General features: G+C 44.8%; 1 protein-coding gene across 2 annotated transcripts; it reads right to left on the reverse strand.

Moving 5' to 3' along the window:
• Positions 1-60,596: 60,596 nt before the first annotated feature.
• Positions 60,597-108,043, reverse strand: LOC125710256 (protocadherin-17-like). 2 transcript variants are annotated; one of them, XM_048979806.1, is made up of 5 exons: positions 107,515-108,043; positions 104,002-106,401; positions 84,775-84,833; positions 84,363-84,535; positions 60,597-62,830 (listed from the first exon to the last, which is right to left on the reverse strand). In XM_048979806.1, exons 2-5 carry the CDS (start codon positions 106,231-106,233, stop codon positions 62,154-62,156), a joined length of 3,141 nt encoding a protein of 1,046 aa, XP_048835763.1. In that variant the 5' UTR covers positions 106,234-106,401; positions 107,515-108,043; the 3' UTR covers positions 60,597-62,153. The 2 variants fall into 2 exon arrangements, with proteins under 2 accessions (XP_048835763.1, XP_048835762.1); XM_048979805.1 differs by having other exon boundaries at positions 104,002-106,781.
• Between the last annotated feature and the right edge of the window lie 36,136 nt (positions 108,044-144,179).

The raw sequence follows: 144,179 nt of genomic DNA on the forward strand, positions 1-144,179 counted from the left end.
GTGTGTGTGTGTGTGTGTGTGTGTGTGTGTTTTAGGTTCCAAATGTTCCCCACAATGTAATAAAAACCTGTTCTTTTGATGGTGTGGGAACCATTTTTCAGTCCCCCCCAAAGATCTGTGAATACGGACAAAAACGAAAAATGTCTGGTATGGCAGCTTATGGTTAAGGTCGGGTCTGTGCAGTGGTTAAGGTTAGGTCTGTGCAGTGGTTAAGGTTAGGTCTGTGTAGTGGGCAAGGCTAGGTTTGTGTAGTGCTTAAGGTCAGGTCTGTGTAGTGCTTATGGTTAGGTCTGTGCAGTGGTTAAGGTCAGGTCTGGTAGTGGTTAAGGTCGGGTCTGTGCAGTGGTTAAGGTCGGGTCTGTGCAGTGGTTAAGGTTATGTCTGTGTAGTGGTTAAGGTCTGGTCTGTGCAGTGGTTAAGGTCATGTCTGTGTAGTGGTTAAGGTTATGTCTGTGTAGTGGTTAGGGTCGGGTCTGTGCAGTGGTTAAGGTCAGGTCTGTGTAGTGGTTAACGTCTGGTCTGTGCAGTGGTTAAGGTCTGGTCTGTGTAGTGGTTAAGGTCTGGTCTGTGTAGTGGTTAAGGTCGGGTCTGTGTAGTGGTTAAGGTCAGGTCTGTGTAGTGGTTAAGGTCTGGTCTGTGCAGTGGTTAAGGTCTGGTCTGTGTAGTGGTTAAGGTCTGGTCTGTGTAGTGGTTAAGGTCGGGTCTGTGTAGTGGTTAAGGTCAGGTCTGTGTAGTGGTTAAGGTCTGGTCTGTGCAGTGGTTAAGGTCTGGTCTGTGCAGTGGTTAAGGTCTGGTCTGTGTAGTGGTTAAGGTCGGGTCTGTGTAGTGGTTAAGGTCGGGTCTGTGTAGTGGTTAAGGTCGGGTCTGTGTAGTGGTTAAGGTCTGGTCTGTGCAGTGGTTAAGGTCTGGTCTGTGTAGTGGTTAAGGTCTGGTCTGTGCAGTGGTTAAGGTCTGGTCTGTGCAGTGGTTAAGGTCTGGTCTGTGCAGTGGTTAAGGTCGGGTCTGTGCAGTGGTTAAGGTCTGGTCTGTGCAGTGGTTAAGGTCGGGTCTGTGTAAGGTTGTCTGAGGTGTGAGTCGACTGTGCTAAGCATTGTTCCCCTGTAAGAAACCAACATAAACAGAGCCATCTGGGGCTACTCATTGGCTCAGATGTGAGGGGTGTGCATGATACTATTGACTCCAGCCTCAGTCTGAAGAACCTGATTTCATTCCATTTTCACCTGTAAATGACCACAAGTGCCCTGGGAGCATTCAGAGCAGGTTAATGTCGGCTGTAAAATGCAGCTTGTTCCCTGGGCATCTATTACAGGTGCAGCTTTGCAGATGTTACTATTCAGACCTGCTATTTAATGGCGCGGTATTTCCTTCCATGTCAGTACCAATGAAATTGATATATGACACCCAAAGTGAAGCCTAAGTCATCTGAAAAAAAAGTAGAAAATATACATGTAAATGCAAATCTGCTTTCTAATAATATTAAAAGGATTTTAAAAAAGTATAATATAAAAACTGAAAAATTCACCCCTAGCTGTATATATAGTATTGAAGTTAGTTTACCGTCTAATATATCCCAGACCTTGGCATGCACCGTTTTTACTGTATATTATTGGCTTCGCGTAGGGGGGGTTGTCATAATGTGCTGCTTCATCGGTATATAGCACACGCCTGCTCTTCCAGACTTGGTATTTTTCTTTTTTTCCCAGTGATCCTCCTCCGAACCCTCGTCCCCATTCCTGTTCCCTGGCCTTTTCTCCCCCATCTCCTTTGTGTTACTTTGTGCCTGGAGGACAGAACACCAACATGTGATCCCTTTTCAAAAATATTCTATAATAAAATTAATAATACAGTAATACAGAAACATGTAATATACACACTATATAGCCAAACGTATGTTTACACCATCTTGTCCAACATCTCATTCTGAAATAAAGGTATTAATATTGTAACGACCGCGGGTTAGTAGAGCTGAACTGGCTAGGCTGCTCGTTAGCTAACACAGCTAGCGACTATCGCCAAATTTCACAACTAACTGAGAGTGCTCGTGCCCCATACACCGCGCGACCCCGAGCATCTCAGCAGCAGGTCTGTAACCCCTGAATGATCTAGTAGGAAACAGTAGGGGTTCACACCAAACATTTATTTTACCCTGTTTCCTCTCCCTCTTTTAATGCTGCTGACACCGCACCCCTATCACGCTCCCACCACACAGAGTCGCGGTGTCAGCCAACCATACCAATTCAACCCGCCCCACAGAACACACATCAACTTCACTGTGGCTAACATTAACATAACACAACATGAGAATCAAACACATAGGAACTAGCAGAACGATAGAAAATACAGACAACACAATACCCAGAATGCATCTGGCTAACAATCCCAGCCAGGTCATTACACAGCCCCCCCCTAAGAGGTTCAGTGTCCTCACAACCTTAACTGTCCACTATGTAGTCCAGCAAATGTTCAGGCCGGCGTCGAGTACGCTTCGGCCTTGACTGGAAATCCACGGCACCCCCATTTGGGCCAGCCGTAGGGAGCAAGGAGTCCCCAGGCTGCACGCCAGTCTGTGGGTCGGGGGCAAGCGGACGGTACGGCGCCAGCCGGTCCTTGTGTAGCACCACCCGCCTTCCCCGCCCCGGCATCCGGACTCGGAAGACCACCTCTGATATCTGTTCCAGGATCTCGCCCGGGCCTTGCCAGTGACTCATGAGCTTGGGGGTCAGCCCCCGCTTCCTCTGGGGGCAGAACACCCAAACCCGATCTCCGGCCCCTAGCAGGGGACCGTGCGCACGGGTATCGTACGCCCGCTTCTGGCGAGCCCCAGCTCCCTCCAACATCCGTCTTGCCAGCTGATGCACCGTGTGCAACCGCTCCCTGAGCCGCCGGTAGTAGTCCATCTCTGGTCCACCAGCAATCTCTGGCTCAGGGGGCGCCCCGAACACCAAGTCCACCGGGGTTCGGAGCTCCCTTCCGAACATTAACGCTGCAGGAGTACACTGACTTGACTCCTGCACTGCTGTCCGATACGCCCACAACACAAGGGGCAGATGTTGATCCCAGTCCCTCTGATGCTGGCTGGTCAGGATGGCCAGCTGGGTGGCCAGCGTGCGGTTGAACCGCTCAACCAGACCATCGCTCTGAGGATGGAGGGGGGTGGTCCTCGTTTTTCTCACCCCCAGCCTCCGACACACTTCTCCCAACACCTGGCTCTCAAAATTTCTCCCTTGGTCACTATGGAGCTCCTCCGGTACACCAAACCGCGTGAACATCTCGTCCACCAGGGTCCGCGCCGTCGTCGCCGCACTCTGATCTGGCACCGCGTACGCCTCTGGCCACTTTGAAAAATAATCCATCGCGACCAGGACATACCGGTTGCCGGCATCAGTGACAGGGAACGGACCCAGGATGTCCACTCCGATCCGCTCCATGGGCGCCCCGACTAGGTATTGCTGCAATGGGGCATGGGAGCGCTGGCTGGGACCCTTCTGTGCCGTGCAGTCGTCACAGCAGTGAACATGGATCTCTACGTCCTGACGACACCCCGGCCAGTAGAACCGCCGTCTCAACCGCCGCAACGTCTTGCCATTCCCAAAATGGCCAGTACCTGCAGCCCCATGAACCCAGCGGAGGACCTCAGGCCGCAAGGCCCGGGGAACCAGGAGCTGGAGTATGTCGCCTCCCCCGTCTGGCGCTCGCCACCGCCGGTAGATTACACCGCCATGGAGCTCCAGGTTGTTCCACTGGGAGTACAGTGACTTCGTCTCGGGCCCCTGGGAAGACACGGCGGACCGGTCTGGCCGTGTTCCCGCCTCCATCCAGTCTCTCACCGTCCCCAGCGCTGGATCGCTCACCTGGTGCTGCTGCAGCTCCGCCGCGGTGAAAGGCTCCTGCCCTTCATGCTCACCCTCGGGTTCTGCTGCTGCCGATGTCGGACCTCGGTCGAGCTCCTCCAGGCGCCTGCAGTACCGGCACTCATCCGCAGAACAGGGGCGCCTGGACAGAGCGTCGGCGTTAGCGTGCTGCCGCCCTGGTCGGTGCTGGGCTTCGAAGTCGTATTCCTGCAGTATTTCCAGCCACCGGGCCACCTGACCCTCCGGCTGGCGGAAGTTCAGCATCCAGGTTAGGCTGGCGTGGTCGGTCCTGAGCAGGAATTTAGTGCCCAGGAGGTAGGGTCGGAAATGACGAACCGCCAGCACCACAGCCAACAGCTCACGCCGGGTAACACAGTAATTCCTCTCGGCCCGGCTGAGGCTGCAGCTGTAGTATGCCACCACCCGCTCCCCAGTCTCTCCCCTCTGGGAGAGCACCGCTCCGACCCCCACGTTGCTGGCATCAGTGTCCAAAAGGAAAGGCTGGCCGGGGTCAGGATACGCCAAGACTGGGGCACTCACGAGGGCAGTTTTCAGCTGTTCGAAAGCCGCTACGCAGTCCTCAGTCCAACCAAACCGCCGACCCTTGTTGGTCAACTGATGCAAAGGGCTAGCGACGGTGGCAAAGTCTTTTACAAACCTCCTATAATAGGAGGCCAGCCCCAGGAAGCTTCGTAGCTCGGCGACGTTCGATGGGGGAGGCCAGTCCCCCACAGCATCCACCTTCTCTGGGTCAGTAGCCACCCCTTTCTCACTCACCACATGTCCCAGGAACTTCACCTGGCGAGCGAGAAGGTTGCACTTGGCCGGGTTCAGCTTTAGTCCGGCCCCCCGGATGGCGGTCAGGACCTCTCGCAGGTTGGCAACAGCCTGTTCAAAGTCCTGGGCATGAGTCAGCAGGTCATCCAAATAGACCACGCAGCGGGCACGGGGAATGTCTTTGAGGACCCTTTCCATTAACCTTTCAAACGTGGCTGGTGCATTGCATAGTCCGAAAGGCATCACCCTAAACTGCCACAGTCCTTGCCCTATGGTGAATGCAGTCTTGGGCCGTGCCTCAGTAGCAAGCTCCACCTGCCAGTACCCACTGCGGAGGTCTAGCGAGCTGAACCAACTGGACCCAGCGATGTAGTCCAGTGCATCATCGATGCGAGGTAGCGGGTAAGAGTCCTTGCGGGTGACCGCGTTCAGACGCCTGTAGTCCACACAAGGGCGCCACCCCCCTGTTTTCTTCCGCACCATAACCACAGGTGCGGCCCATGGACTATCCGAGGGTTCAATGACACCATTAGCGGCCATCTCTTTTATCAGTTCCTCGGCAGCTTGGCGTTTGGCGAGGGGCAGGCGGTGGGGTCGCAGCCGGATAGGAGCAGCTGCTCCAGTGTCGATAGTGTGCTTCACCAGGCCCGTCCTGGTGCAGTCCTCTTCCCTGGCGGCAAAAATGTCCATAAACTCCGCCAAGAGGCTCTGCAGCTGCCGCTGCTGTGTCGCACTGAGGTGCACCCCACTCCGCCGCCCAAGCTCCTCTACTGCAGCGACAGTCTCGGGTGGTGGAGAGACTGCCGAGCTAGGCGGCGACTCTGGCTGCGGGATGTTGGCCCTGCTTACGTTCACCCCCTGGGTCCTTTTCCGCACCTTCGCCGCCCTCGACCCCTGGCTGTGGCTTGGAGCTGTGGGGCACGAGGGCTTTGGAGGTGCTGGTGGGGTAGGGGTCTGTCCCTGGCTACTGCGGCCCACTTGGAGCCGCACAGTCTCAGCACCAAGGTGGAGGGCAACTCCCGGCACATCGACCCGTGCCCCCCAGTGGGCCAGCAAGTCCAGTCCAACAATGCACTCGTCTGTTATGTCGGCAAGCCAGAACTCGTGGTTCACACTGTTCGTTCCCACCACCACCTGCAGAGTCTTTCTCCCCGGCATCACCGACTTTCCTCCTGTGACGGTGTACAATGCTGTGTGAGTAGGGGTCCAATCTTTCGGCAATGAACCGCCCGTCTCCGGAAGCACCCCCCTCCGCAGCAAGCAGATGGTGGACCCCGTGTCTACCAGGGCCCGGCAAGACCGTCCATCAATTATACAGTCCAGGTATAGTCCACGGGTGGACCCACAGCGGCCCACCACATGATGAGTGTCACAGAGAGGGTTTAATGATTGGGGTGGGGGTTCCCTCGCTGTCCCGCCCCGCGGCCGTTTCCCGTCGGTGATGTCGCTCGGGCCCGAGGACTAGGTGCAGGACAGTTCCGGGCGAGGTGACCGGGCTCCCCGCACCGATAACAGCAGTCCGTCCGGCGCCTCCGACGGGGAACTGCCTCTGGTTGGGCTCGTCTGACCTCCTCTTCCTCATCCGATTGGGTCACGCTCATCTCTCGCTCGACCCCCCTGGCCGATCGTCGGGTCATTGGCTCGTCCTGCAGCACCGCTTCAGCCCGCTCAGCCTCCCTCAATGCCTCCTCCAGGTCTCGGGGGGATGACAGCCGGACATGCTGTCGCAGCCTCTCCGGTGTGAGTCCCCTCAGGAAGGCGTGGAGACCCAGCTCCTCTTGTGCCGCTCCCGGGAATGTTGGATAGCCCCGTCGGGCATAGAGGCGGACGTCCGCAGCAAAGGACCCCAGGCTCTCTCCCTCGCATCGGCGGCGGCGAGCCAGCTCCTCCCTGCTCTGCTCGGCTGGTGGTCTCTGTCCGAACCGTCTGCCGAGCGCGGTGGTCAATGCCCGGAGGTCGCGCTGCTCCTCAAGGGGCAGGTCCAGCAGAACCTGAAGCGCTGGGCCCTCCAGTGCGAGCGCCAGGTGGGTGGCCGTCTCTTCTTGGCCCCACCCGTTGTGAGTGGCAGCCAGCGTGACTTGGGCCAGGTACGGCTCCAGCTGCGTCGCCCCAGTGTAGTGCTGTAGCTTAGCAGCTGTCCTGCCAGGAAGCTGTGGTGTGGCCCCAGGAGTCCCCTCTGGCTGCAGGGATAGCAGGGGGCGGCTGTTCCGGGGAGCGCTGCGGCCCTCCAGCCGCCCCAGCTCGGGTCTTCTCTGCTGGGTCTCGTTAGCCATGCTTTCCAGGAGCGAGCAGTTGTCTCGGATTAGACGCTCTAATTCACCTACGGCCAGCTCCATAGTGTCTGCTAGACACTCAGCGATCCCACTTCTGACACCAATTGTAACGACCGCGGGTTAGTAGAGCTGAACTGGCTAGGCTGCTCGTTAGCTAACACAGCTAGCGACTATCGCCAAATTTCACAACTAACTGAGAGTGCTCGTGCCCCATACACCGCGCGACCCCGAGCATCTCAGCAGCAGGTCTGTAACCCCTGAATGATCTAGTAGGAAACAGTAGGGGTTCACACCAAACATTTATTTTACCCTGTTTCCTCTCCCTCTTTTAATGCTGCTGACACCGCACCCCTATCACGCTCCCACCACACAGAGTCGCGGTGTCAGCCAACCATACCAATTCAACCCGCCCCACAGAACACACATCAACTTCACTGTGGCTAACATTAACATAACACAACATGAGAATCAAACACATAGGAACTAGCAGAACGATAGAAAATACAGACAACACAATACCCAGAATGCATCTGGCTAACAATCCCAGCCAGGTCATTACAATATAGAGTGTGTTCCTGCTTTGCTGCTATAATAGCTTCTCCTCCTTCAGAAAGGATTTTCGCTAGATGTTGGAACATTGCTGGTGGGATTCATTTCCGTTCCGCTTGGGTGTTGCTGTTGGGTGCCACTGAATTTCACAATCACTTGACCAGGGCAGGTGTAGCTGTGTGATTAATTGTACACCTGAAGGTGTGGCTTATTTTTTCTAAATAACAGGGGCATCCATTTACTCTTGGCCATATGGCATAACTTCAGTAGCATGCCGAAATGCCATACAAATGCATATTATGCTATATTTTAGTAAATTTGATGGACAGATTTACCTAATTACGATTTGTTACAGAGTCTAGCTTTGTACTGTGCATCAGCTCTAAAGAGGAACAGGAAAGCTGATGGCTTCATCGTCCTGCTGGACAAGCTGAATTGATAAACAGCTGAAACATGGTATTTTATGCTTATTATTCTGTTACATTCAATTCAACTAAATTGCTTGATTTCATACCATATTCCAGTAATTTCATTCAGCAATGCATCTCTTCGAGCATGGCGATACCTAAATCCTTGGTCTTGACACGCCTACCTTTAAAGTGGATGCGCACTTTCTAGTGCCACAATACCGTGATGGGGTACAGACTGAAAATGGGCTTCGCACAGCAAAGGAACATTTCATCCAGTAAGTCTGAAACAAGAAGATTGATAATGTTCCTCTTGTGGCGGAGTGCACACACAGTTCCTGAGGGCTCTGTCAGTGATAAATAATTGCTGGGTGTCTGTGGTTGGTGACAGTGGCGTAGGAGTGTTTTATCTCCTGTGATGTTCTCCTGCCTTATAACAGTGCTGGACACAATATCACAAACAGAGCTCAGACGATCAGTATGCAAGCTGCAGAAGAACTGAGATTCAGGCAAGAGGAAGCTTCATTTTATTTCGGTTGGGGGTGCGGGGGTGATGGTAGTGGAATGCAAGGGGGATACTTTTCACTTCTACAGATATTACATCAAATTTATGAAACCATCGTTTTTGTACACTAGCCTCCTGCTGGAGTACGCATCGTGTGCTTGGTATTCCAACCGATATGTCCTAACGGTTATGCTCATGCGTGAATTTCATGTATCCATCCATCTCTGCTTTTTTTAACTCATGTGGCCAGTAAAATTATTATGTTGAAAGAAAGATGGCCAAGGTATTTAAAATCAGCTTAAGCCACATGCCATGTAGACATGATTAAGATCATGGGCACAGAGCATCCAACCTGCGGTCTTCCTGATGGATCGCAACTTGCCTGTGCTTCTGCTCCAGAGCTCACCTTTCAGTCAGAGTTTCTTACCTGCCCTTTTAAACATCCTCAGCTATTTTTTTTCCACTGCTAGATAAACAGTAATCAGCTTGGCACTGCAGTACTTATTGTAGATGCATTTCATTTATAATCAGCATTTAGAGTTTTGATGGATCTCAACATGCTTGCTTCCACCACAGACTCTACTTATGGTCTCCATGCAATTATGTTTGGAAAAAAAAAAACAGCAAAACTAATAATAATAATACATTTTATTTATAGAGCACTTTTCAAGGTACTCAAAGGCGCTTTACATGAAAATTGTACATACAATAAAGTTAAAATATACATTAAAACAAAACTTACATAAAATCAAAAAGTTTAAAACAAAACGTATAGAAAAGTTACGTAGGAAGGCAGCAGAAATAAGAACAAATGAATGACCCAGATGAACACAAGCATGTGGGTCAGAGAGCCGTGGTTAGAGGTTATAAGCAGATTTGAAGGGATGGGTTTTGAGAAGAGACTTGAAAGTTGCCAGGTCTTTATATTGTCTGATGGGTTGTGGCAGAGAATTCCAGAGGGAAGGGGAGGCTACAGAGAAGGTTCGGTCACCCCAGGTTCGGAGCTTTGTCCTGACAGGAGGATGTAGAAGGCTGGCATCGGTGGAGCGAAGGTTACGGGAAGGAATGTGGTGGTGGAGTAGTTCCGAGAGGTAGGAGGGGGCCTAGTTATGGAGAGCTTTGAAGGTGAGGAGGAGAATTTTTAACTGCATACGATGGGAAATAGGAAGCCAGCGGAGGTTTTGGAGGACAGGAGTGATATGATCTCACAATCGGGAGTGTGTGAGAAGCCGTGCTGCAGAATTTTGCATCTATTGTAATTTATTAAACAGTTTGGAGGGTAAGTCATAAAGGATGCTGTTGCAGTAGTCGAGGAGGGATGTGATGAAGGCATGAATTAAGGTTTCAGCAGCAGAAAAGGGAAGTGATGGGCGGAGGCGAGCCATGTTTTTTAAATGTAAAAAAGCAGATTTGGTGATGTTCTTAATGTGGGTTACAAAGGACAAGTTGCTGTCAAAAGTGACTCCGAGGTTCTGGACATGAGGAGAGGGGGTCAGGTTGGAGTGATCGAGAGAGAGGTGGAAGTTTTTTGTGAGCTCAGTGAGGGATTTGGGTCCAATGATTATCATGTCAGACATTCTTATACTAACTATTTTTGCTTTAGACTTTATGTCTATTGATAGCTCTATTGATATTTAATGCGCCTGAGTGAATCGTTGTCCTTTTTTCACTCTTGATGTGTGATGTACTCCTGCCTGTTTTTTTTCACTTTTAATATACCATTGACTACCTTCTGTCTTTTGCAAGGTGACCAGTATTTGGACAGAATGGGTTTGTACTAGAAAATGATCTCTCCTCAAAGAAGTAACACAGTTCTACAACTGCCACTACAGAATTTCTGCTGTCAGTCTTCAAAGTACTCGTTTAAAACGTTTGTGTTAAAATGCAGTTTTGCCTTCAAAAGGACATTCTAATATGCCCACTTCGGTTATTCGATGTATCACTATTATTAGTTGCCGTAAAGTCGAAGTTATGTACTGGCACCCGTGTAAATGGCACTCCTCCGGAATGTTCTGTTTTCTCCGTCTTCAGACTTCTCATTGCCATGTTCATTGTTGTGTTGATTGGTCAATGTTGTATATTTGTTAAGTCCCGCCCACCACGTCTGCCTAACCCCCCCCCCCCCCCCTCCTTCATGTGCCTCTGTTAGGCTCGACCTGATGTATAAGTCCCTGTTTGTCCCATCTTTGTTATATTAAACCTTCTCATTACCTGTGTCTTGTGTTCCAGTCTTCAAATATCAATCCTTCATGATCCAATTAATTCACATTCAGTTTATTCTGTCGATTTCGGTAAAACCCCTTTCTGTTTCACCACTACGCCTTCCCTTGAAGCATTCATTGCCCGTGTCATGACAATATCCCGAATGTTAAAATATAGTAAGAGTAGACATAATAATATGGACAATGGACTGATTCAGCTAACTGTTAGCTCCTTTTGGACCATACCAGGAAACTGGAGTGTCTTAGGGAACCATGGAAACTCAGGGATAACAAGAGAAATTCACAAGCACACAGACAGGAGCAATCAAAAGGGACAGTGTGAGGCCACCCTGCCGACCCCAGAATATTCCCAGCTTATTATATTTTACCTTGAGAAAGAATGGCGTGAAGAGCAATCATTTTTCATCATGAAAAATATTATGCTTAATATTCATCTTCCTAAATGTTATTAATTCAGCCATATTTGAAGTTTTCTCCTGTGCACATGCTTTTATGATGCAAGTTAAAAGGCGGAATTAAAATTATTACAGCAGCTGCTATGAACTTCTAGACTTTCCAAAACATAGTCAGGAATCTACACTCTGTCATTAAATGGGAGCCAATTAAGCAATGCTTGAAATGGTGAGCTGATGGTCACAAGCAATGGATTTCTATATCTTCTGTGTTATAAACTGGATCAAAACATATTTCTAAACATTCATCCATACATCCATTCATCCATCCAGACATATCTACATTTTCTGTAACCACTTGTCCTATTCAGGGTCGTGGGGGGTCCGGAGCCTATCCTGGGGGATATGGGTGCAAGGCAGGGAACAACCCAGGATGGGGCACCAACCCATCACAGGGCACACTCACACACCAGTCACTCACTCATACAAGGCAGGGAATAACCCAGGACGGGGCGCCAACCCATCACAGGGCACACTCACACACCAGTCACTCACACATACAAGGCAGGGAATAACCCAGGACGGGGCGCCAACCCATCACAGGGCACACTCACACACCAGTCACTCACACATACAAGGCAGGGAATAACCCAGGACGGGGCACCAACCCATCACAGGGCACACTCACACACCAGTCACTCATTCATACAAGGCAGGGCATAACCCAGGAAGGGGCGCCAACCCATCACAGGGCACACTCACACACCAGTCACTCACTCATACAAGGCAGGGCATAACCCAGGAGGGGGCGCCAACCCATCACAGGGCACACTCACACACCAGTCACTCACACATACAAGGCAGGGAATAACCCAGGACGGGGCGCCAACCCATCACAGGGCACACTCACACACCAGTCACTCACTCATACAAGACAGGGAATAACCCAGGATGGGGCGCCAACCCATCACAGGGCACACTCACACTCCAGTCACTCACACATACAAGGCAGGGAATAACGCAGGACAGGGCGCCAACCCATCACAGGGCACCAACCCATCACAGGGCACACTCACACACCAGTCACTCACACATACAAGGCAGGGAATAACCCAGGACGGGGCGCCAACCCATCACAGGGCACCAACCCATCACAGGGCACACTCACACACCAGTCACTCACACATACAAGGCAGGGAATAACCCAGGATGGGGCGCCAACCCATCACAGGGCACACTCACACACCAGTCACTCACACATACAAGGCAGGGAATAACCCAGGATGGGGCGCCAACCCATCACAGGGCACACTCACACACCAGTCACTCACTCATACAAGGCAGGGAATAACCCAGGGCCATTGCAGTATTTACCAAAAAAAAACAAAAAAAACCCTGCTAATCCTTCACAAGGAAACCTTTCTAGTCTATGTTGACTTTTTTGCTCCATATAATCTGTTAAATCTGACAGTAAAGAAATATGGCTGCATGCATCGGTTTTTGCAATACAGAAAGATTTGCTTTTCAGGAGCTGATTGGACAGCTTCTGGGCTGAAACTGAAAGTAGCATATCCGGCATTACGGTGTGTACACATTGACCTGATATTCTAGGATACTTGTTATATTTCTCTGATATTTTTTTAGCCAGACGACCCCCACCGTCGCTCCTAAAACTGCATTAGTTCGCTGCCCTTGTTGCTCGTAGGGATAATGAGCTGCACACACAGCTGAAAGTGACAAGTGCTTCGCCTGCAGCGGAGACAGAATGTGATTCAGAGTTAATTTCCAATTTCCCTTTCATCGGAATGGACTAGCAGTCTTCAGCTGCTTCAGACTGTACCTGGAAATTGTGGACAAGCATTAGCAATTCTTTTACCTCCCCCTCACCCCCACCCCCACCCCCCACCACCCCCATCACCTTGGATCATTTACTCACTCTGCCCTTTTCTCAATTTCCATAATGCCCATTAAGGAAGCTAAAACACACATCACTCAGTTACATCAGTGGCACCCCGAGCAAAATGAAAGACCTTTGGATGTCATTGGGCCAGCTCTGTCCATGTGCCCCCTTTAAAGTGATGTTTCTTCAGGGAACATGGAGTGAAATATGAAGATATTTGGCAGCATAAATCTGATCTCTTGGACAGATGGCAGACTGTCAGCATTTGCACACACATGTATTTCATCTTTATTCGGTGTTTTTTTTTGCCTCAGCCTACAAACACAAGGGGTGGTTTTGTAAGTGTCTGTGCTTAGAAAGATGAAACAACGGAAAGACAACAAAGCAGGGAAGGAAATGGATCGATATGATAACAATTTCAAAAGAGGATTAAAGCAGTGTGTTTGCCACTTCCTGCACATATTCCCAGGTATTAAAATGTGTATGTGGAATTATGAGAGAACAGAAGACCTGACATCAGACAGTGTGAGCAACAGCCAGTGGCCCCTTAATACATAATACTTCTGAGTAGAGGTCACCACACTGGCACTACAGGTTTAATAAAAATGGGAATGAAAAGCATGTACGGTCCTACCTTAAAATATATTATGTAAAAAGCAAAAACAACACATTCTATGGCAAGTGCCTCCCGCACTGAACTACTTGAGAAGGAAGCCATTTGAAAAAGAATAAAAAGGTTAAGGCAAAAATCTTTTCTTTTTTTTCTCGTTGTACAGATGCAAAGTTCAGAAAAACCTACATCATCGCTCTGTTCCCCGAACTCTCCCAGAGTTGGACTTTGTCGTTTGTCAGCTTCTTGTTATGTCTGAAATTTCTTGTGTAGCTTTTACCCCAACACTAACTTGCACTTTTACTTGGGGGTTAATTGAAAGCGCAGCCTGACTGAACATATTCCAAATCGACTTCTTGACAGCTATATCTTTATAGTGTGTTATTTTTCCATATCCATCCATCCACCCATCCATCCATCCATCCATCCATCCATCCATTTTCTGTAACCGCGTTTACCCTATTCAGGATCATGGGGGTCCCAAGCCTATCCTAGAGGCTATGGATGCAAACCCACATCTTTCCATGCCTATTAAAGAAGACATCAAACTGGCATCACAAGCACATGTACCAGAACATCCAAAATACTGAGGTTCTGTCTGAATCAGTGTTTTCTTTTGCTTTATCTGCATGGATTGTGGTACCATCCATGACATCTGCCAGAAACAAATTTAAAATTAGTTTCCCACGCAGTGAAACCGTAAGAAAACAATGTGTGTTGCATTTATCTGCACCAGGCTTTGAAATGAGACGCTTCTGGTTTTTGACCTCAAATGATGTTTGAAAATCTTACACAGTTGACTGTCAGGATCGCATGTCAACAATGGAGGGAATATTAAAGGTGACGATTCACTTTCAGCTGGAACGTGATTTGACATCTTTGATACGGTAACATGGCAACATGAAACTTTAAAAAAGATGTTACTTGCCTAGTAAAACAGCTCACGTGTGATGAATATATGACATGGCAAGGAAAGAAAAAGGGAATTTTATTGTTTTAAATTAGTTTTTAACTTAGCATTTTTACTGCAAAGGGGCAAAAGCACTTAACTTCTGTTCACAGGAGCATGACACCTCTATGCTGCTTAATTGACAACGTATCACATCTCTTCAGGGTCTCCTGGGTACTTGGTTGAAAGTTATCTTGCCACATCTCCACAAATAAATGGTGACCTGACATTCCACACATTAATTAACTCATTAAAATGTGGACTGTATATGTCAGACACATTCCAGCACCAACATAGGCATTGTATGTCTTTGCCAAGGAAGCACAAATTTAATATCTTTCTGGTTTTTGAAATAATGGTTAAAAGAAAAACTTTGTATCTTAGTGAAGGGATGAATCTATAACGAATGTTACATTTTTTTCCTACTGTTTCTGCAAAGACATGTTGTGTTGGGTTATTAAACCATTAGCTATTTCCTAACTAGATAATAGCTAATTTATAGTTGTTTGCAGTACACAGTACACCTCCCTCATACCCCTCAGCAATCAACTGCAACTGAACTGCCTGAATCAAATATGCAGATGCTGAGTTGTAAGGAGTCGTCATGATTGGATGGTGAGAGGAAGTGAGAAGGTTTCCCCCAGAACCGCCGTGCACAAGAAGTAAAAGGAGGGAAATCTGGGGCTTTTTATAAAAAAATGCATGGAAGCCATCCTACATTTGGCCTAAGATTATTTCTGAAAAGCGTGTAAATGAGATTGAGAATAAATGAACATATGCAAAAGCCATAACTGAATGTCTATAGACCACTCTCTCAGATGTGCAATCTATAAATTGAATGATCGTGAAATCGTGCGTAGCTGAATGGCTTTAGAGTTCCATTTTGGAAACGCCCCTTAAGTAATACCATTCACATATAAAGGAGCTCTCAACAAGGCCCAAATCATCCACTGGATAGTGACAAGCTGCAGAAATAAGAATATGAGCAGGGCTGAAACTGAGAGGTGGCCAGACGTGCAAACACATGCAGGGATGCAGTGTGGGAGCATGTGCAGTGATGTCACTGCTCGGCATGTCACCGTACCAGAGATGTAGCAGTCGATGCCAATACCAGTTAAGCTCCACAATTACAGATACCACAATAAAAAAAAACAAAACAAATCCCATGTATTTCAACATATCCCCCTTCATCAAAAACATCTGAACATCACGAAAAACAATAACAGTAGCATGTAGTTGTGAAGTATAAATATAAATGTTTTATAAATATAAAAACAAATGAATATTAACACTCCAAAAAAAGGACAATTATATGTGGTTTCACATATATTTAAAAAAAAACAATAATGTGCTTAAAATGAATTTTATAGCACAAGCATTACAACTGCAGTACCCTGCCAAGATACGAAAAAAAAAACGGAAACGATATATAGAAAATAAACAAGAGTGAAACACAGGTGAGGCATTTATTTACACATTTATTTACAGTTTTCAAAATGGGCCATGGTAACATTAAAGGCGACAAAATGTTTGCGTCACCAATTGTAACAAGTCTAAACTTAGTTAAAGTAAAAGTATTTCCATCCATGCAAGCAACATTATTAGAACCTGGTTTATGATCCGTTAATGTTATCCTGTCTGTCAGTATTTGGACCAGACCAAATTGTTCAAAAGAGTAGTAAGCATTTTATTTCAGGTATGTCCTTTTTTTATTTATTTTTTATTTTTTTTTTGGGGGGGGGGGGCTTCAGAGGTAGGCTAAAACACTTATAGGCATACATACCTCCCCCATCAGTTCTGAAAGAACTTCAGAAAAGCAAGAGCTATCATCCATCCATCCATTTTCCAAACCGCTTATCCCACTGGGTTGCGGGGGGTCCGGAGCCTATCCCGGAAGCAATGGGCATGAGGCAGGGAACAACCCAGGATGGGGGACCAGCCCATCGCAGGGCACACTCACACACCATTCACTCACACACGCACACCTATGGGCAATTTAGCAACTCTAATCAGCCTCAGCATGTTTTTGGACTGTGGGGGGAAACCGGAGTACCCGGAGGAAACCTCACGATGACATGGGGAGAACATGCAAACTCCACACACATGTAACCCAGGCGGAGACTCGAACCCGGGTCCCAGAGGTGTGAGGCAACAGTGCTAACCACTGCACCACTACAGTATGCCACCCCAAGTGCTATTATGTTTTCAGAATTTTGCTATTCACTTGCTACCAAAGTACCAAATTTTCCAGACATCCGTACTCTATAAAATCAGAGCTATTTGGCCACAAAACTCTAATAGTATCTGCTATTATTATTATTATTATTATTATTATGTGGAATCAATTAAGCAGGAGACAAACTACAAAAGACAGCACAAACTCATTTATAAAACACCCCCATGTACAGATATGATCTTAGATTGTGCGTATGGTCAAATCCATATTAAAGTTCAGATTTAGAAAAATGGTCTTTGAAGTACAAAAGTACTTATACCCATATCAGGTTAAGACTTGCCATAAGCACTTTCCCTTGTGGCAATGTTGAGAGAAAATGATGAAACTAGCCTCTCATGTGAAAAGCAAAAGTCTGATATATAAATCCTCGGTGTACAACGTGATACGAAATGCACGGGTCAAAAATCTCAGGCATCAGAGAAACATTCACACGTGTGCATGCTTTAGATGATGGGCCATTCAGCTCAGGTCTGCTTGGGGAGGATGCACTGATGCAGCACGTTGCTGCACCCGCTGTTTGACGAAACAACTCAGGATCCTGGTTGTCAACCCCCCAGGCCGACACGTGGTCTTGTCCCACCTGCCGAAAATGGCCATCTATCTGCCACAGCCAGGTGTTACGTAGGCATCCCCTTGGTTGGTCCAGCTGCTTGTGTCCTCAGCAAGTCCGCAGTGAGGATCCTGCAAGCCAGATTACCCTCAGGGAATTGTGCCACATGGCCATAATGCCATAACTGATGCTCCATAACATTGCAGGTAATGTGCCTCATTCAGGACTCCGTGAGCAACCACTCATTCGACACAAAATCAAATCAGCGGTACCCAAGGATTCTGCAAAGAGACACAGTACCAAAGGAGTTCAGTCTCCAACTCAGGTCACTGGATAGTGTCCATGTCTCATAGCCATACAGCAAGACAGGGAGCACCAGGACTCTAAAGACTTGGACCCTTATCCTCTTACAAAGATATCAGGAGCACCTAACAGCCCTTTCCAGCCACCCCATGACCCCCCATGCTCTCCCAATACATCTGCTGACTTCATAGGAAGAGTCACCAGAGACATGAATGTCACTGCCGAGGTAAGTCAACCACTTGATGCAGTCAACATTCTCTCATCAGACATACACACTGCTTATGGCTGTGTCCAAGAAATCATTAATGGCTTGGATCTTGGTTTTTATCCAGGACTTTCGCAAACCCAGACACTCAGACTCCTCACTCAGTCTCTAGAGAGCCCTGATCAGAGCCTCCATTGACTCTGTGAAGATCACAGCATTGTCCATCAATCAGTGAATGATTCCTCATCAACAGATGCACCAAAGCTGCTGGACCTCACAACCCTGCCCAGCACCCAGTCCATGTGAACACTGAACAGATCAGGAGCAAGAACACGCCCTTCACAAATCCCAGAATTAACTGGGAAGAACGCAAAGGTTCTGCATCCATTCCACAAATCTCTCACAGTACCAGTGTAAAGGCCGGCCATAACGTCTGGAAACTTTGAGGGGATCCCGCAAGTCTCAGCATGTCCCATAGTACAGCTCGATCATCTGAGTGGAACCCCGGATCCCTGCATCCTTCCCTACCCTCAGCTGCTTCACCACTTATACAAGCTCAGTGAGATTGGGTGGTTCACAGTTAATTGGAGGATCAGCATCAAGAACACTGATTGCAGAGATGTCCAATGTCCTAGCTGGAGGATTAGCTTTAACTATTTTATGCTGGCTATCCCGCCCTGTGCTCAGCTACTCAAACTAGCCGGCCCAGTGGGTTTGAACTGCAGTGTCATCGGTAAGGACTGTTCCATCACCCGCCCTAACTGCGACTCTCTGAGGAACAGAATCAGATATGCGTAATTCTTCTATCCCTCTGTAAGCAGAATTTGGGTCGCTAGACCATAGATGGTGTGTCACTTGAGCACAGATTCCTCTAACAAACGCCTTCTTATCTGCCCTCAGAGCCCTCACAGCTGTCCTTCTCATTTCCTGGTATAGACCGGAGTTGTCATCAAGCTGTTCACTGCAAATCTTCTCAGTAATATCCAAGGCGTCCTACAAGATGGCAGAATGGTGGCTCTGAGGCTAGGGATCTGTGCCAGCAATTGGAAGGTTGTTCGAATCCCGTGAATGCCAAGAGTGATCCTACGCTGTCGGGTCTTTGAGCAAGGCCCATAACCTGCAATTGCTTGATCCTGGGTATGACGTTAATCTACGCTGGGCACTCCAGCCACTGGGAAAAAAACTCACACTGTTCCATTGAGACTAGTGTGGTGCTGAAGTGTCACCCGCTGCATGGCTGCACTCAGGTTCTCATCCCTGAGGTGGTTTGTTGTGTGGTGAGTGCAGCAATGCATTGTCATCAGCGCATGTTCTTTACCTCATTCCCATGCAAGATGAATCACCTCCTTCTGGGAACACTATCAACACCAACATAAAGCTCAGTACCCTTCACAGTCCCACTAAACACTGGAATCATGAGTCACACCCAAGTGAGCAGGTCCAGCCTCATTGTCCTAGTAGGTGGTAGCCTACTGAACCTAAGCTGAATCTTCAGAGTAGCAACAACAAGTCTGTGGTCAGAATTCACAAACTGGGCACTTCTATAGAGCCTGCAGTTCTGTGGGAGCTTCCAGCTTCTGCCCATGAGGATGTGATTGATCTCCTTCACCACACCACCTGTACTGGGGTACCAAGTCCAAAGACACAGCTCAGAGGACTGGAAACAGGGCCCAGAAATCTGTTGCCTCTGAAGTCAAGGAAGATTTATCCACTTTCACATACATTGAGACGTCAGACACCCAGAGAGTGTCCTACTCTGAGTGTCATACTGTAATACGCTCAATGAAAGGAGTGACATTGGCCACTATCACGAGGAGCCGATCCGCCACAGCAACAGCTACTCCCTGAGTATCCAACCCCACCAGCAATCCCCAAATCTTGCCTGCAAGTTGGAGGACTGCTTGCAGGGCCTGATGCCATTTAACGTCAAACCCAGGACAAATCAGCCATGCATATATAACGTCACATATCCCACACTTGCAACGCCACAACCACAAAAATGGAGGAAGTGACCAGAGGAAAGAAATGAACATTTTCTGAAAGTGAGGTGGAGATATTTTAGTGTCCGAAGTAGAGGAACACCAAACCATTTTATCTGATAGTACATCTCCCTGTGTGAAAAAAGCCAAATGTCAGTGTGTGACTGTTGCTGTTAATGCGGTCGATTCAACAAGCCAAACAGCAATTTAAAATCCATTGCACCGGCGTTGCTCTTCTCTGTGTGACTGGTGAAATGGGGGAACACAATCACATTCATGAGGGTTTGGGATGGAAGATCCTCACGAATGTGAACATTTATGAATAAAACTTGGGCCTCAACTCACAGCAGCCTGCGAGCCTGAACCATAACATATAAGTCTATGTATTACCAATTTCTAAACAAATGCAAAGTCTTATCTAAAGCTTTATATAATATACAAACCAACTAAATTATGTTCAAAGTTACCTTGTATGCACTGGAAGCACAAAATTTTGGATTCATCACTAAAAACACACAATTAACAGCAGTGAAAAGTTTAAAACTGTAAAAGGCAGCTACCATGTGAGTGAAGCTGGATTCGTGATGCAAGGTTTACTCAGGCCAAGACTTTTATTATTAAAAATATATTATGCACTTACACTAACAAATATTATCACTAATATTTAAATATTATATGATTTTATAGAATCCAAATCATTACAGCATTGTTTCTTTTGGCTTATATGTCATCTGTGAGGTTCTGTGATCTTTCAGCTGTGATGGACACCAATAGCTGAATACTGACGCAGATCAGATACGAGTTATCTGGTCTATTCAGAGAAGATCGGTAGTCTGGGTGAAGGTGGGGTCTGCGGCGGTGGTCTTTCATGGAATGGGTAGAAGTTGGAAGCCTAAGAAGTGGAGCAGAGATCAGCACACAGGGATAATGACACTGCTGACACGTGGATCACACAGCGAGTCAGGTTACCAGGAACAGACTTCAAATCAAGAGCCGCAAATGTGAAGAGCTTCTTGGTGCCTATACTTACTTTGACTTTTCAGTACATGCACACCTAACTTAGAATCTATACAATAAATAAATAGGTATATATAAATTCATTAATTTTAAAACAAAAAAAAATATCGACTGTTAGTTATATTTCAGATAAAACACAAATGTTTTTCGATATTTATTAATGCCCATTACATAAAGCACTAAAACTGACTTTACTGCAACTCATTAAAAGCATGTCTGTCTGACATATTGTTGTCAATCTTTCCTGTATCCTCCAAAATGTTCGTACGACTGGTCCGGATCATTCATACATTTGCAAAACATTTGCAAGCCATAGTTTGTTTATGTTGTGATTTAATACAAATGAACAAGTCTAAAAATCTTTGTATGAATGTGTGTACAAATGTTTAGCAGATATTTTGTTCGTATGATGCCTTTATAAATGAGCCCCCTAGTGTGGGTCTACAAACGCAAAGAAACCCAAATTTGATCCAAATTTGCAGTTCAAACAAAGAAATAAAGTCACAAAGTGGGAATTAAGCAAATTGTTAAATCAAGCAGGAGCGACACACAAGAACCAAACACACAGTATGCTGGATCACTCAGCATTTCACAAGGAGGTAGCAGAAAACATAGTGCTTTTATACAAAGCCAGTTAATCAAATTGATGAGCTGCTTGTTTTAGTATTCATGGGAGGCAGAGCAGGAACCAAGGGGGCGTGGCTGGATGGATGCTTGGCTTGATGCAAGTGTCACAAGTTTATATTTATTGAAGCATTGTGAGGTGTGAATGCTAAGCTTTGCGAGTCGTTTTGCTAAAAGTATTCCATAACCAAAATCAAAATAAGATTAAATTCCTATCACATGTATAGACTGGTAAACACTCTGACGTTTATTAATTTGCCCTGAAATTTGTCATTCTGCATTGCCTGAACTATAGAGGGGCACAGAAATGTGCTACATCCAGGAAAAACAAGCTTTATTTTAGAGATATAGGGTGTTGAGCCTGATCCATACAATGTGTGAAGGCAGTAAATAAAAGGTACGCATATCTAAATTAAACTGCTTATGTAAGTTATACATCCTCGAAATGCTGCCAAGGATATTGATTTAGAAACTCTCCATTTTTTACCTTAATAGCTTTTGCCATGAACCACTACTGAAGCTTCAGCTAGGTCTGGTAAGGTACAGCGCCTCAGTGGGCAGCTTCACATCTCTCGGTTCGGGGTTCAAATCCTGCCTCCACTCAGATCCCATCTGCGTGGAATTTGCTTGTACCTACATCTCACAAAGGTTTCCTCCCACAGCCCAAAAAAGACCGAGACTGATTGGCATCTCTGAATTGCTGGTGGAGACTGTAGGCATGTGGTCTGTGATGTGCTGGCACCCCATGGGTGGTGTATGGTAATGGGGATGGGTTCCTGGTGACCCAGACCCAGAGAAGCACCTAGAATAGTGATACACAGAATAGGCTTCAAAACCTTTCATCTAGTGGATGTTGAAATAAAAATGCTCACTTGCTTACTATGAGTATGTCAACATGCTGGGCTACTGGTAAAAATAGCACAGAATAGTCATTTAACATGCTTGCAACTCTCCTGTTCTATGTATCTTGCGGATCAGTGGAGCTCTCATACAACAGATGTTATTCAAAATTACGCTTGGAGGAGGACAGCGGTCTATCGCATGCTCATCTGGGTCCATTGCACTTATGGTCCTGAACTCACCGGATTATAATATCTTGTCCGCTGTGATTGAAAATCCTGCCCAACCCCCCCTCCCCCAAGAAGCTGCTGATGTCTGCATTCATGCTAATATGTTCTTCAAAAACAACATTGGCGTGGCTAAAAATTCAATACTAGACAACCAGCGACAAAGCTGTTTATTAGGTCGTTGAGAGTCACACCCCCTCCCAGCCTGCAGAGGGATGTCTGTGTATTAACGGCTTGAAGGACACAGGGCAGGACCAGTCTTTGCTCTTCTCTTTTATGTGCCACTTAAATAGGAAAATAAATAACAGTGACCTTAGCTTCAGCTCTGATATTAATGTGCAACTTTAATAAGTATTCATAAATAACAATAAGTATCCCTTACCTCTACATAGTCTTGAATTTGTATAATATTTATGAAATTTTTGAATTATAACAAGCATGGACAATAATTGAGGCTCACCTTTTAAAACATGCGTGGAAGAAGCAGAATTTCTTGTAGGCATATAGGAGACTTGCAGAACATCACAAACGTCCACATGACATGACGAGGATCTTGCCTGTTTCATTTTTTTTATAACCTCTGCATACATCTCTGCTAAGATTACATTGTCTTATAAGATGGTTTTTCTGATGGAAATGTGATATTGTGATGGCAGATAATGAAATATAACAAAAGAAAAACAAGACACTAAATTCATGGAGGCTTTAAATTATAATTTAAAAAGATCAGCCCATTTGTAGTGTTTATAAAAAAATAAAGGCTAAAGTCAAATCCTTTTTTCAGGGGGCACTGTGAAGAATTAAATGCTACAATTGTAATTATACATTTAAGTGTTTTTTTTCCAGTAAGTCCAGTGGATTGCATAAGGTCTTGAATGGAAAACTAATATAATCAGCCCAACGGATTGGTGTTGACTTTTGATATTAAGTACATTTTTATTTGTTCAGATAAAAGTCAGAGCTAATTATTTCGAACTGATGTACCTTTGATGCACTCAGAGCTACATTATCTGTGATTGCTGGCGGTTTCTGCTGATTGCATAAGGGTCCTCTTGGCTTCTGTAGGCAAGTGTCCAGTGCACCTTTAACATTTTCAGTGGCTGACAAAATAAGGAAAGTTATATAAATATGTGCCTATTAACACTGGAAGTATCCAGCAAGACACAAAACTTTTAATATTTTAAATATCTGGAAAAAGAAACAAAGGAATAGGTAGAATTCCAGACGTCCTGTTAATCATAAAAGTGTAAAAGATGACTGTGGGCCCCCATAGCAGATGAAATACAGGAACCCCCCAGGGGGGGTTTTCCTGGGTCATTCTGTTTTATATTCCCTGATCTGATTGTCAGAGAGAGACTGCAGGTTTTTACACAGAACTTCTGGCCTTAGAAGCTTCGGCTATTAGACTGAGCAAATGGGCCAGTTTTCTTGCCGCTTAAACTTTTATCGTTGAAAGAACCAAATGTTGTTTTTTCTAGCAAAGCTCTTGTGGTTCTGACTACTTCTGAAAAATTCACAGTCTTTTTTTAAGGTTTATGTAACAGATGGGAATGGATTACGATGACTCCGGGAAATAAGAAAATTATTGATTTGTAGAAAATAAAGTGCATAAATACATAAACACCTGCTAAATGGTGGTAAAGCTCAATAGAGAAAAGCAAGCTTATTAATACTTGTGTTTTCGATGAATAAATATAAACTATTGTCACAAAATCTCTTAAATGCAAGTAGTTGCATGGAAATTAGGTTCCACCGATTTCATCTGGTGAGAAGGAGAGAAAGACAGAGAGTTTATCTGGAATACAGATAAAATGTAATGTGTCAGAAGCAACAATATAATCTAATGCAAATGGATGGAATAAGATCACACTGTATGCAGAAAATCTGATTTTTGGCTGCAGTTCCCTTCATGCAGCAATTGCCAAAACCCTCTGATGATAATAAGAGGGCCACCCCTGACGTAATCTACTCATTGCAATCATCTGCACCGCTGATGTTGGTGCCAGGTCCCCGCTGTCTGCATGTTTGGATCGAAAGCCAGTAGTAATGGATAATCCAAGTCTGGTTTCACATTGTAAACAGCTTGGGGAAAGAAGTTCCCCAGTGTTCGCCTTCTGCATCATTATCATTAGGCTTTACACTTTTTTGAGAATCATGTCCGTCAGAGCACTGTCTACAACCTAGAGAATCATGTCTGTCAGAGCACTGTCTACAACCCAGAGAATCATGTCCGTCAGAGCACTGTCTACAACCCAGAGAATCATGTCCGTCAGAGCACTGTCTACAACCCCGAGAATCATGTCCGTCAGAGCACTGTCTACAACTCAGAGAATCATGTCCGTCAGAGCACTGTCTACAACCCAGAGAATCATGTCCGTCAGAGCACTGTCTACAACCCCGAGATCATGTCCGTCAGAGCACTGTCTACAACTCAGAGAATCTTGTCCGTCAGAGCACTGTCTACAACCCAGAGAATCATGTCTGTCAGAGCACTGTCTACAACCCAAAGAATCATGTCCGTCAGAGCACTGTCTACAACCCCGAGATCATGTCTGTCAGAGCACTGTCTACAAGCCAGAGAATCATGTCCGTCAGAGCACTGTCTACAACCCCGAGAATCATGTCCGTCAGAGCACTGTCTACAAGCCAGAGAATCATGTCTGTCAGAGCACTGTCTACAACCCCGAGAATCATGTCTGTCAGAGCACTGTCTACAAGCCAGAGAATCATGTCCGTCAGAGCACTGTCCTACAACCCCGAGAATCATGTCCGTCAGAGCACTGTCTACAACCCCGAGAATCATGTCTGTCAGAGCACTGTCTACAAGCCAGAGAATCATGTCCGTCAGAGCACTGTCTACAACCCCGAGAATCGTGTCTGTCAGAGCACTGTCTACAAGCCAGAGAATCATGTCCGTCAGAGCACTGTCTACAACCCCGAGAATCATGTCCGTCAGAGCACTGCCTACAACCCCGAGAATCATGTCTGTCAGAGCACTGTCTACAAGCCAGAGAATCATGTCCGTCAGAGCACTGTCTACAACCCAGAGAATCATGTCTGTCAGAGCACTGTCTACAACCCAGAGAATCATGGTCCGTCAGAGCACTGTCTACAACCCAGAGAATCATATCCGTCAGAGCACTGTCTACAAGCCAGAGAATCATGTCCGTCAGAGCACTGTCTACAACCCCGAGAATCGTGTCTGTCAGAGCACTGTCTACAACCCAGAGAATCATATCCGTCAGAGCACTGTCTACAAGCCAGAGAATCATGTCCGTCAGAGCACTGCCTACAACCCCGAGAATCATGTCTGTCAGAGCACTGTCTACAAGCCAGAGAATCATGTCCGTCAGAGCACTGTCTACAACCCAGAGAATCATGTCCGTCAGAGCACTGTCTACAACCCCGAGAATCATGTCCGTCAGAGCACTGTCTACAACTCAGAGAATCATGTCCGTCAGAGCACTGTCTACAACCCAGAGAATCATGTCCATCAGAGCACTGTCTACAACCCAGAGAATCATGTCCGTCAGAGCACTGTCTACAACCCAGAGAATCATGTCCGTCAGAGCACTGTCTACAACCCAGAGAATCATGTCCGTCAGAGCACTGTCTACAACTCAGAGAATCATGTCCGTCAGAGCACTGTCTACAACTCAGAGAATCATGTCCATCAGAGCACTGTCTACACCTCAGAGAATCCATGTCCATTAGAGCACTGTCTACAACCCAGAGAATCATGTCCGTCAGAGCACTGTCTACAACTCAGAGAATCATGTCCATCAGAGCACTGTCTACCAACCCAGAGAATCATGTCCGTCAGAGCACTGTCTACAACCCCGAGAATCATGTCCATCAGAGCACTGTCTACAACCTAGAAAATCATGTCCGTCAGAGCACTGTCTACAACCCAGAGAATCATGTCCGTCAGAGCACTGTCTACAACTCAGAGAATCATGTCCGTCAGAGCACTGTCTACAACTCAGAGAATCATGTCCATCAGAGCACTGTCTACAACCCAGAGAATCATGTCCGTCAGAGCACTGTCTACAACCCAGAGAATCATGTCCGTCAGAGCACTGTCTACAACCCCGAGAATCATGTCCGTCAGAGCACTGTCTACAACCCAGAGAATCATGTCCGTCAGAGCACTGTCTACAACCCAGAGAATCATGTCCGTCAGAGCACTGCCTATAACCAGCGAATCAAGTGCATGAACACATTGTCAATAGCTTAGAGAATCAAGTCCTTCAGCACGCTGTCTATAGATCAGAGAATGAAATCACTGGCCACAGCTCCTGCAGGTCAGAAAGCCGGCATTGTTAGCCTGCGGGATCTGGTCTAGCTTTTTGTAAGCCTTGAATATTAGGCTTTGTTCCATTAGCTCTTAACCAGATCTCAGTGAGTATGCAGTTTAATTCACTAATTTATTTGGCCTGAGCACAAAGTTTTTTTTGTGAATTAGAAAAAAAACATTCAAGTGAAATTATACATTAAAAACATGACAGTCTTGCAGGAATACCCACAAGCCCCTAGTTAATTTCATACTTTTATGAGTTGACAGAGCCCATCTCAACTCATTGAACCTTAATTTTAAGCTTCCTATCTTCAAATACTGAAAAAAACTGAAATATGCCGCATCTTGTCTGTGCCACATCCTGCATTCAGTGTCTCCCCTCCCTGGAATGTTGACTCTGTGTGACAAAGCTGCCCCTGTCACATATTCCCTTATGCAGCCTTTGTACCGCCCCCCCACCCCTTATTACAGTTTGCCATGTTCCTTATCATTCCGTCTCTCTCCGTCAGCTGGGATGGTGACTTTTTTATTTTTGATTTTATGAACCCTAATATTCGAGGAGACATTATTTCAAAGTGATGACATAAACCAAAACTGAAAAAACTGAATGCCGGTCTTTATGGGAAACAGACACGCCATTAAGGAGCTTCAAGAGTGAAACTGTGACTCCAACGATGGGTCAGTGACTCCAGCAGGGGAGCATTAACTCCAGAACTGAAATATCGACTGCAGGAGCTGAGCAGTGGCCCATGAGTCAAGCACCATAGAAGTTAGCCAGTTGTGAAGAATGTAATGGGGCAGCAACTCCAGAAGCAGGTCTGTGACTCCAGAATTAGACTGGTGACTCTTGGAGTTGGCTAATAGTGAAAAACAATGGGGTGGGCAGTGGTCCCAAAGCGGAGAGCAGTGACTTCAGGTGTGGCGTGTAAAAAGAAAGAGGGTGGGGAGGATGGGAGCGTGGGGGCGGCGTTTGCTGTCAGACGTTTTCCCCGTCTTGCCATTTGAGCCTGTCGCTGGAGCTTCATCACAAAAACAGATGACAGCCCATCCATTGTGGAGCGCAAAGGCACTTCTCAGCGAAAAGAGAGATGCACGGAGTTTGGGCGTCACTCTCGCTGCGTAGGCCCGAAATAAGCCAGGGCCACACACTGTGAAGGGGAGGCAGGACCGCAAAGGCAGAAATAAGAGGGGGCTTCTATTTAATAAGTAAACTGATGTAGCTAGGCAGCCATTTTTCTGGAGTCTCTGGGGGGGGGGGGGGGGGTCGCAGTATGCCATTTTTCATGTTAAATGAAGGATTTGGGTTAGATATAGAAAACCCACGAGAACCAATCTGGCATTTTGCATACAATGGATATTCATTTATACAAGCAAAAGGAAAATGCGGCTGTTAGTGCAGATCCACTGTCATTTAGCATGTAACATAAATCATACTGCGGGGAATGTATTCAAATTCAAATTGCATGCAAGCAGCCCAATTATATCTCAAAAGTTTCATACTGGATAGAGCAGGATAAAAATAAAAATGGAGTAGGAACATTTGTAAGGATAGTTCTTGAATGAGTGATATTGTGTTAATCACCTCAACCTACATCTTAAAAGTCAGCCAGAATAGATATTCCCCCATGATTGAGGTAGAGCAGCAGTGTTTTATAAAGCATGCTGCAGGGGAAATTCAGTGTAAAACTCTAATTGAAAGTAGGACAGACTGACATGCACTGTTTCCTTTGCAAGTATATGCATAAAAAAAAACATGTCCTTACACCGGGACGTAAAATAAATATGTAATTATAACTTGATTAGACTTATGAGCCAATATAGACAAAAGGTAGGAGAATTTCGGAAGGTATGCTGTGCGTATATTTTTTTTGTTAGCAAGGAATTGTGGAAGCTAACTTAACAGGATAACATTATCCTGATGTTCAGCCCGCACAGCAGTAGCTGCTTGGGAAACATTTGCTAAAGGTAATATTTATAAAAGGCCCCAGAAAATCGACAATCAAATGCTGAGCAGCTTGAGTTATCGTGCTTTATATGTTTCAAATGCTTGTGAAAATAGAAATTTTAAGCAAATGTGTCATTGAGATTTGCTGTGGATAGGATGGTGTGACATTGGGGTGTGAAGTAGGAATGAAGGACTTCATTGGGGCAGGGCAGAGAAATGAAAGGGGGGAGCGATAAAAACATAAGCTATTGGCCATCAGGGTAAATCACATAAGACAAGAAGATGGGTGCTGGTCTTGGAGGGGGGCTACGGAGTGGGCTACACACTCTGGCTGCGGACGCGGAGGATGGGTGAAAAACGGCATTCAGCCTTATAGGCCTCGCAGTGCAGCTTAGCTGATGATTGTAGCCTGATTCCAAACCCCTCCCTAGATGCCTAAGCCCCCCAGTCCTGTACCAAGTGTCATGAGGGATTTTTTCTTGCATCCTCTTTTACTTTCTTCGAAACCCTCAATGAGCTAGCATACCAGCGATAGCGTTTACAGAGCCGATTGCTATCAGTAGGTATAATCATTTAACAATACAGAGAGTGCGAGTGTAAGGAGGGCGTTGCTTGGCTTTTTCATCGGTCTGCTGTGTCCTCTGGTGGTCTGTGTCCATACCGTGGTGGAGACATGCTGAGGGAATTCCCTCCAACCCTGACAAAAGGCCAATTTTCAAATACATCAAGACCAGAAATGTGTTTGGCCCTGTACTGTTCAAACACATGGAATAGTAGGGAAAACACCAAATCAAATTCTGCAAGTCCTTCAGTTCTAAATGACACCACATGTCAATCTGTTTAATTCACTGTTTTAGCAGCAATCACGACTCAATAGGGTTAGGAAATCTCTTCGTCCTACTTAATCTGGAAATCAAAGTCACATGGGAGGGGGTAACATTTATTTAACTGCCTGCCCTGAGTCACATGATATTTTCACAGAGCTGGGCCAGCAATAGCTACCATAATACACTTCCTACTGACTATATTGATGATTTAATCTAAAACAAAGTCTCCATCAAGAAATTCTTTCACCGTGGCTTGGACTGATGATCCTTACCTGAAAGACCACTTTTGTGGTTTTATACACAATCTTCTAAGTTAGATAATTATTCATGCAGCCAGTCTGACATGGCGAATAATTCTTATTAAAGCAGTAAAAAAGCAGAGCAGTGTTACCAGAAGCAGCCGCTGTTAGCTTGGGAGGCTGAACGCTCTCTGACTTCTGAACAGCAATGGACGTGTTTCCTTGGTGAGATACCAAGTCTGCTGCATCTGTCACTTAGAGGAGGCGACACGCAACAGGAGAGGAATGCGAAGCACGAAATGGCTGCGAGCTGTCCCTGCAGGCGCAGTGATGGAGTGGCGCATTATACAGGCCGAAAGGAAATCTCGCTTCCTGTGCCTGATGGTAGGAGGAAGGGCTGGTGAGGGGGGGGCTAGGCAAGCCGATGCAGGCCATGCAGATAAGACACTCATCGCTGGCAGAGCCTACAGCACGAGGCAGCAGAGCCTGAAGACCTAAACACGATAACGAAGGCAGGAGCAGTGAAATGTTTGCAGCTGCAGAATGTAATCATGCAGCATTTTAAACTGCTACAAGTGCTCCATATTCACACTCCCTGCTAGCGGAGGGGCCGCCATCTAGCAGGACATGTCTGCGGCAGAAATGGGAGGAAACAGCAGCCAGGCAGAGCGGCCAGCAGGAGGACAGCCCCTCATGCTGCTTCTCTTAGATCATTCACACATTTTTCTGATGAGGTTTTTGAAAGTATAATAAATGTAAGAGGCGCCACAATGGTCAGCACTGTCGCCTCACACGGCTGGGGCCCGGGTTCGAGTCTCTGCCATGACTCCATGTGTGTGGAGTTTGCATGTTGTCCCCAAGTCACCGTGCTGTTTCCTCCAGGCACCCTGGTCCCCCCCACAGTTGAAAAACATGCTGAGGTTAATTGGAGCTGCCAAATTGGCCATGGGTGTGAATGGTGTGTGAGTGTGCCCTAAAATGGGTTGCCCCTCCCCCCCATCCTGGGTGTTCCTTGCCTTGCACCCATAGGCTCAACCCCCTATGAGACTGAACAGGAAAAATCATTTCCTTAAGATGGACGGATGGATAATAAATGAAAATAGTTGATATATGAGCAGTTAATTATGAAAAGGCGTGTATAGATGAGAGAGTCAGGCTCAAAGGAACGACGCGTGGCTCTGTGCGGCAGAATGCAGGCTTTGTTTTCACTGTCTCCTGTTTTAGAGTGAAGGCAGGAGGGGTGGCAGGCGAAATGGGGAAAGCAAGACAATAGTCAAAAAGATAAAGAGAAAGATGTCATTTCAATGTGGCCTGGGAAGGCGGCAAAAGCAGCTCTCAGGGTGTGTGACTGTCAAACCTTCACTTGGCTCCTCACTGGGGTGAATGGAGGGGGGGCATGCCCTCACATAGATAACCAGGGAAATAGAAATTAGGAGGGAGAAAACTGACACAGTCCTGTGCAATCATCTGACTGGACTGCCCCCCTCCCCCCGGGAACAGACGATGGCCCCGCCTACAACTGGCAGCGTGTCTTTTTGATAATAAGCTTCTGTCCTCACTGGCCGCCTTGCCCAGGCCCACATGCTGCGATCAGACACCGCAGCTGCCCAGCCTCTTTCTGCAGCCCCTCCTAACACCCAGAGCTTTTTGTTTTTTTCTGTATGTCTTGTGCCAAAGTGTTTTTGTGTTGAAACTGTAGCCAAATGCAGTCCGTAATACAAAATGTTACATTTAAAGTCAAATGGTAATGTGTTATATAAAAAAGGGATGTTAGCAAAAAAAAGACAAGGAAAAGTAAGCCTGGTACAGTTAGTCCAACACCCCCCCCAAGTCTGTTATGCCAACAAGCTGCTACGTTTATCAAAGTCAACGGAAACACCGCCAGATTGTAATTAACCAGTTTGACTGCATCTGACAGTTTAGGTTGTGCCCATAACCTCCGCCTCAACTGCCTCTTAATGACATTTTCATAAACTACACGTGACAAGTGCAATTAATGAAAATTTACTGGTGCGTTAGAGACCAGGGCTCCTGTTAAACTGTCCCTTTCACTTCGGTGGGGAGATAAATGATTCCCTGTCTTTTCATTTGCATCAGCAAATTGCGTTCCCATGAAAAAACAGGAATAATAAAATAAACTGAAAAATCCCATTGCGATTTGGCAGAATGCTTCCAATGTGTTCTCAAAATGCCTTTTCAACGAGTGGAACTCAGACCAAATGTCACCCCAAATTTGCTAAATTCCTTGGAATCAGGACAATCAGCACATCGATATGAAACACTGGACCACTAACCAGAACAGCAATTCACCTATTTACCACATCAGTTAAAATTAGTTTTCTTCGCACATTCGGCTGTCAGAAAGCCATAAACTGTGACATATTTCTGCAGCTCATGACATATATGGCCTTGACCATATGTATTTTCCAGGTACTGCCGGGAAAGGTAGCTGGTGCACCGACCTCTCCGGATTACTGCACTGCAGCTTCCATAACTCACAACCCCACCTGGAATGATAAGTAAAATGATGGATGACACAAAAGCAGGTCTTGGATGAGCTGAGATTTACCATGTTAAGGTGCTGGGTCCTTAATTTGAGAGCAGGAACAGGCTACAGCAAAGGTATAATTACTTTCATGTTCAAACGCAGAACTTTGTGTGTTGGATCACAGGCAAGACGCTGCCACCATTCCAATTAATCCGTGGTGTCAATCAGATAGGCTGTGCTGCGAATACTTAATTAGGAGAAAATTAATACCTTTCAAAACAAAAAATAAAAGTAGAGAAGGCCTGAATTACAAAGGCGTAACTAATGAAATAAACACCCTCAATTGATGGAATCCACTTTATTCTGTTTTAATGAAAGTTTTTTAATTTATTATTGTTTGTTATGCCAAACAGTTATAAATGTGTTGTTTACTCATTAAAAGAATGGTCAGTCAAACAGCCTCACAACACTGCACTGATCATGCTGTAGAAAAAATTCAAAGTAAAGAAAAGTAAATAAAAATGACTATGTCACGTTTTCATGAAGATATATATTTCATATTTAATTTGTGCAGCATAACAATCATGGAGCCCTCACGATGTCATCATTTATCTCTATGCTCTGGATAGGATGTTATATGATCCATGCATTAAAAAAGATTAAGGCAGGGTTTGCACTGCCTGGTGCACTGTGCTTTATGGGATAGGCTGCAGGCTTCCAGTGGCTCAGTCTTCCACAGCAAGATGGATGTATAATAATAATCTGCATGGTGATTATTCAGGTAGCTTTGGCAACATATGGCTGGGGTACACCATAGATCGGACGCCAGTCCATGACAGGGCACAGGCTGGGGTGCACCCTGGGTGGGACGCCAGTCCATCACAGGGCACAGGCTGGGGTGCACCCTGGGTGGGACGCCAGTCCATGACATGGCACAGGCTGGGGCGCACCCTGGGTGGGACGCCAGTCCATCACAGGGCACAGGCTGGGGCGCACCCTGGGTGGGACGCCAGTCCATGACAGGGCACAGGCTGGGGCGCACCCTGGGTGGGACGCCAATCCATGACATGGCACAGCCTGGGGTGCACCCTGGGTGGGATGGTAATCCATTTGAGGGCACATGCCCACATGCACTCTGACGCAATCATGCCCTTTGGACAATTTATCAATACCAGTTAGTCCAAGTGCACATTATGAAGACGCAGGGATGCTGCAGACACACAGAGCTGAGGGGCGACGTAAACCCCCAAGCCTGCAACTGCAGGACAACTCTGCTGCCTATTGTGTCAGAATGCCTTGTGCAAAGACAACAGCATTATTATTATTATTATTATTATTATTATTATTATTATTATTATATGTATAAAATCTAAGACTAAAAGGCAGGATATCTGATTTGTTTACCATTATCTATAATTCTTGCAGATTTCCCTGCATAGTCATGTCAGATAAATAACAGTAATAAGCATTTTCTCCTTCTTCTTCTCCTTCTTCTTCTTCACCATCACTCTCAGCGACCGTGGTTGGGGCTCTGGTGATTAGAGGCTGCTCAGTCAGCCGGGGGCTGGGAGGGGGGCTGAGCAGTGGCACCCCGCTCTGCTAACACGACTCCCCCTGGCAGAGCTCCAGAAGGGCACATCTGGCACTCCGAAAACACAGACCACAGAAGGTGGTCACCTTAGCCCAGAAACGCTGCCAAGCGAAGCGGCTCGAAAGAAGAAAAGCGGCATGACACCTTCAGCGCGGCAGAGGAGGAGGCGGCCGGCCACGTGCAGGCAGGAAGCTGCTGTATCACTCACACTCCGCAAAACTCACCGAGATTTCGGGTCGTTGATATTTCAGGTCATTGGGAGCGGAAGACGATGGTTTGACATAGAATATTTTTAACCATTTCACATGTTCTCAAAAGTTATTTTCCGACTGATTTTGGTATAATTTAAAACATTCATCTCATTAACTTCTGGAACCTGAGATGATAGCTATTCTTAGCCAGGACAGGGATCTTACTTGAAAATAAACAGCTTGCTTCATTAGAAACGCCTAGAAATGTCATATTACATCAGCATTGGCATACTGAACGTAATTTGTGGCGGCAAGAATAGAAGAATGTAAATATGGGGAGGGAGACATAATATGCATACAAACCTGTCTAAAAACAACTTTGTTTAAACATCAAAGGCTTGACATTGTCATTTGTAAGTGAAGGTCATGAAAATAAACTTCTATTTTTTGTGCTGGCTGTGTTTTTTTTCACAGTATGAGTGTCACATGGCATGAAGTCATCGAATCACGAGATATTATTATATAAAATTGAGGCTGCATTGTTCTGGAGGGACGTCCTCTAGCTCTCATACACAAAGGCTAGCTAGCAAAATGATCACCACTTCCACATTTTCACTTTCCAGACATACCTGCGCCTGCAGATCAAAACCTGGACAGGAAAGATTCTATTTAAGACGGGGAATTGGATCTGTTTTTAATGCATAGATAATCTTTTGTTTACCATTGGATTATCAACCACAGTAGATGTTAAACCCAACTGATGAACAGCTTCTTCTTCCTAAATGCTGTAAAGTCAGTTAATAAGTGACATCCATATGTGTACAGTAGCTATTTAGAAGATGCAATCCAACGTACATTTCAGTTCCTGGATTTTTGTAAAAAAATATGGATATTTTAATTGCTCTCTGACAGAGTGGTGTGCACAAACCAGGCAAACTGAAAAGAAAAATGGAAACGATTAAAAAGTGTCATCACTACAATCAAAATGTGGTTTTATTATTATTTTATGTGCTCACAAATTTGAGAGGACCGAGTCGTACATTGTCAACCACATGAATGAGGACATCGACTTTGACCAGAAGAGAGTGTCAAATGTGTCGCACTCTTGTGGAGAAGAGCTGGTGGTTAGGGTAAGGGTTAGTGTGTGGGATACAGCTCGCCTGTTTGTAAAATGTCACATTTATTGACCAAAATTAGCATAAAATTGCCTTGCCCAATTAAAAAAAATTAAGCACAACTCCAAAATTAAATAGAAGCCATTGCCAAAATTGAATGACATTGAATGACACGAACAGAGATTCCTGCAGAGAAGTAAGTCCTTCAAAATATCATCTGCTTTTCCCAGTCATTTCTCCTCAGCATAACAGGCCCCTTTTTGAACATTGAGCTCCACTGAGTGACTCCAGTAGATCCAGCTTGATGTCAGTACTGGGAGGTTAATTGGCAGCCCAGCATCCATACCCTTATTGACAATTGAAAAAGCCTTTATATTGCCACTGTCTTCCTAATAAGTAATGTCCCTTCAGTCAATGAGTATGTGATGAGATTTGTCTCGTATTTCCTGCAATATGGGACAGATCTGTGGGAATGTAGCTAAATGAATTAAATTTGTAGAGGTTAATATTATATCTATCTATAAGTGGTTACAGAAAATGAATGGATGGATAGATGGATGGAAGAATGGATGGATGGATGGATGGAATATTGTATCTAAATTGGACTTTTGTAACTGGAGCATTTTCCTTGGATTAATTCATTGTTACAAGAATAACTGTAAATATTACTTTTTACTAGTGTAAAACATGCAAACACCCCCAATAAACTCAACCCCCCCACAGCATCACAGCCTTACACAGATGCATTTTACTGTGCTCTAAAATAAAAATAAAACACACAAACTCCAAAGGCGTGGAACTTCTCAACTATTCTGTTCTGTTCTGTTGAGTGTGTTGCTTGAGGAGCAGAGTTAAATTCTGAAGTGCCCACTGAGAAGACATCACATCGTAAAAGCAATAGTGGCGAAGACGTTTTGATTGCTCAGAGGCTCTGGTGCCATTAACGTTTGACAGCTCAGTGACATCTTGCTCCTTATAATAAGCTCTTCAGGCTGTTCTATATCCTGTATATCTCTGACCTTCACTGGGAATGCAGCAGAAAATGTAAGATCACACATGTCCTGTAATCGCCTTCCTACATTTTGTCATGCCCTACACTTCCACTTCATGCTTTTGACCTTATATAATAAGGCTTAATAATTAATATGCTGAACTGGCAATAGCTCATGAATTTTTAAATTGCAAAATAGAACAGCTTTATAGCACAAATTCTTAAAACACAAAGAAAATGGTTTGACTCACACTGTGATTTTTTTTAACCTGAAAATCTCCTGTGAATCCAAGTTTTTCCTCATCTAGTCTTATTTTCCATATTATAATATCAGTTTTAAAATAATCTCAAGATTAAATTCATGCATGTAATGTTTTGTTCATTGTTAAGAATTTCCACATTACTCATTTTTCCAGGCACCTGACTTTTGAAAATAGAATAAAGAGCAAATGTTCAATAACAATATATATCACTCCATTCTAAAACGGAATATATTTGAAATAATGCCCTTAGTCAGTTTTTATAGCATTAGCCCAGCAATGGTCCAGGTCCAACTTCATTTTCTAATATGAAGGGTATTTAAAATAAAGCCAGAAATAAAATCACCTAAATCCATGTGGGAAGTCATGTGCTCGACGGAATGACTTTGGGATTATTGGCAATCATATTCTTTCACTGTGATGATACAGTCTGAATAGTTCTAAAGTTCCCGCTAATGTCCTCACTAAAACATAAACAGCAAAATCACATTTGAGTTTAATGAAAGGGTCCGAGTGCCCGGCCTCTTAGCTGTGGCAGCCTCTGCTTCCTGGTCTTCATGCAGGCTCACTCTCCCCCCCCCCCCCCCCCCCCCCACCCCCACCCCAGCTGGATAAAGAGCCATTGAAAACTGACGGACTGATGAAGATTTCCATCATTCTAATTACAACCGCTAGTCAGACCTTACCCTTAACCCCCAACTCCCTGGGGGCCCCAAGGCCCTTAACCCCCAACTCCCTGGGTGCCCCAACAGGTGGCTGCCCTTCACAGCCAGCTTACTCTACAAAGAGCAAGTTGGGGGGGGGGGGGGTGGAAAGATAATTTTCCCACAGGGATCAATAAAGTATCTATTATTAAATTCTTAGAATCTTGCAAAAACTTGGCAGAGTAAAGCATTTAGCACTTTATAATGCTGCTGTTCCTTTTCACCTAAAAGACATTTCGAGATTGAAGACACGAAGGGATGAAATGTTTCAGGTGTAGTTTTGGTCCATTCTTCCTGCAATCCGGCCTTAAGGTGTCATTTTGCTGCATTCCCTACTGCGGACAGGTCAAGGCTGCAGGCAGGCCAGTCCAGCACCTGCACCCTCTTCTTCTACTGTCATGTCTTCAGTGCAGAATGTGCGTTTGTATTGTCTTACTGAAACATGCAGAGAGATGTTGTCTAGAAGGCAGCATATTTCTCTCCAAAATCTGTATGTACTTTTCAGTATTAATGGTGCCATGGCAGAAGTGTAAGGTACCTTTGCAGGGGCACTGACAGCCCCGTACCATGACAGACCCTGGCTTTTGGGCGTGTTGCTGCTAACCGACCGGATGCTACTCTTCATCTTTGATCTGGAGCACACACTTTCTTCCAAAAAGGACTTGAAATATTGATTTGTCTGATCACAGTACACATTTCCACTGTGTAGGGGTCCATCCCGGATGCCTGCAAACTCCGAGAAGTCAGCGATGCTTCTGGACATGGTTAACATAAGGTTTCCTTTTGGCACATTAAAACAAACTGGCGCTTGTGGATGCACAACATATATAGTGCTGCGCCCATGTAGTTATATCCTGAGTCCATGTGATTATGCCAATCATGGATGAATGACGGTTATTCATGCAGTACTGTCAGAAGGATTGGAGCTCACGGTTATTCAGGCATGCACCCTTTATACTCAGGCATGCACCCTTTATACTTAGACATGCACCCTTTATACTCAGGCATGCACCCTTTATACTCAGACATGCACCCTTTATACTTAGGCATGCACCCTTTATACTCAGGCATGCAGCTTTTATACTTAGGCATGCACCCTTTATACTCAGGTATGCACCCTTTATGTGGCGAAATTCTGGCAGATTCTGTTAAAGTTATGCACCATAGACGGTGTCATTTCCAAATCCTTTCGTAATGTTCTTTCAGGAACATTGTTCTTAAATATTTCAATGATTTTCTCACGCATTTGTTCACAAAGTGGCGATCCTCTGCCCAGTTTTGTCCCTAAAGGATCAAGCTTTGCCCGGATGCTGCTTTTGCACCAAATCTCAATTAGACTCACCTGGGGACACATCGCCTGTTTCAAATCACTTCATTATTTAATTGTTTTACCTCATTACTCTCTCTAAGTCCCTTATTGCCCCCGTCACAACTTTTTTGATGAATTGCAAGTAAAATTAAATTTAGAAATCACTGCTTTCTTTTTCTCTTTGAATTCTCCACACTGTCCCACTGTGTTCTGATTTGGGGTTGTATTGTTATTATTATTATTATTATTATTATTATTATTATCACGTTGTTAGATATGATAATTGAACCCATAGACAGATTAAATAAATGATTTATAATGGTCATTAATGGTATCAATTTTCTATAAAACAATAACAAAACTGCAAGGCCGTAGCAGGCGAAAGCTGAATTATAATACAGGTACTGATACAGGTAAAGAGGCAGGGCATTGCTGGGCACAGAGCAGAGCAGATCCACATACAGGACGATCAGTTTGTTGCGTCCCAGGCTCTGCTGTTCGGTCCCCCTGAGCTGTTCTCTAAAGCTGCTGCGTATGCAGGTGTGCAGACAGTACAGGGAACTCTCTGCGGTCTGGAGCTCTGCTTATGAGCCAGAAGTGAGATGTGTGGACAGCTAGCTGGGGCTTCCCTCTCCATTCTGTCTAACAAGCCATCCTGCCTGATATTCATTCAGATAAGAGATAAGAACATTGGCTTTTACACCACAATTGTACGGAACGTAAAACAGTAAAGACTTCAAATCAGGTACTGGGATATAGTTTCACATACTGCACGTTACCCAATAGGCACTTTTCTTTTTAACAACCTTAGTTTTCCCACAATATGCCCACAGACCCTTCCCACTTGCATTAGTATTTCTTATTCTCTCAGTGAGATACCGTGATGTTCATGCTCACTCCATGCACACTCTCAGATTATTGAATCTGAGACTCGCAGACTCCATGGTGCAATCTGAAAATCCATCGCTTCTGGGACACCCTAACTGGGGAGACACCAGTCAAAATAGGACACTAATATGTAGGACAGGGCTTGGACACATGACTTCAGCAACAGTACTGCTCCTGTCCAATAGTAAGGTTATATATTAAACTTACTTAGTAAGTTTAGCTAGTTAATTAATTCTCAACAGTTTTAGATGTAATTTAAACTATAATTATTCTTATATTCGTGTTCAAGTGACATCTTTATCCTTTATATGATATATGCACATATATAGTACTTAACCTACTTATATTTTATGCTTGACACTTGATATTTTGAATATTTCTAGAACAATTCTCACAGTAAACTCTCAAGGGTCTGACATCAATCATTTGAGAATGGAAGCCTCATCTGTTTCATGAATTCCAATTCCATACGAAAGTGTAAAGATAAAAAAGGGACTCTGTCCTATTAATTCTCAAAAATGGACTGTAATGTATAAACATGATACAAATATTTAACAAAAATGAGCATTTATTAAAAAGTGGTTAGAATGTGTTAAAATACTATTAACTATAAATAGTAATGTTTTCATGTAAAAACTTTCAGAATTTTACTCTTAAATTTTCTGGGTTAATATCCATGTTTCTGACAGTTTGGCATGAATTTGGGTAGGAAAATTGTGGATTGCTGAGCTGAACAATATTCTTCAGAAATACACTACAGAAGTGCACTACACAAATATGTCAGTCAAAGACTGACATCATTAAACCTTTGATGATTTTCTGCTTTCTGAGAGAACAGAGAATCCTGCTGAATATGACAGTCGCTTTCTGAAGCATCTCACTGCCACTGGCATTGCAAAGGAAATTATTTGTCAATAATGAAACATTACAAAAATTACCTTACAGTGTCTGGAGATCTGAACACCAGTCTTGTCTAAGCATCGCAGAATCTTAATATTCATTAGTGACAAGCAAGTAAAAAGACAATTACCCGCATAATGTTGTAACATGCCAACTGATTTTCCTGAGGATATTGCTTCGTTCATGATGTTGATGTACATCAAAATCATAATTAGAATCAGATTTATTGCACAGTACTCAGCATGTAGAAGGCATTCGCTTTCAGCTCAGATGTATAGCCGCGCGTATGACACGCAAAGAACACTGCTTCACATGTAGTTCATGCTGAGATCACGCAGAGAACAAATTAAGAGCAAGTGTGATAAGGCGGACAGGATACACAATGCAATGTACATACACTGCATACATTGTTGTCCTGTATTACAGACCATGGGTACGGTTAGGAATTCAGAGCAGAATTTTTGTCCATGTATCTAAGAGCAGTTAAGATACAGCAATGCATGTGCATGACTAAATAGAGGGAAGTTTATATGTTCTTGATATTCTAGGGTCATTCGTTCCAGTGAATGATTCAAAAGCGTGGAGCTAATGTGATTGTGGTGATTTAATATTTCTGTCAAATAAGGTCAAGCACAGAATAAGCAAAGCTCAGGGGAAAGCCCCCAGCTTCAGGTTAATTATTCATCTTAATAATAATGATTGCCCTGTTGTCAGAAGATCTATAGGGTATCATTAAAAAGAATATTTCGGGACCGGAGAGTGTTGCAGCTGCACAATGTCATTTACAGGCCAGTGTTTTAAATACCACTCAGCCCGCAAATGGTGGCAGATGGTTCTATTTTACATCTATGCAGGCCCTTTCTTTCAGCCTATTAGAAGTTGTGTATTATTTACTGTTCTGAAGAGTGTCGTGTGCATGGGTTGGTGAGGACTGCAAGGACAAGTCCTAGAGTAGCGATAAGGGTTAGATGTGTCCCTTCAAGAAAGACACCTGGGACTGCTATGAGCTGATAGATATCTAGGCAGAGGCCCCACCCTCAGACACAAGGTATGTAAGAAAGAGAGAGACCCCCACCCTCAGACACAAGGTATGTAAGAAAGAGAGAAACCCCCACCCTCAGACACAAGGTATGTAAGAAAGACAGAGACCCCCACCCTCAGACACAAGGTATGTAAGAACGAGAGAAACCCCCACCTTCAGACACAAGGTATGTAAGAAAGAGAGAACCCCCACCCTCAGACACAAGGTATATAAGAAAGAGAGAAACCCCCACCCTCAGACACAAGGTATGTAAGAAAGAGAGAAACCCCCACCCTCAGACACAAGGTTTGTAAGAAAGACAGAGACCCCACCCTCAGACACAAGGTATGTAAGAAAGACAGAAGCCCCCACCCTCAGACACAATGTATGTAAGAAAGAGAGAAACCCCCACCCTCAGACACAAGGTATGTAAGAAAGACAGAGGCCCCCACCCTCAAACACAAGGTATGCAAGAAAGAGAGAAACCCCCACCCTCAGACGCAAGGTATGTAAGAGAGAAACCCCCACCCTCAGACACAAGGTATGTAAGAAAGAGAGAAACCCCCACCCTCAGACGCAAGGTATGTAAGAGAGAAACCCCCACCCTCAGACACAAGGTATGTAAGAAAGACAGAGACCCCCACCCTCAGACACAAGGTATGTAAGAAAGAAACCCCCACCCTCAGACACAAGGTATGTAAGAAAGACAGACCCCACCCTCAGACACAAGATATGTAAGAAAGACAGACCCCCACCCTCAGACACAATATATGTAAGAAAGAGAGAGACCCCCACCCTCAGACACAAGGTATGTAAGAAAGACAGAGGCCCCCATCCTCAGACACAAGGTATGTAAGAAAGAGAGAAACCCCCACCCTCAGACACAAGGTATGTAAGAAAGAAACCCCCACCCTCAGACACAAGGTATGTAAGAAAGACAGACCCCACCCTCAGACACAAGATATGTAAGAAAGACAGAGACCCCCACCCTCAGACACAATATATGTAAGAAAGAGAGAGACCCCCACCCTCAGACACAAGGTATGTAAGAAAGACAGAGGCCCCCATCCTCAGACACAAGGTATGTAAGAGAGAAACCCCCACCCTCAGACACAAGGTATGTAAGAAAGAGAGAAACCCCCACCCTCAGACACAAGGTATGTAAGAAATACAGAGACCCCCACCCTCAGACACAAGGTATGTAAGAAAGACAGAGACCCCCACCCTCAGACACAAGGTATGTAAGAAAGACAGAGACCCCCACCCTCAGACACAAGGTATGTAAGAAAGACAGAGACCCCCACCCTCAGACACAAGGTATATAAGAAAGAGAGAGACCCCCACCCTCAGACACAAGGTATGTAAGAAAGAGAGACCCCCACCCTCAGACACAAGGTATGTACAGTAAGAAAGACAGAGGCCCCCACGCTCAGAAATGCCCAAACTTAATAATTCTATAACCCGAGAGAGAGAATTTAGAGAACTATTAATGTGCAGTATCGTTCACTCTTGCAATACCTTTTATGCCAAGCACAGATTTGTAAGGGCTCCGTTCACAGCTGGTCAGTATGACTTTACAAAAATGAGAAAGCTGTTCAGAATCTGTCACAGTATCTCTTAGCACTCAGAAAAGACGAAGTCATAGCTTCTCAATAAAAAAAAAATCAAGAAACAAGGCAGAGCACTTTATTGTAATTGCAATAAATACAAGGATAATATCTGTAGCAGCAAAGCAGACTAAATCCCGGTTGCTGCTCTTTTCTTGCCATCCGGCAGCAAATACATCACTTTCCTTGCAGAAGATGCACACTGGAATGAAAATGCTTGAGATTAAGTTGTTTTGTGGGCCTCAGTGTCAGGTATGGTGACAGCCATGCATCTGTTTGTCCGCTGTTTTTCCGCCAAGCAGGTGGTCCGGTGCTCTCTCAGTGACTCAGCCCGTTAAGTGGTCTTCCCGACTCAGGTCTGAGGTATGTCATCCTCAGGTGGGGAAGGGAGCTTCACAGCCGCCAAACACACATAAAGCTGCCTGAGATTCAGCTCCAGAACGCAGCGGATCAGTCCGCCATCCTGGCTGGCCACTGCGTAAGCATCTTTCACAGACAGTGCTCGAGCTTCTGCAGCTTTCGGCTGGAGAGAGAGAGTCTCCTTTCTCCCCGGCAGCAACCCCCCGGCCTCAAACTGTGCCAGCTCTCTCTCTTATTCAGTGCCAGGTGACTCTCAATGTGAAAAACAGGCAAGTCTACAGGGCGGTGAAAAAATTGGATGAAATACAACCCGACTAACCTATTTCCGTGCAGCACACTATGTGGGGAGGCATTGTGGACAGCCAAAACACATACAGAAATGTACGAGGCACAGGGATGCTGGCCAAAGGAGCTGTCCTGGCAGGTGAAGTTGCATATCGTGATTTGGGAAGGAGAAGCCTTTAAAAAAAACAAAAACAGCTTTTTAAAGATATCTGACTTCTGTTATGTCCACCTCACCCTCCTGTCTCCTTCAAATGTGACCCTGATGAGCTACACCTGTTACTTGTATTTGTATTTAAGTATCTGTCTCACTCGCCAGTCAGTCAGTCGTTGATGTCTACCGTCCTGTTGCCTGTGCCCTTCCAAGCACCAGTCCTCCTGTCTTTGATTCCTCGTAACCCCGTTTATTTTCCAACCCCTGTTTAGTTTTGGCTTAATTAAACCCCTTTCGTTCTCCTTACACCTGCCCATGAGTCCTTTATCCCACAAGTGGTGACAACATCTCCATGCTGGAATGGGGATCTCAGGTAGGCGTACAAGACAGGGGAACTACAAGATGCATACACACAGATCCATCAGTCCTGGAGGTGTGAGCTTACCGTGGTACACACTGATCTGCTGTACTCTCCCACTAACACTATAATATTACTGAACTAGTACACAGTCTGACAGGTAACACAAACACAATCCTAGCTGGGAAAAAGTTTTGGAGATTGGGAATGAAGTTATGATTAAAGCAGTTAGTGCCGACACAATTTCAGCTGAGGTGATGGAGTTTGGTCTGTGATACGAGAAAGAACCTGCAGCTGCAGATTAGTGTGGAGGTTCCTCCGCTCTCCTCTGTGTGCATTGCTGTGAATCTTCAGGAGTTCATCAGCCTTTGCCCTGTCACTTTGTGCTCCCTGCCGTCCGCTGTGGTTCCACTGTTTCACAAGTAAAAGGGTGAGACAATCTTATTATCTAACTGCCGCCCATCAGAATTGAGAATCTGCAGCGGTCCCAACACTTATAAAGAAACATCGGCAGAGCAATTTTCTGCCTTAAGCTCACAGGCCTGTGTCACAGATTGAGTTATTGTGCTATCATAAATAAAGTTATATAATGCGATTATCATTCTAAAGATGCTTAGGATGATGGCTATTATTCTTCTTCTTTTTATTATTCAGATAATTCAGTAAAGGAAATCTGAATAAAGCTGTAAAATTTCATAGGGAAACATTTTAAATAATTGTGAGGCGTGGACATGCATGTAAAATTACCATAAGAGGAAATACGAAGACTCTGTATCTCCAATAAACAAGCTTGATGTTGTTGCTGTAATAAACACCAAAGCCGATTTAGTGAGTGAACATGAAGGCAAGTCAAAGCTTAATATAAGAAAGTCGAATTGCTGTTAATGCTTCATTATAAAAGTACTAACAAAAAACTAAGAAAGTGAAAGCAACTTACTTTGGGTCACATCAGGAAGTAGCCATTATTTTAGCATAGTCTCTTATATTATAACTTCATCATTTGCAATGGACTGGCATCCCATCAAAGGTGTTCTCTGCCTTACGCTTCATGGCCCAACTCTGTACTGGAACTGGGGCTACGGAAGATGTACGAATATTAATATGCTGCTAATATAGAGTGTGGAAAATGTGTGGACCACCAATACACAACTACAGGAAGATAGGGGATAGCTACAGTAGAGGGCACCAGGGAAATGAGGAAGGACGACAGGTAGTCAATTAAGGATGCAGATCTAAATCAAGAGATGCCTCAGGTTTCTGAAAAGGCGTGATTATCTTCAGTTAACACTGCTAAGTCAGCATGCATCATCGCCATCATCATCATCATGAAATAAGGTTGCAATGATGAGACAAAAACGAATCCACTTGCAGTAAAACCAGGTTTATTTCCCAGAATCTCTCTGGTGGTGGTAAATGCTGTTTTCCCTTTATTTGCAATGAAAGTCCAATTTGGTGAAAATGGTGGTCATCCAGACTTACCATGCTGTAGAGACCGGGGTGAGAAGGTTCTAGAATGCCGCCGTTATATTAGTGAGAGCCCCATAATCAGTTTGAGGTTGCAGTCTGCTGACCCTCTTTTCTACAAAAAAAGAAAAGGACTGATGCTGTGTGGGACATCGCTGGCAGAGAGCCTCTCCATGTCCTGGTCCATGGCCTCTGATTCGGGGAGGGCAGTGAATAGGGCCAACCTCGTGGAGGAGAGTGGGTCGGTGGGGCAAAGCTGCTGCCTTGGTCTTGCTGAAGAAGCCTCTGAGTTACTGGTACTCTGGAGGAATAAGGCATTTCCAGCTGGCACTGGGGCTCTCGATGAAAGAAATGAACTAATACAAATTGTGCACATCCCCTTGGCAGCCTGGCTCTTTTCGCAGGTTAGAAGTTAACCCATGATGACACATGGTGAGAAGGGCAGGATCACTGTACTTATATTCCCAGTTTCTAAAATGCAGAATTGAACAGCGAACTCTGAGGCCGCGTAATTCCCCTGCCTTATTTTGAATAGCTGAGCACCTACACCCTAGCCAGCAGAAAAGGGTACAGATCTGTGTCTCAGAAGCCAATAAGGAGCTATTCTTATTACGTCACTCCAGAGCTTTCCCTGTTAACAGTGACATTACAAAGTAGATATTTCTCTGACAGTTTGGAATATCTCAGAAGAAGAAACCCTTACATCTATTAGAATTACTGTCACACCTAACAGGGGCAGCGATGAACATAATGGAAGGCAGCTGGTTGAGAGCAGTAGTGGTTATAAGACCAGGAGCTGATGAGGTGGTGATGCTCGTAGGACGTGTTTGCCCTCAGGAAGGCATCTGGCTCACTCAGCTAGCATGTAGTAGCTGGATCAGCTCAGCCAATTTCTTCTGCTGATGGTTCAGTCATGGCTCCAGTTCCCCTGGATTCAAAATGCAGTGAAGAATTCTGTAATGAGGAGACAAGAGAGTCAACTGTGATAACATACCAGGGTTCATTTGTAGGATCGTTATCCAATTTTTATAGAATTGTTAAGCATAATCGTTTAAGTCCACATCATGCAGTTGGTCGTTAGGCAGGTACAGACAAATGAAAAAAGCAAATCCAACACAGTACAGATCTAAATACACAGTGCAAACACAGGTAAGCCACAAGGATGATGAAAGAAACACAAAACCCCAGAACCCAAAAGGGTGACTTGGTGGTCCAGGGGTGAGAGTTGAAGCCCATTTCAGCTGTGCCTCTGTGCAATCTGCACGTGTTCCCCTGTCATTTGCAGTTTCCTCCCACAACTCAAAGACAGGCACACAGGCCAATTGGTGTCCTGTAGGCTCACTGCCCAGAGAGTATGACTGCTGGTGTGTGTATGTGCCCTGTGATTGGCTGGCATCCTTTCCAAGGTGTAAGCCAGTCTTGTGACCAGGATAGACTCAAGTGACCCCGACCAGGATGGATGGATGGATGGATGGATGGATGGATGCTAAATGATTGTCACCCACCACGTTAAAGGCTGAGAATATATTGTGAGGAAAAAATAAATGATTTTCATCCCAGAGCGAGAAAGAACTGAACAGGTGATACAAACAAGAGTAATTCGGCTTAATATGACAAATGGACTCCTTTAATCTCAACAAAGCAGGTGTTTCCTTAGCCAGTCATCTATGCAAATCAAAGGTTTTATGCAAATCGGTTTTCGAGGGCTCATCCTGAAAGAGGAGCCGATGTCCCGGAGCCAGTTTGCTTTGAATTTACCATGTAAACACATCAGAATTGCACATGTTTAGCATAAACATCCATTCAGGAAAGCGACAGACAGACTTCTCCAAGTGAGATTTTCTTTTTAACTTAGCAACACTTTATGTTAGGTGTTTCATGTCTTGGCAGCAGTTACTTAAAAAGTTTAAAAGTGACGTTAAGAACAAAGATTCAAAGAATGTTTTCCAGCAGGAGGGATCAGGCCTGGTCTTAAGGAGAACCTCGGGAACCTTAAGGAGAACCTCGGGGAAAAACTGTTGGGTTTTACATTATACAGATTGTTGGAAACAAATATTCTTACACACAAATAGAAATACTATTCAAGCTTCCCTTTTCCCTTTCTAACTGTCACACAACATCCCTTATGATGTTTATTTAAAAATATAAGGCTTTGGTCTCACGTGAGTAGAGAAAAAAACCTATTGTATATACTGTGAGTGCACTGCGATAAATCAGGTGGTGGGTGTAAGTGTGTCTGCAGGGCATATGTCCCTCTCGCAGTGACTGCGTACACGGCACAGAGTACGCAGCCCTCACTGAGCAGCGCGTAACAAACGGCAGAAAAGCATTTTACAGGTGGCCAAACTCTCCTCCTGCCGAAGCCTGCAAACGGCTGCCTGCCACAGCAGACATCTCCCATGTCAGGATGACTTGTGGCTTTTCCAATTTAACAGTTTGCTCAGTGTTCAACACTATGCTGTTACTGCAGTGCCACATGAAAATGAAAACTATACATTGTGGGGAAAAAAATCATTAATGGCTTTGCTCATGACATTGTTAAGCTTAAGAAAAAAATCTCAACAAAATCTCAACAATGACAATCTATACAAATAGGAACACCCCCCATTAACTCTTTCCATAATTCTCTCTCTAAAACTTACTGAAGCTATAAGCCATAATTGGATATATTGCAAAATCTTTATAAATATGCCAGTTTTAATAAACTTAAAACTTGAATAATGTGCTGGAAAATGATTCCTGCCGTTCCAGTGAAAGAGCAATCAACTGTGACAATCATTTTGATTAACACAGAATCATTTTCTGCTTCAGTATTTCTTAATTTTACCATCGGCCCTAAAATGCCTGTATCGCTGGTACCTGACGTCACGTGCAGATTTACACCCATGGCTGCTGTTTAAGCTGATTTAAAATTTATGCAATTTACTGTCTAAGATGTGCAGGACTGTATTCTGTTTCTTCCTTCCTATCAAAGGAAACTTTGTACAAGAACTCTTAAATGCTGATATTGAACCTTCAATCATTCCTTGGGAATAGGTTTCATTAATAATTTCATGTTATATGGATTCAAGTGCAAAATTTCTCCGTTTCTGAATAAAACTCGTGAATGTTGAGAGTCCTTCCCGACTTTGTTCAGTCCTCAGACAAATGTTTCTCTTTTCTTAGGATTTCGCTACATGTCCTATTCCAAACTTGGCACACGTGCTGTTTTCAGAGCTTGTTGCGGTGGGCATCGTATTCAGATTGATTCAAAAATCAACCAGCTATCTCAAGTGCTTAATCTATGATAATTAGCCAGGCTGACCGCTTCCGCAAAGCCCACCGACAATTAGGGCACCGAAGGACGACATGACGCGTGTAATCGGAGTGGAGAGCAGACGTGCGTGATACCAGAGCAGTGACCTCATCCTCCTGCCGATGTCACGCAGCTGTTGGGTACCTTCAGAACACGACAGTGTACGACGATCACTGAGCAGCAGCCCTGCAGCCCTGGGAGTCGCAGCAGGATGGTTATTATGCAGAGAATTACAGAGACACATGATGCTATAAGAGATTCTCATGTCAGACTGAATGATTTATTACATATACCAGTATAATTCACTATCCCAATACCGGGTCACTGGAAACTGAACCTTATGCCAGAGCTCTCAGGATTAAGGATGATAAGATTCACCGATTCACATCAGTGCACTGGCGTGAGACATCATGGTGCGACTGCCCTGATTAAAAAGGCCGGATACAATTTGGGATGAACATGGGATGCATCGTTCCTACCATATTGCATCAGCAAAGTCTGATGTATTAATGTAGAATAGTGAGTTAAATCATATTGCTTTATTGAAATTGTATTAATTATTTAGCGAAAAACTGCTGTTATTGATGTTTTTGGGGGTAGTTATACTTTCAGACCAAAGGAGGTGTCTTTTATCACATACCCGTTTCATGCAGAAGCAACTTCTCATTCGTGTCTGTAAAGGGAGAAGAATTGTTAACTCATTCTTATGTTTGTGGGAAAGTGAGGAAGAATCTGTACAATGCAGATTTATTTTTTTTGCATCTCCCTCACTGCGGCACGTCACATCACCAACATACCAAAACACAGCGCAGAGTGCCATGACGGGAGGGTCCCGGGCCTGGCCTGCACCTCCCTCACTGCGCCACGTCACATCGCCAACATACCAAAACACAGCGCAGAGTGCCATGACGGGAGGGTCCCGGGCCTGGCCTGCACCTCCCTCACTGCGCCACGTCACATCGCCAACATACCAAAACACAGCGCAGAGTGCCATGACGGGAGGGTCCCGGGGCTGACCTGCACCTCCCTCACTGCGCCACGTCACATCGCCAACATACCAAAACACAGCGCAGAGTGCCAGGACGGGAGGGGCCCGGGCCTGGTCTGCACCTCCCTCACTGCGTCACGTCACATCACCAACATACCAAAACACAGCATAGAGTGCCATGACGGGAGGGTCCTGGGCCTGGCCTACATCTCCCTCACTGCACCACGTCACATCACCAACATACCAAAACACAGCGCAGAGTGCCATGACGGGAGGGTCCCGGGCCTGACCTGCACCTCCCTCACTGCACCACGTCACATCACCAACATACCAAAACACAGCACAGAGTTCCATGACGGGAGGGTCCCGGGCCTGGCCTGCACCTCCCTCACTGTGTCACATCACATCACCAACATACCAAAACACAGCGCACAGTGCCAGGACGGGAGGGGCCCGGGCCTGGCCTGGCATGGCCTGTCCGCTGGAGTTATCGAGCAGGAAGCAACAAATGACTAGGGTTACATTAATATATATAATTATTAGTAGAAGCTCTGTGGCTTTATTACTAGAAATATGGCCGATAATTTCCAGCCACTGATAATATATTTAGATTGATTCCTCATCTCTGAACTCTTTCTGAAGTGCTGGAAGCGTGTCTGGTGATGCATCGCATTGCACTGCATTGTGTCAGATGGAATCGCACTGCATCGCAATATGGCTGAATCATATCGTGTTGCACTAGTAGCTGCTTCATGTGTATCTTTAATGTTTCAGATTAATGGAGATGCACATCCCTGCTCTGGATGTATGACACACACACACAGGTCAGGAATCAAATCTCCAATCCTGATGCTGTGAAGATATAGTGCTGTATATGGAAATATCCTGGTACGAAGTTATATCCCATACTTATATTTTTATTCTAGTAAATGCATGTCATCAATTAAAGGTAAAGGCACCTCTATGGTAAGTTTGAGATTCTGAGAACATTCAACTTTTGCATTTGCTTTTCTAAAAATGACCTAACTACAATTCCCTTTCATGCCCAGCACGTTTGAAATATGAAATCACACCAAATATGTTATCCCTGCCCTCCCTTTGTTAGGCTGTTGATGAACATGATGAAATCCCTGGAGGTTACTTCTGTCATACCCTTGAAAAAGTCTGCGAATTGAATCGCTTAAGCGAACATTAAAGTCTTTCAAATGCATAACTGAAAGCAAGAGAATCCACTGAGAATGAAGCTATGTGTCCAAATTAAGATATATAAAAGGGATATTAATATAAAATGAAAACATATTTGTAGTATTAATTAAATTTAATGGATTTTTAAAAGTCTGTCAAATGTTAATACTATTGGTTGACTTTGGCATTCAATCGAAGAAAATTTCCTTCACTGTTCTTCTCAGCTCATGGGATTTTCTTTACAGCTTTGTATCAGTCTTGTATAAATGTGGTATAAGAAGTAAGTGTAACTGGGTAGTACTCCATGTGCGGGCCCCGGTCTGAAGTGTAACCAGGTAGTACTCCATGTGCGGGCCCCGGCCCGAAGTGTAACTGGGTAGTACTCCATGTGCGGGCCCCGGCCCGAGGTGTAACCGGGTAGTACTCCATGCGCGAGCCCCAGCCTGAAGTATAACCGGGTAGTACTCCATGCGCGGGTCCCGGCCTTAAGTGTAACCGGAGAGTACTCCATGCGCGGACCCTGTCCTGAGGTGTAACCGGGTAGTACTCCATGCGCGAGCCCCAGCCTGAAGTATAACCGGGTAGTACTCCATGCGCGGATCCCGGCCTTAAGTGTAACCGGAGAGTACTCCATGCGCGGACCCTGTCCTGAGGTGTAACCGGGTAGTACTCCATGCGCGAGCCCCAGCCTGAAGTATAACCGGGTAGTACTCCATGCGCGGACCCTGTCCTGAGGTGTAACCGGGTAGAACTCCATGCGCGGACCCTGTCCTGAGGTGTAACCGGGTAGAACTCCATGCGCGGACCCTGTCCTGAGGTGTAACCGGGTAGTACTCCATGCGCGGGCCCTGGCCTGAAGTGTAACCGGGTAGTACTCCATGCGCGGGCCCTGGCCTGAGGTGTAACCGGGTAGTACTCCATGCGTGGGCCCTGGCCTGAGGTGTAACCGGGTAGTACTCCATGCGCGGGCCCTGGCCTGAGGTGTAACCGGGTAGTACTCCATGCGCGAGCCCCAGCATGAAGTGTAACTGGGCAGTACTCCATGCGCGGGCCCTGGCCTGAGGTGTAACCGGGTAGTACTCCATGTGCGAGCCCCAGCATGAAGTGTAACTGGGCAGTACTCCATGCGCGGGCCCTGGCCTGAGGTGTAACCGGGTAGTACTCCATGCGCGGGCCCTGGCCTGAGGTGTAACCGGGTAGTACTCCATGCGCGAGCCCTGGCCTGAGGTGTAACCGGGTAGTACTCCATGCGCGAGCCCCAGCATGAAGTGGAGTCAGAGACTAAGCCTAAAATATACATTTTACTTGCAATAAGGGGCCTAAATGCAGGTCAAAGAGGAGGAATGGAATGATCACAGCATTTGCCTTCGTAAAATCTATATATTGTACCGTATAGCATCGGAACCCAGGGAGCGCCTGTATGAGTGTATATAGATAATACACAAAGCAAAACAAACGAAAATAAAGAAACAGGAAATAAATCATGTGGGGCTGAACTGCGCTATCAGGGACCATAGTGCAGAGCTCCATGCAGAAAAGGGAACTGTCGCAAAATATGCAGGCAAATTCTAAATAAAGCATCACTACACACAGATGGATTCAAACTAACTACAACATTCCTATTTACCTACTCACAGCAAGCTAAGCTGACTCAAGCCACACCATATATAACACATGCAAGATGGCTACTGCAGATGCTACCATTCAGTTCCCGTTTTCAAACAGCCCCACAGAAAAAAATAAGAGGAAATGACCCGCTCAAGTAGTTAAAGGCTAAAATCTAATAAGCTTGGGAAGACAGCAGTTGGTTTCTCTAGTAGTATCCATTTAAAAACTTGTTTCTAAAGGGCTGATGTTGCACCTAAGCAATCACTCCTAGTTTAATCCCTCACAAAACAAAGAATCTAAATCAGACAGCAAACAAAGACTGACCACCACAGCTGCTCTCTCAGGTGCGTCTCCATGCAGGAAGGAAGGCCCAGGTACGCCCCTATCATAGGCTCTGGCCCTGGGTCCTAGTGCCTACACATACAGCCACGAAAAAAAATAAAAGACCACTATATTTTTAAACAAATCTGCCTTTTTAAAATCCTGGTTTAATCCTGGCGCTGTTGGCCGAAGGTTATGCAGACTAGCAGCAAGATGCTTCAAGGTTCAAAATTTCTAAGACAGCAGTACACAAAAACAAGGTCAAGCAGGAGACACTGGGAACGAGAAACCAGGCAGGTAGAGGACGGAAGTGACACTCTAATGCCAGAGATGACAGTCAACTTATTGGATAGTTTGTCATGAATCGTAGAATGACATCAGGTGACCTTCAAATGGAACAGGGCACATTAAGTGCAGGTGTGAGGTGCACTGCTAGGACAGTTCATATCCGGCTCCTAGAAGAAGGAAGAAGTCTTTTATTAATGAGAAACAGAGAATAACCAAGCTGCAGTTTGCAAAAGAAATATATTATTTGCTGACACATAGCCATAAATTGAGAAATGAGTGAAACAAAAAATTGTGCTGTGGTCTCTTAATTTTTTCCATGGCTGTATGACAGAAAGGGACCATAGCATGAACGCAGCTCACAAAAACACCATTCTGTCAACTGTTAATGAATGAAGCAGCTCATCAAGGACAGTGACAGTTTCCACATGTCCAGTCACAATGTACGGGAGAGTGGATAAAGCAAACAAAACTGATGAGACCATATAACAACTGCCTAGATTAAAAAATAATAAAAATATAATTACTGGTCTTTTTCTTATGCGTGACTTTTTTTAAAGAACATGTTACGGCCTAATTGGAGAGGATTGTTGACAAGCCACTGCAAACTCAGGCTGAAGACATAAACAGAATCATGCCCACAACATGACAATCTTATAAGGGCTTTTCATTTCTTTATAAATCCTTTCAATTGCATTTCATGAGCTTGGTTGTGTTCAGGAACACATGCTTCAGATCTGTTAATGTCACACACATACACAGTTACCAAAAAGCATAAGGAACTTATATGTCAATATCCAACTGAGATAGTGAATTCATTGACATGCCAGACAATGGAATACGTTTTTTAGTGATCTTAATATATTTGTATTTTTCATATTTACTGACCTTTAGTTATTTGCTGATATGTGCCCTAATTTGCATTATGTTGCAATTTTATACTACAGTCAGCAAACCGTAATGTTTGTGCCTGGCACGAGCTACCAGACCAGTATTTGGGGAAGGCTCTTGGTGAACTGGCTGTTATTACTTATTATGCCTTACTGGATACATGCCTTCAAGTTGTATTACATATATAGAATTTGGTTCTATATAGATATATAGATAAACTGCATTGTACATACAGTACGTATGTTACTTTGAGGCATACATAGGAAATTGAATTGAGAGCTTTAAATGAGAAGATTCTTGCTATATAATTATTAAATGGATTTTAGTCCCTTTTAAGGTTTTAGTCTGTTCAGTTGCATCAGGCTAAAATTTGAACAAGAATAAGATAAAGAGCCCATTTAAAGTAACTCATACTGCTGTTGAGGTTCTTGGGTTTAAGGCACCATCCAGTATTACTAAAAGTACAAAAATGTACCAGATTCTCAATCAAAGGACTGATTTCTCATCAGTGTTGACCCCCCCACCCCCCTTCAAAAATGCTTCTAAATTCATCTTATGATGAAATATAAAGGAAGCTGGTAGTGCAGGTGACATTTAATAAAACCCTGTGAAGGCTGGATTGCAGAGTATGGATTAGATCATTCATTAATTACTAGTATGACACTCCGTCTGCATGGCCCTGTGCCAAAGACGATAATCCATTGTGATGGAATTCTTCTGTTTACTTCACATCCGTTTTCCTCAGTGTTTATTGACCTTTTCATTTAGCATTCCGTTCTTAAACCAAATCTGCCCATCTGCGGCTGGTCGGAAATCATTAATATCTGTTAGCCTTTATTACCGGACAGAAGTATCTCCCTACTCCAAATGTCATTCTGTACCAGGCTCACTGTTAGAGTCCCGGATGCAGACATTTGATTACAGGCCCAAACCCATGACAGCCCACAGGTTTCAGAATGTTTAGCCCCATTTACTTATTTAGTGCTAAATGTTCATTCAGGCTGAGTCTGACTGGGATTTAGTAAGAATTTCTGTAACAAATGGAATACAAATCATTTTCATTTTAGTGACAAATGATAAGCTGTGGTTGACTGCGAGTTCGACATTCTCTTAGGCTTGAGAATGCTATGTTATTCTGTTATTTACTTTTAAATTGAGCCAGATGGCCAAAATTATACATGTCTCATGTTCGGGTCACATTCTAACACAAAGTTGCTAGGTTCTAGGCTGATTGTATATTTGGAATTCAGGCTTTACAGCACATCGGCTTTGTCAGTCACAGACGCTGAATAGTGCGTTAGCCGAGGGCTTCGGGTTGACCTCACTTCCTGTCTCTGCATCAAGAACTAGAGGCCATAAGAAGAATGAAAACAATGCACACAGACGTTTGAGGACCTTCTAGTGGTAATGAATTGCTAGCATGAATAAAGATTTTTAACAAAAGGCAGTGTCATAAAGCACCTTTCAGGTGTCAGATTTCTTAAATCTATTTCACCTTTGCTTGGAATATCACACAGGACATCAGGTCTGATTTACAAATCAGGTTTACATTTAGAACACAATAATACAATAAAGTTTCAGATAAAATTCGTGACTTTTATGGTGTTTTGTGAGTTCTTCTAGATGCAACATCTAGAAATGTTTCCACTGCAGACGTGAGGTAGTGCACTAAATATAAATATGTGCAGCCATTATTAGTGTCAGAGACGCACAGCTTCTCTGGCACCTTCAGTGTTCAGTGGAGTGTGCGTGCATATGATTTTCCAGCATGTCTTTTTGTAGGTGTGCGTTGTAAACTGTGTGTAAAGCAGTTTAGCGGCAGTGCGCGCCCAGAGCTCCTTCAAAAGGCATGCCTTCCTTTCATGGCACAGCGTTCCTCGGGTGCACGTCCCACAGGGTAGGCAAACCTGTCTTCTGTCACAATAACACATACACGTCTTGCTTCGCTCTGCAAAAGCCACAAGCTTGCACAAATATTTTTATGGGGGTAGGGCAGGGGTGTGAAATAATGAGGAGCTCATGATCGCACTGCCTAAGTGTTTACGGATAAATCCTACTGATAAGCCGCCATGGAGGGGAGAAAAAATAACTAAACAAATAATAATTCGATCAGGTAAATTTGAGATGTGAGTTTTGGTGCTGGTGAGCAACCCGAGCTTCTTGTTTTGTCCACAGAAGAGTTTCCTAAGGAGATACAGTTACATAGCAGCTTCTCATACAAGTAATGGTGTTCATAATCGCCGATGGAAGTGTAGCCTATTTTCCTCAGTTTTCAAATGTATTAAATGGCATATAATGCAATGAATAACTGCAGTAAACTGCAGCTTAAACTTGACCTTTTTGCGATCTGTTAACTATGACCTTATGTGGAGTGGTAGCATAGGATCATTTCCGTGGAGGGATTAGTCAGCCAGGGTATGTTGGCTGAATTTTTTTCCAAGCAATTCTTAGATGAATCTCAGCCCCCCTCCAGCGTTAATGGTTGTCTTCTCTGAGAGAAGTACTGCCCTTCCAGTTCACATACTCCTTGTACCCTGTGGTGTGACTGACTGGAATGTATATCAGATGAGATAGTGAGAGGGCACCTCTAATGTTTTTCAAAAATCCATCCCTGTGTTTCCTTCTGATTTCTGGTAATAAGAATAATCCTTAGATTTTCTAACCACTTATCTTGGTCTGAGTCGAGGGAAATAATGATAAAAAATACAAAGGAAACTAGTAAACTGGGTCAAAAATAATACACAAAAAACGTATTCAGTATAAGTTGTGTTGTACGTTGGAGAGAGCTACACCACAGTACTACATTTACTGAATAGGACTACAGTGCAGAGCTTCAAAATTATGACATGTAGTGCGTTAATGTGGCCCTATCGCTTGCGCCGGCCGTCCTTGCCCGGCTAAATGCCGTGCTCCACTGCTCTGTCTTATTCCCTGGGTGCCTTTTTTTCACTTCCTTTTTCCGAGGCGTTTCTTCCCCTTGCTTTAAGCAGTTCTCGCTTCCTGCTTTTGCCCCAGGCTTGCCATCGGTTCTTTTGCGTCTGCCTCTTAGAGACTCTGCTTTCCAGAGGTATCGCTCAGAAGAGACTATTAAAATAACTCAGAGTGTTGAAACTCATGTTATTTCGGTCGATCATACTGAATGACCTTTACGATATTTTTAAGCATGGATGATGATTTCAGCACTTTTAATTAAATGCAGTTATTACAGTTCAAACCACTTAGCAAATAAGTTGCTTAAAAATGGAATGATTACAGTGTTATCCTGTTTGTCATCTTTGTTCCTGCTGCCTTTCTTGTGATCTGTTTTCCAATATAAAAATAGAATCCAAACAACATGTAATATTTTGTTATGCATACTGGCTGTGATTATAGCATTTTTATCTTCGGTAGGACACTCTAAAGAGGCTGCCATCTTCCGCAGACTTACTGATACCTTCTCAGCTTATGCGGCTCATCCACGGCTGTCCCCTGTTGCTTCAGCGTCATCCTGATATATTTGCAGTAGTTGATGTCCTTTGATTTCCTGCCAGACTTTGAAGAAGCAGCTACACAGACCATTCAGCAGTGTTTATGCTGCATTGCCGTGCGCTTCCACGCTTCGTTCAGTCAAAACATTGGCTCCCAATTTAATGTGCATTATTATTATTTTCATATGCAAAAAACTAGCATTGTTTGTGAAAATAATCATTAAAAGAGTTGTCGGTTTGTACAGGAAGTGAATAAACAACTGTTTAAAACAACACAGCACATCATCATCCATGTTACATAAACTTAACTTATTCAATGCAGAGCTTAGGGAGTACAGAATCATATACAAAGATACTTCCAGATTCATAAGCTACAAATTGATGGGACAACAGATTCTTCATTTGAATTTCTATTCATAAAATCTCAGCAGTATTTTTCATATATAAATGCATGTAAGTAGTTGGTACATGTTACTTTGACAGAGCAAATCAATAATATGCAGTGTTAGCCGGAACTAGCTATTAGCAGTTATGCAAGTACTATTGATCTAGCTGGAAATTCTAACTTGCTGTGGGATGGAAACACCAGAAAAGAAAAGCTAAAGCACAGCGTGAAACCAGGACCCATTGACTCCTCTGAAGAAACACTGGAAGGATTTCAACAGTGATAATTGGCGTGGGATGGATTGGAGGGAATTGGCGAACAGAACTATATGACATGGGAGGTTAAGGAAGATTAGGTTTACTAACAGAAATTTCCTTCTTAGGGTGCATGAGACTAAGGAAAAAAGCAGGCAACAAAAATTAAATGAAGTATTTAACTAACCATTTCGTAGGGAAAGAGGAAACAGATGAAATGCTTCACATGTCATCAAGGTGTATTTCTGAAGTGAGGTTCAGCTCCAAAGCCACTGTCAAAAAATCATGATAATATTTTGAGACAAACGGGAATGAGATGCAGGCGGAACCAATCAAGAGTAAAGCAGGCAGTCACCTGACTGGGAGACAGCGGTCGCCCCGCCTCCGTTGTTCACTCACTGGACTAAGATAAGCCCCTAACTGAGAATTACAAAGATAATTTGTTTTCTTAAGACTGCCTTCATGTTGGTGCAAAAAATACAGGACTGAAAACAAGGCTTCACAGAAAATACCACACAAACCTTCCAAAGTAATGAGAGGAAAACGGCTGTATTAGTATTTGGTTTTTTATTATTATTATTATTATTATTCCTTTAAGATCAATAACGTCAAACAGAGCTGTTAGGTGATAGCAGTTGAGATCTTTCATGCAATGGTGTGGCTGCCCCTGCCCTCCCTCCTCGGTGATAAGCAGAGGCACGGAGCCCAACAGATGAGGCCTGAAAACCTGCTGCTGGCCCGAAAGCTCCGCTCTCTGAAGGGGGATGAGGAAATCAGCATCTCAGCTGAGTTTCAGTCCACAGTCCAAATCAGCACAGCCAAAATTGCCAATCCTCTACAGCATTAATACTTGCCAACACCAAGTGTGTCAACAAAGAGGTGGACATTATGTTAGATTTCGAGCTACATGCTGGTTTCACCAATTTACACTCTGCTACACAGCAAAAGCCTGAAACCCAACGATAATGGGACACGCCTTACACTCCACTGGAAGCCACTCTTATGTCCCCCATGTTATCAGGCTCAAAAATGAACACAAACCCTTAGCTAAGCATGAAACTATAGAATATTATAAAAGAAAGTCCACATTTTCAAGTCAAAATGATGTCAATAAAGAGTTGCAAAGTGCCTGAGGGTAGAATCACATTAAGGATACACTAGAGATGAAGGAAAAAAATGAAATTCACTACAAACACTCTTAGAAGTAAAATTCAAATACTATGGCTTTTAGCTACCAGCTCCAAAGCACACATTTAACTAGTTTAAATAAAATATGGAGTTAAATAAAATATGATGGTCAGTGTAGAAAGAAAAAAATAATTCTGTTATCTTTTTGCAGAATGGATATCTGTGTTTGTTGCAGCGCACCATTAAAACTCATTGAAAACATAACAACATAAAATAACCCCCACCACTAAAAAACAAAAAGACCGACCGATTTCTGGTCATTTGTTAAGCAAAATAATAAACTGAAGTGTTGCAATACGAGGGACGAAGGACTCAAAGGTAGGTGTTCAGGAAAACAAGGGGGGCTTTATTGGCAAAAGAAGAATAGGGAAACAAACTGGTTCCCAAGAGGGTTACACTTACTTTGGGACGGACACAGGCGACACAAGGACTGGCGGAAAAGAACAGACTAGCGACGAACAGGTACTGAAATATATTGACTGACGAGGGATAATAAGCAATAGGTGTGGCTCATCAGGGTCACGTGAGGGAGGAGACCGGAGGAGACAGGAGGAGACCGGAGGAGACCGGAAGAGACCGGAAGAGACAGGAGGAGACCAGAGAAGACAGGAAGAGACAGGAGGAGACCGGAAGAGACAGGAGGAGACAGGAGGAGACCGGAGGAGACAGGAGGAGACCGGAGGAGACCGGAAGAGACCGGAAGAGACAGGAGGAGACCGGAGGAGACAGGAGGAGACCGGAAGAGACAGGAGGAGACCGGAAAAGACAGGGGGAGACCGGAGGAGACAGGAGGAGACCGGAGGAGACAGGAGGAGACCGGAAGAGACAGGAGGAGACAGGAGGAGACCGGAAGAGACAGGAGGGTCAGGTGGATGCGACGGGCAGGACGTGACATGAAGAATATTCCTGCAAGCTGGATTCTGTATTTTTGGAGATATGTGTGGATTTGGAGGGAAAGGGATTTTTTAAAAAACAAATGGAATTCATAGACCACATACCACTTGAGTCAGACTCAGCAGTCTAATGTTGGACTACAGAGAATTTGCAGAATGGTCATTTTTTGCCAGTGGATTTTGATATTTTTCGGCATAGAGCTTAACCATAATATACACACCAGAGCATTTATGGCCAATAATCTATGCAATTTCTATGGCTATTATCTATATTCTTGTAGTGCATTATGATATTCAGATTCAAATTAGGCCGTTTCTGCAATTTTTTACAGGTTGTAAATATGAAAAAAGGATGAGAGTGATATCTCATTTTACGATTCAAAAGGAATTCTCTGTCAATGCGAAAAAGTGAAGAAGTGGATGATCTACTTTGTTGTACACAATTTTAATGAGCAATGCAAATTCTGCTCCACGTACTACAACAGAGCTTAGCAAAATAAAGAAAAAAGATACAAAATTAGACCGGGAGTTGTGGTTACAGGTAGGATCAAATGTGTAGTAACTGTTAACATGATAAAGAACTTACACAAAATACATAAACTGCTCAAAAGGAACCATTTTGGTCCTTATATATCAAAAGAAGAAAATAAATAAGACTGCCTTCTCCGATGTAACTGCAGATCCCATGTGGTGCTTGTAATACAGAGGTCTGCGGTGAACTGCAGATGACAGGTTATCCCCTTTAAAAACAAACACATTTAAAATGGTATTTAGCTGCCTTGGAATGGTTTCGCCTAGTGGGGCGGACTTACACATGTGGCTATTGTTTCTCTGAAGGTTGGCTCGCGTGCGATTGAGCAGTTTATGTACCCCAGGCTCTGCTCTTGAAGGACTGCTACCCAATCCTGTGGAATGAGGAGCAGAGGAACGGAAAATAAACTCATAGAGTTCGACGGCTACTTAGGCAACATCTGCCAAATACATTATAAGCCCATGTATATTGCAACACAACGATATATTAATTTAATAAAATACACAATATAGCTCTTATACACTTGACAATTTGGCTCATATGCACAGAAATTGCAATAAATCAATAGTATATGTTATTGGGATGTAAACACATTAAACTGTATACATTAGATGAGACTGGGTGTGGTGACAATGCAAAGGAACCATCCCCTTACAGCTGTGTCCTCTAAAGTTTACAGATGAACACCAGACTTCAGCACGCAAACTTTTGTCAATTCTTTACAAGCAACATGGACATTTTTGTTATTAACTGGATTATACAGTACCTTCCACAAAATAACAAAAGTGTTTTGGCTTTCACATGCCTTACACATCTTCTCCGAGCAGAGGAAACAAGTCCCTTATTTACAGGAAGTGTGAGGGTGAGACAGGTGAACATCACTATACTTGGGAGATCATGAGGAATGGGGAGCTTACACAACCACCAATGTGTGTCTTTTCTTTATTTATTCACCAATCTGGAATGTACTATGTGTCAGATAAATAGGGAACACAGCTTACACAGACAATTATTAATAGTGAATGAAGAATGGTAACTTTTCTTCTTTCTCACCAAACTTGAACAGAAGACGACTTTTTGCTTGTCAAACATCAATAATCACCAAATATGAGAAGATACACGTTTCTCGGTCACGTAGACCGCACGGGGGTGGGGGTGGGGGGGTGAACGCTTCTGCGTTTACATCGATTGTCACAATTAAGAGCCCATCTCTGCAGACATCTCTGTGGAAGCTTTCTTCCATGTCCTCTGCCACGTGTGAAGAAATGGTCAGGGCCGTTTAGGTGAACGTTTAGAGCTGGTGGGCACTTAAGATGTGAATTATAAAGCCGTTCTTCTACCACTCAAAAAAACCCCCGGTGTCTGACAGCACCATCTCTAACTGCAAATGGCTTTGTCCTGTTTGAAATGCCAGCATTTGTCCTTTTCTGTGTTTCTGTGCAGTTTCCTAAGCTTCACTTCTGCACTGATGTGGCTTTGCTCCCTCCCTGGCAGTCCTGCAAGAGCTTGTCAATGTCCTGGGCTACCTGGTCCGAATCGGCAGCATCCTGGCGCCGCTCAAAGGTGCCACGGTCCAACTGCTCCAACACGCAGTCCATCTCGCACGAGTCCTGACTGACTCGGGACGAGACGTCCAGCAGGGTCTTGGACATGAAGTCGGGGGGCAGATAGGGTGAGTCCTTCAGCTGTTTATTTGGTGACACGCACTGTCCATCCGGGGGTCCATACTGGCTGCTTCCCGACTGGGCATCACCTCCGTCTGTGAGAACTTGGCTGGACGTACAGGGAGCCGTGCACATTTTGGTGGGGCTGCTTGATGCTGACGGGACCTCCTGCAGGAGGGGGCTGAGAGCACGCTTGGCTTTTAAGTACGGTTTGACATTGGCTACCAGAATGGTGTGGTCACGCCTTTCCTTGCCAAAAGTGCAGAATGTCTTTTTCCCGTTGGGATTGATGGTCTCGCAGGTCTCTGCCTCCAACAGTGTCTCCATCCCGGCTGGTACGAAAAGGTTGGTACGGTAGTCTGCGCCTTCTGCCTGGTTTCCCGGCCCTGGGAACTGTGGCATCCAGCACCTATCGGAGTGACCTAGCACTCTGCATTCATCTGTGCAATTAACACACTCTTCATGTTCTGTGGAACAAGAGAGGGAAGATGTGAACTTTACATATATTAATCCCTGCTGTCTTCACAACACTGTCAGACTGCCACATGTAATACACTTCCACGTACAAATAGCCATATACACAGAAAAAAACAGGAAAAACACACTCTTTGAAGTAAATAAGGTCTATTTCTTAGCCTTCTATTAATGATCGATGTACGGTGGAATTTGGAGAGAACTCGTAACATACTCTGAACTGGAATGAAGAAAAGGGGAAGCATTTTGGCAAAGTAGCAACGCTGGTATCATAAATTTGTGTCACGGGGCTTTGAAGACCTCCCAAATCAGACAAGCAACATAGAATAACCAAGTGAGATTCTCTTTGCGAGACCCTTTCATCTCAATTCAAAAAAGAGAGAAAAAACAACCGGGTTGTTATTTTTTTTCAGACTTTCATTTGATGTGTCCAACTGATCCTGTGCAGAGAAAACACAAGGAATACTTAGAGAAAAGTATAGCAGCAATCACAACTAAGATGTGCTGGTTGACCTCGAGTCTAATCTTTGCATTTGATACATTACATCACGAGAAAAAAATACACTTATTAGCCTTGTCAGCTGTATAAAAAGCAAATGAATTAATGCGCTCATCCTCCACTAACATGAAAAACCTTACATATAAACGGATCGTCTGATCCGTCCCCCACCCCCACCATGGTGTTTACAAACCAAAGACCCTGAAACACTGACCACGAATAAGGCCTCCTCTTTAAAGAAAGCCGGAAAGTCGGAAAGTTCCGACAAAAGAAAAGTGACTTGATCTCTGCTCCTTTTAGCCTCTGCAGGGTATTTTCTCTTTAATCTCAATACTTAACTTGCTCCAGTAAAATATCCAGATCTAGCAATGGATATAGTTTAAATAGACTTTGTGAGTCGCTAGAAATCAGAATCGGTTTCAAAATCATTACTAATGCTAAAAGGTATTTTATTCGACAGAATATTCTTCATTCTTTGCAGTGCAGATCAGATTCTTCAAGTCTTTGGTTGGTTACTGGTTACAGTAACATATCAGAGTAGCAATTAATCAACATGTACAATGCTCTCTCATTTATACGAATGTCGTTCACTGTTTGCACTGAGAGACAATACTAAATAAGTATTCAAAGACTGTCACAACTAAACTATCGTGAGGTCAATATACATTTTGTATTCAATTGCTGTTTTTTAAGCTCTAGATTGGAATTTTAAGATGCCTACATGGACAGGGCACCATGGCTGCCCACCTCTCACAGCAAAGGCTAAATGCTCCTTTCCTGGGTGAGCCACTGCTTCTACATCATGAACGGCTTCATGAGCAAATGACAAACCGGAAGTGACATGAGAACTCCTCAGAGATGCATCTCTGTTTTTCCCAAGAGGAATCAGCTCTGTAGGTCCAATGATGGCTTCCACAACACCCACAGGTCATCGCACATATTAACACATAGACTAAAGGATTCACAGTGGCACAAAACCAAGTTATTTAGCTATGATCCTTCAAAGTACTGGACTTTTTCTATTTACCATCCGGAGAGATCATTAACCACACATGCACCTTCAATACAGGGCTCTGCACTGCCTTCCTTTTGGGTGTAAAGGCACCACACAGATAGCCATAATTACTTCAGGATGATGGCAGCGTTTAAGGATGCACCCAGCCTTTAAGTTTAATGCACTTTGGATACAGCACAGAAGTGACCTGTTTCACATTTATCTTACTGCTTGGACAATTTGATAGCATTTCTTCTTTTCTGTTTAATGCTTCTGGCTGCTCCGTGATCACAGACCGCAGCAATCGCTGTGAGCCACAGGTCAGCGGTTGGGTCACTGCTTTGGACTGGTTCTGTAAGCCGTAAAGAGGACGGAGTGAAGAATGCTTAAAGGATGGAAAATAAGACTATGGATGGCGGTCTGACCATTTTTTTGAGATTGCCTGTCCTTCGACGCGGAGAAGAAAGGTCTCCCAGTGCAGACTTAATGAAAAGGAATGGGATTTATGATCAAATCCCTGTGTGAAAATACAGATTGTCCTGTTTAGTTGGGAGCTGCATCTCGTCCTTCTGCACCCAGCATGGGAATGGACGACTAGCTGAGAAGCACTCAGTGTCTCGACCCCAATCGTCCAGGTTCCTGCCCAGCGCCCTCAGGTCCCATGCCAGGTAGACGGCGTGTATGACACTGACGCCATGCTGGAGACTTACACCCGTCACGCACAGGGCTGCGTCTATTAAATTCACTCCCCTTCTGTATTATACCCTCCACATTCAAACTCATTGTCAATTCAGCGAAAACATTTCAGGGAATAAATAATAAATATCGGAGCATTTATGTATTCAAACAGGAACTAGCTTATTGATTATTAATGCGTTGTGTATTTCTTTGACCTTGAGCCATACAGTTAATACACTACAAATTGCATTAGGAAATATGAAACAAGTATATTGTATTCTTTCCCCATAGTATACGGCCACATATAGTTGGAATATTATATCTGTATTATAGAGAATGGGGAGATAGTGTAGCTATAAGCAAGAGTTTAATAAACAGCAGGCTCTCAGCTAAAAAAAAAAAAAAAAAGATATTGCTTGTAGACATTTAACAGGTTCCTGTTTATTGACGTGTCAGGAAGGAGTTTTATGTTAGACGTAATGCAAAATATGGCAGCATCCTCCAGTCATTCATGACTGCTTCAGAACATCGCTAAGCGTAACAGCAAATGATCCAAGGGCTTCCTGTTAACATGCGATCTCGGATCAGGACCAGGCGACTCAACGCCCCCCTTCCATGGAAAGACGTGGGCCGCTCATGTTTCATTCGATCTAGCGGCACCGGGAACCCGAAGGCGGAGCAGCGGCCTAATGCACAAACAGACCCATTAGGAGCTGTGGCCAGATCCTTCATGAGAATCTCGTTTTTCACCCTGTGTCTCCTCCGCGGAGCATGGCGCTTGCAGAAGCCAGGTTCCGGAGTATTCCAGCCCACAGCCTCCTTCTGTTCATTCGATTGCCTCAATTGTGTGGACAGGCAAAGCTGGCCCCCCCGGTGTAGCCCATTTATGGACTGTAGGGGGCTTAAAGTGACATCATGGTGCCAAAATCAGCTGGACACGGTGGTCGGTGACCAGCACTCTGTCACCACTCTGCTGTTTTCCTCTCCCCCCTCCCCCCTGAAACTTTGCATTTCCTGCGAGTCACAACTTCACTTAGTTCATTTTCTCTCTCTGCTCAGTGCTCAGCTTAAAAAAAAAACTTTGCTGCAATCGATGGCTACTGGGGTTTTCTGAAGAAAGTGCACTGCATGCATTCGCTTGTAACAAAAACGTAATACCTGTACATCGGTCAGTTCAGCACAACCTTTTTGCCAGAAAACTGCTACAACCTAGAATGATTATATATCACTTGTATGACTAACGAGAATATTGATGCAGTTATCTATTTATTTGTTCATTTAAAACATACGAGTGCAGGAAATCATGACATAGGTTCATTTTCTTCTTAGACAGGCGGTAATTTAGCTTTTTCCTGCAAATGAAACCCTAATTAAACTGAAAACTGACAAATCATAAAACTATTAACAATGTTAACAAGTGGAATCTGTGCCTGTCACAGATTCTCTGGCTATGCGCTGCTGGCATAAACGCCCATATTCTGCCTTTCCGTAATACAGCAAGGAGCAGGTTGAAGGACAGGCTGCTTTAAGATGCGTCCTTCATCTCCTGTCTGCCCACCGGCTTCATGCAGGCCACAGTGCTCGCCTTGGCTCTGCCGCTGGGTACCGCAGCTAATGTTCCTGGAGTGGCGTGACCCAGTGGGGCATGCCGCTCGCCAAGCCAGGCAGCGCCGTGCCTCTGCCATCCTGTGGAGGAGAGCTGGGGCAGCCTGGCGCGTGTTGGTTGGCGAAGCAGCAGCTGCATGCGGCCCCTGAGCATCTGGGACAGGCTACGGTGCAGCTGCCTGCCCGGGATGCTGTGCAGTGAGCGAGCAGGACTCACAGGCACCTCCCACATGCTCAGCTCTGTCACTTACACCGGAGCAGGTCACATGTCGGTGTTAATGGCCGCTTTGACCCTCAGTGTCCAGGGCATCTCAGTGTTCAGGGCATCTCAGTGTTCAGGGGATCTCAGTGTTCAGGGATGGCCCGTCCTTGCACAGCCGCTGCCGCACTGCTCGCAACCCAAATGTCCTCTAAGAACCCGTCGCACAGCGGCTGCCTATCGTTTTAGATTAGCTTAATTGGGCCGAAATGTCCACCAGCCAGAAAGATTTCCCAATTCGCCGCATTTGTAATGCAACACTGTGTGTCTTCGAGCTGCTCTGCAGATGCTTGCACCCAATGAAAAGCAAGATGGATTTATTTTCTTTTTACAGAAATAGTTCAAGGTCCTTATTCTCCGGAATACATCCCTCCAAAACCAGCCAGGGCTTGATCCAATCAGCTTTTTCTTGCCCTGTTGCCATGCACATATATGCCACGGTTTGCTCCACGCAAGAAGCATAGATCTGCGCATCGTGCATGAGATGCGTCATCTCTCTGAACTTGCCGTTCACAGCCTACAGGACTTTTACGTTGATCAGAGGGGTGATCGAGCCATTCTACAGTGCAAGTAACTTTGATCCCAGTGCGAGGAAATGAATCCCAATACACACTGACGATCTCATCAGCAGGCAATAAAGTGCACCAGGAGACTCTGTACTAAGCGAAAGGACAAACGTCTTCTATTAACAAAAGGTTCTTTTCATTACATATTCCCTTCCAAACAGTGGGGAATGACGGCTGCTAATGCCTGACTACGTTCTTCAAAGTCCTACCCAGAGGGGAGCACATAAAAAATGTACATATATATATATATTAAAAAAAAACACAAAAAGCTGAAATCAATACCTATTAATGCAATAAAACATCATGTGGTCCAGACAAGCACATGCCCTATGCGAAGGACCATTTTGTCACTCCAGAGAGATGACGGATTGTGGCACTGTAGCGTCACACCTCAGGTTTGGGGGGGGGGGGGGGGATCTGCCCCCCAGCTATCTGTGAGCATCCTGCAGCGGAGCCGCCACCTGTCTGGGGTGTCCTCTAGCTTGTGCCCTGTACAAGATGGCTGGTTCAATTTAAGCTTTTGCAGCCCTGTAGTGTTTTGTGCATGTGGGGGGTGCATGTGATGAACACATCTGAGCTGCAGGTTTCCTCTGTGCTCGAGGTGCAGCGGGACACGTCAAAGGGGTGAGCAGGGCTTCCATTTGCAGCCTTGGAAGCGCCTGACAAGGCCGGGGGCAGGCAGACTGATCGGAGGGCCTGTCGAAAGAAGATGGGCTTTGGGCAGGGGGCGGGGCACAGGATTACTGCTACCCCTCCGTTGTGCAAATTTATGGAGCCGCATTTAGAAGTTTCCCAGGTGTCACGTTGCAGTGGGGACGCGATCTTGGCAGAGCGCGGCTGATTGCAGGCCGTGCTCTGTTACGTTGTTGGCTAAACATGAAGCAGGGAGTGTCTCTGCTGTTTGTGCTCACACACGTTTTACACAGTAAGGCCTGGCTTTCTGTCATGCAAGAAAGTAGTGCTTAAGAATCTGAGGTACAGTCATTTTAAAAGAAATACAAAACGATAATACATCAGGAGGATGTATATGCATTACAGATCAATTAATGAAGCATGAATATTATTGCGTATTTTAGTTGCTACATAGATTTCAAGATGCTTAGTGCTGTTCTGTGTTTTACAAACAGTTAAGTGCTTTTACTCAGGGGCACATCAAGAAGAAGCTGTTCTTCCTTGCACTGACAAACTCTGAGTCACATGCTATATATAACTTTGTGGGGATACATTTATTAATGAGGCAATTTTATTTTCCTAGAGTTTCCAGAAAATGTGTGAGATTTCTAAGAGTGAGATAAAGAAGAAATGAGTAGGATATGTTTAAATAAGGATTTAGTGTCAAAACTGAATCAATAAAAATCAAATCAACTGTGAGACATATTTTTACTTCAAAAGTTCAGGCAATTGCCAGTATTTTACAGTCTCTAATGAGTGTATAATCCACCCCATCAGTGAATATCTCAGTGTTTTATATGGAGTGTTAAACTCACATTGTCAACTAAGCAAATACATAAAATGAAAGCAGATCATTTAGCATGTTGTCCAAATAAGAACTTTGCAAGAACTAAAGCCTGACAGTATTTTTAAGGTAAAAACACTGAGTTTGCGGCTTAGAAGACAAAAAAAAAAATCTGTCGCTACAGTGTCTTGTCAAATTGATTATTTATGTATAGACTGATGGGGGCGGCATGGTGGTGCAGTGGTTAGCACCATGCCTCACACCTCTGGGACCCGGGTTCGAGTCTCCGCCTCGGTTACATGTGTGTGGAGTTTGCATGTTCTCCCCATGTCGTCGTGGGGAGTACTCCAGGTACTCCGGTTTCCCCCCACAGTCCAAAGACATTCTGAGGCTAATTGGAGTTGCTAAATTGCCCATAGGTGTGCATGTGAGAGTGAATGGTGTGTGAGTGTGCCCTGTGATGGGCTGGCCCCCCATCCTGGGTTGTTCCCTGTCTCGTGCCCATTGCTTCCAGGATAGGCTCCGGACCCCCCGCGACCCAGTAGGATAAGCAGTTTGGAAAATGGATGGATGGATGTATAGATTGATGCTTGATTGTAACAGACAACCATTGTTCTGTATCAAGGCAACATGTCAAGGATCTGTACATTAAGTAATTTCTCAATGGAACTATTGTTGCTGGGCCTCTTCTGCTACATTTTACCATAATATTTCAGTAATATCTGCCACTGAACTAACTGATATGTAAAAATTGGAGAATTAGTGAAAACATTTCCTGGTAGTAGACACAACAAGCAAGATTATGATTGTATTAGTTAAATTTTCCCAAAATTCCGTAAAAGATTAAAAAACAGAGAAAATAACAGAAATAGCTGTTAGGTGGCTATTACATGCCAGTGCCCTGATCTGTGGCGATCAGAGAGGGATTTATGAAGAGAGAGAGATCATGGAGGAGCAGCACAAACCCATACGCCGCGTTTGAAGACATTGGGTAATTTCATTTTCTCAACCGGACGCATTTTTCTGAGACTAACAAGCAGTAATGGCCGTGTAATTGCAGAGGTATACCTCGAGGACAGCTGTTAAAAGCAACAGTGACAAAGGAGCCATTTCCTGTAGTCGTGTGGCTGGGGGGGCGGGGGGGGGGGGTTATACTTTTAAAAGAAAGCCAAGTGCCAAAAGGGACAGACAGCATAAATAGGCCCATAAAAAAGACAAGGCCGGATAAAACGAAAGATGCAAAGTGTCCCTCCTCTTCAATCCAGACAATTAACATTTGAAGGTGGGGGGTGGGGTGGGGGGCACAGGTGTGGATTTGACCCTGGAGAGATGCTGAGCACACGGCAGACTTATTTGAGACAGGTGAGATCAGTGATAGAGGACATTTTAATCTGCCATTTAAGCCTTTGTAATTAGGACAGCAGGGATCACATGGGGGGGGCTTTGTCTTCCCCTCCTTTTTTCTAGGTGCGTCACCCTACAGTATGATTCCGATGTGGCTTTGGTCCTCAAAGCCAAGACCTATGCAGGAATCTGGCAGCGTTAATAACCGACAGAAGCGGACAGGTGTGAGGGCAAGGTGCCCCCCCCCTCCCCGGGGGTTACCGAGGTTAAGGTCTCCCAGGTGGTTTCTGTCAGTAACTTAATGCAGAATTAATTGGTCAAAAATATTTTTTTCAGGCTGTTCTTTGTTCCATCCTAATAGAGGAGTAATGACAACAACATTTTTAACATTCACACCCTTCATCTAATCCAGTCTGGTTTTACACCAGGCAATTCAAAGCATGGTATCAACCCTTCCATTTCCTCAGTAGTCTGGTATTTCATGGTATAGCAGGGAAGGAAAACTAAATTAAATTAAGAAAAAACTGACGTGAAAATTTCCATCTGATCTAATATCCACATGATACCTGATATCACACCTTTGATGGCCGAATAAGGCTAGACAGATCATTTAGGAAAACGTTATATCGGACATAGTTACGAACTCTGTCCATGGAAAAGCCAGGAATCTCAGATAACATGTCCTAATCACACATTCCATCTTCTGAGATAATGCCTCGAGACTTTGGATGCTGTCGAAGTTTTACATAGCTCCCAGATCTTCAGCAGATTTTTCATATCACCTGTTTTGGTTCAGTCCAAAATGTGTGACGGTTGCTGTAATTATTTCACAGTATCCTGGGGGCAGTGAAAATATGTGACTGATCTCTGTGTGGATGGGAGCCGCAGTGGCCACTGGCCGGTGACATAATTACGGAATGTGGCGCGGAGTCGTACAAAGGGGGGCACCCATCCATCCTGCCAGTCCAGCCCTCCACACCTGAAGTGTTAACTGGGATGATAATGGCATGGGGCACCTTCAAAAGATGGCCAGATAAGGGGATTTTTTATAGATAATGTGCAGCCATTTTATTAGGCTGTCTGGAAGCTTTAGAATATGTTCGACTATTATTTTGTAATCAATATTCCTCTGTAAGTGGTCCTACTGTGTTCCGGATTTGTGCTTCACTGGAAAGTAATCAACAGGTATTAGGAGAACCAACAGCTTTTTCTCCATTTGACAGTGTATCGTCATGGGCTGTGACAAGCTTCAAAATGTAACATGATGTTCAGCCAGCCAACGGAATCCATCAGAACCAGGGCGTTTCAGAATACTGGTATTTGTGGCTGCAGTCTGTTTCGTGCCGCTCTTGCAGCAACCCATAATTCCTCACGTTCTTGTGAATTGACTGTAAACACGGCCTTTGGGAATAATGCAGCTAAAACCATTGCCGTGGCAACGACTGCAGGATACTTAAGTGAGTAGATGACAAAAGCCATTATTTGTTATCGTACAAGAAACGGTTGCAGCCAAACGGCAGACTGGAAAGCAAAATTAAACACGACCTGTCAGCAGCTAATATGAAATCTTGATCTCTTGCAAACATTTCATGTATAATTAAATAATTATTATGTTTATTTTATAAATCAAAATGAACAGACTTGGAGAGGCATACTTTTCAGCTGTCTAATTCGCCGCCCCCCACACCTCTAAGCACAGAAGCACACAGCCTGCCTTTAAGATATTCAGGTAAACACGTCCTCCAGACCTGCCAGGATGCCGCCACGACAGTCTGTCTGCTCGACACCGAGCCTGCCGCTTTCTTCATGCAAGGCGGGCTACACGCAATCCATGCGCTCAGGGCCCATGCCAATATGGCTGTTGAGCAGCGTGGAACATGTCTGAGACCTCAGGCCTCGGTCCAGGATGAAGGCTCCTGGGAAGCGGGCGGGGCTGCAGGTGTAGCAGAGCCCCGCGGGGGCCCTAATTACCAAACCACCCCATACAAACAGTCATACTGCATGCAACTGTACAGCCTCCAAACCAAAGGCGACCTAGTTAAAGAGACATAGAGCACCTCTGAAAGGAGCACTATGTGTGAGAGGGGAAAAGCTCTGAGAGCGCAGGGCCCGACCATATACCTTCAAAGTGTCAGCAGCCGCCATCAGGAATAAATGCTCACCTCCTTTCATCTGAGCTCTCAACATCTCAACAGGGGCATCTTCCCCCACTTGCATTTAGCATCAGTATCCTACTGTACCGTTCTGCTCGGACCAGGGGTGGACGCCATGCCGATTTCTGACAGCCACTGTGATCAAAATGCAGCTTTTACCAAGGACATGCACTTTAAAAGCATAGCCTACTCATAATACACACAGGCTGTGTACACACAGGTTACCCATCCCAGAATGTGCTTGTTTATGCATGAGAAAAAGCAAAGAGATACAAAAACGTATTGAAAATAAGAATAATAAAAAACCTCCAGTAATATAATTTGGTGCATAGCAGTAAGATTAATGTCACAGATTAGACAGAGGAATTGCAGGATTACGGCAGCACAAAGAAAGGGGTAAATCTCTACAACAAAACAAGTATGAACTTTCCTGAACCCACAGAATATAGAGGAGGACAGGCCGCTACCCAGGAGTCGTGCCAACAGCCCCACCCTCAGCATCAGATTTATAACATATATTAATGCTAAATGTATTTCAAACTGTAATTAATTCAAAGCCAGGCACACGGCTTTCTTTTGGGTACTGACTCACTATCATTCTTAATTTTCACACACATTAACTGAAGAGACAAAAGCCACATTTTATTTGAAGACATCATTTCCTCAAAGCAAAAAGACGTGGGTTTTGTAGCCTGCTTGTCTTTTCGGCTGTTTTATTCAGCCGTATGTTAATAAATGTGCAGATACCCATCTGGGTCTGACTTGAAGAATAAAGTCTACATCTGAGGGAGATACAGGCAGGCAAGAAGTTTATCCATCTTGTCAAATTTGTACTTTTTAAAGACAAGTTTCAGGCATCTTCAGGACAGATGGTGAGGCAGCCCTTAAACTCCCATGATAACACGTGCTGCATGGAACCTTTATAAAAGCAAAGTCAGAGCTCCCCCTAAGACTTGCTTACATGCAAAAAATCGAAGCTCTATGTCTGTGTAGATCTTGCCTGCTTGCCTTGTCGTCAGATGGGTTTCCTGTCATTGTTCAAAGACATGCTTTTTAGATTACTCTCTATTTAAATTATTTATGTGCCCTGTGATGTACTAGCATCCTGTCCAGGGCTCTCCCTGTCCTGAGCCTTGTGGAATAGGGTCTGCGTTTGTATACCTTATATAAACGCAAGCAGGCCCATTACAGAGCACGCTTTCATTGCTTATTAACAGCAAACTGAAGCAGAAAGCCCCTAATTGATGCCATGTGCTGAAGTATATTGCGTCCACAAGCCAAATTGCTTCTGTTACCCCGATGATCATTAGTTGCTGTTGCTATTTACTAGGCGTTTCTGCTTGCTTGGAACTCTTGATTAGCCATCTACCCTGATCCCATAATAAGTCCCCCCAAGGTACAGATGAGAAACATAAAATCTTGAAGAGACATCAGTTATTATAAAACAAGCCTCGTGCTCGATTTCTCTGTTTTAAACTCAAGGTTGCAGCAAACCTTCTACAGCCCTGTCAAATCTTCAGCCCTGTCACAACAAGCAGCATGTCTGAGCAGACAATCAAAAAAATCCAGTTTTCAAGTATTAGACAGTATTTGTGTTGCTGCAAATTAACCTTCATTCTCCCTGCGAATCTTCAGCTGTAACAGAAGGGCTCAGCGTTGGACCATTGTTCCTATTAAACCCACATCTCCTGAGACGTGACGCTGCTAATTGCATGTCATAAGTTACCGGGATAAACGGGGATTACGATCATCTGAAAACGACGCACGAACCCCTCACCGTAAATGTACATTATTACCTTTAGGGTGGAATCTCAATTAAATTTTAGTCATATGCAAAACAGCCACGTTAAGCCCCCATTATTGCTGGCTAATATGCTCAGTGGAAATGCCAAGTAGGTAAATATCCCTCCTTGGCTTCACCGTTCACACCTGTGACGGCTTCTGTCTAATGCATTTCTGTTTATTGTTATTCCAACAGGGGATGGTGGATCCGCCCCCCACCTCCCTCAAAGAGAGAATCTGGCCTCCATTGCTGCCCACCCCACCCTTCTGTTGGAAAATGGCACCTCCCACTGTGCCCACGCTCGCGTTATGGACCCTGGGGTGAACCTGCAGCCGGCAGGCATTCGGATGCAAATGGAGCGAGGGAGGCGTAGCCTGAGGAAGCGGACTGTCACCCCGAGACGCGTGTGGGAGGGACAGGACAGGAAATGAGCATGACAAAGACACCCATGTCGATCAGGAAATCTGTTATCTGCTATGCTGCACTCATGATAAACCAGCACAAGCTGCAGGTGAAATAGACATAAAAATGTAATGAATGAAAATGGCAATATGTATCTTAGGGAGACTGTAGGTCTGTGATCACTGACAAGTCAGGCTACTAGACACAGCAAAAACTGGAATTGCCTGACGTCAATCTTGTTGCCACCCCCCCACCAGCTGTATAGACAGACATGCAGGGCTTGGACACTCGTCAAAACAAAGAGTCAAGGAGTGTAATTATTCCAGTAATATCTGGACACACAGTACTGGACAGATTCCTCGGCCTGACAGCCAGCATGCAGAGGGAATTGCCGAATCGGGTAAAAGACTGTCATAGTAAGGCAGGGAGGGGAGGAAATAAATAAATAAAAATAATAATCAGACAAGTGTGCAATGGCGAAGCCGACAGGGTGTCATCCCAGGGTAGTGAAAAAAACAGGGTGGGGTCTGGGTCACAAATTAAAAATAACATTTCAATAGCTGGGAGCAACAACTCATTTTCCTCCCCTTCAACCTTGAACACTTGAAGTTTGCATATAATGAAACTTGCGACTTTCATTCCATCTTCATGGCAAAAACAAGAATAACGCATCGCAGAAATGGCAGAGAGACGGAACAGCATAGTGCCCCTAAGTGAGCATTACAGTAATCTCCCTTTCTGTGTCCTGAATCTACGGTCTCTGTCACATGTGACCACAGAATATGTTGAATTAGATTCAAAAACTTAAAAAATTCATAGAAAACTAGAGACCTGAATGTGTCTAGGATGATAAATATAATGCACACTATTTCTGTCCTGGTATATTTAGCTCGGATTCTGTAGGGGATCCTCTACAATGATGTGGATCCTTGTCTATTTTACTGCACATCCATTCGTAATTTTACTGTTGCACCCAACAGCTGCTACGGACAATTGCAATGACAAATCCATAGATGTCGGAGCACGAAACCTTTCCAAGCAAGTAGGGGAACAAAGAAATGTGTTCAGTAATGTGTTCAGGGACATTCATGTTGCAGAACAAAGCACGCACACAAGGCCCATATTCCAAGTAAAATGACTAATCACAGACAAAGTTCTGAAAGTTTAAAAAATGGTAAAAAATACAAAAGTTTGCTTACAGAGATAGATTGCTTTTCATGAATCCAAGCAGAATACGAGAATCCCCTGCTGGGCATGTTACTGTCCTCACTTATGCCTATGTCTGTGGTAATACCTAATCAGCATTGCTAACAGCTTGGTAATTAACCACATAATCATACTCTAGCAATGCACTAGGAGGAAAAGGTTAAACCAAATTTATAATGTACTGGCCTGGGGCTAGATGCAGAATGCTAATGCTTATCACGTTTGCACACCAGTTACTGTACCATGTGACATTTTAAGAAAATATTCACCAGTAAATAAATATAACAAATAAATATTACATATCTCTTGTGGTAGAATGCAGAACAACATTCCAGAAGTGCTCAGTCAATGCCTGTTTACCTAAGACAATAAACACTGAAATGCTGAAAAAAAAATGTTTCAACAACATCAAGAGGCTGCTTTTTCATACCATCTAATGAAGACACGTAATATAACAATATAATTAGAAGTGTACATATATATTACAAATGTTCCTTGGGAAAGGTTTGTTTCCCTATGGAGTGGCATGTAAGACACGGAAGTTGGAGTTGCATGTAAAAAAAAAAAAAAACTATTCCTATTTTGTTGGACGTGTTCTTCCTGAGCCCTGAATTAAGCATTTTTAAGGGCCATTGTTGCTAGGCTTACAAACTATTTAAATCACTCTTCAGTATTAGATGTAAACACACATTATCATTTGTCTTGGGCACAGTTTTCTTGAACATATGGTAATTAATGCAGTCACTAAAGGCTAACCTAGTTTTTGAACTTTACTGCCTCATTTTACTTAATTGCAAAAAGCAGAAGCTTAATCTCATTTTTTGCTACTTTGGCCCCAATACTTGAATTAAAATGACATTAACATGCAATTTTAAAAACTGGAGGGCCAGAATCTTGGAAGCAGGAGAAATGCATCCTTAGCTGCGATCAAAATTGATTTCCCTGGAAATACCTAACATTAAATCATCTCATTACCTTAAAACTGTTTTAAATTGCATTCCAAAATCTGTGCTATATAAAAATCCAAGCAGCAACCCTACAGTACATGCCCTTTCTGAGGTTAAAATACATCTGCAAAATGTGTTTATCAACTTTTTAAGTACTTGCATTCAGTTCTGTGTTGAGCTGAAAATATCAAAAATTGCTACGGGAAGCAACGCAAGCTGTTTAGTAAATTAATATTAAAATTACCGATTAAACAAGAAAATGAAGCATTCTTTAATTATTTTTCATTGTTAAAAGGCATCTGATATTCATCCTATGAACATTTGGGGAGATTTTCTATCACATACACACAAACACAATAAAAAGACTCAATATTTCAACGTATACATGTTATGTGAAACTATTCCAATATATGCTTTTATGGATATTGTTTCCATATATAGAAATAATGTTTTGCTCCTTTCGAGGTGAATTTACCCACTACCAGATTGCTCCAATACTGCTGTTTATGACACTTCTGAGTTCATTTCTCAATCACCAACAAAGTCCCAGTATACATTGAATCTATGAGTCATATGAGTTACCAAGAATGAGTCATATCATGCCTTCTAATCAGGAAACAATGATTATCTGGGTGTCTCAAGTAGTGATAAAGATACTGTCAGTACTGAAAGTTTGCCGTAGTACATTACTGGAAAATAATTAATGTTTGTGGAATGTATAAGTTCCATACAGAGAGTCAGTAAATGTTAAAACCCAGCAGGAACAAATAACACCACGTACAGTATTGGCTACTTGTTCATTCTGAACTTGTGTTGCATTAAATTGTTTTTACAGGCACAGTACTGATGCTTTTTGATCTGATGCTTTTCAATGTGATGCATTTTAATGGTTTCTTTTAACTTTGCCATTTTTTAGACAGTGTGCTGCTTGAATTGATTTGTTGTTTTGATACAGCTGGGTGAGGAAGAGAGGGGTCCTATATAAATATTTACCACCAAGTCAATACTGGCTGCCAAGGGTGTTTCCACTAATTGGAGCTGTAAGTCTTTGCATATTGGAATTATGCAATAACAGCCCATTCTGTCTGGGGGATCATGGGGTTGCTGTTAGACAGCTGAAGTTTTGGATCTTGGTCCGATGCTGCTTGAAACAGGGCATCCGAGTGGCTCTACCTTCTCATTTTTATGCCACCGCTGTGCCACTCTGACTGTATACTTGAGGTCAGTGCCCTGAATCTCTGTCCCACTCTTACATCTCCTGCAAAATGAACCAGGTTTCTCCCCTCAAGGATTTTCCTATATTCAGCCCCCATCCATTATTTCCCTTCCGTCCTGACAAGCTGACATCACCCTGTCGATAAATAGCATCACGCTAACAGGATCTGGCCAATGCTATGTTGGAGATAGGGTTACATGGTTGCAGTCTGTCCTGGGTGTACAGCAGAAACAGAAAAACAATGATTGGAAAAAAACATAGAATTTTCCACATATTCCTAAAATCGTTCCTGTGTCTTATTAGAAAACGGAAGATGCAATGGCTTTCTTCAAGAAACGCTTAGTTTGTTAATTCTTTTTTCGTGAAGAATTTATGGTAGGTTGCGAGAACTGCCTGGTTTAGGCAAATTCTGCTGACTGATGTTTGGTACTTAAAAGTTGATGTGGTCCTCATGTCATCCATCCATCCATCCATGTATCCATCCATGCATCCATCCATCCATCAAATCATCCATACATACATCGATACAAGCAAGGAGCCCATTCTAAAAAGTGCACCTTAAACAGTATGCCAATTCTTCAAAAGCAAACTCCCACATACAATTCAATTAAACACATGCTTTGGACTGCAGGAAAAAAATCAGCAAATCTGGAACACAATCATTAGCACACCATGAGAATGTGGTCAAGCGAGACATGACACCACGACAATGTCTGACATAATAGTTACAGTCAAGAGAGACATGCCACCATGACAATGTCACACATCAGAGCTGGGGTCAGGAGAGACATGCAACCATGACAATGAGACATGTAATAGTTGGGGTCAGGAGAGACATGCACCCATGACAATGAGACATGTAATAGTTGGGGTCAGGAGAGACATGCCACCATGACAATGTCACACAACAGATCCAGGGTCAGAAGAGACATGTCACCATGACAATGAGACATGTAATAGTTGGGGTCAGGAGAGACATGCAACCATGACAATGTCACACATCAGAGCTGGGGTCAGGAGAGACATGTCACCATGACAATGTCACACATCATAGCTGGGGTCAGGAGAGACATGCAACCATGACAATGTCACACATCAGAGCTGGGGTCAGGAGAGACATGTCACCATGACAATGTCACACATCATAGCTGGTATCAGGAGAGACATGCTACCATGACAATCTCACACATAATAGCTGGGGTCAGGAGAGACATGTCACCATGACAATGTCACACATCAGAGCTGGGGTCAGGAGAGACATGTCACCATGACAATGTCACAGGGTCAGGAGAGACATGCAACCATGAGAATGTCACACATCAGAGCTGGGGTCAGGAGAGACATGTCACCATGACAATGTCACACTTCAGAGCTGGGGTCAGGAGAGACATGTCACCATGACAATGTCACACATCAGAGCTGGGGTCAGGAGAGACATGTCACCATGACAATGTCACACATCAGAGCTGGGGTCAGGAGAGACATGTCACCATGACAATGTCACACATCAGAGCTGGGGTCAGGAGAGACATGCAACCATGAAAATGTCAAACATCATAGCTGGGGTCCGGAGAGACATGCAACCATGAGAATGTCACACATCATAGCTGGGGTCAGGAGAGACATGCAACCATGAGAATGTCACACCTCAGAGCTGGGGTCAGGAGAGACAGGCCACCATGAAAATGTCACACATCAGAGCTGGGGTCAGGAGAGACATGCAACCATGAAAATGTCAAACATCATAGCTGGGGTCCGGAGAGACATGCAACCATGAGAATGTCACACATCATAGCTGGGGTCAGGAGAGACATGCAACCATGAGAATGTCACACCTCAGAGCTGGGGTCAGGAGAGACAGGCCACCATGAAAATGTCACACATCATAGCTGAGGTCCGGAGAGACATGCAACCATGAGAATGTCACACATCATAGCTGGGGTCAGGAGAGACATGCAACCATGACAATGTCACACCTCAGAGCTGGGGTCAGGAGAGACATGCAACCATGACAATGTCACACATCAGAGCTGGGGTCAGGAGAGACATGCAACCATGACAATGTCACACATCAGAGCTGGGGTCAGGAGAGACATGCAACCATGACAATGTCACACATCAGAGCTGCGGTCAGGAGAGACATGCAACCATGACAATGTCACACCTCAGAGTTGGGGTCAGGAGAGACATGTCACCATGACAATGTCACACATCAAAGCTGATATCAGGAGAGACATGCCACCATGACAATGTCACACATCAGAGCTGCGGCCAGGAGAGACATGCAACTATGACAATGTCACGCATAATAGCTACGGTCAGGAGAGACATGTCACCATGACAATGTCACACATCAAAGCTGGTATCAGGAGAGACATGCAACCATGAGAATGTCACATATCAAAGCTGGGGTCTGGAGAGACATGTCACCATGACAATGTCACACATCAGAGCTGCGGCCAGGAGAGACATGCAACCATGACAATGTCACACATCAGAGCTGCGGCCAGGAGAGACATGCAACCATGACAATGTCACACATCAGAGCTGGGGTTAGGAGAGACATGTCACCATGACAATGTCACGCATAATAGTTACGGTCAGGAGAGACATGCCACTATGACGATGTCACACTTCAGAGCTGGGGTCAGGAGAGACATGCCACCATGACAATGTCACACATCAGAGCTGCGGCCATGAGAGATATGCAACCATGACAATGTCACACAACATAGCTGGGGTCAGGAGAGACATGCAACCATGACAATGTCACGCATAATAGCTACGGTCAGGAGAGACATGCTACCATGAGAATGTCATACATAATAGCTACGGTCAGGAGAGACATGCAACCATGAGAATGTCACATATCAAAGCTGGGGTCTGGAGAGACATGCAACCATGACAATGTCACACATCAGAGCTGGGGTCAGGAGAGACATGCAACCATGACAATGTCACACCTCAGAGCTGGGGTCAGGAGAGACATGCAACCATGACAATGTCACACATCAGAGCTGCGGCCAGGAGAGACATATCACCATGACAATGTCACGCATAATAGCTGTGGCCAGGAGAGACATGCCACCATGACAATGTCACACATCAGAGCTGGGGTCAGGAGAGACATGCAACCATGACAATGTCACACCTCAGAGCTGGGGTCAGAAGAGACATGCAACCATGAGAATGTCACACATCATAGCTGGGGGCAGGAGAGACATGCAACCATGACAATGTCACACATCAGAGCTGGGGGCAGGAGAGACATGCCACCATGACAATGTCACGCATAATAGCTACGGTCAGGAGAGACATACCAACCCAAGCATGACACATAACTGTCCAAATTTTTGAACAAACAAAAGGGACTAATCTGTGTGTATAGACACTAAATCTACAAGCTCTGTATTTTGAATTCGCTCAGTGTTGGTGTAAAAAAAAGAAACTGAAGTTTTTGGATGAACATTCGTCTCCTTCTGAATTATTATGGGCTGTAATGTTTGGCAGCTCACTTAAGCTTTTCGGCAGTTTAGTTCAAAACCTTTTCTGGATCACCTCTGAGCTGCAAGCATCTCGCTGCTGTTGTCATTTGATTACCAGCAATTCTGGCCACTCAACACTGAACATCATTCACATAAATGAATCATTTATTTTGGGGGTCAAAACTGGATGGATCTTTTGCTGAATGAGCAAAAGGGGAGGTAATGACAAAGTACTCATTATTATAATTATTATTTCCTGAGTTCACAGCACAACTTCTTGATTTCAGCCCTTGCTTGATTGTATTTGTTTTTATTCCATGCATATAACAACAGTGATGTCACACTCTGGTGTAAGAGCAGCTCATTTGTGCAGCTGTCTGGGAAACAGACCAGGAGAACATAAGCAGGACTGCTGTGGTCACATGACTCGGTCCAACAGCCTGCAGGTTGGCTGAACATAACAGCTTCGGAAGTGCAGCTTAGGCCGGCCTGCTTGTTGCTACACTTATTACATGGAGATTGTTGAAAGGCTTCTCATTATGCTGCAGCAGCGTGGGGTCTGTCCAGGCGCAGCACAAAGCTGGAAGGACACTGCAGCATCGTCAACATCCACAGTAAGGGGAACCTAAAATCCAGTTTGCAAACATGTAACCAGGCTGAAGAATGTCATGAAAACAGACATGAAATATCGCTCCAAAATGGACTCACACACGCAGAACAGAAACAGAGCTTCTTTTTGCTTCACTAAATGCCCCATTGATATATAATCATGTCAGGTATCTGCCAATATCTTTAATGGCAACTCGGTAATTGCAGCATAACTTCTGCAGCCAGACAGATCAATCTATATACAAAGGTTCTGGAAAAAAAATCAAATATCTTAGCATTGAAAATATGACAAAAGGCTATAAGCACAAGTGGGATGAAATAAGTAGGTGTGGCAAAGCTTAGTATTAGTGGAACAGTTTCCAGTTTCTAAAAAACCCAAGTCCAGGTGCTTTGTGAAGAGGGCAGGCTCTCATGGTAATATAATCACCAATTAATATCACCTCACTGATAGGTCTCCTCAATTTAAAGTATCATTGTCCGATTTTAAAATATCCCGTCCCGGTGGAGAGACAAATACATTAAAACAAAGCAGAAAAAAGGAAATAATGTAAGGAACGGGAGTTTTATTTGAATTACCTTGAACAAGAAGGTATAAAGGGTAACCTCTGCTGAACTATTCCCATTTCGGGATATAATGTAGCATTTCAAGGAAGAGTAGATTGATTCTGAGAATCCTTTACTTCAAATAATGTAGTTATTAATATAATTTAAAAAATGAGGACAGCCATTTCAGGGCTCACTGCACACAGTGAAAATACTGCTTCCCAAGATTTTTTTTATTTATGAGTTTACAGAACACATTCTGCGTTCTGTGTCCAGATAAATATAGCAATCCCACCGCCATTCGTATTTCACCTACATCAGCTCAGGAGTCTACATTAATCGTGGCACGTTACAGTGAACGGTACTAAATTTCTGTAAGGTGCGACTGCATTTAAAAGCCTTCCAAAAAAAAACCAGACCTAGAACAGATGGCCCTGACAGGACAACATTCTTAGATTTCCTCATCCATTGTGCCTCAGAACAGGGACGGAAATCCTCCTTTTGGGGAATGTAAATATTTCATGAGCATAGTTTTAAAAATGTACCAACGACACACTACAGTATACACAGCCACCAAGAGGAGCACAGTCTAAGCTACGCTAAAACGATAAGTTGCGATTTTATGACTTTGTTTACTGTCGAGGTACCAGGTCCCACAGCAATAAATATCTGAGGAGCGAAAACAGCACTGGAGTCTTATCAACTGGAGAAAATATGAACAAACAATGAATTGCATGTCTCTGCTTTGAAGGATGACCGTATTTCTCACTGGATAGAATGTCACTGGAAGTCAGCCAGGTGACCGAGACCCAGAAGCAGAATATCATTGGGAAAAAATGAAGAAACTGATTAACCATATCACTGCCAGAATAGCAGATCAGTAGATAATTTCCTCCAAAGTAGAAATCAATTACTTGCCAATGTTACATTCATATTATCATAGTTTTTATTCTTTACACTGAATATTGCCATTACAGGCTAAATGTGCTCCTTTCAAGCAACTTCGTCATTCATGTAGATAATTTAATCATTACATTTTCAGATGAAAACATATGGCCACCTATAATTGGCCAATCCCTCTTGCTGACGAATGAACTGAAATGAAAAGCCAGTGAAAATGTAGTTATCGTGGATGGCAAACACTTTCACATGTTCATAATTCTTTTCTTCCATTAAACCAAGCAGACTTAACAAAGCGTTACCTTTTTTGAATGCTTGTCATATCTGGGAGCATTCTGATCATAAATATAGAGAAGTTTTACGTATTCGCAACTACTAAAGTGCTTAGTGGAAGCTTTTACATCAGTAGAGATGCAGCCAAGTGCTCAGTGCAATGCTCAGCTAAAACTGAAGGAAAACGAATTGGTTCTTGGAAGAGACTTGTCCATAAGTGCAAAATCTACAGTGGATACAATCATTTTTTATAAAAAATCATCAGTTCCAGATCAGTACATGACATGTTCGCAGCAAGATAAGTAACTTTCCATGTTCTACCAATTAAAGTTTTAAAGAATGTTGCTCTTCTCTGGCCCCCAGCCAAGATTAAACAGCAGAGTTTTAGCGGCTGAGTTTATACAATCATAAGAAGCCTGTCCAGTTTTATAAACTGATAATATAGTAGACAAAAGGAAAAGAGGAGATGAGGCGTGACAGATTAAGGGAACAAACGAGGGCAAGACGTGGCCAAACAAAAAGCACAGCGGAAGAGAGAAGGGGAGACGAGCAGAAAGGACCACCCTCTGTGAAGCTGTCGCGCGCTGGAACGGAATCTGCAACTCACCCTGTGCAAGATGTTGGGGCTTAAGTGAGGTGGCTTTCATCTTGAGGGTGTCCTTGGCAGACATGTCACAGCAGGACCCTTTATTAGTGTCCTGGTCACTATCAGCCTGGTCACTGTCACCATGCCCACTGTCTCTAAGGCTCGCTCGCTCAGGATCCTTGAATGTAGAGCTGCTAAAATATATATAAAAAAGGGGAAAAAAAATCAAACAAACAAAAGAATAAAACAACATGCAAATCAAAACCAAACAAAAATCGAAAAGAATTCATCAAAATAAAGGAACAGAAAAGTGAAGGAGATCATCGGCTCCCTTTGGTGCCTCTACTGAATCCACGTGAAACAGGACTGGAGACAGCAACGCTGACAGGGATGCAAATGCGACGGCTGATCAGGTTATTTAACAGCCCCTTACCTTTGAACAAACTGCTGCCTGCTGCCCAAGTAATTGGGCTCTGCGGGAAAATTGTCTGTCTGTGAAGGAGAAAGGAGAGAATTTACGTGTCGCACTACATAGCCATGTCTCATACAGTGCAACAAGATTTCCTGGTGGAAATGACTGCAAATAAATGGGCCGGCTTTATTTTTAAATACTTATAAAAAAACAATTATAAAGTATCGGTAAGTGAAACAGCAATGTGGGATATTATTAATTGTCATTAAATCTAAATATCATCCCACATTATGTTAGTGAGACATGAAAAGATATATAAATTTATATTCTAGAATGTATATAAATACTTATTTTATACTAGAGAAATTGAATTCATTATTAATAACTTGGTGAAGGGAATATTCATAAAGACAAATGGGAGCGATTCTATTTACTTGTACAAAATTGTGCACAGTTAAGCAGAACAAAGCAGAAATGCTCCTGTATTTCCCACTAAAACTTCTGTTTGGTGTATTTTGAATTCAGCTCAGCCTAACGGGCAAAGAAACTCAGAATTAAGGTTGGCAGAAACTTTAAATTTGTCTCTAAATGTTGGCCTTATTCTGGTAAACAGTAAAGGAACATTCTCACATAAATTTATAACAGAAATCTCTACCACGAGATTAAAATCACTTACTTCATGCAGCTAACTGTGAAATGAGATTACACAACATTTTTGCCACCAAATCCAATTTTTCCTTCAATCCCCCAAAGTGTAGCTGCGATGTATGAGCATATCTTAAATATAGCCGGTTCCACATCTCTCCGATAAACACACGTACAGTAATATTACAATGACGACATCCACTGGAAGCTAGTATGTAACAGAGAACTGGAATAAACCAGAATATGCAGTCCACTGCCCCCACCCCCCTGCCCCCACCATGCATGCTTATTCTGTTCTACCACCCACACACCTGATTTTACTTGTCAGCTAATTATAAAGCACATGTTTACCTGACAGACATGCAGGTGGTAGACTTGGTGGTGACTGATGGCGGTGATTGATGGCAGTGATGGATGGCAGTGACTGATGGCAGTGATTGACGATGGTGATAAATGGTGGAGATGATGGGGATCAATGTCGGTGGTGATGATGGTGCTCAATAGTGGTGACAGACGGTAGTTATGATGGTGATGTGGTGATAGTGGTGATTCATGGTGGTGAGAGATAATGGTGATGGTGGAGTGCGATGGTGGTGGTTATCAATGGTGGTGATGGTATTGATGGATGGTGGTGAGAGATAATGGTGATGGTGGTGTGATGGTGGTGGTTATCAAGGGTGGTGATGGTATTGATCAATGGTGGTGAGAGATAATGGTGATGGTGGTGTGATGGTGGTGGTTATCAATGGTGGTGATGGGCGCACTGTGAACTGGTTTGAGAATCACTGCTGGAGTGTAACCGGTGTAACCGGTCTGTCTGTACACCAAAATCACAAATTTTATGGACTGAATTTAGGGCAACAGACAGTATAGTGGTTAAGAATCTGCCGTATTTTCTGTGCTCCTGTCTGACTGTCAAACATTTATTTTAAACCATTTTAAAAATTAGGACTCTGCTAGAGTGACATTGAACCACTTAATCTGACATGGGGGAAGAGGAACTGAAATATATATAATATTTGCTTCCAGTTTTATTATTATAAGTATTGAATGTGAAACTGCACTCGCACGAAGTATGGCATTTCATACCGCTTAAGAGATTTTCCCTAAATGATGTGACTGCATCAGTGGTCGCTGAATATGCAAAGAATCGCCACAATACTCTTCTTTATGTATGAGGAGTGACATTCCATAGGGTGTTAACTGTGTGTGCGACTGAGCTACTTTATCTACTAGAACAGGCAAAACTAGTATCAAGAAATCTTCCCCTTCAACAGTACAACGTGTATCAAAATGACGAAAGTGTGCTTTTGCAGTACAACCTGATGACCTTTTTGACCTTCATGAACAACAAGAATCCAGAAGCAGAGATGGAGCTTAATAAAAATCTCTCTAACCAGGGTGTTGTTTTATACCCCAAGGGTTCTGTCAGCTGTCACACTTGTGCCTTCAGGGTCAAATTAAAAGCTAAAATCCAGTGATTCTACAGCTGCACTAAAGTGCTCTACCTGGAACAGATGAAGTGCATCCAAAGAAGTCAAACTGCATACTTACAAAACATGTATGATTTGCATATGCTCTACTTCCAGTAAAGACACATTAAGGAATTATTGAAATATTATGGATATATTCCCCTGCGACTTACACCTGAGACAAATATGATTGCCTGGGTCTTTCCATTCCATTAATATGACATGCCTGAGCTGTTGATATGCTGGATCTGAAACCCATTAATGGAGTTACTCTGACAGTGTAATCAAGTTCATATTTATTGAGCTGGCAGAGTTTGTAGCGACCCAGAAGAATTATAACACTATGCTGGATATATCATAAAGGTCTGGTCGATATTCCTCTAAATTTGTTCCTGAAGCTTTAAAAACATTTAAGCAGCTGTATGTAGGACAGGCTTCAGTTTGCCATGACAGGTGTGGAGATTTGGTCTTGCTGACCTACCTGAAATGAACCTGCATTTGCCATTTGCATGAGCACAGTTAACTGGGATGCTTATTTTCACATACCCCATGTACTCCACTGAGACACACACACAGAGACCCGTACTCATATCTTTGTGGGGACTTTCCATTCATTTCTTTGGCCACAACCCTTATCCCCATCATGACACTCTTAAGCCCTACGCAGCCCTAACCTTAACCATACTGTAAGTAACCAGAAACAATATGAGACTTTTTTTACTTTATCACAGTCACAGATTTTTATGAAACTGAATTTCCCCTCGTGGGGACCAAAAAAATGCTCCCCACAACTTCAAAATAATAGGTGTTTATCACATCGTGGAGACATTTGGTCCCCACAATGTGATGTATATCTGACGCTCTCTCTCTCTCTCTCTCTCTCTCTCTCTCTCTCTCTCTCACACACACACACACACACACACACTCCCTGTGCTGTAATGGTCTGTGTTACGATATTTTGACTTCATGATAGGTATTTCAATTCTGTGATGGCCCTTGCCTGGGTAAAGTGCTCGCCCCGGATTATCATGCAGTTCTTGAAGAAAATGTGGCTAAGGTGTAACACTAATCTGACACCATGGAACTTAGTACAGCATTGATTTATTGATTAGTTAAATGCACGGAATGGAGTGAAGAACAGTTTAGTTCATTCAGACTTACCAGGGAAGGTGCAACCAGTAAAAGAGTCCCATGGTCAAATGTAGAATGTTTTACGGGGTACCAAGTAATCGGACTTTTCAATATGGTGCAGGTAGTCAAGGGGGATTTTCTGTGTTTGGTGTTCTGACAGAGGATTACAGGGTTACATAAAATGCCGATTAACTACTTTGGTAGTTAAGTAAATTACATGTATTATCCTTTTTTAAAAATTGTAACTATGAGGAGATGTGTTGTGCTTGTTTAATGTATCGTAAAAGGTGTCCCCCCTCGCCCTTTGGGGTTGTGATGGTGCTGCATATCAGGGGGGGCTGATTACACCTCTGGGGGACTTACAGTATATCCTGGATGCCACCCAGAGTGTGTTGTTAAAGTGTGCAGATACGCTCCCCTCTTCAATTCCCCCCAATTTGTGGATTTGGTGCTGTAAGAGCAAGGTATTGAATTTTGGGTTTCTGTAATAAAAGAAATGTATTTCTGAAATTCCTCCCGGCCTCCACCTGTCCTTTGTGGCTGACACCAGGGGCTTGATGGTGCCCTCGTTTAGGCCATCACAAATTCCATTATATCTTTTAAGTTCATTAATCAATAAACTATGTGAGATATTCAATGCTTTATTATAAAATAGGCTTTACGTTAATGATTTTACCCAACTGTAGGCTAAGTGTTCTAAGCATGTACAAGGTAGGCTAGCCTAGGGTATGATGTAGGTTAGGTGTACTGTGTGAAAATGCATTTTTGCCATAGAATATTTTCGGCTTATGACAGATTTATCAGAACATCTCCCAGGGTGCATCTGTGTTTGTGTGTCTTTATATATGTATGCATATACATATACACTGTACGTCCATTTAATGGGTTTCAGAGACCCAACAGAGATGTGACTATCCTGCCAAGACTGGGCCTCAAACTGGTGACCTGATCACAAATACAGAGGGCTGCCCTGCTGAGACACACACTGGCCAGATATCTGCGAATTTTACCTGTCAAAAACAGCACAGATCAAAACAGGGTTTATTCATCAATACTAACCTTTTCATACTGTTTTACAAACCTCAGACAACCTAAAAGAAGAAACGAAACAGATCTGGACCACAGCTAGAGTCCATCCAAAGAGGTTTTAGCAAATCCTCACCCGGCCCCACAAGATCTAAAAACATTTCTGAAGCCGAATGTAGGCCTCCCAATAAAGATGCCTGCTGTAGCAGATGAACTTGGTTTTAATGGCGTTACAAGGAACAACCGCAAAAAAAGATCAAGCCAGATGTGATATTCAGAAAAACAAAGTGTTCATGTTGGAGTTTTGTTGTTTACTTTCAATCTGCCATAAAACCAGAGGAGAGCAAATCAATAGTGGGGATTGTCATGTACAGTGCAGAATGCGAGACCGAATAGGTGCTCCATTCATGCTTCTCTGTGCTTATAAACTGTGTCAACATAGCAGACTGAAAAGAAGCTTTCAACATCCAGAACCCAGAATGTTTTCAAAGGGGTCTTTGCAGCTTCTTTAGACAAAAAGTCTTCAAAAGATTATTTTGTATTCAGACCTACCCTGTAAAGCTGAACTATGTGTGTTAACACAGTCGAGATGACCGCGGCAAACGAATGTGCTCGTGGAGAGCCTTATTCAAGAGATGAAATGCAGAAGCAGGGCTGTTGAAAAATCCAGAAATTCATACTTGTTCACTATTGCAGCAGGAGTTCAGCCTTCTGGAAGGTACAACACATGGTTTTGTCTTCTCACCTAAAGTTCAGCCATTTACAGATATGGCCATAATACTCTCCTTAATGCTTTTAAAATGATGGTTAGATTTGTAAAAAAAAAAAAATCACTCTTCACTGGTAATACAGCACGCCTTACTTGCAGTTACCCAAGGAACTAACAGTTATGGTTTAACCTCAAAATCAGCTCAGAAAGAGACTTTCTTAGGATAATAAATTGCATTGTAAATTTAATGCCAGAAGGCTTCCATGCTGTACAGAGAACAGCAGGTGGGCCAATTGTCTTGCTCAAGTCAAATAATGTCCGTGAGCAAACCCAGATGAATTCCCAAATTTTCTGCTGTGTCTCATAGTTCTATTACCATAGTAGTTCCATTTTGTGTTTCAGACTGGGGCAAAAGGTGCACTTGAAAAATTATAATGAAAGAAACAAGCAGACTTTTCATCACTGCATTGTTTCCAAACTGCTCACTTTGATGCCTAAGACAACACATTCCACAGAACTTTAACACCAAACACTTGCTATACATAGAACTACGCTCTCTAGCTAATCATTGATGCTTGAAAGCATGTTTGTACATAATATAAAATAGCACGTTTTCTATAAAATAGAAAATAGAAAATGCAAAACTCCAGAAAGTCATCTACAGAAAATGGGAAAGGATACACAGGGATCAGTGTATGTTCAGCTTCAAAGAGAAATTTCAGAGCAACACGTTTTATGAAAATCTTGCCCGGACGTAACTGCAAGTGCCCTTTTTTATCTTTTTGACTGAAGTGATCAGCAATTCCTTCAGAAAGCAATATGTGGGAATGAAAAGTGCTTTGTGAACTAGCACTCAAACTATCAGACATGAAACACTTTTATGGTGATGGTATTCAAGAGGAAAAAAGATCCTGTTGGGAATGGAAAAAAAGCTATGTACAGTAGAATGGACTTGAAAGAACTTATTGACACAAAGGAGGATGGAATATCCAAAGGCCAGTCAAACCTCTGGCCTTGACAAAATCCTTTGTAAAGTTCATACAGGTGAGAGGAGATGAAGGAGCAGAGAGGAACCGAGTGGAGAGGGCTAAGCTCCCTCAGATCAGGACACGTCAAAGCCTATTTGCAGTTCTCCTTCTTGTGTGTTTTGAGGCAGTGCCCTGGAACGCCCAGCACACCACATTCCTATGCAAGAATTCACAGCAAAGCAAAGGCATGACAGAGAATTTCTGTAAAGAAAAACAAGAATAATTGCTGCAGCAAAACAATCCACTTACTCTGTGTATATATGCATATATGCTGACATATATACATATACATTAGGAGACTGGGGCTCACGTGACAGCTACCTGTAATCCAACAAGCACGTGTGTGTTGGAGCTGCCATGTCCGCCGTGTGGGAATACCGTTACTGTACGTTACCGCTACTGTACATTACCGCTACTGTGCATTACCACTACTGCGCGTTACCGCTACGGTATGTTACCGCTACTGCACGTTTCCGTTACTGTACATTACCGCTACTGTGCATTACCGCTACTGCGTGTTACCGCTACTGTATGTTACCGCTACTGCACGTTACCGTTACTGTACATTACCGCTACTGTGCATTACCGCTACTGCGCATTACCGCTGCTGTATGTTACCGCTACTGCACGTTACCGTTACTGTACATTACCGCTACTGTGCATTACCGCTACTGCACGTTACCGCTACTGTATGTTACCGCTACTGCACGTTACCGTTGCTGTACATTACGACTACTGTGCATTACCGTTACTGCACGTTACCGCTACTGCGCTTTACCGTTACTGTGCATTACCACTACTGCGCGTTACCACTACTGTATGTTACCGCTACTGCACGTTACCGTTACTGCACATTACCGCTACTGTGCATTACCACTACTGCGCGTTACCGCTATTGCGCGTTACCGTTACTGCGCATTACCGCTACTGTATGTTACCGCTACTGCACGTTACCGCTACTGTACGTAACCGCTAATGTACCTTACCGCTACTGTGCTTTACCGTTACTGCGCATTACCGCTACTGCGCGTTACCGCTACTGTATGTTACCACTACTGCACATTACCGTTGCTGTGCATTACCACTACTGTGCATTACCGCTACTACACGCTACCGCTACTGCGCTTTACCGTTACTGTGCATTACCACTACTGCGCGTTACCGCCACGGTATGTTACCGCTACTGCACGTTACCGCTACTGCATGGTACCGCTACTGCACATTACTGTTACTATACATTACCGTTACTGTGCATTACCGCTACTGTGCATTACCACTACTGCGCATTACAGCTACTGTATGTTACCGCTACTGCACGTTACCGTTACTGTACATTACCGTTACTGTGCATTACCGCTACTGCGCGTTACCGCTACTGTGCATTACCGCTACTGCACGTTACCGTTACTGTACATTACCGCTACTGCGCATTACTGCTACTGCATGTTACCGTTACTGTACATTACCGTTACTGCGCATTACTGCTACTGCATGTTACCGCTACTGCACGTTACCGCTACTGTATGTTACCGCTACTGCACGTTACTGCTACTGCGCTTCACGGTTGCTGTGCATTACCACTACTGTGCATTACCACTACTGCACGTTACCGCTACTGTGCATTACCACTACTGCACGTTACCAGTACTGCGCGTTACCACTACTGTATACTATATACTTTCTTCAAGTAGCACAGTGGCAAAGCTTCTGTTTGAGTAACATGACCGTTATATTTCCCTGTTCTGAGTGCAGCTGCTGCAACATTAAATGCAGGTAGGTTGCTGTTTTGAGATAGTAATTGAAATATATTGACAAGTGTTTAGTAGTTGTGATGAGGGAAAAATCTGTTTTTTTTTTTACGTTTTGTAGGGACTATTTTTCAGGTCCCCACAAAGATCTATGAATCCAATCAAAAAAGTAAACATGCCAAAGGTCTCGTATTTTGTTTGGTTACTTATGCTTAAAGTTAAGGGATTGGAGTTTTCCTCACAGAAAGGAATGGAGCGTCACTACATCATCGCCACTGCATGAGGCTCCCCAGCCTAGTTGCCCCCTTTGCCTGCACACAGCCTCCGCTCCCAGAGGCCTGGATCCCAGCGCGGTGCCACTGGCTGGAAGCATACCTAACTGAGAACACTCCATGACCTTTTGCCTTCCTGTTGGCTTTAACTAGCCTGGCCATTCTTATTAAAAAAATGAGATGATAGTACATTTTGTGTTTATATTTATAGTATTTAATGTGTTTCATAAACATTTATCCACCCCCATTTCCGACAGCTATTGCTAGACGGTATTTATTTTGAAGGAAATGAAAATATGTTTTTCAATATATATACTGTCAGGAAATGCCTATCAAGGGTGAAAGGCGTCATGCTGTACAGTCTCAATTATGCACATTTTACACAAACAAGGCATCAGTTTGAATGACAACTTACTGGCTGGCATTAATTTCAAAGGCACCTATTTTTTTTTCCCCGTCAGTAATTAAATTAATTCAATTTAATTTAGAGTTTGCCATTTACCCTTCAGCCATGGAAAAAACACAGTTAGTTCCCTCTTACAGCATATCTTTGAATCATATTGTTCAGCTCAACCTTATTCTTTAAAATATGCCCTTGGCAGCCACCCCCTCCCCCCGCCCCCATCAACATGGTTTAAAATAGACTTGAAACAATTTACATAGCTAGCAACACTATTACGAGTACACTTGAACACAATTAATGTTATGCTGATTATATATGGAGAGTGAAAAGCTTGGGAGGTAATGTAGGAAAAGGATGAAAAACTCCCAAAGGAGCCCTGCAAGGATGGAGGGGTCCAGCTGCAGCCCACAAAAACCTGGAGGGGCAAGGGTGGAATCGGGGAAGTGGCTCCCTGCACGGTTTGCTGTTTGACCAGTCAGGAGCAGCAGGGGAGGGGGTTGACCAGTGGAGACAGATCAGTGTCCAGCAGCAGGACCAAGAGTCTCACTCACGGCGTATAAATCAGATCACACATAATTCTTTATATCTAAACGGCACTTCAAAAATATCCCATATCATAGAGTTTCTGGCAAAAGCAATTTTAAACACTTTCTGAAACACTGGTGGATTCCTAATTTGATTTAATTTACTTCACTGAGAACATTCCTTTGTTAAGATTTTTACACTTGAAGACTTCGCAGCATCTTACAATTCTGTACATTTTCTGCAGGGTTGCCATCAATAATACCTCCATTAAACCGGCTGCAATCTTGAGCCATTACTATACTGAGACTGTAACAAGAGAAGACAAATTACGCATAAAGACAACAAGCAGAATACTTTCTGAAATGAACAGCCATTCCCTTCAATTTGGTTTTCTGTATCCTGATGATATTGTACGGTTCTCCAGGCATAGCCTTCCAAGAGATACATTGATGTCTGCAAGGTTATCACCCAATACGCAGACAACAGTGACACATCAAGCACGAGTAAAACAAGGAAGAGCAACGAAAATCAATAGGGTTCATTTTAACACCCCCCCCCCCCCCATGTCAATAGCACAGAGTATGATTCATTGTCCGCATTTTTGCCAAAACCACCACAATGTGTCTCCATGAAGAAAAGAGTGAGAGGTGATTCTTAGCAGCAGGGATACAAGCGGCTCATGAGTCTATGTTACAAAGCAATGAACTAGACCCAAGTCCCAAGTGAACTCTCAGCTAGTCTGTAATCGTAACAGACCAAAGTCTGATGATTGAAAGCCCAGGAAATATTTTTGCATAAGATGATAATTTGCCTTTTTAAGCTTTACACTCAATGAACTTGCTGATTTGCAAGAGATTGACGCCCCAACAAGGGGAGCTTAAAGGGGAATAATTATCTCCGTGAACCATCCCAAAGAAGGAACGCTGAAACAAACAACAGCCTCATAACCGCCTGTCATAGATCAGCAGCCATTCTTACAGTCCACCTTGCTCCTTTTGAGTTCTGCTGATTTCTCAGCGCATAATGAGAAAATAAAAGAAGAGATTTAGCACAGGGCAGGCATTTGTGGATGTGGGACTGACATGCAGTAGAGTGATGCCAGTGGAACCAATTACATCTACGCTCCGTGCTGATCTGATGTAATAAGCTGATTTGCATGTAATAAGAAGCCACATCTGTAATGTTCAGAAAAACAGAAAAGATTTACACAGTGTAAAATGATTAATGATTAACCTGCTTCCCTAACATTAGAGGTTAGTGGAGAGACGTTTGCATCCACCAGCATGTTTGTTGTCATTAAATAAATGAAAGATATTTTAGGATCATTTCAATTATAGGGCTCCATTTTTTTTTAAATAAAAATGAGTTCTTGACAGAGGAATGATTTATCGCATACACCAAATTGGAGCAAAAAAGCAAAGCCATTAAGATTATTTAAATTCATATGTAACCTATTTAAAACTTAGAAAACTTACTATGGTCATCTACACTCATTGCAGGGCAGGGGCTGCTTTAGCAACAAGGCTGTTAGATGAATGTGAGACATACAAAAACAACCAATGGCACATTGTGTTTAAAAAAAAATAAAAAATCACACACCATCTTTAAACCTAATTCAAGTTCTTCTAAGCCAAACATTTCTATCCCAACCAAATGGTGCTGTAAGAATTGCTGGGCTGGAAGAAAAGTCTGAACTTTATGAAACAATGAGTTGGTTTGTTTGTTTGTATCTACAATGAGCTCCAGCATTTTTGCAGGAGAATAATCTCTGGTAATTCCTGTTACAGGAGCACAGCTTAAAAGTCCCAACTAAAAACCTAATAAAAGCAACTTCCATCTGATTCTCCACAGGCTTTGTGTCCCGGCGCTGAGAACCTGGAGTTTCCAAACAGATCAGCTTCCTCCCCCTCCCCACATATGGACATGACTGGATTTCTGTGGCAGTCGAGCCTCAAAGTGGGAAAAATGGATTAAGGGATCAACTTTTCCCTGTTTTTTCACTCGGTATTTACTCTAAGATCCAAGGCACTCGGCACCCTTCATTTCTGGTGTATGTAGATACTGCTTAAAATGAAAAAGCATCTGAGCACTTTGTTTGACCTGGAATAGAAAATGACAAAATGACCCCCCCCCCCCCCACAGGAGCACACACAAAGGGCAAATCCTGCTTTTTAACGCTACGTATATATATTTTTGTGTTCTAGTACAGTAATGACTTAAGTAGGTAATCTAGACTCACAGCAACTACTGTAAGAGCATTTATTAAACAAAAATAGTGCTGTCACAATAGTCCTTTGTAGACCCTCAGGAAGCCTGGAGACCCTTCCAAGGCTCCAGATGTCCCCACGGTTGGAGCTCGCACGGCGAACGTGGTAGTCCCTCAGAATAACAGCGTGCCACGCTTTCAGCACATGGCTTCAAGAGGATCTACTGCCAACGGATAAAAACAGTGCGGCCCAAGTAGACTGTAGGCTGCGGATATTTATGTGTATGAAGCGTCCACTGAAGTTCTGCGGGAGGTGGCCTAACAGGCATGATTAGAGCAGAGCTGCAGAGCACAGCACCATCGCTACAACAAGCCTCCCTGCAGATGAACTTCACACTGCTCAAAAATATAGGCCTATCAACAGGACAAACTAAAGGTAGGACAGAACCCATTTTGCAAGCTAAAGCCAAACTGGCCAATCCGCCATCACGACAAAACATCACGTCATGTCACAAACTATTAACTCACTTTAGCCTCACTTTTTCTTTCATTTTCTTTTTTCTTGCACTCCCCAGATGACTAAGGCTCCCGTTTTTACACTAATCTGAGCTCGGTTAGCCCCAGCACTCATTAACAACACCTGGTATTGATTCTCGGCCTAATGAGCCATTCATTCACACATTCGCAGATGGCAAAGTACCCAAATACTGATAAAACTAGTGCACCTATACTATTATAGTATAATATTCACAATTTGCAAAAAGTAATGTCATAAAATAAACTGGCAATAAAGCACAATGAACGTCAAGACGTCACAGTCTCTGCTAGTTACCTCTCTGAATTTATTAAGATGACAACCCAACAGGTGCACGTGCAATATGTCACAAATGCAAGCAGAGCATCCAGGAAATTATCCGCTAATGAAAGCCGGCTCAGCCTGTCTTTGATTGGCTTATAAATAAATACCTGAACAAAGGAGATGAACCTCTTAGAAAATAAAAATCTCAGAGGTGGGCATTTCTCAGGAAGGGATGCAAGCAGTAGACAAATTCATTTCTATTTTTTTTATTATTATTCTCAATTAACAATTAAAAGAAAAAGTGTCTTTTGGGAGCAGAGCGTTGGCTCATTTGCTTTGCCCATTAGCAAAACAAAGCAAAATAAAGCAAAAATAAGAGGCACTGCTAGCAGAATCACCCCCGCCCCGCTTGGCCCTGCAGAGCTACACCAGAGCATGTCTGGGCTAATTAGTAACGGTCATGGGGGAGACGAGGGGCGTGTCCATCTGGCAGCCAGCCAGAACAGGGAGCAGCCGTGTAAAAGAAGCTCTCTATTGTACAATGCTGCCTTTTAAATAAACCTTTGGAAGAAACTACTGAGGGCGATCGCCATCGCCCTCACGACAGGGCAACTTTTGTATCTAAGATTTACTCAATGCTGCCCTGGTGAGATGAAAAAGGCAACAGTACACAATCCCTTTAAAAGTGCAAGGTGCATTTAGGAACTGTTGGGGGGGGGGGATCCATATAGCCCCAGAACAAACAATCATGAATAATCTTACCTCATGAATCCAGATGACTTTAAATGCATCTTAAATTGCCTTTTATAAACTTGCAATGAAGTACGATGCTCTGGCTTCAGGTTCTAATGGAGCGATTGCTGCTAATTAGCCAAAGACTAGCTGGACTAGGGCATATACAGCATGTCTATGACGCTACACGGACGTTGCACTTCTGAGAGAGAAGATTATACCTATACATTTAGAGCAGCAAGAAAGTCCATTTCTCTCTGACTCTTTAAGGTGAAGACTGTTCAGTGTCTTTGCTAAACAGGAACTTAATTTAACTCTACAACTGGATCAATACAAGAAGCAGGCACAGCACTGACAAGGCCACCACAGAGTCGCTAATCTGACTTGCTTAGTCACCAACATGAGCCACTGTAAGCATCTAAATAACGATGGTAGTAAACAGAAGTGAGTGATTAGAAACACTAGCAGCTGTGTTGCCTATATTGTGCTTTTTTAATTTCTGTTTTATTTCATTTTAAATGAATTTGATGAATCTTTCAACAGCCTTAACAACCTGAATGAGTATTTTCAGCCTCTGCTGTTCCTCAGCACTGCCTGGAATCCAAAACACATTCTGTGATAATTTGCCAGTAACTTGTGCAGCATATTTAAATTGTGAAATTGGGAAATGGAATGTTTAACAAAAAAAAACCATTGAGTAATGGATCCCTTCTTGTAACTATGTAACTGGACAAGCCTTTGTCTCAATACGTATGTAAATGAAGAAATATGAACTACTCATAAACAATGAAAAAGTGTAGTCACATCATATTGATAATATCTTAGGCAAGATATTTCAATGGTTGTGAATAGAGCTGATGTGTCCCTTGTACTTACCAATTTGACTCTTGATTTATTGCTTCTTTGGTAAATAAGGTACAATAAGAACAAATAAAAACAAAGAAGGGTATAGAATGAATCTCACATCGACAGTCTGTGGCGAAGCAGTAATGCAGTGTTGCATTATATCCATTAATGATGAGTCAGTATTGCAATATTATCAATCAGCAGCAGCTTAACATTACAACCGTCTCCATATGAAAATAAGAAAGAAGAAAAATCCATCAAAACAAAATAAATGTCAGGTGATGTCAGTTATCCATTTCACAAGAAATGTCTGTTTAGTATAATAAAAAATCCAAAATAACTGCAAACTTACTATATTCATGTTCAGTTATGGTGAGTGAGTCATGCTTATTTTCACAGTTAAACTGATGAGTCACAAGTACAATAACGTTCAGTTGTTGTAACAGACATCACTCATGGCCAAAATAGATAGATAGATAGATAGATAGATAGATAGATAGATAGATAGATAGATAGATAGATAGATAGATAGATAGATAGATAGATAGAGTTACTTAATCAGAAATGGTTTTCTGAAAAACTTCTATTTCATTTCCATTTGAAAAAGGGCACCATCCAACCAGATATCTTCTGCTGTTTTCAAAGGCAAATGCTTGAATGGACAGAGTGAAAGAGAGCTAAACAACCATACATGCTGACAGCTACGAGGCAAGCCAAACAGAAGTTCACCTAGACTAGAAATGTGTTACCTGCCACTGCATATTAGGATAAATGGTGAAAAAGTGGGGAGGAGTGTAGCTCTATGTATTATGGATCTATGTGGCAGGCTGAAATCAGGTGCCTGGGAGAGTAACCATAACAAGGCTGGACCACCAAGCAAGGCCATGACCTCAGCTGTTCTAGAGAGGCAGAATGAGCTTAGCTCTGACCCAAAACTTTCCTAATTTGCGCATCACTTTGGATAAAATCCTCTACTAAATAAATAAAATAAATATAAAAAACAAATAGTTTATTCAGTCTCAAATTAACCATTTACAAGTTCCTTCTTTTTTTAGCAACATTGCTGGGAATTTCAGGCTAGGGTGACATAACCAAGCACATGGTAAGAGCCATACAAGTAGTAGGATTTACTCATCAGCGCCACCTAAAGTCCAGCGGACAAACATCACTCTGGATGAGAAAAGACGTAAGGGATCAATAAAACGAAATGAAATGTCAGTGTGTTATCAATCATGCTGTTCTGCTGTAATGGAAACAAGGACAACGTTTCAGATTTTTATTTTTAGTTTTTGTTCTAAATAAAATTCCCAACACAACGAGGATTAGCTCTTTCTTGGCTCTTAGTAAGCATTGTGTATCTCTCTAATAGTATGAGTATATACACTGAGAAAACATACATGTTTTAGAAAAAGTGTGATTTTACTTTATGAGAGACGAGGAAGTTTAAGCCTGGCCTCTATGCACTCATGGATGGATTTTAATTGTTCTCCAGGAAAACAGCAAGGCTTAGAAATGTGTAAGGATTGTTTGTGTCGGAGATTATCAGGAATTTAAGAAAAACGATACTACGATTTTTTACATCCATGCCTCCACCTACCTGTATATGTACTAAACATGACAACCCCTTGCTATAAAGCAAAGTCTGTGTGACAATAATGCATTGCTGCTGATTAATTTACCAATACCAAGACAAAGAAAAGATTTTAAAAGACAAAATGTGGCTGGGATGAGACATTGTTTTGTTCAAGTATTTAGATGACGACACCTATTAAGAGAATTTAATGTTGCTAAATTATTTTAATGATTTAAATAACAAAATATCTTGGTTGTTGATGGGAATGAAGCTCTCTAAGAGCCTTAACAATCAAGATAAGACTGGAGACGTGCATGGGCCGACCACAAAGAGGCAAGGATCAAGAGGATAATGATAACACAACCCTTAATTAATTCCTTATTTTGTTGACTAATTGATTTTTAAAGACTAGCCATCCATCTTCAGAAAACATCCAGTAATCAATTGTCAGATGCCAAGACAAGGATCCCGTAAGGCAGAGTACACAATCACTGGCCCTGTATAAAAATAATAATAATAATGAAGAAGAAGAAAAGGAATTATGACGGCGCGTCCATTATCCTTCCACAAGTCAACAAAAGCATCCGAGGCTGGCCCCGCCCATCTCCCCATCATTGATAATTTATACACAAGATGACCATTAGTAATATAGCACAAGACGCATTTGCAAACATAAACTCGCGCCTTGGCTAAGGGCTGCAGTTAAGTTCCATGTCCACGGCAACTGGAAAAAACACCCTCTGAATGATGGAGGGAAACTCTCAAGTCACAGCCTGCACCTCCCCCACCCAAATTTAAGAGACAAGACTAGCAGAGGGCTTCTTTATTTCGAGTTCTGTATTTGATGGAACCTAACCGCAGTCATCCGTCCACAACACCAGCTCCACCCTCAGGAACACAGCAACGGCAGAAGCCAGCCGCGCAAATAGCAGGACCACAGAGACACGAACACTACAATTGCTGTAATTGTTTTCCATTCGAAACACAAATGCCAGGGAAACAGAAATGAAAATAAAAGCAAAAATCCCTAAAAACAGCCTTGTTTGTCCTCATAGACAATGGGAAGTTCGTCTGAGTAAAACACATGATGGCTTTTAGATTCATTTTAACATTGAACTACTATCGTGGCTTTTACACTAAAGAGCAGAAAACATTCTTTTCATGTGCTTGTTCTCACTCACATTTCGGGGCAGAAGAACAGTTCAGCCTCTTTCCACATCCAAAAACACTTATATCAGCTGGTTACTGAAAGACACACAATAGAGATGTACTTATGTATTAAGATATTGTAATTTTTATAAAAAAAAAAGAAAGAAAATACACCCGAAAATAAGCCAAAGGGGACGCTATGATTAAATTATCATGTTGGCATTCCCCCTGAGACTGCGCTGTGTCGAATCGATGATTTCTCCCATTTGGTGATATCTGCTTCACTGATTCACGTGGAACTTTCAGAATCAGAATCATCTTTATTGGCCAAGTACTGTAAGCTCCCACACACAGAGAATGTGTCTCCGCTTGTCAGTGGCTGTCATACATCCGGTAAATACAGACACAGTTAGGACGAGATGAGAGAAGACGAGGCGAGACAATGGTCACATATAGTCCAAATGCTATATAAAGCATGCAGGTGTGGTTGATAACTGTGAAAAAGGGCAGGAGTACATATCAATGCAAAGAATGTTAATAAATACAAGAAATACAAGAAGTACAATGCAATACAATAAGTGATTTACTGTCCGGCTGAGATTACAGACAGTTCTTGCATACAGAACAGTGGCAGTGCTGAGCAGGAGCACCAACGTAGCCTTGTAATTGCTAGATCTGCAAGGTCCTCCAGTGAATTACTGACCTGCCTGTCAGCTTGACCTTGCATGAGTCGATTGACCCCCTGGCCGGGCAGAACTGATAAACGGCGGATGGTTTTCAGATAAGAGCTCAACTGCTGCGTTCCCTTTTGCATCTGATGGGGCTGAGAGTGTGGCAATGCCAAGCAGCTTTCACAGGGCTCACTAAGATGCACATAATTCCATATATCATTACCAGCAATTACATAAAGCAGAGGTCCCTATTAAACAACACATACTACCGTGTGTGCTTGCAGCTGAGAGGACTGCATGCTAGCCATGAGGGAAACTGACGCCACCTAGAGGACAGTTACGCAGTAATTATTTTCCCCCTCACATGTTGCAGTAGGAGCTTGATATCAGTGTCTATTTCAGCGTCTTCAATGTCACCCAATGGGAAACACAAGGGCACTAATGTAAATATGGGGATACAAATCCCCGACATCATTTTATTTCATAATACCTGTTGTTGAATATCGGGGAATTCACAAGAGAGGAATTTATAGCATAAGAAATGCCTGCATACATTTAAAAACTTGAACCGCTTTGTAAGAACTATTATTGCAAAACATTCACATAAATCAACAAAAGTCTAACATTGCAATTTGCAAATTTACTCAACACTGGAATCAGACTTGACATTAGGCCAGAAGGCTATGGGCTGCAATTCTGAATCAGGCATGTGCCTTGAAAAGATTGTAAATCCCCTCCATCGCTTGTGCGAGATCCCAGACAAGCTTAATTTTTACATTGGTTCAACTGTAAATAATATGCTGTAATACCTTAAGCTGAATTAAATATCATTATGCTCCATCAATTGCTGACATGAATAATTCTTCCCAAACTGTGCTGTTTGTTGCCTGCTGCATTTCAGTCCGACCAGCTGGGGGCAGTATAGCTGGGGTCACATACACCGTCTCTGCTGGCTCAGTGAGGGCCAGGAAAGTCTCAAGGTGCCCTTGTGCATCCATATTTGCGCATTTCCACTGTCGCACGCTTAACGATAAACGCACGAATCGATAAAAGAAAACAAGGTCTTTCTTCCCTTTGCATATTGCCCTAAGCAGTCGGCCCAGGAACAGGTGATCACCTGCAATGAATTTTCATTTTTTGTAGTCTAAACATTCGCAGAAACATGATAGCGGGCTCCCGGCGCTGAAGGAGCGCGTGTGCCGCGTGAGCAGGGGACGCCAGCTTCTGGCTGCTCAGAGTGAGAGAGTCGCCGCATGACAGGCGGCTATGTGAAGGAGAAACATCTCCTTGGCTTTCAGCACAGGGACTCGTCCATCTGGATTACTTATACAGCAGATGTAACAAAAATTTGACTCACTGACCTTAAATACAGTAAATCTATAGCAGCAAAATTCCCCGTTTGTTCAACAGCAGGTTTACATTTTGTAAATAGACCAGTTCAAAAAAGGGCCTGTTCTTGTAGCACCAGACACAAACCCCAAATTCCAGCAGTATAATATCCAGCTCCAGAAATGAACAAAACTGTCAGCCACTTTATATTAAAAATATAAGCAGAAATGCAATAATGATAACGGCAACAATAATGAGTATTCTATAGGGGCAGCAAGGGCGCAAAAAGAGCCCAATTATTTCTCGTACCCCATAATCTTGTAGTTTGTATATGTATACCTGGGGTACAGTGCTTTTAGCAGGATTTCTGCCTTGTCTGACATGACAGATTCCAAATTACTTAAAACAGGCTTAGCACAACAGATATGTGCTGCTTGTCAGCGGCTTAGTGAAATCGCTTTGCACAAAGAAGTATTAGCCAAAAATGTGGAAAACACAAGAACCTTCTCTAGGTTCTAACAACAATCTAAGTGCTGCTGGCTGCATTAAGAATTTTCTGTTTATTTATGTTTATATATATATATATATATATATATACTTTTTCATCTTACACTTGGAAAACCACCTTACTGATTGGAATGAATCGGGTCACACACAAGCCGTATATCTGTATGTATGCGTGCAGAATGAAGAGAGCCTTTTTTATATCTGGCATACTGATATTTAAAAACACGTATTTCAAAACAACATCATTTAAATTGAAATGCTGGAATTTACAAACATGTAAATAATTCATTTACATATTCATGTGAAACTCAAGGATCAGAAATGTCAAGCTGCTGCTGTACTTTCCAAACATGCACATACACAAACAGCGTGTGTGTGTGTGTGTGTGTGTGTGTGTGTGCATATGCATATATACTACTGCTATCGAGAAGGAGAATGCGAGGCGGACTGACAGAAGACAGACGTTCTGCTCCTTACCTGGATTATGGACATCCTGCTGGGCTGAGACTCCGCGCTGCTGTTGGCCGGCCCGGTAAAGCTGCTGTGACACCCCACAGCGTGTCCTTGAGGAACAGTCAGGTTGCTGGAGGTGGGCTTCAGGTACATGACCTCTGACCTGGGGGAGCTGAGCGGCAGTCGTGTCTGGTAGTCAAAATACACGGGGGACGTGGCGAGGGAGGGGCTGCTGACCACGTTCATGACGTTCATGGCGTCCCTCTCCTCCACCTCACTCTGAACCAGCATGATGTCGTTCTTATTGATCTTTTTCTTCTTGTTCTTGCCCAGCTGAGGGTGAGAGTACTCTGCGATTCTGCAGTTGTAGGTCCTGATTTCTTTGTTTTCCCGCTTACACTTGATGCCGATGGTAATCATGGCTGCCAACAGCATAACTGAAATGATGCTGAGAGTAACGATGAGGGGCAAAGACATGTCCCAGTTATTCTGTTCCTCGTTGATTCGAGGTTCCCCTTCTGGCAGAGGTCCCGTGTAAGTCTTAATGATCAGTTTGGCCACAGCAGAAAGGGTTGGCTTCCCATGATCTACTACCTTGATTATAAGCTCCACAACTGGAGCCACCTCCTCCCACACTGGGTGGATGGTCCTTACCTCCCCAGTGACTGCATCTATCTCAAACAAGTTCTTTTCATTGCCATCCGAGATCTCATACGTTAGGCGACCGCTTTCCCCATAGTCATTGTCCACCGCCCTGACTGTGGTGATGATATGTCCCACCCCCACATTCCTGGGGACATGGATTTCTGCCGTGTCATTTTGCAGCAGGGGCAAGACGATGACTGGAGCATTGTCATTGACATCCAGAACACTGACTCTCACTGTGGCATTGCTCTCCAAGTGAGGAGACCCTGAATCCTTCGCCAGGACCTTAAACTCAAAGTATTTTGTCTGCTCATAATTAAACGACCTTAGAGCGTATATGGCACCATTAGTGGGGTTGACAGACACGTATGTGTAGATGGACACATCGCCAACGTTGGATGGTAGAATGGAGTAGGACACAGTTCCGTTCTGACCAAGGTCAGGATCATGAGCTAGAACTGAACCTAGATACTCACCCGGGATGTTATTTTCCGGCACCTGCAGCAGGTAAACGGTTTTGGTAAAACGGGGTGCGTTGTCATTTTCATCCAGGATTTTCACTGTAAATGATTTGGTCGAATTTAAGGGGGGGATTCCATTGTCCCTGGCCACTATGGTCACATTGTACTCATCCTGCACCTCCCTATCTAAAGGTCTATCTGTTACTACGGTGTAGAAATTGTCGTAATTTTCCTCCAGCTTGAAGGGCACATTCCCAAGCACTCTGCACTGGAGCTGCCCGTGTCTCCCAGAATCTTCGTCTGTGACTCTGACCAGAGCTATGACAGTTCCTGGTGGGGAAGCCTCACTGACTGCTCCCTGTCGAACAGAGACGAAGCCTATCGAAGGCCAGTTGTCATTCCTATCAACAACCTTAACAGTCACCTTACAGTGACCTGGTATTGGATTTGGTCCCAGGTCCTTTGCTTGTACATCAATCTCTATAACTGGACTCTCCTCATAGTCTATTTCCCCTTGAATCTTTATGACACCTGTTCTAGGGTCAATGGAAAACAGCTCCCTGATTCTGTCCGGTGCGTAACCACTGAAAGAATAGACTATCTGCCCATTGCTACCTTCATCTGGGTCCGTCGCATTTAAATCGATCAACACTTTCCCTGGGGGTGAATTTTCAGGAATCTCTACCACGTAGGACGGCTGCTCAAACATAGGACTGTTGTCATTGGAGTCAATAACCTTGACATTAATTTGCATCGTCCCAGATCTTGGATATTCACCTCCATCAGTTGCTGTCAATATGAGTGTATGATGACTCCGCTCCTCCCTGTCTAAGGGTCTCTGAATAACTAACTCTGGGAATTTAGTGCCATCTCCTCTCGATTTCACATCCAGAGAAAACAAGTTGTAATCGTCCCGTGTGATCTGGTATGTTTTTAAGCCGTTCTCCCCGGAGTCTGGGTCGTGAGCGCTTGTCAGTGGGAATCGGGTGCCTGGAGCCGCGTTCTCGGCAATGTCGATGTCGATCTGATCAGACGGGAAGCTCGGCGAGTTGTCGTTTATGTCCTGTATTTCCACTTTAATCATGCAGATCTCCTTGTCGTTGGCAAACACTTCCAGAGAGAGCTGGCACTTGGGGTTCCGCCTACACATGGTTTCTCGATCAATCCTCTGTTTGGTGTACAGCAGTCCGCTTTCGGGATCCACATCAATAAGATGAGGGGCTGAATTCTCCAACACCCTAAAGTTGGACTTCTTTCCCCTCTCACCGGGTCCAATTTGAGCATCTTTGGCAATGTTTCCTATTACGGTTCCTGGTCCCTGTTCCTCGGGAACAGAATAATTCAAGTTTTTCAATGTCAGGGCTTGAGCCCATAACAACAGAAAAAACGGCACAGAGAGATGCATCCCTTGAACTGGAGCGCTTGTATTTTTCTATGCCTTTTCACGCTTTCGACCTGTTGATGAGCTCCGAGAGCTGACAGTTTCTACATCTAACTGCCATCAAACGGGGTGTTCCGCTCATAATTAAACACACTTTACTCAAATTATGCCTTTTTGCATTTAATTCATTTCCCAGAACTATTTCAATTAAAGGCGGGGGTGATGTGTGTCCAATTTAAATTCAACTGAACGTCTTTTCTCATCGGAAGCTTAGCCGAAATCCGACTTTCACAAAACGAAATTATTGTAGCGCTCCTCTGAAATAAACAGAAAAATAACATGATTCAATTAGTACAAAAAACACGGCGGTAGGATTACTATGGCAGGCTCGTATTTGACACTTGTGAAATTTCATAAATCTGCCTTTTTGCTTATATACAGGAAAGGAAAAAAAATTACTGCTCCCAGTAGTATTCATAATTATTATTATTTCTTTCAAAAGGATCACAGACATAATGTTTATTAAAGCATATAGCACAGGAAAGAATAATCATTAATGGCAATGCATACTAATGCGTATTTGTTAATATAAAGTGCACGTCCGGGACTGAGTGTCGTTTTTGAAAAACGATACACATTTAGATTCAAAATTAACAAGAATACGATATATGTTTAACAAAAAATATATATATCTTTGGAGATGCTTAATATACGGTTGACGCGAAACTGTAATAATATTCAGCCGTCTTTGAGACATGTGACGATTACAAATGTCTTCCAATAAAAACACCAAAAAATCTTACTGCTGAACAGCGACTCAATGTTATTATTTTTAATTAATTACAGAGAATGTTTAAGCATATATTTTTCTTAAATATTCAGCAGTCAGTTTCACAAATAAAAATACTCACTAAGAAACACCCCCCACACAAACACACACATACACAGAACAGAAAGATTTTACAAGCTGTTGCATTCACTGACAACTTATCCACACATACAATAATCAGTACGATTTCTTCAGGGAATACAATTGAGGCGATGTCTTACCTTAAGACATAAATTCCTGATCAGTTATTTGTGTCCTTCATTCCTTGATCGGAGTCGCAGAGCCACAGGCTGTGAAATATTATATCGCGTATACAAGTAGGACAGAAAGTATGCCTGCAATATCAATGAGTCGGGTCCTGCCAGTATTTCCGTGTGATTATAAAGAAACGCGTTTTCCAGTTCACGGATCACATCACTCTCCTGCCAGTCATCTCTGAGATGTTTAATCCATGTGGGATATATACATGTGTATTCCGACTGGACTTTTACGGTGTGATCAAACACCTCGCATGCTGCATTGATGCAGGGTAAAACACCTCTGTGATGCCATTGCCCTTGCGCTGAATAAGTCCAGCGTTTACAGAGAATAGGACAAAGTGAAAGATCCGATCTGCATTTTCTCTTAAAAAAAAGAAAAACCTCGTGTCATCGAACAGTATATGGGATTTCTCTTGAAATCAACAGTTAAGGACCCTGAAGTAGCAGTTTCACATGCACACGTACCTATGCCTTCCTCTCTGTGCTTCTCACTGACAAACTCCGTTCACCTCAGAGTGCATTTAACATTATTACTGATCTGCTTCCAGCCAATCATAGGAACGGAGACCAACCCCGCCTTCGAGCGTCATCCAATAAGCGTAGCATCATTCCTTCGAGGGCGGGACCTACGACTCGCTTAGTTCTGTACGTGATTTGGCAAGTTATTCCAGATACCGGTCACTTATGATGAATACGTGTCTGTATCCTATTGATTAAAAACCGTAGCGGATTTATAAATAAATTTCTTTTGTCTGTACATTTTTTCACTGTTCACAGGCTTGGTAAAATGTGTTTAAACGTTTTAAAGCGTGAACGGTTCAGCTTTAAACAACGTTTTTTTTTGTTGCATTTAACGTACAATTTCCTAAAGGGTATCTAACTGACAATTGTATATAGTACAAATATGCCAAAAATACATCCGGTATATTGTAATTATATAATCTATGTATAGCGCTTTCTTTCGGATCTCGAATTTCGAAATAACGAGAAATAGCCTTATAGATTACTATCAATTATATACGAAGCGCTTGCAATAACATCGCTAATGAAACTTAATCGTGAGATCAAAAAGTTTTTGTCGATCGGAGAATATGCAAAATACGCAACATTCAGAACAACAAACATTCAGCCGAGATCGGGCGACGGATGTGAAGTGAGCTGGAGCGAAACATGCGTGCGGTGGCAAAGGAAGATCCTGCTCACTGTCCGGATTCAATTAAATTCACTTTTACGAAAAGTGGAGAAAGCGAGACTTCCCAAGGAAATCCAAAGCAACAGATACATATGAATCAAAACCACAATTAGCGGTATTCAATGCACACGCACTGCTAATAGCGTTATTTACCTTTGATGATGCAGTTAAGCTATTCTTTTATAGTACAACGTAAAAATGCGTTCGAGAAATTGCACCAGCAGAAGCTATGATAAGGCAGAAGGTAAAGTTTTTATTTTATGAACATATTTTTAAATGAAGATATATACATTTGGCAATTTGATAACAGCTAAATAGTTCACATGTTCACATAATCAGTATCCAAAATGTGTAGAAATTACTGTTATTTACTGATATTTTCTTATTAATTGGGCCATTTGCTCCCAGTGGGGGCTGTGCTCCTTGTTTTAGAAACTGTTGTGATGGCAGGCGAAGAGCAGCCACAAAGCTCAATGTGGATGATCCACCTCCACAATGCCAGCTATCTCATTATGAAAAAAGGGACAAAAAAGTCACTTGTAAAAAAGCTTCTCTTCCATGGATCTGATGTCGCTCAGCAAATGCCAGTGAATTATGCCCCTGGGACAGCAAGCCCTAATCAGATGCCTCTAATCAAAACTTATGCTTTATATTTCAGTTGTTTGTAAAGCTGCACATTTTTGCTGAAGAACATCACGGTTCAGTGCTTCTCAGAAATGCTCACTACTGGGAATGGACCCACCTCACCATTTCCTTTCAGAGAGAAGGGAAGCACAGGTTTTCGGTGGAGCCAACGGATCCACCGCTGCTGCTCTGTGCCGTCCAGCTGAAGACCTCTGCCAGTGCGGATTCTGGCCACCGCTCCGTGCCGTCCACCCGAAGGCCTCTGCCAGTGCGGATTCTAGCCACCGCTCCGTGCCGTCCACCCGAAGGCCTCTGCCAGTGCGGATTCTGGCCACCGCTCCGTGCCGTCCACCCGAAGGCCTCTGCCAGTGCGGATTCTGGCCGCCGCTCCGTGCCGTCCACCCGAAGGCCTCTGCCAGTGCGGATTCTGGCCGCCGCTCCGTGCCGTCCACCCGAAGGCCTCTGCCAGTGCGGATTCTGGCCGCCGCTCCGTGCCGTCCACCCGAAGGCCTCTGCCAGTGCGGATTGTGGCCGCCGCTCCGTGCCGTCCACCCGAAGGCCTCTGCCAGTGCGGATTGTGGCCGCCGCTCCGTGCCCTCCACCCGAAGGCCTCTTCCAGTGCGGATTCTGGCCGCCGCTCCGTGCCCTCCACCCGAAGGCCTCTGCCAGTGCGGATTCTGGCCGCCGCTCCGTGCCGTCCACCCGAAGGCCTCTTCCAGTGCAGTTTCTGGCCGCCGCTCCGTGCCGTCCACCCGAAGGCCTCTGCCAGTGCGGATTCTTGCCGCCGCTCCGTGCCCTCCACCCGAAGGCCTCTGCCAGTGCGGATTCTGGCCGCCGCTCCGTGCCGTCCACCCGAAGGCCTCTTCCAGTGCGGATTCTGGCCGCCGCTCCGTGCCGTCCACCCGAAGGCCTCTGCCAGTGCGGATTCTGGCCGCCGCTCATTGCCGTCCACCCGAAGGCCTCTGCCAGTGCGGATTCTGGCCGCCGCTCCGTGCCGTCCACCCGAAGGCCTCTGCCAGTGCGGATTCTGGCCGCCGCTCCGTGCCCTCCACCCGAAGGCCTCTTCCAGTGCGGATTCTGGCCGCCGCTCCGTGCCCTCCACCCGAAGGCCTCTGCCAGTGCGGATTCTGGCCGCCGCTCCGTGCCGTCCACCCGAAGGCCTCTTCCAGTGCGGTTTCTGGCCGCCGCTCCGTGCCGTCCACCCGAAGGCCTCTGCCAGTGCGGATTCTTGCCGCCGCTCCGTGCCCTCCACCCGAAGGCCTCTGCCAGTGCGGATTCTGGCCGCCGCTCCGTGCCGTCCACCCGAAGGCCTCTTCCAGTCCGGATTCTGGCCGCCGCTCCGTGCCGTCCACCCGAAGGCCTCTGCCAGTGCGGATTCTGGCCGCCGCTCATTGCCATCCACCCGAAGGCCTCTGCCAGTGCGGATTCTGGCCGCCGCTCCGTGCCGTCTACCCGAAGGCCTCTGCCAGTGCGGATTCTGGCCGCCGCTCCGTGCCGTCCACCCGAAGGCCTCTTCCAGTGCAGATTCTGGCCGCCGCTCCGTGCCGTCCACCCGAAGGCCTCTGCCAGTGCGGATTCTGGCCGCCGCTCATTGCCATCCACCCGAAGGCCTCTGCCAGTGCGGATTCTGGCCGCCGCTCATTGCCGTCCACCTGAAGGCCTCTACCAGTGCGGATTCTGGCCGCCAGTCCGTGCCGTCCACCCGAAGGCCTCTGCCAGTGCGGATTCTGGCCGCCGCTCCATGCCATCCACCCGAAGGCCTCTGCCAGTGCGGATTCTGGCTGCCGCTCCGTGCCGTCCACCCGAAGGCCTCTGCCAGTGCGGATTCTGGCCACCACTGCGTGCCATTCACCTGAAGGCCTCTTCCAGTACGGATTATGGCCACCGCTCCGTGCTCTCCACCCGAAGGCCTCTGCCAGTGCGGATTCTGGCCACAGCGACTTTGGGGTTATTCGGCATCACACGACATGTCTCCTGCACTGGGAACAATTTGAGAGTCGGGTGAGGCAAGGTGAGGTAAGGCGTTTCTGGCCCCAGCTCTGGACGTCGTGTCCAGGAGCATTCTGATAATCACCCGAGAACCAATGCACTAGTGTGGTGAGCTTTGCTGACACTGGGAGCTGCTGTTTAAGCCTTTTTCCAAACATCCTCCATACTGTGCCATCACTGTGAGATGGCTGGTTTGCAAGGCAGTACCATTAACCCTCTGGGATCGAGCGCATAGTTGGCGATGTGCAGTAATGTTCTTTTCAGGTATATTTCAGTTTATATCTCGCTGAAATCTGCAAGTAGAAACATGAAAAAAATGCTGACTAAATCCGCAATCTGTCTTCTTTTCAATTTTCAATTGTCGGAAGTATTAAAGTTTTTAAAATTAGTTTACATCGGCAAAAAAGTAAACCATGTCTTTCTTTGTTTTACCTGCGTGGGGGGCGTGTAGTGCCAACCTCACCTGAATATCACTATTCACATTATAAATATAATAGCATTCGCATGATAATATGATGAACAATGCAGCGGTGAAACACGATCCAGATACATCCCTTTTAGCACAGTAAAAGGGTTGGGGGGGGGGGATGTGGCCAGGTGTGAATGGTTCATGCATACACATGAAAGTTGCTGCATATTCAATGAAAGGAGACCAGAAATAGTGACATGAGTTAGGTTTTTCTTATGTATTTATCAATCTGAATGTTAGGACTACACCAATTAGTCATCTTCCTGTAGCCAAGACTTTGGTGATCAGATATCTGGGATCAAAACAAACTGCCACCATTGCTTACTATGTATTTTTATAATGTGTTTGCAAGTGTCCCAAACTGCATTTTGTAATGTCTATGCTTTGATGTCAAATTACAGACTTCACATAAATCTGACATATTTACAAAGTACACTAAGATTAAGATGAGTTTAATGCCAAAACAAATATATAGGAAATAATTTATTTGCCATGAATTAAGTTTATGATATTGAATGAAATGTGTGACCATGCCCCAGTCAGTGAAAGTGTGTTCCCTACTCCTACACCCCAGAGGGCTAAAGACACTGATGCTGGTGGATGTGGATCCAAGAGGCGTATCCAACAGTAGACCTATTTATAATTCTATGGGGTCATTGTTCACCTGAAACATGGAAGTTAACTACCCAACAATAGCAATCCCAGTTAAGTTACATAATTTCAATATCTAGTAATGTTTCACATGATGTTCTTCAGATCTTTCTTTGAGATTTGCATCATTTCCCTGACATTGTATGTGGAAGAGGTAAGTGCCGAGCTGGCATTGCGCTGAAAGTTCTTAATCTCTCTCTCTTGCGATTTAATATGCAGCAGAATCTCGGTGTAACTTTGCTCTTCTTTATTAAAAATCAAATATTTCCCCACATTATTTTTCCTTGAACAGATGTACAAATTGACAGATTTTAGAATTATTATGCATTGTAACTAGATTAAGTACTTACTTTTTTATTGCTCTGAGGTTTAATTAATGTTGTAACAACCCTACTTTTGATGACTGGACCTCCAGTGCATGAGATGTGGCAAACTCAATTTTTGGTCCAATTTATACTGATAAAATGAAGCAAACAGAAATGATATAGTCAGTTTCGACAACGGAGTTTACAACCCTGAAGCTCCTGCTGAACACACACCCGGGAAGCGAGGCCCTTTGGCTGGTAGTGTAGCAGACAGGCCTGTGCTGCTTTGGGCCTGCGCTCGCGTTTGGTATGCACCGACCGTCGCGCTTCTCTGCAGGGCCTTTGTCGTATCATTGCCAGCTGATTTCTGTAATATCGCCCGTTTGAAGTACTTCAGTCGCCGATGTGGTAATGATTATCCTGCAGACGAATATGTTTGATACCAGGATGCTATTAACTGGTTTCTGCAGCCTTGGAGCAGATGTGTCCATGGCCTTATGAAATTTTACTCTGTTTCTTAACTATGCACTTTTAGAAGTGAACACAATGTGCTGCTTTGCTTTCCTATAGTATGGAAATGTTGATATATGTTTGTCTTAGGTAAAATGTTTATTTTCGAATGTTTCAGTTTATCATCACAATATGTTGTAGAATCCAATGCACAGTAACTTAACAAAGGAAAAACCCTTTTCCGGTCAGTCTATTGACCTGATTTAGCTGTGTTTTATCATTAATAATGTATTATGACCTTATATACAATTCAGGGATCTAATAACAAGTAAGCTAATACCAATGACTTCTCAAAGCATGTCATTCATTCTACTGTTTTACAAAAGGGACTTTCAATGGTGTAGTTTACTTATACTCAATAGCTTTACAATACCACAAGCATAATGCCTGTATCCATACTGTAAAGTAGTGATTCTAGAAGCCTTGTGAGGCCGCTGTTCATTCTGGTGCTTGGGGTCAGGTGACTGCACTGCTTTGGATCATGTGTCTCCATCTGGCCCTTTCTGCTTCTCTATAATAAGCTGCTGTTTCTAGCTCCAGATATTTCTGTCTGTCTGATGTCGCTGAGTTTGCTACTGCCCTTCTAGGTCGTAGAAGCTGCAGCATACAGAATTATGTTGTTTTCCCCTGTTTTGATTGAGTAGCTCATCTCCCACTCAGCCAAAACCCCACCCTATCCATACCCCACCCTGCCCATACTCCACCCTGCACCTACCCCACCCTGTCCATACCCCACCCTGCCCATACTCCACCCTGCCCATACTCCACCCTGCCCATACCCCACCCTGCCCATACTCCACCCTGCACCTACCCCACCCTGTCCATACCCCACCCTGCCCATACTCCACCCTGCACCTACCCCACCCTGTCCAAACCCCACCTTGCACATACCCCATCCTGTTCATACCCCACCCTATCCATACCCCACCCTATCCATACCCCACCCTATCCATACCCCACCCTGTCCATATCCCACCCTGTCTATACTCCACCCTGCACATACCCCACCCTGTCTATACCCCACCCTACACATACCCCACCCTGCACATATCCCACTCTGCCCATGTCCCATCCTGTCCATATCCCAGCCTGCATATACCCCACCCTGTCCATACCCCACCCTGTCCATACTCCACCCTGCACATACCCCACCCTGTCCTTACCCCACCCTGCTCATACCCCACCCTGCACATACCCCACCCTGTCCTTACCCCACCCTGCTCATACCCCACCCTGCACATACCCCACCCTGTCCTTATCCCACCCTGCTCATACCCCAGCCTGCACATACCCCACCCTGTCTATACCCCACCCTACACATACCCCACCCTGTCCAAACCCCACCTTGCACATACCCCATCCTGTTCATACCCCACCCTGTCTATACCCCACCCTATCCATACCCCACCCTATCCATACCCCACCCTATCCATCTCCCACCCTGCCCATACCCCACCCTGCACATACCCCACCCTGTCCATACCCCACCCTGCACATGTGCCATACTGCCTATACGCCACCCCACTTTGCTCTAAGGGCAGCTACCCAACCAAATCCTAGGTCCCTCCCCCCCTAAGTGTCTTGCACATGTTTGGGTCTTCAGGTCAAGCTGGGTTTTTCCACACCTTTGTACTTGGTTGGCTGGTGAGGCTGTGACTGCAGCTCTCTGTGTGCGAAAGCTGTCACTGTCACTGTGGGAGACCCCTAAAATGCTTTCCAATTTGCTAAATTAAGTTACACTTGGCAACATTACAGGCTGTATAAAAGTCGATTAGTGTTTTGCTCCTCCCTTCCTTTGTTATGGCAGCCAGTGGCATGCCGACGTAAACAGCAGCGTAGTCTGGGCCTCAATGGGAGCTCGGCCGGGGGGGGCGGGTGGGGGCCGTGCGGCTCTGGCTTATGCTCCCTTTGGGAACCTCATTATAGCTCGTCCTTGTCACAGTACTTTCAAATAATTATTTAGGCTTTTTCTAACATGTTTGTTTTGTAGATTTATGTGGCAGTGTGTATTTTCGTGTCACCTGACAGAACGGCAGAGTTTGCCATTCTGCTGAAGGCTGGTGACTCCAGCAGCAAAGATCTTGGTGTCTGACTCTCTTTCTTATTCCCTTGTCTTCACACCCATCTTGATTCCCTGTTTATTTCTTTGCTGCTTTTTAAGCTCTTATTCTGAGCAAAGTCCTCCTTCCATCTGCAGGGTCACATTCACATTTATGCTCCATCCAAGATAGAGCAAGTCTTACAAAAAAATGAGAACAACATCCTCTAATGGAAGTTTTTCTCCTAACAGCAGGCAGTAAAAAAGCAGAATATGAATACAAATTTTCAGTTCAATTTATTTTTATATAGCGCCTTACCCACTATGTTTGCCCCGGAGCACACATTAGGGCTGTGTTCTCAAGCCTGATAACTCCAAACAGATAGGTTGGAATAAATATTATATTAATTCCACATTTTGTTAACACTTTTGTGACAAACATCGCTTTTAGCACCACCCGAAAAAGGTTTTTCATAATACCAAAGTGGGAGAAAAGGGGATAAAAACTGAATAACACCCTCTGGTGAATGGGGCCGAAGTGCTTTCTGAGAAGCATGCAAAAAAGAAAAAAACATGCATTTAATATTTGTGTGCATGGAACATGTTGATATTTTGAAAATCGTCTTTCTGATTAGTCAAAAGGGCAAGACTCAGCAGACATTAAAGCATATGGTACAGTATATATAATAAAGGGAGGCAGTCACATGTTACTAGAGGTGCACTATTTTGCCAAAAGTACTGGGACACCTGCCTTTACATACACATGAACTTTAATGACATCTCATTCTTAATACATAGGCTTTATGGAGATGGCCCACCCTTTGTACAGTAGCGATAACAGCTTCAACTCTTCTAGGAAGGCTGTGCACAAGCTTTAGGAATTTGTGACCAATCTTCCAGGAGAGCATTTGTGAGGTCAGGCACTGATGTTGGACGAGAAGGCCTGGCTCTCAGTTTCCGCTCCAATTCATCCCAAAGGTCTTCTATCAGGTTGAGGTCAGGGTTCTGTTCAGGCCAGTCAAGTTCCTCCACTCCAGACTCACTCATCCATGTCCTTATGGACCTTGCTTTGTGCACTAGTGCACAGCCATGTAGGAACAGGAAGGGGCCATCCCTAAACTGCTCCCACAAACATGGGATCATGAAATTGTCCAAAATGGCTTTGAATGCTGCAGCATTTAGAATTCCTTTCACTTGGACTAAGGGGCCAAGCCCAACCCCTGAAAAACAACCCCACACTATAACCCCCCCCCTCCACCAAATTTTACTCTTACGCAGTCAGGCAGGTACCATTCTCTTGGTAACCACCAAACCCAGACTCGTCTATTGGATTGCCAGACAGAGAAACGTGCTTCGTCATGGGGTTTCCTCCGGGTTCTCTGGTTTCCCCCCACAGTCCAAAAACATGCTGAGGCTAATTGAAGTAGGTATGCATGCGTGAGTGAATGGTGTGTGAGTGTGCCCTGCGATGGGCTGGCCCCCCATCCTGGGTTGTTCCCTGCCTCATGCCCATTGCTTCCAGGATAGGCTCTGGACCCCCCGCGACCCAGTAGGATAAGCGGTTTGGAAAATGGATGGATGGACCTATTGCACAGGTGGAATTCCATCACGGTACCACTCTTGAATTCACTGAGCTCCTGAGAGTGACCCATTCTTTCACAAATGTTTGTAGAAGGAGTCTGTATACCTAGGTGCTTGATTTTATACACCTGTAGCGATGGAAGTGATTGGAACACCTGAATTCAATGATTCGGAGGGGTGTCCCAATACTTTTGGCAGTATAGTGTAGATAGCGGCCTGTCCAAACCACCAAACTGCTTTAATTCATTGCTTAATCTGTCAGAACTTACTGGCCTTTCTTCTATACTGTTGTTTTGAGCTTGGGAGCCTTTCGAGGCTCTGAAGTAGACTCACAACATCTCATGATCAGCAAACTGAAATTAAAGTCAATTTTACCTGTTTACCACAACTTCCCTCATCTGTTTATTAAATATCATTGGCCATTTGTCCAATCTTTACCACCATAATCAGGTGTTTGTATATTGTTTGCTTTATATGCCATGTCCACAACTAGATTTTACTGTCCTGTTTCTTACATGTTTGTATATCATAGATATTTCTATTCTATTTATTACTTTTTCCATTATGCCTAATGAAAGATCTTCCATCTCAGTGTATGATCCATGCGTCATATAGCTGTGGACTAAAATAAAGACCCTTTGGCTTGAGAGCAGTTCAGCACCTGGCATGCGGCTTCATCAAAAGGAACATGTGCCAGGTGATTATGCTTTTCTCGGATGGTAGAGTCTGCCACACCTTCCATCAACACAAATGGCTTTGATGGGACTTACATTTGCTCAACTGTTAAATTAACTCACGTTTTCAGGGTCATTTCATTGTACAGACTTAGAGAAGAAAAAATATTATGTTTATATTAATTTCCTTTACTCTCAGCAATTTTCATTCAGCTAATTTGTCTTTGATGCTTGTGTTCAGAATTAAACAAATTGTTGAGGAGGAGAGAAAAAAACGGAGCTACCCACTGAAAATGAATCCCACTGCATCGTAAGAATGCACTCAATCCCACTGCATCGTAAGAATACACTCAATCCCACTGCATCGTAAAAATGCACTCAATCCCACTGCATCGTAAGAATGCACTCAATCCCACTGCATCGTAAGAATGCACTCAATCCCACTGCATCGTAAGAATGCAATCAATCCCACGGCATCGTACGAATGCACTCAATCCCACTGCATCGTAAGAATGCACTCAATCCCACAGCATCGTAAGAATGCACTCAATCCCACTGCATCGTAAGAATGCACTAAATTCCACTGCATTGTAAGAATGCACTCAATCCCACTGCATCGCATGCATGTAATTAACATTCAACATTAAGTAGAACCCCACCTCATCCCTAAATAAACACCAGTCTTTGTAAATATTTAAAAAATAGGAAAGGTGTTGGATTGCACTTGTCTGTTATGCCTTCCAGCACGAATGATTATTGCAATGCAGATAATTATAACGACCATTTTCAAAGAGAGCTGGGACAGAGATGCCTCCTTTAGCTGTCTGGTAAAGTCTGTTGTGCATTTTGCATGGTTAATTAAATCAATGAAGAATGATGCTGAATTCCCCTCAAATCAGGCCAGCTCTTGCCTTTATGTAATGGAGGCTGCTCCATTTCTAACCTCCTCTCTTTTTATAGTAAGGCCGAGATGCTTACACTTATATGTGCTCTCTAGGTGCTGGGAGATGAAGCAGAGATAAACAGCAAGATAAAGAGAGGAATCACAAAAATACTGACCTTCTTAGGTCAATTAATTAACTTTTCAGGAGGTGTGTAGAGAATCTGGCCCAGTACAGGCGCTGTCAGATATAAGCAAACATGTTGGTAAATGATTCCTGGAGAAGCAATTAAAGAAATGATGAAAATGTGCCCTGAGCACAGTTTTGTTAATCTGAATCTTAATTACACGAATATTCTACCTGTTTGTGTGTCGTTCACTAATATGAAAGCGAATTCCTACTCAAATAACTCTCAGTTGCAGGAGATGCGGTGAACATCAGCAGAACAGTCACACAACCTGTAGTGGTGGCCTTGGCTTTAGAGCAATGAAATAACTTTACAAACCTTGCCTTTGTACAACCCAAATGACGTACTGCAAAGTTTGGACACGAAACATGGTACTGCAGTGAACGGGAAATCTGAATTTAACGAGAATAGTCAGTCTTCAGGTTTGGAGAGAGTGCTTTTCTTGGGCGGCTGCTAAAACACAGCTGATGATGACACTGAAATGTGAGTTTATGGGACGTAGAATGCATTTTTCATCAGAGGGGAACATTTCTGTATACAGCACAAGTGTTTTATTTATTTCAGTTGGACAGGACTCTGTGTTCCGTTAAGTGAAGCTTTACAAACTAAGATACTCCAAATTTAAATATTTAAAGTTCAGCTTTTCCACCCTCAGTAAGTAAAGATTAGCCAAACATAACTTCCTCTTTTCTAGCATCCCTGAAACAGAGAAAAGAGTCTGACTGTTTGTGTCCTGCAGCCCACCTGGATTCATCTCTAAAATATCCCATATTTACACTGCACATTCTTTTGTACATTTTAAACAGAAAACAGTGCTCAAAAAGTAGCGGGAAACATTTATTTAAAATTATACAATTATTATCACTATTAAGTAATAAGAGTAATAAACTACAGCACATAAAGATTAAAGACTAATGTTGATGCTGCTTAAGGCAACATGCATGCTATAGTATAAAAGACTCCCCTTAGCGCTGATACCAAGCCCTCGGCTGTCAGACCAGGAGATGCTCAAAGGAGCCGCCGCATGCCATACAATAGCCTAACACTGTAGTCATCACAGAGCCTATAATATCTGCGGCCTCAATTAGCTGGGTCACTGCAACCTGATCAGCCTATGCTGCACTTTGAGGTCTTTTCATGTGCTTTATACAAAACGTATGTAGCTTATACTTACAATATAAATAATTCTACTGTATTTCTATGATATAGTATTTCTTCATTTTCCAAAATGTATCCCTAACCCTGTTATTTGGCCTGTTTGTAGGAAGCATCTTCTTTCCTTCCTTGAAGCGGTTTAGGAGTAATTTTGCAGGCTTCCCAATGTTGGCTTTCTGCGTTTTTTTTTCCATCTTCTGATTCTCTGTGTAATAATGCCGCCAATCACTGTAAAGCCTTTTGACCATATCGGTTGCTGAAGTTGGCTATGCTCGATAAAATTCGGTAAATCGACTGATGGCCAAGGAACGAGCAAGTGATTAACACCCCACCTCCAGGGCAATTTTGACGACTCCTCCCCTAGCCCACACCTCCCTATGTGCTGACGCTAAGTGACGCTTCGGGGAGGCCAGAATGAAGGGCTTCCCTCCAGCTAAGCAGTCACCTGCTCGGGTTGGGGGCTCAGCTACACTGCTGTATCGGTGAGCAGCTGATGATACACAGAGAGGACCAGGGCTCAAGGAGGCAACAACAGTGGCCAAGATGTACCATCGACCCCCCCTCCCCGTTACATACTCACATGCCCTCATCTCCGTCGAAATCCAATACAGAATTAACAGTTTCCTTTTGGCTGTAAGCCTACGTGGACAAGCTGTGTCCAGACCAAGACACGAATGAGGTCCTTTTCCAAAATCCGCGGCAAGTACACATTGTTCGTAGGCGGTCCGTTTTGAATGCCCCGGCTGCAACTTGCATAAATCAGACACTTCTGCAGGTGCAAGATAAGCGAAGGAAAAAAGAAATTCTAATTACTGCACTGTCAGTGAAAGCCCCCTGGAATAAAAGATTGGCCATCGATGGCAACTGAATTGACATATATTTAAACTTTTTTCATCATCTCTGCGCATTAAATTAATGATTAAAAGGTTTGTTTTAACACAATGATTCTTCCACCTCTGCTTTCTGTATTCTCTGTAGGGGTTACCGACAAAAAGCTTTGTAGAATGAGTTTAATCAGGACCTTGCAGGTAAATTATTTAATTCTTTGTTTAGAACTAATTAATGCAGAATATTTTTTAGCCCTTTGTTGTCTTGTCTGACAGGAAATTTCTCAGTTCATTTTGCATTATTTAGCGGCAAACCGTGGCTAATGATCCAGAGAGCAGGCAAGTAGCTGTAGGGCAGCAGACTACTCAATGAAGTCAAACACACTAATGTGTTGAACTTGTATAGGGTTCTTTGAAATCAATAATGCTGATCTACTTATCTGAAAAAAATATCTATGGTAATATAATACAGCATTAACATGGGTGGGGTGCGGGCGGGCGGGGGCTGATATATGTAAGGCGCACCAAGTGCTTGACAGAACCATGGCAAACTTCAAAACAAAATAAGAAATCAGATAAATACCAACGTTACAGGATTTATTACTGAAAGGCTGGGATGCCTGTGGGCCATTGATTAGGAGCATAAGTCTAGGAGTTGCCTGGAGGGATTTCTGGGTAGAGCCGGCTCAGAAACAGCACTGATTTCACCTATTTGTCTCTGGGTGGGCAAATCGTTCTCATAATGGGTAGAGCATCGGACTTGTGACTTGCGGGCATAAGTACGAAAGTAAAAGCAGTAGAGCACACCCCCGCTCTGAGTTACTGCCGGCTTGTGCTATGCTTAAATACTGTATGGCGTGTAAGTGTTTCTCAGGATTAGCAAACAGCGTGTTCAGCCTTGGGGGTTTGCGCTTTCTGCCTGGGCCCACAGGTTTCTTTCTGCCTGGGCCCTTTGCCGCCGCCCTGGGTGGCCCCACTACCCCCACTACGCTTTCCTGAAAATCACCTCCAGCATGGCGGCGGGCTGCACTGCTCCAGAGTGGCTCACGGATTTCTATCAGTCTGAACTGAACTCAGATGCCCTTAATGCACAGGGTTTTCTACTGTCGCTTTGGGTACGCAGAGATAAAAAGGATGCGAACCGTTATCAGTGTCTGAATCGAAGCCGGTCTGGAAGAGAGGAGCCACATGGGCCAATCCACATCATCATCAAAGAGTTCTCATTTCAGACAAATTACCGCGCCTTTTTAAGCACCACATTCATATTGCATGGAGTCTTGAGACACCATCGCAGATATAACAGTCTAATACATTGCACAGTAACCTTTGTGCTGTTTGCAATGAAAAGAATGAGAACATGTACTCTTTTACATCTAAAATGGGTCAAAGTGATTTTTCAGAGGACTATGGAAGTTGGGTCACCACATTATTTCTGGCAATGTAAGATACAAGTGAAATCAGATTGTTGAAAATTACAAACCATTTTATATAGGTGACCTATTATGGTTTCTATATTTATAGCACAAAAAGAGCCTATTTATTGAAATATTAAGCAATTGGGCATGCAGCAGATTGTGTGATGGCTAAGGATCTGGAAAGGTTACTCCAAAGGAAGGAAATCAGCCTGGGTTTGTTCCATAAATATCCAGATGAAGAGAGCAGGTAGCGCTGTGACGTTTGCCAGGCTGAAATTTACAACGACAATAACACTTCCGACACTGCGCTCTGGCTCGGGACCGAGACGCTGTCTTCCACTGCACCCCGTCTATCTCATTTCACCTCTCTAAGAATAGCACAGCGAATCCCCGCCTGCACCGAGCGCGGGACCCACGGTGCCCCTCTCAATACCCCATTAATTACTAATGTGTTAATTCGACACGCTTTGCGTAAACAAAGAAGCCCGTTTAACGATGGTGACCCAGGACCGTCCGCCGAGCGCATTCCCTGAAAATTTGGGCTGGCTAAAATTCATTCTTGGAAGCTACCTGAGAACAATTACCGGAGGGGAGGAAAAAGCTTTCCATCTGCGAGTCCTTCAGGAGCAGAAAAAGAATAAAGTGAATTGGTCTTCATTTCTCGGGCCGTGAAATTGGTGAGCATGCAATCTCGAAAGTTACTGTCAGCAGGACTGGCGGTGCTAAGCGTTAGCCAAACATTCAGCTTTTCCCGAGTCCTGTGTGCCCAGAAAAGCTACTCGACATGAAATAGGGAACACTTTAGGTACGGCACAAATACACTGGACAGTTATGATGATACCACAGTCATGATTAGTTGCCATAATTTGACGACACACTGCTCCACATCTGAGAAATAGGTTATTAAATTCACAGTAATCAGCCTTGAGAGACTGTCGTTGAACTAAAGTTTTTTCTTGAATTTGGTGGTTAAACATTTATTTTGAACACTTGTTTTAGTCTATGTTTTTGAAACACTATATTCATTCGCATTTATTCAGTTATTATGTTGTTAAATGAAATCACACCCAAATATCTTCTAGACTTTCCTCAGCAGAATGCCTGATTCAAACACCTTTGTTCTGACAACAACCATTAGAAACTAAAAAGTGAAAGAGAGTCACTTGATTAATTATATTAAAAATATATATTTATTACATTTAATGTCATTATAAGGATCTTCTTTCCCCAGGCTGACTTTTTTTGCCTCCATATGTAAACACACAGAGGCACCATAGTACCTCAGATTCTGAAAGTCTGCTTATTTTTAGATGAAGCTAAAAAAGATCTTAAGTCTGCGAAAGTGATTATGGATCAGCTTCAGTTGATGACTGAGATTACTGCGCTCTTAAGCTACAAAGACACTACTTGGGAAGTTAGATTTGCAGTGTGCAGCTGAGTGACTGGGGTCTGTTGCAAATAACGTGAGTGGCAGTGCCATGAGATCACTGGACCTAGAGCAAGACCCTAACTACAAACAGCAGCAAGGCCGACTATGAGCAGCAAGGCCGTCTACTAGCAGTAAGACCAACTATGAGCAGTAAGGTGAACTATAAGCAGTCAGGCCTAATCCTAGCAGCAAGGTCAACTGTAAGCAGCAAGGCCTACAACCAGTAACAGGGTCTAATACAAGAAGTAAGGCAAACTACGAGCAGCAAGGCCTACTACAAGCAATAAGGTCTATTATGAGCAGCAAAGCCTACTACAAGCAGCAAGACCTACTACTGTACCAGCAGCAAGGTCGAATATATGCAGCAAGGCCTACTACCAGCAACAAGGCCTACTACTAGTTGCTGGATGGTGACCCTCTGACCCTGAACTCTCCTCATGCTGCTTTAGACAAAACCGTTTGCTAAATTATTACACGTAATGCAAACATGTTTACCACATTGCTATTTAAATATGCAAGGCATTGTATAAGCTTATGTTTAATAGGTGGAGTATGGAATGTTTTTCAGATTAATTAATAGCAATGAAAGCATCCTACTAGTCAGGATTATTTAGGTACTGCCATCCTTGATTAGAAGCATCCAATCATCTTCTATAACTGCTTATCCTGCAGTAGAGAATTAGCCTGGAGCCTATGCTAGGAAACACGGGACACAAGGCAGGGGAATGTGACAGGACAAGCCGCCACTTGCTGTGTGCAATTCACCTAGCAGCCCATGTTTGGGCAGAGGAGAGAAGCCTGCGCTAACCTGGGTAGAACGTGCAGTCTGCACACATAGAGAGCAGCTGTGAGGTAACAACTCTACTGAACAGTGAGCCACTGTGTGAGCTGAAGCCATTGGCCATAGTCATTGTTATATATTTATATTAGGGCCAGTTGTCCAAACGGAAGGAAGTACAGGTGCATAGATTCTCTAAATAATATTAATGTATCCAAAGGGTGGTGCCAGACTGGAAAGCCAGCCTGCCATAAATATCTGCTCATTCCAGTCGGCGAAAGGCAGACCTGCACTTTGGGTCCGGGTTTGGGTGTTTGTACGTCACAGTGGGATACATCACTCTCTCTCCTGCTGGAGCTAATGGCTGCCCTTGAATGCACATCTGCAGGTGCCAGTCAGAGCAGGTGGAGTGGAATTCATGACAGCATGATAGGGACTCTGGGCTCTCGGGACCCACAGCGTGTCACCATCTTTATCGGCATCTTGTTTTTAATGTTAAATCCGTATCTACATATATATATATATATATATATATATATATATATATATATATATATATATATGTGTGTGTGTATATATATTTGTTTTGGACAAGAAGCATAGCCAGTATGTCTACAGGCCGATTCTGACAGAGCAGTTAAAGGTAAACATAGTTTACCAGGCTTTTTTGCTTTCTTTTCAGTTTTAGTTAACAAGAGTTGTGGGTGTAAAGTGACATTTTTCTTACAATCCATCCATCCATCCATCCATCCATGCATCTATCCATGCATCTATCCATGCATTCATCCATCCATCCTTCCTTCAACCACTTCCAGTATGAGGTCATAGGAGAGGCACAGGGCTGGGGTACACCCTGGATGGGACGCTTGTCCATCACAGGGCACAGGGCTGGGGTACTCCCCGGACGGGACGCCTGTCCGTCACAGGGCACAGGACTGGGGTACTCCCCGGACGGGACGCCAGTCCGTCACAGGGCACAGGGCTGGGGTACTCCCCGGACGGGACGCCAGTCCGTCACAGGGCACAGGGCTGGGGTACTCCCCGAACGGGACGCCTGTCCGTCACAGGGCACAGGGCTGGGGTACTCCCCGGACGGGACGCCTGTCCGTCACAGGGCACAGGGCTGGGGTACTCCCCGGACGGGACGCCTGTCCGTCACAGGGCACAGGGCTGGGGTACTCCCCGGACGGGACGCCTGTCCGTCACAGGGCACAGGGCTGGGGTACTCCCCGGACGGGACGCCAGTCCGTCACAGGGCACAGGGCTGGGGTACTCCCCGGACGGGACGCCTGTCCGTCACAGGGCACAGGGCTGGGGTACTCCCCGGACGGGACGCCTGTCCGTCACAGGGCACACAGCCGGGTAACACACCGGATCCCAGCACGCTGTCTATTAGCCCTACACGTTGGACCAGCATACGTGATATAGCATTACATTATAAAAAAAGAAACACTGTGTATCTTGTGCTATGCGTTCAGTTAATTGAATGTTCACAGGCTTTTTTCCTCCCAAGGGGATCTAGAGCGATTTGTGCAAAATGCAGTGAAATGGATGACATCTGCTTTCAGTTTAGGTCCATCGAGACGAGGCAGTTGCGGTAGCACTGCACACAGAGAGCTACACATCCCCAGGTTTCTCCCCCTTTTCATAGGTAGCTGTGAATGGCAGCAAGCCCACATGCCATAAATCTCATCATTTTGGGAACAACAGAATTCGATAAATGTTTGTATTTGTGTGACGGTCTTTATTGCCTGCCGGCTTGCCTGCTCTGACGGCCAGCTGTCATGCCTCTTCCTCGCTTCCTCAAAGCCGCCGGCACCAGCAGTCAACAGAAGCGGCATTTAAGTCCTTATTGATCTTGCGCCTCTAAATTTCTCCTCCCCCCCATCCCAGAGGAGTCCAGCCGCTGCTCTGCAGCCTGGCAGAGCTGCCTCACTTCACCCCGGCGACGCTCCCTAGTGGTCACTGTGTGAGCTGCCACCATCCGTGTCACCTATTAAGCTTGACACTGACACCTATGGCTGTCTCTGCTGTTGACATGATCCTGTCACACGATGAAACAGGGCCCCGCTGTCAGACACCAAAGCCCCACAAAGCTCACCCCGGGAATTACCCACGCTCCTCCCTCAGGTGCCCGGGTTTCTGCTGGTTAACCTGCATATCAGAATTTGGCATGAAAATGCTATCTGCCAATGCATAGAGAGGGGGGCACGTGCAGGCATTGATCATCCCAGGGGAACACATGGCGCAGCTATTCCCCTCACTTATGGCTAAGGCTCGAACCTGAGTGGAGACAGGGGCCTTCATTGACATACATGCGCTCCTTGCCTGGGTCCCGAACCTGTCACCCATTGGTGTGACAGTGTGAGTTACTGACCTTCGCTGTCATAGCCACGTACCTCCCCAGGCTCAAGAACCTGTCGCCCCTTGGTATAACAATGTGAGTTCCATACCTCTCCTGCCATAGACACGCACCTCGCTGGGGTCCCGAAACTGACTCCCATTGGTGTGACAGTGTGAGTTATAGACCATTGCTGCCATAGACACGCACCACTCTGGGGTCCCGAACCTGACTCCCATTGGTGTGACAGTGTGAGTGATAGACTATTGCTGCCATAGACACGCACCTCGCTGGGGTCCCAAACCTGACTCCCATTGGTGTGACAGTGTGAGTTATAGACCATTGCTGCCATAGACACGTACTTCGCTGGGGTCCCGAACCTGACTCCCATTGGTGTGACAGTGTGAGTGATAGACCATTGCTGCCATAGACACGCACCACGCTGGGGTCCCAAACCTGACTCCCATTGGTGTGACAGTCTGAGCTACGGACCTTCGCTGTCATACACGTGCTCATTGCCGGGGTCCCGAACCTGTCACCCATTGGTATGACTGTGTGAGTTACAGACCTTCACTGTCATACCCGGGCTCCTTGCCAGGGTCTCAAACCTGTCGCCCATTGGTGTGACAGTGTGAGTTACAGACCATTGCTGCCATAGACATGCACCTCCTTGGAGTCCTGAACCTGTCACCCATTGGTATGACTGTGTGAGTTACAGACCTTCACTGTCATACACGGGCTCCTTGCCAGGATCTCGAACCTGTCACCCATTGGTGTGACAGTGTGAGGGACAGACCATCTCCGCCACAGACACGCACCTTGCTGGTTTCCTTAATCTGGTTCCCATTGGTGTGACAGTTTCAGTTACTTTTCCTGGCTTCGGTGTTTCTCTGTCTTTTCTTCCTCTACCTCTCATATGGCCCTTGTGAGCAGACCTGCTAGATCACACCCCTCACCTCTTAAAAGAGGGAGGCCACCCCTGCACAGCAAGGTCAGACACATGCTGCTTCTGCCTCTAACTGCACTACCAGGTGCCTGATTTGGATACATAGCAGCTCTGATTATTCTCGGCTGTCACTCAGGTGCCAAACGGAACATACGACTCAACGTGTCACTCAGCCCCTGGGGGGCCATGAGTAGGGGGGAAGCCCTGAATTCTCCCAGAGGCCCAGGTGCAAACGAGTACCTGCATCGCACCTCCAGTCTGGGGCTGAGAGTCAGCATTCGTAGCATCCCCCCTCCCTGACCCCCCATCACCTTCCTCTCTGAAATGCTCTCTACCAATTTACACACATTTTTCACACACAGTTTTGCAATGGCTGGTATAATCTGACAAATATGAGATGCTTTATAATAATAATAATAAGTATTATTATTTTTATTATCGTTATTATTGTTGCTGGTCTTGTTGCTATTTTTTCTGGAGGTGCTCGCTGGACCTGACCAGCAATTAGGATGCCTCGTTAGCCAATAGCTGGTGACACTAATGCTCCCACACATGGGGGCACCTGTGTGTCAGCACCTGACACAGATTTAGCGATTTTGCGTGTAATAGCTGACTTGGGAGGTTGGGGGGGGCGGTAATCACTGTTGGGACTTTTTATCAATTACACAGTGACTTGCAACTTACTGCTGCAATATATTGATTATCATATGTTCTTCAAACAACTTTTAAGAAAATTCAGCCGTTTTTGTCAATTATGCCACTAAGTTGGAGCAGATGTGATTGATTAAATGCGACGTGATCGAAAACTATTTGAACTGGGCCTGCAAGGCTTCTGTAAGGCAGTCAAATTACTTTATGCTGAATCACATTTATTTTTCTTTTTTTATAAACGGAATTTAAATTTGGACTTGCATAGTATACTAAAGATATTTTTGGAAGTAATTCAATTTTCTTACAATAATATCAGTCTAGTGCAAATGGCATATCCTCTGTCTCTTTTGCACCACCTAGTGGACAGATTTTCCCACAAAACGAACACAACACCATCGCCTCAATGACTTTACGCAGAACCTCAAGAAAACAAAAATTTTAAGCGAAGTGTAAAAATGATAATATAGATCAAATAACTATCTGTCAGTTTCTTGATACAGATATACTTTATCTTTGAATACTGTGTTTTTTGTAGTAGAAGAGGTAAGCATAATTTAAGGAGACAGACGTCGTTAAAGCAAGATTTGGGGTTAAATTTTGTGTCCATATATTGGAGCAGGGTGACAGGACTTACTGTACATCTGAAAATATTGAACCAAACAAGCAGCTATAGCAGATTGGAGGGAAAAAAAAATTAAAAATAAAAAAAGAATTGAGAGGAACTACTTTAAATTCACTGAAATTAATATTTACTCATAATATTTATTCAGGTTATATTGCGGACCAGCAGAATAGCCCTAAAATAAATAATAAAGAGAAATATATAAAAAGATATTTCACTGGGATATGCAGGATACATAAGGCTGAAGGCAAATATGATTAGTGACCAAAATCCTGCAAAGGTCAAGCCCTGTTCTGCGTTAGCAAGGGTGCAGTGTGGAACTGAGAAGCTCTTGTGCTGGAGTGTCAGAAAAGCAAGGCAGTGTTAATGAGAACACAGGAATGCAACGTCGCATATTAATACGGCACTTTCCCCGCTGTCTGATTTACCACTCGTTTGCATATTTTTGACACATTGAATAAAGGGAACATAAGCGCACAATCCAGTGTCCTGTGTAAAAAAAAGAAATCATTCCCCCCCCCCCTTAAATCCATAACCTGTTACTTCACCATCAGCACCGATGACTGCAAAAGGTGCTTCCAGTAGTTATTTATCTGCTTCCCCTAGGACAGCCAGGTTGACGGTCTTGAACTTGTATTAGAACCAGCATCTCCATGGGGCTCTGCTCTGATCTTTAACTTGTCTTGCTTTAGTGATGCACTCAAACCAAAAGATCTAAAAGCTAAAGCCTAAAAGCTAAAACATGCAAAAATTCTGAAGATCAGGTGAATATTTTTTCATAGCAATGTAGTTGCACTGTGAGTTGAAGCTCAGTACATTAAGTATGCACATACTGTACAGGCTACCTCTACCTGCCACTTTCAGCTTTATCTTCTCCCTCCCAGCCAAATCTAAAGTGTAACCCCCCCAGATGGCGCTTTCAGGTGTACAATCTGCAGTACAGAAATGTAATAACACAGAAGTTCACTATCTTGTATCTGGGACCAACAGGATACAGATTTTGTTTGTAATTTCAGATGACTAATGGGGCCTGACTTTGTCTCTGATATATGTTATATGTTTTCACCAGGATTGCATTTAAAAAAATGCAACGTTACTTACTCACACCCAGAACCAAGCTCTTTACAGTCAGCGCTGGTTTTACTTACATGACAGCTCTTTCTAGTTTAATTATATTACATCTCCTGGTCTTGTCCTGCATCGGCCCTATTTTCTCTTTTAAAATTTCAATGTGGGAAGCAAACATCTCCACAGCCAACGCAGTTGCTATGACTGAAGCCCTCCCAGTAGATACTAATACAGGGAATAAAACACATTTTTGTTTTACTGGTAAAGTGTTGAATTTAAGTGAAAGTATGCTTCTCCACCTACGCGCCGTAAATGACTCGTGGATATGCAGAAAAATTCAAAAAGAGCCAAATACAAATCAGATTCACTCATAATAGATTTATTAATATTTAAATAGTTTATTTACTATTTACTCACCCATCATCCTCCCCCGTGAGAATCGCAATAGGTATAGCAATAGCAGCAACCGCACTTGACTAGAAACACCTCAGTGGCACTTTCTAACCCTGCTCTGCCTGGTATACTCTGAGAGGCATTGTTAAGTGTTTGCATAAGATTTACGAAGCATACTGACCATAGTCTTCCATCTACCCCTGATCTACCCTGTTTACCTACTTTGTTCCGTTCCTGTCATGATCCATCTGGCTTCTCTCGGGTGCCTCCCCTGTATGTGCTGGTCTACTTGACGGACTGACTTCCACGGCTCCTCACCCTCTGACTTCTGCTCGGTCCCTGCCCCGTATCTGCTATGCTACTCGTTGGATTGACATCTCTCCGGGTGCCTGTCTCGGATCTGCTGTGCTACTAGTCCTTGAATTCCTTGGCTCCTGACCCTCTGACTTCTCCCGGTTGCTTACCTTGTAGGACTGGCGTCCTCGACTCCTGATCCCTCTGGCTTCTCCCGGTTTCCTGCCCCGTATCTGGTATGCTACTCGTCGGACTGACTCCCTTGCTTCCTGACTCTCTGACTTCTCCCAGGTGCCGGTTCCGTGTCTAGTGTGTTATTTGTCTGACTGACTTCCTTGACTCCTGACCCTCTGACTTCTCCTCGGTACCTGTCCCATATCTGGTGTGCTACTCGTTGGACTCACTTCCTTGACTCCTAACCCTCTGACTTCTCCTGGGTGCCTGTCCCATATCTGCTGTGCTACTCGTTGGACTCACTTCCTTGACTCCTGACCCTCTGACATCTCCTGGGTGCCTGTCCCATATCTGGTGTGCTACTCATTGGACTCACTTCCTTGACTCGTGACCCTCTGACTTCTCTCGGGTGCCTGTCCCATATCTGCTGTGCTACTCGTTGGACCCACTTCCTTGACTCCTGACCCTCTGACATCTCCTGGGTGCCTGTCCCATATCTGCTGTGCTACTCGTTGGACCTACTTCCTTGACTCCTGACCCTCAGACTTCGCCTGGGTGCCTGTCCCATATCTGCTGTGCTACTCGTTGGACCCACTTCCTTGACTCCTGACCCTCTGACTTCTCCTGGGTGCCTGTCCCATATCTGCTGTGCTACTCGTTGGACTCACTTCCTTGACTCCTGACCCTCTGACTTCCCCTGGGTCCCTGCCCCGTATCTGCTCTGCTACTCGTTGGATTGACATCTCTCCGGGTGCCTTTCTCGGATCTGCTGTGCTACTAGTCCTTGAATTCCTTGGCTCCTGACCCTCTGACTTCTCCCGGTTGCTTACCTCGTAGGACTGACGTCCTCGACTCCTGATCCCTCTGGCTTCTGCTGGCTTCCTGCCCCGTATCTGGTATGCTACTCCTCAGACTGACTTCCTTGGTTCCTGACTCTCTGGCTTCTCCCAGGTGCCGGTTCCGTGTCTAGAGTGTTATTTGTCTGACTGACTTCCTTGGCTCATGAGCATCTGACTTCTCCCGGGTGCCTACCTCGTATGACTGATGTCCTCTACTCCTGATCCCTCTGGCTTCTCCCTGCTTCTTGCCCCGTATCTGGTATGCTACTCGTCGGACCCACTTCCTTGACTCCTGACCCTCTGACTTCTCCCGGGTGCCTGTCCCATATCTGCTGTGCTACTCGTTGGACTCACTTCCTTGACTCCTGACCCTCTGACTTCTCCTGGTTGCCTGTCTCATATCTGCTGTGCTACTCGTCAGACCCACTTCCTTGACTCCTGACCCTCTGACTTCTCCTGGGTGCCCGTCCCATACCTGGTGTGTTACTCGTTGGACTCACTTCCTTGACTCCTGACCCTCTGACTTCTCCTGGTTGCCTGTCCCATATCTGCTGTGCTACTCGTCGGACCCACTTCCTTGACTCCTGACCCTCTGACTTCTCCCGGGTGCCTGTCCCATATCTGCTGTGCTACTCGTTGGACTCACTTCCTTGACTCCTGACCCTCTGACTTCTCCTGGGTGCCTGTCCCATATCTGGTGTGCTACTCGTTGGACTCACTTCCTTGACTCGTGACCCTCTGACTTCTCCCGGTTGCTTACCTTGTAGGACTGGCGTCCTCGACTCCTGATCCCTCTGGCTTCTCCCGGTTTCCTGCCCCGTATCTGGTATGCTACTCGTCGGACTGACTCCCTTGCTTCCTGACTCTCTGACTTCTCCCAGGTGCCGGTTCCGTGTCTAGTGTGTTATTTGTCTGACTGACTTCCTTGACTCCTGACCCTCTGACTTCTCCTCGGTACCTGTCCCATATCTGGTGTGCTACTCGTTGGACTCACTTCCTTGACTCCTAACCCTCTGACTTCTCCTGGGTGCCTGTCCCATATCTGGTGTGCTACTCATTGGACTCACTTCCTTGACTCGTGACCCTCTGACTTCTCTCGGGTGCCTGTCCCATATCTGCTGTGCTACTCGTTGGACCCACTTCCTTGACTCCTGACCCTCTGACATCTCCTGGGTGCCTGTCCCATATCTGCTGTGCTACTCGTTGGACCTACTTCCTTGACTCCTGACCCTCAGACTTCGCCTGGGTGCCTGTCCCATATCTGCTGTGCTACTCGTTGGACCCACTTCCTTGACTCCTGACCCTCTGACTTCTCCTGGGTGCCTGTCCCATATCTGCTGTGCTACTCGTTGGACTCACTTCCTTGACTCCTGACCCTCTGACTTCCCCTGGGTCCCTGCCCCGTATCTGCTCTGCTACTCGTTGGATTGACATCTCTCCGGGTGCCTTTCTCGGATCTGCTGTGCTACTAGTCCTTGAATTCCTTGGCTCCTGACCCTCTGACTTCTCCCGGTTGCTTACCTCGTAGGACTGACGTCCTCGACTCCTGATCCCTCTGGCTTCTGCTGGCTTCCTGCCCCGTATCTGGTATGCTACTCCTCAGACTGACTTCCTTGGTTCCTGACTCTCTGGCTTCTCCCAGGTGCCGGTTCCGTGTCTAGAGTGTTATTTGTCTGACTGACTTCCTTGGCTCATGAGCATCTGACTTCTCCCGGGTGCCTACCTCGTATGACTGATGTCCTCTACTCCTGATCCCTCTGGCTTCTCCCTGCTTCTTGCCCCGTATCTGGTATGCTACTCGTCGGACCCACTTCCTTGACTCCTGACCCTCTGACTTCTCCCGGGTGCCTGTCCCATATCTGCTGTGCTACTCGTTGGACTCACTTCCTTTACTCCTGACCCTCTGACTTCTCCTGGTTGCCTGTCTCATATCTGCTGTGCTACTCGTCAGACCCACTTCCTTGACTCCTGACCCTCTGACTTCTCCTGGGTGCCCGTCCCATACCTGGTGTGTTACTCGTTGGACTCACTTCCTTGACTCCTGACCCTCTGACTTCTCCTGGTTGCCTGTCCCATATCTGCTGTGCTACTCGTCGGACCCACTTCCTTGACTCCTGACCCTCTGACTTCTCCCGGGTGCCTGTCCCATATCTGCTGTTCTACTCGTTGGACTCACTTCCTTGACTCCTGACCCTCTGACTTCTCCTGGGTGCCTGTCCCATATCTGGTGTGCTACTCGTCGGACTCACTTCCTTGGATCCTGACACTCTGACTTCTCCTGGTTGCCTGTCTCATATCTGCTGTGCTACTCGTCAGACCCACTTCCTTGACTCCTGACCCTCTGACTTCTCCTGGGTGCCCGTCCCATACCTGGTGTGTTACTCGTTGGACTCACTTCCTTGACTCCTGACCCTCTGACTTCTCCTGGTTGCCTGTCCCATATCTGCTGTGCTACTCGTCGGACCCACTTCCTTGACTCCTGACCCTCTGACTTCTCCCGGGTGCCTGTCCCATATCTGCTGTGCTACTCGTTGGACTCACTTCCTTGACTCCTGACCCTCTGACTTCTCCTGGGTGCCTGTCCCATATCTGGTGTGCTACTCGTTGGACTCACTTCCTTGACTCCTGACCCTCTGACTTCTCTCGGGTGCCTGTCCCATATCTGCTGTGCTACTCGTTGGACTCACTTCCTTGGATCCTGACCCTCCTACTTCTCCTGGTTGCCTGTCCCATATCTGCTGTGCTACTCGTCGGACCCACTTCCTTGACTCCTGACCCTTTGACTTCTCTCGGGTGCCTGTCCCATATCTGGTGTGCTACTCGTCGGACTCACTTCCTTGACTCCTGACTCTCTGACTTCTCCTGGGTGCCTGCCCCGTATCCAGTCTGCTACTCGTTGAACTGACTTCTTTGAATCCTGACCCTCTGACTTCTCCTGGGTGCCTGTCCGATATCTGGTGTGCTACTCGTTGGACTCACTTTCTTGACTCCTAACCATCTGACTTCTCTCGGGTGCCTGTCCCATATCTGCTGTGCTACTCATTGGACTCACTTCCTTGACTCCTGACCCTCTGACTTCTCCTGGTTGCCTGTCCCATATCTGCTGTGCTACTCGTCAGACCCACTTCCTTGACTCCTGACCCTCTGACTTCTCTCGGGTGCCTGTCCCATATCTGCTGTGCTACTCGTTGGACTCACTTCCTTGACTCCTGACCCTCTGACTTCCCCTGGGTCCCTGCCCCGTATCTGCTCTGCTACTCGTTGGATTGACATTTCTCCGGGTGCCTTTCTCGGATCTGCTGTGCTACTAGTCCTTGAATTCCTTGGCTCCTGACCTTCTGACTTCTCCCGGTTGCTTACCTCGTAGGACTGACGTCCTCGACTCCTGATCCCTCTGGCTTCTGCTGGCTTCCTGCCCCGTATCTGGTATGCTACTCCTCGGACTGACTTCCTTGGTTCCTGACTCTCTGACTTCTCCCAGGTGTCGGTTCCGTGTCTAGAGTGTTATTTGTCTGACTGACTTCCTTAGCTCATGAGCATCTGACTTCTCCCGGGTGCCTACCTCGTATGACTGATGTCCTCTACTCCTGATCCCTCTGGCTTCTCCCTGCTTCTTGCCCCGTATCTGGTATGCTACTCGTCGGACTGATTTCCTTGGCTCATGAGCATCTGATTTCTCCCGGGTGCCTGTCCTATATCTGGTGTGCTACTCGTCGGACTCACTTCCTTGGATCCTGACACTCTGACTTCTCCTGGTTGCCTGTCCCATACCTGGTGTGTTACTCGTTGGACTCACTTCCTTGACTCCTGACCCTCTGACTTCTCCTGGTTGCCTGTCCCATATCTGCTGTGCTACTCGTCGGACCCACTTCCTTGACTCCTGACCCTCTGACTTCTCCCGGGTGCCTGTCCCATATCTGCTGTGCTACTCGTTGGACTCACTTCCTTGACTCCTGACCCTCTGACTTCTCCTGGGTGCCTGTCCCATATCTGGTGTGCTACTCGTTGGACTCACTTCCTTGACTCCTGACCCTCTGACTTCTCTCGGGTGCCTGTCCCATATCTGCTGTGCTACTCGTTGGACTTACTTCCTTGGATCCTGACCCTCTGACTTCTCCTGGTTGCCTGTCCCATATCTGCTGTGCTACTTGTCGGACCCACTTCCTTGACTCCTGACCCTTTGACTTCTCCTGGTTGCCTGTTCCATATCTGCTGTGCTACTCGTCGGACCCACTTCCTTGACTCCTGACCCTCTGACTTCTCCCGGGTGCCTGTCCCATATCTGCTGTGCTACTCGTTGGACTCACTTCCTTGACTCCTGACCCTCTGACTTCTCCTGGGTGCCTGTCCCATATCTGGTGTGCTACTCGTTGGACTCACTTCCTTGACTCCTGACCCTCTGACTTCTCTCGGGTGCCTGTCCCATATCTGCTGTGCTACTCGTTGGACTCACTTCCTTGGATCCTGACCCTCTGACTTCTCCTGGTTGCCTGTCCCATATCTGCTGTGCTACTCGTCGGACCCACTTCCTTGACTCCTGACCCTTTGACTTCTCTCGGGTGCCTGTCCCATATCTGGTGTGCTACTCGTCGGACTCACTTCCTTGACTCCTGACTCTCTGACTTCTCCTGGGTGCCTGCCCCGTATCCAGTCTGCTACTCGTTGAACTGACTTCTTTGAATCCTGACCCTCTGACTTCTCCTGGGTGCCTGTCCGATATCTGGTGTGCTACTCGTTGGACTCACTTTCTTGACTCCTAACCATCTGACTTCTCTCGGGTGCCTGTCCCATATCTGCTGTGCTACTCATTGGACTCACTTCCTTGACTCCTGACCCTCTGACTTCTCCTGGGTGCCTGTCCGATATCTGGTGTGCTACTCGTTGGACTCACTTTCTTGACTCCTAACCATCTGACTTCTCTCGGGTGCCTGTCCCATATCTGCTGTGCTACTCATTGGACTCACTTCCTTGACTCCTGACCCTCTGACTTCTCCTGGTTGCCTGTCCCATATCTGCTGTGCTACTCGTCAGACCCACTTCCTTGACTCCTGACCCTCTTACTTCTCTCGGGTGCCTGTCCCATATCTGCTGTGCTACTCGTTGGACTCACTTCCTTGACTCCTGACCCTCTGACTTCCCCTGGGTCCCTGCCCCGTATCTGCTCTGCTACTCGTTGGATTGACATCTCTCCGGGTGCCTTTCTCGGATCTGCTGTGCTACTAGTCCTTGAATTCCTTGGCTCCTGACCCTCTGACTTCTCCCGGTTCCTTACCTCGTAGGACTGACGTCCTCGACTCCTGATCCCTCTGGCTTCTGCTGGCTTCCTGCCCCGTATCTGGTATGCTACTCCTCGGACTGACTTCCTTGGTTCCTGACTCTCTGACTTCTCCCAGGTGCCGGTTCCGTGTCTAGAGTGTTATTTGTCTGACTGACTTCCTTGGCTCATGAGCATCTGACTTCTCCCGGGTGCCTACCTCGTATGACTGATGTCCTCTACTCCTGATCCCTCTGGCTTCTCGCCCCGTATCTGGTATGCTACTCGTCGGACTGATTTCCTTGGCTCATGAGCATCTGATTTCTCCCGGGTGCCTGTCCTATATCTGGTGTGCTACTCGTCGGACTCACTTCCTTGGATCCTGACACTCTGACTTCTTCTGGTTGCCTGTCCCATACCTGGTGTGTTACTCGTTGGACTCACTTCCTTGACTCCTGACCCTCTGACTTCTCCTGGTTGCCTGTCCCATATCTGCTGTGCTACTCGTCGGACCCACTTCCTTGACTCCTGACCCTCTGACTTCTCCCGGGTGCCTGTCCCATATCTGCTGTGCTACTCGTTGGACTCACTTCCTTGACTCCTGACCCTCTGACTTCTCCTGGGTGCCTGTCCCATATCTGGTGTGCTACTCGTTGGACTCACTTCCTTGACTCCTGACCCTCTGACTTCTCTCGGGTGCCTGTCCCATATCTGCTGTGCTACTCGTTGGACTCACTTCCTTGGATCCTGACCCTCTGACTTCTCCTGGTTGCCTGTCCCATATCTGCTGTGCTACTCGTCGGACCCACTTCCTTGACTCCTGACCCTTTGACTTCTCTCGGGTGCCTGTCCCATATCTGGTGTGCTACTCGTCGGACTCACTTCCTTGACTCCTGACTCTCTGACTTCTCCTGGGTGCCTGCCCCGTATCCAGTCTGCTACTCGTTGAACTGACTTCTTTGAATCCTGACCCTCTGACTTCTCCTGGGTGCCTGTCCGATATCTGGTGTGCTACTCGTTGGACTCACTTTCTTGACTCCTAACCATCTGACTTCTCTCGGGTGCCTGTCCCATATCTGCTGTGCTACTCATTGGACTCACTTCCTTGACTCCTGACCCTCTGACTTCTCCTGGTTGCCTGTCCCATATCTGCTGTGCTACTCGTCAGACCCACTTCCTTGACTCCTGACCCTCTGACTTCTCTCGGGTGCCTGTCCCATATCTGCTGTGCTACTCGTTGGACTCACTTCCTTGACTCCTGACCCTCTGACTTCCCCTGGGTCCCTGCCCCGTATCTGCTCTGCTACTCGTTGGATTGACATTTCTCCGGGTGCCTTTCTCGGATCTGCTGTGCTACTAGTCCTTGAATTCCTTGGCTCCTGACCTTCTGACTTCTCCCGGTTGCTTACCTCGTAGGACTGACGTCCTCGACTCCTGATCCCTCTGGCTTCTGCTGGCTTCCTGCCCCGTATCTGGTATGCTACTCCTCGGACTGACTTCCTTGGTTCCTGACTCTCTGACTTCTCCCAGGTGTCGGTTCCGTGTCTAGAGTGTTATTTGTCTGACTGACTTCCTTAGCTCATGAGCATCTGACTTCTCCCGGGTGCCTACCTCGTATGACTGATGTCCTCTACTCCTGATCCCTCTGGCTTCTCCCTGCTTCTTGCCCCGTATCTGGTATGCTACTCGTCGGACTGATTTCCTTAGCTCATGAGCATCTGATTTCTCCCGGGTGCCTGTCCTATATCTGGTGTGCTACTCGTCGGACTCACTTCCTTGGACCCTGACACTCTGACTTCTCCTGGTTGCCTGTCCCATACCTGGTGTGTTACTCGTTGGACTCACTTCCTTGACTCCTGACCCTCTGACTTCTCCTGGTTGCCTGTCCCATATCTGCTGTGCTACTCGTCGGACCCACTTCCTTGACTCCTGACCCTCTGACTTCTCCCGGGTGCCTGTCCCATATCTGCTGTGCTACTCGTTGGACTCACTTCCTTGACTCCTGACCCTCTGACTTCTCCTGGGTGCCTGTCCCATATCTGGTGTGCTACTCGTTGGACTCACTTCCTTGACTCCTGACCCTCTGACTTCTCTCGGGTGCCTGTCCCATATCTGCTGTGCTACTCGTTGGACTCACTTCCTTGGATCCTGACCCTCTGACTTCTCCTGGTTGCCTGTCCCATATCTGCTGTGCTACTTGTCGGACCCACTTCCTTGACTCCTGACCCTTTGACTTCTCCTGGTTGCCTGTCCCATATCTGCTGTGCTACTCGTCGGACCCACTTCCTTGACTCCTGACCCTTTGACTTCTCTCGGGTGCCTGTCCCATATCTGGTGTGCTACTCGTCGGACTCACTTCCTTGACTCCTGACTCTCTGACTTCTCCTGGGTGCCTCCCCCGTATCCAGTCTGCTACTCGTTGAACTGACTTCTTTGAATCCTGACCCTCTGACTTCTCCTGGGTGCCTGTCCGATATCTGGTGTGCTACTCGTTGGACTCACTTTCTTGACTCCTAACCATCTGATTTCTCTCGGGTGCCTGTCCCATATCTGCTGTGCTACTCATTGGACTCACTTCCTTGACTCCTGACCCTCTGACTTCTCCTGGTTGCCTGTCCCATATCTGCTGTGCTACTCGTCAGACCCACTTCCTTGACTCCTGACCCTCTGACTTCTCTCGGGTGCCTGTCCCATATCTGCTGTGCTACTCGTTGGACTCACTTCCTTGACTCCTGACCCTCTGACTTCCCCTGGGTCCCTGCCCCGTATCTGCTCTGCTACTCGTTGGATTGACATCTCTCCGGGTGCCTTTCTCGGATCTGCTGTGCTACTAGTCCTTGAATTCCTTGGCTCCTGACCCTCTGACTTCTCCCGGTTGCTTACCTCGTAGGACTGACGTCCTCGACTCCTGATCCCTCTGGCTTCTGCTGGCTTCCTGCCCCGTATCTGGTATGCTACTCCTCGGACTGACTTCCTTGGTTCCTGACCCTCTGACTTCTCCTGGGTGTCTGTCCCATATCTGGTGTGCTACTCGTTTGACTCACTTCCTTGACTCCTGACTCTCTGACTTGTCCTGGGTGCCTGTCCCATATCTGGCGTGCTACTCATCGGACCCACTTCCTTGACTCCTGACCCTCTGACTTCTCTCAGGTGCCTGCCCTGTATCCAGTCTGCTACTCGTTGAACAGACTTCCTTGGCTCCTGATCGCTCTGGCTTCTCACGGGTGTCTGCTCTTTAACTGGTGTGCTACTCGTTGGCCTGATTGCCTCAGCTTCTGATCTCGCTGGTTTCTCCTGGGTTTCTGCCCTATATTTGCTGTGCTACTCCTTGAACTGACTTCCTCGGCTTCTGACCCTCCATGCATCGTGTCTCAGATTCTGCTCGCTGGTCCTCTCTCCGGCCACTTGCTCCAGAGAATAAACCCCAGCCCACTATCATCTGTATCTGTAAACTTTTTTGTAGATCATTTTGATGGAACAAAATATAGATTCTACAAAATATTAGTCTGTTAGATAATTTGTAATCATACACAATATCTGCTAGGAAGATCAATGAATTCCTGATTACTCACTTAGGGAAATTACAAGATGTTTTTGGAGTGTAGGAGAATACTGGAGTATAAAGAGGAAACCGACAGAAATATTAGGAAACATCTACACTCCACCCACTCTGGAATCAAAGCCACACCCCCCTGACTTGGGGCTTCATATCTGCTCATTGTGCTGACTTTTGGGCCATTTTGATTGAAATGCTTTTTATAATTTCATTATTACTGCTTGCATGCAACATTTCATGCAATTTCCATCTTAATTCACTGACTGGTGTCAAAGAATGAATGTATCATGAAATTCCATTTCCAATTCTTAATAATGTCTTAATATGGAACAGATATTAGACAGACACAAATGCTAAACTTTGCATTGTAATTTTAATTTTTCTGTTTGCTTTTTTTTTCCAGTTGTGCACAAATTTGAATTATGCAAAAATGTCACAATGTAGTAAATTAGGAGGTTCAGTGAATATTTACCTCCTACTTGCATTTTTGTTTTTGAAGTATTTGAATTTCCAACTACAGGGGGATCACACTCTTCAGCCTCCCTGGTAAGGTCTATTCGGGGGTGCTGGAGAGGAGGGTTCTCTGTATTGTCGAACCTCGGATTCAGGAGGAGCAGTGTGCTTTTCGCCCTGGCCGTGGAACAGTGGACCAGCTCTATGCTCTCAGCAGGGTTTTGGAGGGTTCATGGGAGTTTGCCCAACCAATCTACATGTGTTTTGTGGACTTGGAGAGGGCATTCGACCGTGTCCCTTGGGGAGTCCTGTGGGGAGTGCTCCGGGAGTATGGTGTTCCGGGCTCCCTTTTAAGGGCGGTTCGGTCCCTGTATGACCGGTGCCAGAGCCTGGTCCAGGTGGGCGGCAATAAGTCGGACTCGTTTCCGGTGAGGGTTGGACTCCGTCAGGGCTGTCCTTTGTCAACGATTCTGTTCATAGCTTTTATGGACAGAATTTCTAGGCGCAGCCAGGGCGTTGAGGGTGTCCGGTTTGGTGACCTCAGGATTAGGTCTCTGGTTTTTGCAGATGATGTGGTTCTGTTAGCCTCATCGGGCCGTGACCTTCGACTCTCACTGGGACAGTTCGCAGCCGAGTATGAAGCGGCTGGGATGAAAATCAGCACCTCCAAATCCGAGACCATGGTTCTCAGCCGGAAAAGGGTAGAATGCTCTCTCCGGGTTGGGGATGGGGTCCTCCCCCAAGTGGAGGAGTTTAAGTATCTCGGGGTCTTATTCATGAGTGAGGGAAGGATGGAATGAGAGATCGACAGGCGGATCGGTGCGGCGTAAGCAGTAATGCGGGCGTTGCATCGGTCTGTCATGGTGCAGAGAGAGCTGAGCCAAAAGGCAAAGTTCTCGATTTACCAGTCGATGTACGTTCCTACCCTCATCTATGGTCATGAGCTATGGGTAGTGACCGAAAGAACGAGATCGCAAGTGCAAGCGTCCGAAATGGGTATCCTCCGCAGGGTGGCTGGGCTCTCCCTTAGAGATAGGGTGAGGAGCTCAGTCTTTCGGGCGGGATTCAGAGTAGAACCGCTGCTCCTCCGCATTGAGAGGAGCCAGATGAGGTGGCTCGGGCATCTTATTAGGACGCCTCCTGGACGCCTCCTTGGTGAGGTGTTCCGGGCATGTCCCACTGGGGGGAGGCCCCAGGGATGACCCAGGACACGCTGGAGAGACTATGTCTCTCGGCTAGCCTGGGAACGCCTCGGAATTCCCCCAGAGGAGCTAGATGAGTGGCCGGGGATAGGGAAGTCTGGGCCTCCCTGCTGAGACTGCTGCCCCCGCGACCCAACCTCGGATTAAGTGGAAGATGATGGATGGATGGATGGATGGATGGATGGATGAATTTCCTAGTGCAGTGTAAAGGAACTTTGTTCACCATTATGGAATAGTCACTGATCCAATATACACTATTGTTACCGGATGGATACCTGCAAAAGATTATGGATTGGATATTTGGGGGGTGAGGGAGTAAGAAACGATCCGATTTTCCATCAAAAATGTGCCTAGTCTGAAAATCAAGTGAAAATAAAGAGAACTGAAGATCACATGACGGCTACCTGTAGTCCAACCAGCACGTGTTTGTTAGAGCTGTCATGCCGGCCGTGTGGGAATACCGTTACTGTACATTACCGTTACTGTACATTACCGTTACTCAACATTACCGTTACTGTACATTACCGTTACTGTACATTACCATTACTCAACATTAGCATTACTGTACATTACCGTTACTGTACATTACCATTACTCAACATTACCGTTACTGTACATTACCGCTACTGTACATTACCGTTACTGTACATTACCATTACTCAACATTACCGTTACTGTACATTACCGCTACTGTACATTACCATTACTCAACATTACCGTTACTGTACATGCTTTTGTTTGAGTAACATGACCATTATATTTCCCTGTTCTGTATTCAAGCAATGCTGCTGCAACAGTAACTGCAGGCAGTTTGGCATGTTAATTTAAAAGTATTGATAGAAAAATCTCCATTAATGCTTAGAAGTTGATAAAGGGGAAACATATCAGATTGATATCAGTATTGGCAGATATTCAAAAATGTAATATTGGTTTCGAGATTGGACCAGAAAAATGATATAGTGCTATCTGTACTCAGACAACAATAGCTCTACTCTTAACATTGTTAAAATGGAAGAAAATCTAATTATAAAGGTTTAAGCAAGGTATTCAATTCCTGTTTAAACATATTTCAGAGATAAAACACCTAACTTAATAGAGGGTTTAGCCAGCTGGAGTCATATTCCTTTAAAATACCAGTGACTGGGGTTTCAGGATGAACTTAATCTCTGGCTGGGTTTCATTTGGATGACAAGTCTGGAAGAAAAAGCCACAGGATTGCACTAAAGCTTTCCTTAACAAAAACATTTTTATGAAAACAAGTGCCATGAGATCACTTGAAGGATAACTTAAAATAAAAGTCATACACTCACTTCCCATCCTGCTTGAGCCCGTCATTACATCATACCTAGACAGGCTTTGTCATCAAATCTCTAAACTTTGAGGACAGGCTGGATCTTTTATTACTGACCTGAGGTTTATGTACACTGCTCAAAAAAATTAAAGGAACACTTTGAAAACACATCAGATATCAATGTGGAAAAAAATCATGCTGGACATCTATACTGATGTAGACTGGGTAATGTGTTAGGAAGGAAAGGATGCCACATCGTTTGATGGAAATTAAATTATCAACCTACAGAGGGCTACAGAGTCACCCCGAAAATCAAAGTGAAAAATGATGTGGCAGGCTAGTCCATTTTGCCGAAATTTCATTACCGTAACTCAGAATCATACTCAGTAGTTTGTATGGCCCTCACGTGGCTGTATGCATACCTGACAATGTCGGTCATGGTCCTAATGAGACTATGGATGGTGTCCTGGGGGATCTCCTCTCAGATCTGGACCAGGGTATCACTGAGCTTCTGGACAGTCTGAGGTGCAACCTGGTGGCATCAGATGGATGAAATATAATGTCCCAGAGGTGTTCTATTGGATTTAAGTCAGGCGAGCGTGTGGGGCAGTCAATGGTATCAATTCCTTCATCCTCCAGGACCTGCCTACATGCTCTTGCCACATGAGGCCGGGCATTGTCGTGCACCAGGAGGAACCCAGGACCCACTGCACCAGCATAGGGTCTGACAATGGGTTCAAGGATTTCATCCTGATACCTAATGGCAGTCAAGGTGCTGTTATCTAGCCTGTAGAGGTCTGAGCGTCCCTCCATGGATATGCCTCCCCAGACCATCAC

Source organism: Brienomyrus brachyistius, chromosome 16, assembly GCF_023856365.1.
Source record: "Brienomyrus brachyistius isolate T26 chromosome 16, BBRACH_0.4, whole genome shotgun sequence".
Classification (NCBI taxonomy): domain Eukaryota; kingdom Metazoa; phylum Chordata; class Actinopteri; order Osteoglossiformes; family Mormyridae; genus Brienomyrus; species Brienomyrus brachyistius.

What these genes read in the sequence shown, in the direction of transcription:
- LOC125710256 (XM_048979805.1), bottom strand. Translation starts at nt 106,488, where the DNA reads ATGCATCTCTCTGTGCCGTTTTTTCTGTTGTTATGGGCTCAAGCCCTG. An exon ending in AGGCAGCAGTTTGTTCAAAG is followed by an intron (nt 84,536 to 84,774) that starts GTAAGGGGCTGT and finishes TATATATTTTAG; the next exon opens with CAGCTCTACATTCAAGGATC. An exon ending in GCCCCAACATCTTGCACAGG is followed by an intron (nt 62,831 to 84,362) that starts GTGAGTTGCAGA and finishes CTTGTTCCACAG; the next exon opens with AACATGAAGAGTGTGTTAAT.